At 32.6% G+C, this 142,596-nt stretch overlaps 12 protein-coding genes and 1 pseudogene across 21 annotated transcripts; 7 read left to right on the forward strand and 6 right to left on the reverse strand.

The window, feature by feature from the left end:
- Positions 1–3,349: 3,349 nt before the first annotated feature.
- On the forward strand, positions 3,350–17,222 carry LOC7460857 (myosin-2). The gene is made up of 25 exons (XM_024611762.2): positions 3,350–3,731; positions 4,590–5,067; positions 5,721–5,822; positions 5,922–6,065; positions 6,168–6,318; positions 6,416–6,443; positions 6,674–6,842; positions 6,940–7,003; positions 7,128–7,141; positions 7,231–7,315; positions 8,512–8,615; positions 8,722–8,860; positions 9,419–9,537; positions 9,653–9,805; positions 9,889–9,978; positions 10,631–10,708; positions 10,837–10,995; positions 11,967–12,134; positions 12,416–12,621; positions 12,699–12,834; positions 13,881–14,010; positions 14,324–14,437; positions 14,517–14,632; positions 15,343–15,555; positions 16,363–17,222. The coding sequence occupies exons 2-25, from the start codon at positions 4,624–4,626 to the stop codon at positions 16,825–16,827; spliced, it is 3,591 nt and encodes a 1,196-aa protein (XP_024467530.2). The 5' UTR covers positions 3,350–3,731; positions 4,590–4,623; the 3' UTR covers positions 16,828–17,222.
- Positions 17,223–17,470: 248 nt separating this feature from the next.
- Positions 17,471–18,740, reverse strand: LOC7460858 (chlorophyll a-b binding protein 13, chloroplastic-like; annotated as a pseudogene).
- A 3,133-nt stretch (positions 18,741–21,873) lies between these two features.
- LOC18103383 (uncharacterized) lies at positions 21,874–25,216 on the forward strand. 6 transcript variants are annotated; one of them, XR_008056757.1, is made up of 7 exons: positions 21,874–22,067; positions 22,713–22,777; positions 22,899–22,928; positions 23,042–23,924; positions 24,145–24,384; positions 24,506–24,567; positions 24,771–25,216. XR_008056757.1 is itself a non-coding variant. In XM_024580937.2 (6 exons), exons 1-5 carry the CDS (start codon positions 22,026–22,028, stop codon positions 24,376–24,378), a joined length of 1,254 nt encoding a protein of 417 aa, XP_024436705.1. In that variant the 5' UTR covers positions 21,874–22,025; the 3' UTR covers positions 24,379–24,384; positions 24,771–25,216. The 6 variants fall into 6 exon arrangements, 3 of the variants coding, with proteins under 3 accessions (XP_024436705.1, XP_024436704.1, XP_024436701.1); XR_002976744.2 differs by having other exon boundaries at positions 24,774–25,216; XR_008056756.1 differs by having other exon boundaries at positions 24,145–24,567.
- Positions 25,217–27,319: 2,103 nt separating this feature from the next.
- On the reverse strand, positions 27,320–28,057 carry LOC7460859 (uncharacterized). The gene is made up of 2 exons (XM_002317494.4): positions 27,788–28,057; positions 27,320–27,609 (listed from the first exon to the last, which is right to left on the reverse strand). Exons 1-2 carry the CDS (start codon positions 27,923–27,925, stop codon positions 27,397–27,399), a joined length of 351 nt encoding a protein of 116 aa, XP_002317530.1. The 5' UTR covers positions 27,926–28,057; the 3' UTR covers positions 27,320–27,396.
- A 3,577-nt stretch (positions 28,058–31,634) lies between these two features.
- Positions 31,635–33,990, forward strand: LOC7462365 (uncharacterized). Its single transcript, XM_002316899.4, has 2 exons — positions 31,635–32,445; positions 33,378–33,990. Exons 1-2 carry the CDS (start codon positions 31,990–31,992, stop codon positions 33,735–33,737), a joined length of 816 nt encoding a protein of 271 aa, XP_002316935.3. The 5' UTR covers positions 31,635–31,989; the 3' UTR covers positions 33,738–33,990.
- Positions 33,991–42,639: 8,649 nt separating this feature from the next.
- LOC7460860 (vesicle-associated protein 4-1) lies at positions 42,640–45,980 on the reverse strand. Its single transcript, XM_002317495.4, has 7 exons — positions 45,251–45,980; positions 45,066–45,136; positions 44,641–44,722; positions 44,403–44,521; positions 43,330–43,407; positions 43,122–43,241; positions 42,640–43,027 (listed from the first exon to the last, which is right to left on the reverse strand). Exons 1-7 carry the CDS (start codon positions 45,519–45,521, stop codon positions 42,974–42,976), a joined length of 795 nt encoding a protein of 264 aa, XP_002317531.1. The 5' UTR covers positions 45,522–45,980; the 3' UTR covers positions 42,640–42,973.
- Positions 45,981–51,815: 5,835 nt separating this feature from the next.
- Positions 51,816–52,383, reverse strand: LOC127904035 (uncharacterized). The gene has a single exon (XM_052445483.1). The coding sequence runs from the start codon at positions 52,265–52,267 to the stop codon at positions 51,962–51,964; it is 306 nt and encodes a 101-aa protein (XP_052301443.1). The 5' UTR covers positions 52,268–52,383; the 3' UTR covers positions 51,816–51,961.
- An 11,485-nt stretch (positions 52,384–63,868) lies between these two features.
- On the forward strand, positions 63,869–65,646 carry LOC7462366 (transcription factor MYB41). The gene is made up of 3 exons (XM_002316900.4): positions 63,869–64,138; positions 64,280–64,409; positions 64,796–65,646. Exons 1-3 carry the CDS (start codon positions 64,006–64,008, stop codon positions 65,586–65,588), a joined length of 1,056 nt encoding a protein of 351 aa, XP_002316936.1. The 5' UTR covers positions 63,869–64,005; the 3' UTR covers positions 65,589–65,646.
- Positions 65,647–71,808: 6,162 nt separating this feature from the next.
- Positions 71,809–82,067, reverse strand: LOC7460861 (ubiquitin carboxyl-terminal hydrolase 14). 3 transcript variants are annotated; one of them, XM_002317496.4, is made up of 20 exons: positions 81,727–82,067; positions 81,079–81,250; positions 80,542–80,654; positions 80,100–80,436; positions 78,115–78,209; positions 77,229–77,362; positions 77,089–77,145; positions 76,840–76,917; positions 76,689–76,743; positions 76,560–76,583; positions 76,095–76,175; positions 75,143–75,341; positions 75,002–75,059; positions 74,812–74,934; positions 74,620–74,708; positions 74,439–74,528; positions 73,334–73,504; positions 73,090–73,208; positions 72,844–72,976; positions 71,809–72,223 (listed from the first exon to the last, which is right to left on the reverse strand). In XM_002317496.4, exons 1-20 carry the CDS (start codon positions 81,820–81,822, stop codon positions 72,045–72,047), a joined length of 2,403 nt encoding a protein of 800 aa, XP_002317532.3. In that variant the 5' UTR covers positions 81,823–82,067; the 3' UTR covers positions 71,809–72,044. The 3 variants fall into 3 exon arrangements, with proteins under 3 accessions (XP_002317532.3, XP_024437121.1, XP_024437120.1); XM_024581353.2 differs by having other exon boundaries at positions 76,560–76,595; XM_024581352.2 differs by having other exon boundaries at positions 76,560–76,598; positions 81,727–82,066.
- Positions 82,068–86,621: 4,554 nt separating this feature from the next.
- Positions 86,622–93,520, forward strand: LOC18103387 (tRNA (guanine(37)-N1)-methyltransferase 1). Its single transcript, XM_006377724.3, has 9 exons — positions 86,622–87,578; positions 89,671–89,769; positions 90,598–90,717; positions 90,822–90,988; positions 91,637–91,707; positions 91,936–92,078; positions 92,447–92,558; positions 92,983–93,095; positions 93,247–93,520. The coding sequence occupies exons 1-9, from the start codon at positions 86,706–86,708 to the stop codon at positions 93,412–93,414; spliced, it is 1,866 nt and encodes a 621-aa protein (XP_006377786.2). The 5' UTR covers positions 86,622–86,705; the 3' UTR covers positions 93,415–93,520.
- An 8,578-nt stretch (positions 93,521–102,098) lies between these two features.
- LOC112329130 (uncharacterized) lies at positions 102,099–103,921 on the forward strand. Its single transcript, XM_024611674.2, has 3 exons — positions 102,099–103,066; positions 103,270–103,338; positions 103,541–103,921. The coding sequence occupies exons 1-3, from the start codon at positions 102,422–102,424 to the stop codon at positions 103,796–103,798; spliced, it is 972 nt and encodes a 323-aa protein (XP_024467442.1). The 5' UTR covers positions 102,099–102,421; the 3' UTR covers positions 103,799–103,921.
- A 6,889-nt stretch (positions 103,922–110,810) lies between these two features.
- LOC112323402 (universal stress protein PHOS32) lies at positions 110,811–114,801 on the forward strand. Of its 3 annotated transcripts, none has more exons than XR_002976829.2 (4): positions 110,811–111,752; positions 113,208–113,298; positions 114,201–114,248; positions 114,533–114,801. XR_002976829.2 is itself a non-coding variant. In XM_024581503.2 (3 exons), the coding sequence occupies exons 1-2, from the start codon at positions 110,990–110,992 to the stop codon at positions 114,206–114,208; spliced, it is 771 nt and encodes a 256-aa protein (XP_024437271.1). In that variant the 5' UTR covers positions 110,816–110,989; the 3' UTR covers positions 114,209–114,248; positions 114,533–114,801. The 3 variants fall into 3 exon arrangements, 1 of the variants encoding a protein (XP_024437271.1); XR_008056794.1 differs by having other exon boundaries at positions 113,208–113,293; XM_024581503.2 differs by lacking the exon at positions 113,208–113,298 and having other exon boundaries at positions 110,816–111,752.
- A 7,993-nt stretch (positions 114,802–122,794) lies between these two features.
- LOC7460864 (B-box zinc finger protein 24) lies at positions 122,795–124,529 on the reverse strand. Its single transcript, XM_006377725.3, has 2 exons — positions 123,496–124,529; positions 122,795–123,304 (listed from the first exon to the last, which is right to left on the reverse strand). Exons 1-2 carry the CDS (start codon positions 124,306–124,308, stop codon positions 123,173–123,175), a joined length of 945 nt encoding a protein of 314 aa, XP_006377787.3. The 5' UTR covers positions 124,309–124,529; the 3' UTR covers positions 122,795–123,172.
- Positions 124,530–142,596: the final 18,067 nt, after the last annotated feature.

The following is a 142,596-nucleotide window of genomic DNA, read 5'->3' on the forward strand; positions in this document are numbered from 1 at the left end:
TCTAGAACTTCAATAAGTAATTTTATTTATAAATAATTTTTTTTTTGTGGTATTTGATTCTTTAATTCATCTGTATGTATATCACTATATGCATGAAAATAATTCCCGAGTCATCCCACCACATTTAGCACTTTAGAAACTGTAGTAGAATATTAAATGGACTTTGGTTTGGTAGGTCAAATGAATGATTTGTTGATTTGAATTATAGTTTGGGTCAAGTTTTCATGATGAATTTGGTAAAAATTTACTAGATTGATTTACAAACCATTGAAAAAACAAGTGAAATTTTATTTGATTTTTTAAAAAATTCAAAATATATCAGCACCTCAAAATAACAAAATTAAAAACATATAAAAATTAAAATATTTAAAAACACGCAGCAAGACACATATCCAAACAAACAAGCTCTAAACAGTAGTATTAACTTATAATCACATAAAATCATGATAAAGTAGTAGGAGTGATCATTTTCGGTTCGGTTCGGTTCGGTTTTTATCAAAAAAAGTAACCACACTGAATTTTTTTATAAAAAAATCGAAACCGAACCGAAACTGGTTCAAATCGACCGGTTTCAATTCGGTTCGGTTTTTTAGGACAAAAACCGGTTCAAACTGGTTTGGCTTGGTTTTTCGGTTTGGCTCGGTTTTTTCCGGCTTGACTCGGTTTTTTGCCAGTTTGGCTTAGTTTTTTTCGGTTTGGGTTCGGTTCGGTTTTTTCGGTTTTAGGCTTATAAAACCAAATCCGAACCGAACCGGCCGGTTTTTTTCACAGTTCGGTTTTTTCAATTATTTTTTTTCGATTTTCTCGGTTTTTTGGTTTTTTTCTCACCCCTCTAAAGTAGTTAATTGTAACAAAATATGAATCTTCCAATGTGATTCAAAAGCTACGTGGAGTTGCACTATGAAAATTATCCATGGTGGGATTGCCTTTGCCAAGATGCCTTCTCTTTTTTCTTTTTTTCTTTAGGAAAGATGCCACTTTATCCTTTAAAAAACACCTTAAATATTATAGTGGTGGAACAGTATGGGGAAAAGATATTATGATTTACATGGAAATAAATAGTCGAGAGGTCCAAGCAAACCTTGACCTCTACATTGTGTTCTTGAAGCTTGTAACCATCTCGTCCACCACCTTCTCTCAATCTTGCCGTGCTCTTGTTGCCAGAGCCGTCAAGAATATTTTGGCAGCCACAAATATTTTTTCTGGACAGGAGGTGGCCAGCCAAGTGTATAATTGAGGGGCAGCACTGTCAATTTCCAAATGATTCAAACTTCCCTCTTGTCCATGGAAGATCACGATCCAATCGACATTGACTCACAATATCATATAATTATTTAAATTTTCCAAGGACTATATGGCTATCAATTCCAAGGACAAAAAGACATTCCCTGTCATTTCCGGCACGTTGTACTGTACACAGCCATTAAAACTCATCCATTATTATTATTATTATTATTATCAGCAAGAAAACATGAACATGCCCTCGTTTATCAAGCTTTTTCACTGCCATGCCATTTTTGGTAATGGAAAATGAAACTCACTGGGTTAATGGCTTCGAAGGAGTTGGTTCATGGCGAGTGGGAGATTCATTTACTGGTTTTGAAGGAGTTTTATCATAAACATTTATTAAACTTTGATTCGAATATAGATATGGTAAGGTGTCTTTAAATATGAACGAATATGAAAGATACAATATTCCTTGTCATATATATGATGAACTTATTCGTGCGCTCATTTTAAGAAAGAAAATACTCTCCTATGATTATTAATTAATTGTAGTTTTGTCTTTAAATCAGTAAATATAAAAGAAAAATAGTGTATAGAAAAGCATGAAAATAACAAAAGTAGCGTGAGAAAAGTGAGATTAATGGATTGTAATTCAACTAATATTAATGTTATTTTATATATCAAAGATAAGGAAAGGTGGCAAAGATACCATGCCAAAAGATAATCTAAAAAACAGTAATTAAAAGATTAAGGATTAAATTAGATATAATAAATAAGTAAAATGACACTCTTGTACTTTTATAAGGAGAACAGAGAGAAAAGTGAGAGGAGATGAATAAAGTCCACTGGAGCCACATCTATACTAAACATCGCGATGGAAAGCGATATTTGGTCGTCAGAGGAGCCTGAACTTGCCATCAAAAGGGGGGGAGGTTCCCTCCACTTGCTAGCAATTGTTTTTTTGTATTCACTAAAAGATCAAACTTATATTTACTCAACTTAAAAATAATAAAAAAGTATTTTAAATTGAAAAAAACCAGGTTATAGGATTTTTGCTATGAAAAATAATCTAGCTATTTCATTGTGTCTTTGAAATTAAAAATTCAAAAACACCACTGCACAATAGTTATTTAAAATTTAATTTTAAGAGTATTTAAATCATTACACGGTTAAACACAAAAGGTTAAAATACCGATTTGCTCATTTAATCTTGCAATGATAAATGTGTTTTATTAAAAATATCATATGACCCTAAACCAAGATATTTGATTTTGTTTATGAAGGGTAAAACTAACAATTTATTATGTAAATCCATAGTAAATTGTGATGAAATCCACGGTAAAACATTAATCATGTTTAATCTTTTTAAGTTTTAATTTGTAGATGGTTTAATTTACCATGTTTCTATTTTTAATATTTTGTTTGAAATGAATAAAAGGAGAGAGTATATATGTTATCATGGAATGAAGAAAGAGTAGAGTTCTATGCAAGGTGAGAATTTCAACATCAAGTTCAAACCTTGATTTATTTTTACCAATTATGATTGATTATTTATTTTTCCTTTTTTTTTGTTCTAAAGATAGCATTCCATACACTTCCATCAAACATAGGATCTCAGTGGAGCTAGTTCGGTATGGTAATTGGTTATGCCATCCAACCAAACACCAGCAAATTCATTAACGGTAATTAACTCAATCTTTTACTATTTATTTACATTTTCAAAACCAAATAAAAGCTGTATTTTGTCCACTAAAATAAATAAAATAATTCAAAAGCTAATCCAATCCAAAACAAAACAATAAAGAAACCCTCGAAACTTTCCCAACTCGCATCCCCTCATTATCTCCATCTCTCAGCTTTTTCAGGTTCTTTATGCGAAATATTTTTAATTTTAATGTGGTGAAATAAGAAATAAAAGAATTTATTTTTTTTAAAAAATGTTTTTTTATTCTTTGGATATAATAAACCGTTTCGTCAAAGAAACGAATACAAAGACACTCTCACCACCTAACGTGCACAAAATTTGAATTCCTGCCACCGCAAACAACCTAACAAAAAAACTAAAATAAATAAAAAAAAACCCTTAAAAAGAAGCAGCAGCAGCAGCAGCAGCAGCAACTAACAAGTTCTGCTGGTTTTATTTATTTATTTTTCTATTTATTTTTGCTTCAACAAGAAAACAGCTTTCACTTTATCTTTCTTTGTTGTTCTTCTTTGAGGTTTGATTCTCTCTCTCTCCCTCTGTCTCTCCTTCCTTTTCTTTTAACAAACTTAGCCACATTTTGTTACTCTTTTAAACTTCCTCGTAACTTCCTCTCTTTTTTCCTAAAACCAACTTTGTTTTGTTCTCCCCTCTCTTTTCCACCTCTTAATCTCTCCTTCTGTAAAACCCTTTTGCCTTCAGTTTATGTCCAGATTAGTTTTTTTTTTGTTGCGTCTTTAGCGTCAGATTGGACAAGGTGGCGTTGCAGGAGACAAAGATTTTGAGTTTCTAGTAACCAATTGTAAGTACACTTGTTTAATTTACATGTTTTTTTTTTTCCTGTAATGTTGTCTTGTTTAAACATGACTTTTGATTTTTTGAGACAAGAAGTTGTTTCAATTTGAGTTTGAGGTTCGGTCTTCTTTATTGTTTCTGGAAATTTGTGTTTTAATTTCATGTTTTGATCCAAATTAAGGTCCTTATGCTGTCAAGGAGTCCTTTAAAAATCACAAATCTTGAGCTTTTGGCATGGATTTTGGACTTCTTTATTGAACAAGAGTTTTCTTTCTTTTTTTATTTCTCTTTAATATTTGTTTTAATCGCAAAACCCCAAATTAGAAACTTTTGGTATATATAATAATTTATTGCAAAGATGGCATCGTCTTAATTTTTTTTTGGCAATTTTGACCTCATAATCATCGGTCATTAGTTGTTAAGAAGGGAAATCAGGGAGTCTAATTTAAGTTTGTGGGTCCCATGTTGATCTTAATCTGATGATCTGAAGCTGTTATGTTTTTTGTTTTTAATTTAAAATTGTTGTATACTGAATAACAAGTCTCCTAGCTTTTGTCTCAAATTATAGAGTTTGTTGTTGAATCAGGGCTTTCTAGTTTTTTGTTCAGTTTTTGAGTCAGAAAAGAAAAACCCAATTTATGTGATTTCATTTCTTTGCAGAGTTCGTGTAATCGTAATCAGTGGTTTCTTCTTTTACCTTTTGGGCCTTGTAGGCGTCGATTCCTAGTTGTTAAGGGAAAACCCTGACTGCAATTTAAGTCTGCGGTCCCACTTTGATCTTAACTGGATGATACTATGGGATTTCTTCTTTAAAGTGTTGTTAACCGAGTTCCACATTATGAGTTACTGCCGTGTAATTTTTCAGGATTTATATTTTGGAAGAAAAATTGGACATAAAAATGATGTTATCAGCGTCACCCGCGGCGGTGACAAGGAGTTCTCTGGAGGAGATGCTGGACTCACTGCGGCGACGAGATGAGGGTTTGGAGAAGTCCAAGGACCTGCCACCCGCTTTGCCAGCACGTCCTACTTCTAGGGCAAGGCTTCCCTCGGCTCGCCACTCACTGCCTACAGACTTTAAAGTCGGTTCTAATGGACAAGTGGAGAGCAAAGTGGAGACAAGAGTTAGTAAAGTGAAGGGGGATACAAAAAGAAAGGGGAAGGAGTTGGGGTACAAATCAGGGAATTTCGGAAGCAAGAAAATGAGGAAAGATCAAAATTGTGTGGATTCTAATCCATATGTAGAAGAGAATAATGAGAAAGTGAATGGGCTTGTTGCGGGTTCAGTACCAAGGGGAAAAGAACCAGAGTGGGATGATAATATCGGTTATTTTATCAAGAAGGTAAGGGATGGAAAAAATCAATTAATTTGTGTTCTTCTTATTATTATTTCACTAGATTAACTTTTTTTTTTAATATCATTACTAGTTTGGCATGTTTTTGCATGAATATGAATGTTTGTGTTTCTTGTTATGCATGTTTTGTTGGTTTAGGTTGTGGTTATAATTATATAGTTAGAACTAGTAATGTCAAGAGTTAAAGAAAGTTTCTTATCATGGGGGATTCATTGGGGCTGTGTGTTGCAGCCGGGGATACTTCGGCTCGAGTAGAAGAATATTTCCTATTCCATCTTGTTGTATTTCTTGGAAATCTAACTTTGAAGAAAGAGCAGTGTTCTTATTAGCAACGGATGATGTGTGGGTGGATCATAGTGCAAAAGGAGACACAAGTTAACGTTGTTGTGTTGTCGAGATGAACGAGTAGGTATCACAGTGTTCTAGGAGGACACCTCTTATCATAACGTCTAGAGTAATTTAAATTAGGTGAAGTGTTTAGAGAGGCTAGATCTGCTAGGCTTTTTTTTTTGTCCATTATTACTGTGCTTTCCAGAAGGAACTGGATTTGTTTTGAGAGGATCATACTTTTTTGTTGATTTCTTTTATTTGTGAGGATCAAAACTTATTAATTTACTCTTAATATGGGCTTTTTTCCCCAGAGACTCCGTGTTTGGTGTCGTCTCCCAAATGGGCAGTGGGGGTTAGGAAAGATACAGGAAACTTTCGGGGACGAAGCAACCATTTCACTTTTATCAGGAACTGTAAGTTAATAAGCTCCTTTTATCCCTGATGCTATTTAAACTTGTACTGGTTAATTCCTTGGTGGATTATACATGCAATAATGTTTGTCATTGTGCTAGGTTGTCAAAGTGTCTACAGCAGAGCTCTTACCTGCAAACCCTGATATCCTTGAGGGCGTGGATGATCTTATACAGCTTAGTTATTTAAATGAACCTTCTGTGCTTCATAATATTAAGCACAGATATGCTCAGGATCTGATTTATGTGAGTAGGATACAATCCTGATGGCCATGCAATTGCCTTGCGAACCAATTTTATGTCTCCTTTCTGTTTGTCTTTGACTGGCTCTCATGTTTCCTTCCACAGAGTAAAGCAGGTCCAGTTTTGATTGCTGTCAATCCCTTTAAAGAAATTCCGATTTATGGAAATGAAATTCTCACTTCTTACAAGCAGAAGGCTAAGGATAGCCCTCATGTTTATGCTATAGCAGATGCTGCTTATAATGAGATGATGAGAGGTGGATGAATCATTTGTTACCTTTTTACAATTTGCGTTTGAAGTTAGTATTGCTTCTGAGAGTTCCTTTCTTCTTTCATTTGGCTTCTGTTTTGCAGATGAAAAGAACCAGTCCATAATCATAAGGTTCGTTGCCTTTTCTTTCATTAATGTAGTCTATTTTGGACCTTTTCTTTTCTTTCACTGATTGAGTCTATTTTAGAGCTTTTCTATGCTATTTTCCCTTGGTGTATTTTTTAATTACTTGTGGTATGTTCTCTTGAACTTCTGGGTTTTTAAGTGCCCCTTTCGTGTTTCTTGAGTACTTGAGACACTCCTATTGCTCTGAAGAGTCACTTTTAGCATGTATCTTGCAGTGGTGAAAGTGGAGCTGGGAAAACTGAGACAGCCAAGTATGCTATGCAGTACTTGGCTGCTCTTGGTTGTGGCAATGACGGTATGGAGTATAGAATCCTTCAAACTAATTGTATACTTCAAGCATTTGGGAATGCAAAAACATCCAGGAATAACAACTCCAGTAGATTTGTAAGTTGTCACCAATTTTTCTTCTTCTTCTTGATTAGGCACTCCCATATCTGTTGTTTTTGCAATTTGGTTTATAGATAATTCTCAATCGGTGCAGGGAAAGTTGATTGAAATTCATTTTACCACATCAGGAAAGATTCGTGGTGCTAAAATCCAAACTTGTAAGTATAGTTAAGTTGGATAGATTGTTGTTATTACCCTGCCATTTGACTGTATTTGGGTGCTGACTGACTTGATTCACTCATGTATATTCAAACACTATCCGGCGATGATAATCTTGAATAGTTCTACTAGAAAAGGCAAGTAGATCTTCTGAGTTTCTTAGCTTTTCAGAATGTCAATTAGCAACACCATCCAAATCTGAAATTACAATGTCTCCTTTGACCAGTCAAGAGTAGTTCAGCTTGCCAATGATGAAAGATCATACCATATCTTCTATCAACTTTGTGCTGGTGCTCCTTCGACTCTTAGAGGTACTGTTTTTACATTATGCAACTTTGCTTGGGATGGAATGCATACATTTTTCATTCTTCTACTGAACATAAAGTTCTAAACAAGTAGTATTGACATAATGCTACTTGGGCTAATAGTTTCTCATGTGTCTATAACCATGTCTTCATAGTCTAAATTAGCAGGAAGTGAAGGACCCGTGTGGAAAAATCAAAGCCTTGTTTTTTTCCTGAAAAATTCTTGTGGGGAATAAAGATAGTAGTAGTAGTACTTGTTCAAACATGGTTCTTTTTTTTTTGAGTAAGAACCCGTGTGGAAAAATCAAAGCCTTGTTTTTTTCCTGAAAAATTCTTGTGGGGAATAAAGATAGTAGTAGTAGTACTTGTTCAAACATGGTTCTTTTTTTTTTGAGTAAGAAAATTGCAATCCACCCTCTCTTCCCAACAAAAAAGAAGAAGAAGAAGAAGAAGAAGAAGAAGAAGAAGAAGAAGAAGAAGAATAATCTTGTGACATTTGTAAAGATGTTTCCTAGTGTTCTTCATATTCAATTTTGCTTTGTTTTTCATTTAGACAACAGTCTCTCCCACCAAGCTCAAGTTTTTATTTCACGACCCGTTTTACATCCAAAAAATATCTCCTCTTTCACTTTGCTGTGCAGGGTTTTTGGGACTCTGTATTACTGAAGTACTTTACCTCTCTTAGATTGTTATTACCTCTGTTTGACTTGGTGGTTGAAGCCTATAAATCCATGTTGTGCATTCAGATTATGCATATCTTTTGTTTTTTTTCTTTTATGTAATATTCCTGCTTGATTATTGTTTTTACTTATGATGATGTCTTTTTCAGAATACAATGCATTTGCATTTTTTCATAAATTGGAAACAGTTCCTCATTTTCTGTCAAATGAACACATTTTCCTGCTAGATCTTCCAATTGTTTGAACCATCTTTATATGTGACTTTTGTAGGTGAAAAATAATTGTAAAGACACAATACACACTGAAATTTATTAATGGTCAATCATGAATAATAGCCTCGATTATTTTGGGATTAAGGCTTTTTTGTTGCCGTCAGTCATAAATTCTCATGTCACTCAATGGCTGATAGTTTTTTGACAGCTATCTTTCTTAAAAAGATAAACGTATTCCATGTGTTCTCTACTTCTATGCTCTAGCTTGCAATTGATTCATACGGTGGAGCATTTCTTGTCTTCTCTGCAGATAGACTGAACCTTAGAATGGCTAGCGAGTACAAGTATCTTAACCAGAGTGAGTGCTTGGTAGTTGATGGTGTTGATGATGGCATGGAGTTTCATAAGCTCGTGGTAATTCAAATAATTATGTGTTACTGTTGCTGTTTTTGAAGTCTGCCATCACTTCATTTGTATTATGGTCACAAGCATCCATCATTCTTTTTTCTCATCTCCCCAGGATGCCTTGGACATAGTTCAAATTTGCAAAGATGATCAAGAGCAGGCATTTGCAATGCTTGCTGCAGTATTATGGCTTGGAAACATATCGTTTCAAGTAATTGACAATGGAAATCATGTAGAGGTTCTCGCTAATGAAGGTAAGATTGATATAATTTTGAGTAAATTGAATTGCCAGCTCTCAGTACTTGCCAATAGCAGATAACACCTTAATTTCTCTCATTTCACCATAAATGGAAGTGGGATTTTTTTTACACGATTAGCATGTCTTGATTCATCATATAAAAAGGCATAAGTATGACTCTCCTCAGAAGACTAGTTGAATCTTTTATTATTTTAAGAGTTTGTGTCCACCTACCACTTACATGAAGAATATTTTCATGGAAAGGGATGGAGTAATAAATCTGGTCCTGGATTTCCAATGGTACTTTGGATGAGCATAATCGAATGTGCAATTGCATCTTAAGAGTTATCATGCTGAAATAGTATTTGCATGATCAACAACATATGGAATGTGTTTGTATGTGTGCTGATATGAGAATTCAGATGAATGAGTGAAACAGCTCATTGTGATTAAAAATTGATCTTCAAACATGTGCACTGCACGAGGCAATGCTACATTCATGACATGATATCACTTTTATATCATGGTGCTTTTTCTGAAATAAGACTGATTCCATTTCTTTTCCTTTTGGCAGCTGTAGAAAATGCTGCCAGGCTAATAAATTGCAGTGCCCAGGACCTGGTGTTAGCTCTATCAACCCATAAAATCCAAGCTGGAAAGGATTTTATTGCTAAAAAATTGACAATGCAAAAGGTGTGTTTAGATCTTGATTTGAAAATAAAGTTACCCCTGCATTACTCCAACATTGCTGTATATTTACCTAACGATACACATTGATTTAAAAGGCTCTGTATCATCTTCCTCACAGGCTATTGATAGAAGAGATGCATTGGCAAAGTTTATCTATGCCAGGTTGTTTGAGTGGCTTGTGGTACAAATAAACAAGTCAGTTGAAATGGGTGAGCTGAGTACTGGGAGATCCATAAGTATCCTTGATGTCTATGGTTTTGAGTCATTTAAGGTATATAGATTGTATCTATCTGTTTGGTGATCTTTCAGTGCTCTAAACTTGTGTCCCTGATGATAACGTCTTCACATTTTCAGAATAATAGCTTCGAGCAATTCTGCATAAATTATGCGAATGAGAGGCTGCAACAACATTTCAACCGGCATCTATTTAAACTTGAGCAGGAAGTAAGCATCTCATATCAAAGCAAATTCAACTTTAGGGTGTGCTGGTTATAATGGAAGGGGCCTTCATGATGGTGCAACATGCTATGAATATGCTATTGTTTCATAAATGAACTTATTCTCTTTGTTTTTTCAGAGTCAGAATATTTTCGCATAATCTCAAATCAATGAAAATGAAATGAATATGCTTTGCTGTCTAGACACATTTTTGTAAGAGGGAGTTTTAAAAGCAAATTAAGGAGTATATGCCACCAAAATTGTTGGCCTCTCTCTTTCTGCTAAGTATTCTGCATGGCTGTAGGCATGAAACAAATATGACTTCTCTGCAGATTATTGGAACTCCTTTGTTGAAGCATTTAAGTATGTAGTTAAATTTCTGTGCTAACTTGTAAGTTGCATATTAAAAATCTTGCGCATTAAGAAACTGTGGAAAGATTTACATTTCAGGTCAATGATGCTTTTATCACAACTAATTATCGCAAGCCATTCCCCCAATTTTCAAACATGCATTTTTTTTTTGTTCCTCTGATAAAGTCTCATTGACATTTTGGCTGTATTTTTTTTCTTTCTCCTCCCAGGTTAAGAATTCTTGAAATGTTTATTCAAATTTGATTGTTTTAAAAAGTCTCATTGACATTTCGTTCATTAATTGAAGGAGTATGAAGAGGATGGGATTAATTGGACTAAAGTTGATTTTGAAGATAACCAAGAGTGCTTGAATCTCTTTGAGAAGGTATTTCAACTGCTGCTTGTTTCTATGTCCTTCATGTGCACCTATAGATTTCTCCTTGGTGTAAGTGAAACCAGAATGTTTGCCTTACACTTAAAGTGGTCACTCTTTAATTATTTTGGTTGTTTCAGAAACCTTTAGGGTTGCTATCTGTATTGGATGAGGAATCAAATATCCCTAATGCCACTGATTTGACCTTCGCCAATAAGCTTAAGCAATACTTCAATGATAATCCTTGCTTTAAAGGTGAAAGAGGGAGGGCTTTTGGTGTTTGTCATTATGCTGGAGAGGTGAGTTATATTTTACTTTTGATAAGTTATTATTTTTTGCACTGTTGAAATTTTCAAGACAGGTTGGCAACTGTAGTTCTATGAGGGTTTGTGCTTGTTCTTATTACTAGAGTTGAAATTAATACATGTATAACAATTCATAATTTACTCGTGAAAAATCATACATGGTGACAACAATAACAAGAATTGACTACAGCAAAAGTTAATTGAAGTTACAAAAAGGAGGTCAGTAAATACACATCTAATATCATTGAAACTTTTCAATCCTTGAACTGTTCTTGATTGTGCAGATATTTTTTTATATCCACCTTTTCACCCTTTACTCATTTATGATTCATGTTTTAAATTTAAATATCAACAATTCTGGAAAAAAATGGAAATAAAATGAAGTTCTATATGATGTGGGACAACTGAAAATGCAACATGTGCTGTATATCTTCTTGGTATAGTTCTTTCTTCCAGGAATTTCTTTTGATTAAGTAGTTGATTAGATAATTGGAAACAAGTATATTGAAGCATATAAAATCATGTTCAAGCAATTTTTGCAAATTTGGATCCGCTTGTAGAATAAAGCTACAATGATGAAACACTGTTGAGCTTTTATACCATCATTTTATTTGTGGTAGAATGGATGCCAAAAACTTAAAAAGCAAAATCTTGATGGTGGAACTCATTTGTTCTATATCCAAAATTTTAATGTTTGTTTACTTACATCTCAGCACTGAGATAGGTAATTTCTATAATTAAAATTGCTGTAAGATATTTATTTTTATAGAGGGTACTTTGTACTATATTTAGCAGATCTTTCTCTCTTTTGTTTGAGTAATGTCTCCTGTTGTTAGCTAAATTTACATTTGACTCTGATCTGTTGAAAATTTTATTCTTTCTCTGGGCTACTCGATTCATGCAGGGTTCTGAACATTTAAGCTGATAATATTTAAATAATTCACTAATATTTGGAATTTGATCAGGTTGTATATGATACCAATGGCTTTCTGGAAAAGAACCGTGATCCAATGCACTCTGATTTCATCCATCTGCTATCATCAAGTGGTTGCCAATTACCAAAATCAGCTAGTCTATCCTGTCAATCTGGTGGATTGGAATCCTCAATGCAAAGTGTTGGTACGAAGTTCAAGGTAGATGAGGTTCTGTTCTGCACAACAACAATATCACGCGATTCTTGATGAATATAGAGTTTCTTCAAGTATGTAGAGGACAAAAATCTTCTGGTATTTTGAACAGTTTACCGGTTGACTTTTGGTGCTCTTGAATTGATCACTGAAAATTAAAAACTGTATCCTTTGCTTGGGAAAAATAATTATTCTTCTGGCAATGGCATTCAACCATATTTTTTTTATCTGCATTCTTGCAATAATTTGTACTTTGCAAAATCTTGAGTGGTATTTTCTTCCTGTAGAGTCAACTCTTCAAACTAATGCACCAGTTGGAGAAAACAACTCCTCACTTCATCCGCTGCATAAAACCAAATGCTAAGCAGTTTCCAGACCAGTATGAAGATGATCTTGTCTCCCAGCAACTACGATGTTGTGGTGTTTTGGAAGTTGTGAGGATTTCAAGATATGGATATCCTACTCGAATGACACATCAAGAATTTGCGGGAAGGTACAATAAGACACAAATTTCTCAGTTCTCCTCTTTTAAAGTTTATATTTCCTATCATAACCCCACATGTAATTTAGGTATGGTTTCCTGCTTATGGAGACAAATGTATCTTGGGATCCACTAAGCATGTCAGTTGCTATTCTCAAAAAATTTAATTTCCTCCCTGAAATGTATGAAGTTGGTTACACCAAAGTGTACCTGCGAATGGGCCAGGTATGTGCTGGTGTTATTTTCACTGTTATTGATGTTTTGTTATTTCCTCAAATTTCTTAATGTTATGTTATATGTTATTTCTTTGAATATGTTGTTTATGGATTTTGTGTGCTTTGTTTAAATGTCCAGAAGTTGCAATTTATTCTTTTAGCACAGGCATTAGGGGTGCATTTTGCAAAATCTCGAGAGTTGTATTTAATCAATGGATTGTGTTAATATTACATAGCAACGGCTTGGTCTAGGAAAAAAAAGTTTTTAACAGAAAGTGTTTTATATATAATATATGAAAAAAAAATTAATAACAAATAGTGGTGTGCAATGACCAAGTAAAAGTTTTGAGTGCATGGCTCTTTCCAGTGTTATTAATGCACTTGATGAGGAGCCTAAAATCTGATCAGAGCTTGTCAAGCTCTTCAACAGATCCCAAGCTTGAGCTACTTTTAGAATATTGATTTCTCAAGCTCTCAGATCCAAGCTTGAGCTACTTTTGATGAGGTTCCCAGAGGGAATAAACCTCATCTTGGCTTGCTTTGTTTGTGCCTGGTGCAATATATATGCTATATATGGATGCCGTCATTGTACTGGTTAGCTTTGATTTCTGCAAAGAATTGCTGTGCTTCTGGCCTTGGTTGGTTGTTTCTTTAATTACTGATTGCTTATATGTATTCCAGTGACGAGATTAGAATTTTTATCAGAAAAGGGAAAAAATGACATAAAAAATTGTAAGTGGCTGGACAAGTAGGGTTTGTGGTGCTCATCTCTGCTCTTGCATGTAACTTTTCTGTGTACTATTACCTGGTGGTGTACAATCTATACTCCTGTGTACAGTAGTAACACTGTTACCCAATTAAGACTAAAACATTGCTGAAGTCACACATAACATGACTGATGAATCTAATGCCTGATGAAGAGGTGTTTTATCCAGGAACCTGAACACATTAGTTTGATGCTACTTCTAGGAATTGATTTGAATGCAATTGTTTTTGCTTGTAGCAAGATTTTCATGTTTGATTGGTTCCCTGGCATATCATATTGTTGACTCACAGATTGGGAGATTGGAAGAGCAGAGAAAACAATTTCTGCTAGGTATTGTTGAGGTTCAAAAGTATTTCCGTGGTGGCCAGGCCCGTCGACATTTCCATGAACTCAAACAAGGAGTGGTGATATTACAATCATGTAATGCACATTTCCTTCTAGTTGTTTTCAGTGTCTCATCTGGTATTTTTATTATTTGCTTTGTAGTCTTGTTATTCTCTAATTTTCTGGACAGCTTTTGCTTTGCACCATAGTAATACAAATTGAATTTTCTGTTTTTTGGAGTGTTTTGTCCTTGGTGATCACATGTGTTTTTGCTATATGACAACAAAATCAGTTGTTTTGGCCACTCTTAGCATAGTCTGTTCCTTTGGGATGGATGCTGAGGGACCTATTAATGATTAGGTCAGTATTTTCTGCTTAGCTTTTGATTCAGATTACTATTGAAATGCAGTCATCCGTGGTGAAAACATGAGAAGGAAATACAATCACATGATAAAGAGGCGCACAGCTAATGCTCCTCTAGCAGTTGATGATCAGCTAGTGGCAGCTTTATATTTACAATCTGGTAAATGTTCTGTTGTTTATTGACCAATTTTCACTTTTTTTCCTAGTAGATATAATATTCTCACCTTTTGTTTCTGCAGTAATCCGTGGGTGGTTGGCTCGAAAGCAGTTCAACAGTATGCATAAAATGAAGCAGTTAACTCATGAGAATTCAAATTCCAAAAGAAAACCGGGCAAGAAGATTTCAGAAGTGAAGGTACACATTGGTGTAATTATTACTTTTCAACTTGATTTATTCTTCATTTTTCCCATCTGTTGAAATGTTTTGGTGGTCACTAGCTTTCCCAATATAACATACAGAAGTCATACATTTGGTTTTTTGTGTACACACGTGCAGTTTTAAGTGCTTGGTATGGATGGCTGGCTCATTTGTTGAATTTCCAAATACATCCTTCTTTCTGGCAGTATAGTGTTTTTATTTATTTATTATTTTATATAGATCTCTAGGTATTTTACCTTGTTACGTCTTTCTGTCAACTTTAGGTATTTTACCTTTTCCTTATCATGTCTTTCAGTCTACTTGTGATGTTTCTTCTGGAATTTTGATATTCAATTAAACAATCTTCACAATAAAATAAACACATTTACTGTCTATGATCGATAAACACATTTACTGTCTATGATCGGTGAACTATAATGCAATTATAATCAACCAATGGGATGGCATTTTTTGAAGAACTGCAACATTTTAAGCAAGTGTTAATCCTAGGCCATGCCTCTTTGAACCCCTGTACTTTGGGTATAACATTGGTGAAATTATGTTTTTCAATTCCTGTTATGATGAGATTTCATGTAGCTCTGTTTACATGTGTGGCATTTAGAAGGGCCTTTTTTTCCTGTGTTTTTTTTCTATGCATATCAAGCATCTCTGAAGTGTTAAGAAGCTGATTTCGGCTGCTTGTGCAGGTCATACCACAAGAGCAGGTTGACATTCAGACTTCAATTTTAGCTGAGCTCCAAAAAAGGGTTGTTAAAGCAGAAGTAACAGTTGCACAAAAGGAGGAGGAAAATGCTGCACTGAAAGATCAATTGCAACAGAACGAGAAAAGATGGTTGGATTATGAGGCAAAGATGAAAGCAATGGAAGAGATGTGGCAAGTGCAAATGGCATCATTGCAAGTGAGTTTCCTTGTTAATAGTATACGCGTAACTAAGTGCATGCATCATATGCTTTATTGTGGTATGTATAACAGGAGCTTAAAAAACATTTTAAGAACTTTGGAGAAATTAATTATAAGTTATGGCTTCTATATTGAACTGTCGTTGTGTTTCACTAGATATGTAGACTAGGTAGTGTTAGATTGTCAATCGAAACTGGTTTGAACATGTCCTTGTCCATATTAGGCATGTTGGCTGTCCATGATGATCTGCTAAATAAGCAAGGGACTGCCAATGATCATTAACTTTAGCTGGTTTAGTCCCACTATAGAACCATGAAAGGTTGAGGAAATGTAAAGTATGATCACGTTCTTGAAGTGAGCTGTGTCTTCAATCTTGAAATGTTGATTGACTAACTTCTCATTGGAAACCAAGAGAAGTTGAGAAGGCTACTTCAATTAATATCTTCTGATGAATGATTCAATGGCTGAAGTGTTAAAAGTTTGTTGATGATTGGGCTCAAGGCTCAGATCCATGTCTTCATAGGAGATCAAAACCTTTCTTCTACTTTGTTACTGATCCTCCCCACTGTGATCCATCTCAAAGCCAAGAGTTGAGATTTTTTTTTTTTTTTGTATGTGAGAAGCAATTTCTTATGGTTGCTGCTGTCAAAAGCTTCAAATGCAATATGTAGAAGTAAAAATGCTGATCTCTTATTAATATGTGTGCACAAAAACACACAAGCCTGGCAGGCACCCATAAAAGGGTGAGACCTGCACATACCTCATTAGTCATTGCCTGACGAGATATTCTTTGAATCTGTTGCAGACGAGTCTTGCTGCAGCCAGAAAGAGTCTTGCAGCTGACAACACTGCAGGCCAACCTGGAAAACTGGATTCTTCTACATCACCTCACTATTATGATTCTGAAGATTATGTTTCTACGGAATCTCGAACTCCTGGTGGGAACACTCCCAACATATTTGCGAATACCTTCCCTGATTTAAGAGCAGTGAGAGAGAATAATGGTCCTGTGCATGCAGTCAGCAATCTTACAAAGGAATTTGAGCAGCAGAAACAAAATTTTGACGACAATGTCAAAGCATTAGTTGAGGTAAGGGCTGGACAATCAGCTTCTAACATGAATCCGGATGAAGAGCTTCGAAGATTGAAACTAGGGTTTGAGACATGGAAGAAAGACTATAAGGTTAGATTACGGGAGACAAAGGCAAGGCTTCACAAACTTGGGCATGGAGAAGTTGATAGAAATCGTCGGAAGTGGTGGAGGAGATAGGCACAAGAGTATCAAAATGATCCAGTTTATAATGTGATCATATTTGATGGAGAAAGTTGAAGAGAGTACTCAAAGCAGCAATTGAGGAGCAAACAGTGCTTCCAAGAAGCTTCTTCGTTTCCAATTCTGGATGTGTTGCTTTAATTCTAGCTATGAAAACAGCAATTGGTGTTTATATTTCGTGAGGATAGTGTAGTTGGGGAAATTGTATGTCTACCAATTTTTGTTGCTTGGTGGAAGGATTGATGGTCATGTGAATAGCTAGCTGGGTTTGTTCCAGCCCCAGTTTCTTTTTTTATAGTTTAGGTTAGTTGTATATCTTATTATAATAGATGTAAGGACGAACTTTGTAGTACCAAGTGTGAAATATGGAATGAAAAGGTAATTTTTTTTTCCCTTGGAAGCATCATCACAGTTCTGTTCTACTTGCTGTCGTTGTTTTGTTCGTACAAATACAAAGTTCGTGTTTGGTAGATCCATTACTTGAATCGCTCAATGAGAAACACTGTTTCCCGTGTTTATTCTTAGTCTCTTGAATACCTATAATGGCTCTATCTTTGTTTTTTCGTCAGCGTTCCGAATATTTGATACAATAGCATAGCAGGAAGGTTTGTATAGCGCATGCCATGCCTCTAGGTTCATCTTGTAAAGAAAACATTAACCCTTCACACAACAATTTACACCGGATCACACAACGAAACAGATTGTACAATTTACTCTGGATCCCAACGACAAAATCTTCAAATCTAGAAATACAGTAACCACGACAATCCTGGCAAGATCTTTCCATTGGAATCCGAGAAAGTAAATGTCAATTTATGACCCAGGCACAAACTTGGTGGCGTAGACCCAGGCGTTGTTGGCAACTGGGTTGTCAAGGTGGTCCAAGAGGTTCTCCAGGGGACCTTTTCCAGTAACAATAGCCTGAACAAAGAATCCAAACATGGAGAACATAGCTAGCCGGCCATTCTTGATTTCCTTCACCTTGAGCTCGGCAAATGTAGTTGGATCATCGGCCAGGCCAAGAGGGTCGAAGTATTGGCCACCAGGGTACAGGTCATTACCCTCTCCTACTCCAGGGAGACCATTGATGCGGAATCCCTCAACAAGGCCCATGAGGACAACTTGGAATCCAAGGACAGCAAGGATGCTTTGGGCATGGACAAGGTTGGGGTTGCCCAAGTAGTCCAAGCCACCTTCTGAGAAGATTTGAGCTCCAGCTTTGAACCAAACTGGTTCCTTGAAGTCTACCTTAACCCATTTCTCAAGGACTTCTGGGGTGATGCAACCTAGTGCTCCTAGCATAGCCCATCTGCCATGGATGACCTAAAAAATTGCGCTACAGTTTAGGGGAGCCACCAGCCCATCAATCCTTTATCCATTCGTAAAATATGTCTATGAATGCTTCGCAATATCACATATTGTACTGGGTGAGTAATATTTAAGTCACATTTTATATCAAATTCCATTCCATAAATGATTTTTCTAAGGTTATTATTCATCATAGAGAAACTAGTCATGATTTTTGTGACAAAAAGGTTACCTCAAGAGCTCTGTTCTTAGCAAAGGCCTCAGGATCAGCTGATAAACCAGCAGTGTCCCATCCATAGTCACCTGGGAATTCTCCAGTCAGGTATGAAGGAGTCTGAGCTGAAAAAGGTCCCAAGTACTTCACTCTGTCAGGTCCATACCACAACTCATTACCCTATCCAAAATGAACTTAAATATATTAGCCCCCATCCAAAAAAAAAAAACTAGAGAAGAGAGAGATAAACCTACCATGATGTATTTGCCATTTCCCATGGAGACAACATCTCTAAGAGGGTTAGCATTTGAACCCTTTTTGCCAAGAAATGCGGTGGTCTTGCAATGGTGCTTGAGCTAGCAAGAGATGCCATTGTCTTCCAGACAATCCTTACTGTTTTTCCCTGGGTTAGAACTTAGTGATCTCTCTCGAAGAGCAGAAAATTGTAGTCTGGAAGCGTGTAGAAAGGAAGTGCTAAGCTTATATGTGAAGGAAAGCAAGAGAATCAGAAGAACGAGTGGTTAAGAATACAAGAGAGACAAGTGGTGGTGGGGATCTTTGAGGTTTAAATCAACCAATGAGGAGGCTGCAAAGGATTTTAAAGTATCTCGAACTAATCTCCTTCTATCCTCGTATTATCTTGTATGTACTTCAGATAGTTTTGTTATTTTTTGGCCATGAAAAATCTTTTGCAACATTGCAACTACAATTCCTAGTTCGCATAGTCGCCATGCCCTGTTTGGAATTTTGATCCAATTAAAAGCTTGGGTTAATGGGTTTGATAAGTTATTATATTAATTCAGATTAATTATTTTTATTTTAAATAATATCATTTTAGATTTTTTTTTTAATTTGGTGAAAGATGATATAAACGAGTCTTAGATTTATAGGGTTTGAACCTTTTTTTTTATATAGAAATTATTCAAGTTTCATGACGTAAACTATAAGTTTGATGGATTAACTCGAGTTTTTTTTTTATTTTTTTATTAATTTTTTTAAAATTTATCCTTCAACATTAAATTGATTGAAAATTAGACTTTCTAATTATTTTGGTTGATTTTTATGAGGTTATCCCTGTATCATGACTCGGGTCATGAGTTTGGCTAGTTAACTTGGGTTGACTCGAATTGTTTTTTATGTCATTTCTTAATTACTTTTTAAAATTTTATCTTTCAACACTGAGTTGATTAAGAATTGGGCTATATAATTTATTTCAATTAGCTTTTTATTGGGTTATCCAAGTCTCATTACCTAAATCATGGGTTTGACTTGTGAATCCGGGTTGACCACGATTATTTTTTGTTATTTTTTTAATTGATTTTTTTTAATTTTATCATTTAACATTAGGTTTATTTGAAATTGAGCTTCATAATTTGTCTTGATTTATTTTCTACAGGGTTATTATGGTCTCATGACTTAACATGCAAATTAACTCAGGTTGATTCAAATTAATCCAATATGTTTTTGTCTCTATATTTAACAAGAAAATCTCATCTTGAATATTTATTTTGGATCGAACTATGTTTTTAATAGTCATCTAAGTTGCTTTTAGACCCACCAAGTTGAACGAGTCACATCAGATCATTTCATACATGATTTTAATTTCTTTCTAGTAGTAAAAAACATTAACAACTCTTTGATTTTTTTTCTCATTTTAAGAAGAAAAATATGATCTAACCTGCAACGTAACACATATCATAGATCTAGATAACATATACTAAAAGAGCTTGGATTTTCACTTTAGCAATGTATACTGAAAAACCAATCACTTTTTCACTTTGATCCTTAAAAAATTTTAAGACTTTTTTTTTTTTTAATTTCAAACTTTTTTTTTAACTTCATCCCCCAACATTGGTTTTAATATGTATAAAACTTTATAATTGTTTCAATTTTCTTTTTATAGAATTATCCTAGTCTTATGACTCAGGTTATGAGTTTTGCAGGTTAGCCGTGTTGACCCGAGTCAATTTTTTTAATATATATATTTTTTTAATTTTATCTTTTAACATTGAGTTGATTAAGAATCAAACTTTATAATTTTTTTCAATTAGCTTTCTATGAAGTTACCTCGGTTTCATGATCTGGATCACAAGTTTTACGAGTTAGTTGTGTTGACTTGGGTCATTTTTTGGTCAATTTTTTTAATTATTATTTTTTCAATTTCATCTTTCAACATTGGGCTGATTGGTAATCATACTTTACAATCTTTTTCGATTTTTCTTTGTATGAAGTTATCTCAGTCTCATGACTTGAGTTGCGAGTTTTGCAAGTTAGCTGTCTTGACTCGAGTTATTTTTCTGTCCACTTTTTATTTTATTTTTTTCAATATCATTCTTTAACATTACTTTATAATGTTTTTTGATTCATTTTCTATGAAGTTATTCTGATATTCTAACCTAAGTTTTGCAGGTTAGGTTAACTCGGGTTGATTCAGGTTATTTTTTTTTGTTTTTCATTTAGATCTTTAAAATTGGGTTGATTGAGAATTAAAATTTATAATTTTAATTATTTTATTTTTATGAAATTATCACGGTCTTATGACCCGAGTCATTAGTTAAGTCGGTTAACTCAAGGTTTTTTTTAGTTGGATTTTTTTAAAAAAATCTCATTCTTAAATACTAGGTTGATTCATGAGAATTAGGCTTTATAATTTATTTTGGTTTGTATTCTATGAGGTTATTCCGGTCTTATGATCCAGGTCACGAGTTTGGTCGGTTGATTCAAGTGTTTTTTTGTGTTCTTTTTTTAATTTCACCCTTCAACATTGGGTTGATTGAGAGTTGAGTTTTATAATTTGTTTCAATTTTTTTTATAAAAGGTTATCATAATTTTATAATCTATACTTGACAGGTTAACTCATGTTGATCGATTTATTTTTTAGTAGAATTTTGTTTTCAATATTATATTGATTGAGAATTGAATGTAATAAAAAAATTATTTATTTTTTATAGGGTTATCAGGATCTCATAATCTGAATGATAAATTTAATAAGTTAACGTGAATTGATTCAAGTCGATCTAAAATATTGTAGTTTTAATATTTAAAAAAATACTATCAAGTTTAAAAAATAAAAATACTATCAAATTTATCACTTTCTTTCTGTTAATTTTTGTTCATTCTTAAAAACCGACTTTCTATCCTCCCTGATCCTTATCAAACATGGTGATAAAGGATAGAACAGGGAGGGAAAAAAACATTTAAGAGAATATTCTTTCTAATTCGTATGCTATCAATGTCTCCTGATTAGTCCTTCATGTGACAAAAGAAACCAGCGCGAGAGGCTAGCTTTTATTCCTCCACTTCAATATTTCAAAATTTCCCAACGGTCGAATTACTTGCCCCGTAAAAACCAGACTATTACCTTCCCACCTTCCTCACATAGCAGATCTCGACCGTAAAATTTCGGTATACCCCAACTAGTCCACCAATCCAACGGTGTATGACTCACTCAAACAGAGATCAAAGGCACCTGTCTTGTCACGTAAAATAAAAACACAGTCGTTTTAAGGCTGTCCACAATGGGAATTTTGTTAAAAAACAAAAAAGTGGAGAGAGAGAAGCCGATTAGACTGGAAATGGAGAGTTTGGGTTCTTTTCAAGAATTCAATAAAGAAACACGAACACTGTGATTTTTTCTTTGAAGAGCTCTTCATCACTTAAAAAGAATCCGTAAATGGCTCTTGTAAATAACGCCAAGGATCACTGGGCATTTCTGGTAAATCTCTCCTCCTATTTTCTAAGGGATTTTTATGGGGTTTACGAGTCTTTTTCTTCTCTTTGACAGGTTTTGATTGAAATTTTGAGGATTTTTGCCCCTTGAATTTGGTATCTTGGTAGTATCTCTGATAATGATATAGCAGATCTTTTATTTCTTGTATATTTTTAATCTTGGAACTTTATTTTCATTTTTTAGTGGATTTTTTTTTTCAATTTGATTTCTAGTAAATTTTTTTCTTGGTTTTTAGATTTCATGTGGAAAATTTGTTACAATATATATATATATATATATATATATATATATATATATATGTATGTATGTATGTATATATATAATGTTGATTTTGGACTTAGCTGTCTCAACTGAATTGATTTGAGTATAATTTAGTGCAAACAATTACAGTTATTTAGTGTTTTTCCATCATTGGAATATCTTGCATTATATGGTTCGGAATTAAAATTATTGGATTTCTTTTCAGAATTTTTAGGCTCAGTTGATTCAAGTTTCGTTTCATTTTCACATTGTTTAATAGCCGCGGCTGTTTGTTTGCTAATGGTGGAGTTCATAATTTATCTGGATTTTAATGCATTCTTTAGGTACACTTTTTTTTTAATTTTGTTATGCTTGTTGATCAACGTTTAGGAAGAAATTGAAGCACCAATGTGGGTGGATTTCACAATAGAAGAAAAGTCTAACTACCAAGATGTGTGAGTTCCTCACTTCCTCTCTATGTTATGAACTACCATTAGAATTCCATGTTTTTTCAGAATTCGGTAAGAGAAATTCTGTATTTGTGATACCAATACGTTTCTTTTTTCCACATTGCAGAGATGATAAGTGGTTTCATACTAGCCATCCGTAAGCATCTTTATTTATATTTCTTTTTTCCATATTTAGCAGTGGGTTTTTGTTTGTGAAAATCTAAATTACAATAGTGATGTTCATTAACAACTAAAACAATATGATTACAGGTTCCACCAGTGTACTTCTCTCCGGTTAAAAGCTGCGTTTGCTCATTCTAGTGAGAGGAGTATGTCTTCAGATTTTGAGTTTAAGGGACCATCTTCCCCGAATATTCCATCCTCTGTCTCAAGATCAAGGGGAAAACATTATGCAGGCATGAAATGGGGAGGAGGTGAATGTGATCTTTCAATGAATAAGAAGCATCCAGTTAAGGTGTTAAATGATAAGTCTTCAAGGGTGAATTCAGAACCCAGTGATGAAATAAAACCAAAACTAAGCTTAGCAAATTCTAAAGGAACTTCTAGGTCAAAATTAAGTATGGTTTCTGGGAAGAGCTTCACTAGAAATGCTAAGGAAACTGATTTAAAAGCTAAATCCGGTCAAGGTGGTAGTGAAAGTAGTTTGAATTCTGGGATGGCTATGGTAAGTGATAGCAATACAAGTACTGTTACATTTGGGAGTGATCATCAAGCACGGCAAGGGAACATGGAAGTATTAAGTCGAGGATTTGATCACACAAGTGGGCTTCTGTCTGCTGTGAGGAATGGTCTTAGGAAAAGCTTTGTTACAAGAAAAGCATCAAGGGTGGAGATTAATGATGAGAATAAACAATTAAGAGATCGCAAGTCTTCATCCAGCAAATCTAGTGTTGGATCGTCTTTGAAACCTGGTCATGATGTCAAGAGCTCAACAATTACATTGATGAGGAACAAAGAACAAACTCCAGATAGCAGAAATGTGGCAAGGATGACTGAAGCAGCAAGGAAGAAAAAAAAAGATTCTAACATGTCCAAGACTTCGGATGTTCGAGTTAAGGAGGTCTTTAATTCTAGGAAGGGAGCTATAAGTAATGTCTCAAAATCAGCTCCCCAAGAAGCTCTGAAATCAAAGGTTAGAATTAGAATTTGTACAAATTCAAGATATGTTGGTTACAAAACATTTTTCCAAGTACAGAAACTTTTGGATTTTTGACAAAGTATGTCTAAAATAATTTATTACATTCTATCTTAACACAGCAATAGATTGCCAAGATGAGTGATACTTTTTGTAGAACTTTTCATACATGACATCATAATGATGGGACAAGTTGAAATTGTTCTAAAATTCACAGGTTCAGAAACAGACCATCCGTGTAACAGCATTGGCCGAACATAGAGGTAACAAGCAACACTCGTTACCTGGTACTGCAAAATCTAAGGAGAAGGTAAGAGTTAGTAGGCTCAACAAAATGGTTGCCCCTGGAAAAGAGAATGTGATGGGAAAAATGTCCTTGAGCCAAAACTGCAGCAGAAGAGGGACTAAACTGAATGTGCCACAAAAGGGTGACAAAACGGTGTTAGTTTGACAAATGGTACAATTTGTTGATCATCAATTTTCTGTCCTCAACTTTGATTTTTTTTTCCCTGAAAATTGCATAGTCGTCTACGGACATATGAGGTTCTTCAGCAATTCATGAGGAATTTCTTTCTCAGGGAGTATTTCTTATTGGAATTGCATGCAGAGCTTTTAGTCCTTAAGTTCTATTTCGCAAGCGGTAAGCGTGTCTTTCTGTCTGAAAGGAATGGAATGTCTTTAAACAAGAACCGATGCAACATCCCTTTGAAGATGTCTCTGTTTTTCTGTCTGAAGATGTCTCTGTTGGATGGGTGTCATTTTTGTGGCTCTCTTTTGATTATTATTTTTTTGGTACTATATGCAATAGTTTTATACAATCTGATTTTTCAACATACTATCTAGCAGGGAAAAATCAGCAGCCCAGGCAAGGGGAAGCATCCAACAAATGCGATTCGGAGGGTCTACCTTCGATAAACAAGCATTGCAGGACAGTTTTTGTTTGTACATATATTGCCAACGTAGTCTCATTAACATAGAAACGTGGAATTTCATTCAAGCTTTACCAGATTCAGAGGCAAATTTTGTTATCATGCCTTTCTACTGACCATGCCTGTGGCTTTCTTTCGTACAAGTGCTCTTTTATCTCAGGCTTTGTTATTTGAGCATATACGAATTGGTGGTCTCTCTTCCTTGCTTCAATTTCAACTAACAAGTACGGAAATTATTGGTCATGTTGACAATGTGATATCCAGTTTTTTGACACCTGCGTCAATCAAATTGATTTTTATTAAACGAATTGATGTTGTTATCTTGCAGTTTAATATATGGTGATTAGCCGCATTTTTTTAGCAGATAACTCTTTTAACAGGGTTTGAACTTCTGAGATCCACCAAGCTGTGTCATTTCAGTGATCTTGCAATTAAATCAAGTAACCCCTCTATTTCTAACATAAATTTGGAACGCACCAAGCTGTGTCCAAAGTTCTACGTTTTGGGGTATTATCAGTAGAACATTCGGTGCATAAAGTTCACCTCTCTTCCTCCTGCAAAGAAAATTAAGCCAGCAACCCCAAAAAATAAAATTTCAATAAGATTGGAAAGAAAATACATGATTAGGAGAATTCCGTAATGGTTTTTCTATACATCAGTGTTTACTGTTGTTATTTCCCAGAGCCCTTCATCATATCACATGTTTCATCCTCGTACAATATTTTCTGTTTCTTGGGTATGTTGTTTTAGACTACAGTGTTTTCCTGAATGGTTCTTGATAGTGTATTATTGCTACATCCTTTCCAGATTATCACCGGACACTCATGTTTGCATTTTGCCTTTTTACATTTTTGGCTTTAGGCAAAATGTTCAGAGACCATGAAACTGTTGGTATAAAGAAAGTTCTTCAAGATAAGAGGCATAAGAACCGTGAGTTGCAAACCACTCCAATGTTGTCTCTTCAAGGCATTGCTTCTTTCCAGCAACGAAGAAGGATGTGCTTTATCTTAATCTGGTTTTTGAGTACGTTCCTGTCTAATCTGTTCATCGTGTGATTAATTTATGTCGAACTTTATACATGTTAGATAAAGAGCTATCCAATTGAATTGGGATTTTACAATGGGCTTCTAGCCCATGAAGATTGAAAGGAAAAGATTGCTGAGCTTCCATTTAATGGACTGTGATCCAAGTCCAATTCCACATTCATATTCAGTCCAATTATATTTGGGCTTCGCATATATTCTGGTCTCAAATTACAACTTGTTTCGAGAATCTGTTTCAGGTGCCACTGTTCCAACATATGGATGATATAGTCCTAGAGAACTTTTGTGGCTCTGTAAAGTCTCTCATTTTCACAAAGGGAGAACTTGTAAGTTCCTGTTATTATCCAAAGCCATGACTCCATTTTGAGTGTCTAAATTTATTATACCATAAACGTTTTAGCATTCACTTGGCATCATTAGATGTAAAAATCCTGTACACTAACCATCATTATGAAATTTGGGCTGACCGTTGACTGGGCCCTTAAAATCTTGATAAGGTTTCAAATTATAAAAATCCGAGTTTATAATTGGTTAGGTCAATCCAAAACCTAGGTGACTTGATATAATTTAAGTGAGACTCGAGTTTTTTTAATAAATTTAAAAAATATAAAATTATTTTATAAGTACTTAGCCTCACTTTTTTTATAGTCTATTTCCACATGAATTAATTCTTTAACTTTTTAATGTGAGATAACTATATATAGTTTACATTCATATAGATTATTTTATAAATTTTTAATCTGATAATTATATATAGTATATATCCAAATGGATTATTTTTTTAATATTTTAATGTGAGATACTTTGAGTTCCTTGTAGGTTACGAGAGGGCGACCCGGTGATGGTGTCAAAAGTTGCTGTATGTTAGGCCCTGGAAACTTCAGTGGCGATGAGCTCTTATCACGGTGCCTAAGAAGACCTTTTAGAAAGACCTTTTTCTACAGCTATTGATTTCTTTTAAAGAACCAACACATCCACACGAAAATATGGCTGTTATTTTTTATTTAAAATTTATTGTAATTATTAGGATTAAAAGAAAAAAAACCCTCATCAAAGCATCTTTTGTCTTGTATCAAAATGTGGTCATAAGAACCCATTCCCTGATCCATCCACACAGTTCCCTCGTCCCATTGCCAAAACTGGTTTGTCTCTGCATGATTCTTACTATTTTACTTGATTTATCCAATCGGGTAGAAATCTTCCATGTGATGCTCTTATATTTCTTCTTTACCTTTCGTAATTGTGATCCCTGATTTTCAAGAGATGCTAAAATGAAATAATTTCTTTCAGCTTGCATTTTACATTATGATTATGATTATGATTCTGATAATCGCTACAACTCTGTGTGTAAACTTGATCAAGTTCAAAAGAGAACCTGTGCAGGCCAACGTAATTAAGAAGAACCAAAGACAAGAGAGGCTAATAGCGAAGAACCTGTGCTTTCTTCTTTTTCATTTACAAGGCGGGTTACCAGAAAAGCAGAACAGTAAAGGATTATCAAGCTTTCATTGTATCTAAGGTCCCTAATGGTTCTAAGGGTTCAAACTGATTTTTCTCAGGTTCTGGATAACTAGCAGAGCCCCTGAAGAGCAAGATTGAAAGGCTTCCAACCTGAAAATATATGAAACATCCAAAGCAGTGAGTTACAAATGAACCAAAATCTCTTCCCACAACGCAATGCCACCCTGGTCCATACATCCTATCGAATTCCTGCATCAAACACAAGCACAAAACCCACTTAAATAAGCCTGAAAATTCAAGTTTCACATTCTATTTGCAAAACTTGTATGTTTAAATATTCTTGGTACATGTGTGCTACCAAATTCCTGCATGCGCGCGCGCGCCCACAAAGACAACATGCATGCTCCATATGCATCTTATAGCTCACCTGTTTAATAAAACGAGCTATGTCAGTGGCATCAGTGGCGTCAAAGAAGTCGAGGGCTTTGGCTGCAAGATCAAGGGCATCTTGTTGCATGGTTTGAAGCATGTCAGTCTCACCAATGACTGCCTTGCCTTCTAGCATGGCTAATCTGATTTTTAGTTGAATATAAGGCTTTCCTGAAGGAAGAAATTGAGAGATAGAGATGTCGGTAGCTAAGAAATGAAGAAAAATGGACCAATTGGATATTGGACAAGGTCTAGATACGAAGTTCTAGAGGTGGTGATGATGGGGATTTATATTGAGCTGTGAATAAAGGGGTGGCGCTAGTGGGTCAGCCACGTATAGGATCCCTTCTTTGTGGTCAGTAACTAAGGATGTGGGATTATGCCATTGGAATATTTGATCTTGATGAGCTTGGTGGACCCTTCTACGCAAATGACCCAATCTTGATTCTGCTACAAATTGTATAGCAAATTAGATCATTGAATATGCCGAGTAATATTTAGATATTGCTAATGAGATTTTTAGTGAAAAATAAATAAATTATGAGGTTTGAGTCGATGTTATCTAGTTAACTTTCCGGATCCAAAAACAACATTAACAACCTATAAAATATAGTTCGATTCAAAACAAATTTCAAGATGATAATTGTTTTTAATATTAAGATAATAATATATTGGATTGACTTGGGTCAATTCAGGTTAACATGTCAAATTCATGATCTGATTTATGAGACTGTGATAACACCGTAGAAAATAAATCAAAATAAATTATAAAACTTCATTTCCAATCAACCTATTGTTGAAGGATGACATTAAAAAAAGAATAAATTAGAAAAGGACCTAAAAAAACGACTCGAGTTGGCTTGTCAAATTTACAATTTGGGTCATAAGATCAAGATAACCCTATGGAAAGAAAATCAAATCAAATCAAATTACGAAGTTCGATTCCCAATCAGTTCAATATTAAAGAATAAGACTAAAAAAGTATAAAAAATAACCCAAATTAATATGTCAAACCCATGACCTGAGTTATGAGATCGAAAAAATCTCATAGAAAAAAAATCTGATTTAACTCGGATTAACTTACCAAATTCACGATTCTAGTCATGAGACTGAGATAACCTTATAAGCTTAATTCTCAATTGATTTTGTCGGACCTAATATTGAATGATGAAATTTGTAAAAATTTTAATAAAAAAATAACAGAAAAATGAGCCAAGTCAATATGGGTTAACCCGCTAAGCATTATTCCAGGGTTACGAGGTCAGGATAACTTCATAAAAATCAAACTGAAATAAATCATGAAATTCAATTCCCGATCAAATACAATATTAGATGATGAAACTGGAAAAAAAATCAATTAAAAAAAATTGAGTCAACTAGATTAATTTGCTAAACCCGCAACTCTAGTTATGAGACGGAAACAATCCAATAAAAAGCAAATCCAATATTGAAGGATATAAGACCGAGATATATAACCTCTTAGAACAAAAATAATAAAAAAAAACATGATTTAACCGGGGTTAAAATACCAAAACTCGTAATCCTGATCATGAGATCAAGATATCCTTATAGAAAACAAATTAAAACAGATTATGAAACTCAATTTCTAATCAACCCAATATTGAATGATAAAATTAAAAAAATATTTAACATAAAAAGTAACTTGATTCAATCCGGGTTAACTCATTAAACATTATTCTTGGATTATGATACTAGAATAATTTAATAAAAAATAAATAAATAAATAAAGTTTAATTTTTAATTAACTAGAAAAAAAAATTTAGAGCTGGGGAAATTACTATTCATTACTAAAGTAACTTGTTAATTGATGATGATGATGATGATGATGATGATGAAAAAGAAGAAGAAGAAGAAGAAGAAGTGGGAAAGTTACAGGGAGGTTTTATACAGGGCAGGATTCATGCAAGATTACAAAGATTTTAGGCCGACATTTAGCTCAGACAGGTGGCTGGTGATTTGTGGCCTGTCCATGGGATTTTGCCAAGTGTCTTCTGACAGGATGTCAGCTCACGGTGGTTTTTGTCTAGTTCTCTCGCGGTCTATTATATATCTGAGATTGATTGTGAAGTTTTTGTTGCTTATAAAAATCATGCTAGTGTCGTGTTAAGCATGATTTAACTAACCAAGAACATGAAGCCTCGAGAAGATAAATTTAACTGGCATTTTATGTGTACTGGGAAGTAGAATACGCTGCTCTAGAGAAATACAAGCACGTCTTCTGATTAAATCCCTTCCCCTGAAATAGACAACGCAGTGAGTGCTTTTCCGGTGAGAAAATTGCTGGGAAAGGAATTGCAAGAAGGAAGGCACTGTGTAGAATCTGCTGGAGCCGTGTAGCTGGCTGGCTAGCCAGCACAGACCAAATGTCATGTGAAGAATGTTGGTTATGGTTGATGAGCAAAAGTATTCATGTTTAATGATCCCGGTGCACCGGCCGTGTCTTGTCATGAGGGGAGCAACACTTAAGACAACTAACCTGCGCATGACTGACTATCTAGAAAAAGTCTATGGAGTGAGATAGATTCTTCCTGATACGTTCTGGTTGAGAGAGATTGGGCGGTGCTGTAGCTATAAACCCAGGCCACATGCTAACAATCAAACATGCAGCTAGCAAGTTCTGTCACTTCCGAGTTGGCAGCATTTGGCTAACAATATAAAAGTCAAAATATAAAAGTCACAACTTTTTAGTAGTTGTTCAAATTAACTTTAAATTCATACGTTTGATTTTTATTTTTTATGTTATTTTTTATTTTTTGATTTTTGATTTTACTTTTCAAGTTAATTGAATTAAATTAAAGTAACTTTCATAAAATTTAATTGAAAAACTAAATTTAATAAAAACAAGTTGGAATTTCAAATTTGATTCATTGGATCAGATTTAATTATAATATCAAATTCTTAGCAACTAAAATATTTTTTTTATATTTAATTTTTTTCAATATAACCCACAGAACATAGCAGCATGAAAAGTAAACTAGTTAGTGCTTAGAGATCACATTTTGTAGTATATCCACATTATTTATTGATGAAAATAAGTACAGAAAAATTTACTCATTCAAATTAGTCCGAATATATATCCATTATGTTCAATTAAATTATACTCACATTTCATCTTATATACAGAATCAATTACACCAAAACGTGGACTAAGTTATATTTGACAACATTTGACTGCTTCATCGAAGCAATGTCTAGTTATTTAACAACTTAAAAAGGTTATTATTGATGGCAGTTGTCGGTGGCCAGTTCCAAGCGATCCCAGCTAAACTGGCCAGTTCAGGCGGTGGCTACATTTTGTTGAAGAAGAAATCAATCCAAACAGGTACAGAAGTCCACTTGGCATTTCGTTCATTTGAGAATACGGTTAAAATTATGTTTTTTTTAAATTTAAATTTTTTTATTAAAAATTATATAATTTTAAATTATTTTGATGTCTAATCTTAAAAATAATTTTTTAAAAATAAAAAATATATTATTTTTATATATTTCTAAATTAAAAATTCTTTTTACTATAACAATTCTAAAGACACAATCGACAAAAGTTTGCAAGCGATGGCAAAGAGCCTCAGTGCATCCACTGGCCTAATTGGGATCCACTGAGCCCATCCGAGACCTGTCAATGTTAACGTAGCCATAAAATTTTCCAACATGTTAACGTAGGCAAAAAAAGGCTGAGTTGTTGTGCCGTCCCCTGTCTTCACCATTTCTTTACATCGAAGAATCCAATCCTTGTCAAAACAACCTTCCCCATCTTCTCCACTATGGCTAAGCTAATTAAAATATGGAAATGTTGTTGCCATGCCAACTCCCTCAGTGCTGACACCCAACCCACTTCTGACAAATTACAGCATGTCACCGACTTGCACGAACCGTGTCGCCGACGCTGAAATCACCAACCAAACCATGACATATGTACTTTTCTTTTGAAAAAAATAATGTAGAAATAAAAATGAAAGCATCCTCGAACGTGAAGACCAACAAAAATATTCCAAGAGTAGAGCCAGCTTTTCTTTCGCCTACCTTCTCTCTTAACCACAAAATTTTCTCACCCTCCCTGTGATTTCTTTCATTACACCTAATATCTTCCCTTTCTTTACTCTGCCTCTCTTGCATTTCTTTCTTTCTCTTTTGTCAAGGCAAACCGGAGGACAAGGGACTGCCGTGCCGCATCATAACAATATGGCACCACGTCTCTTATCCTGCTTCGGCAAAAGAAATAGCGATTCCTCTTCAAAAAACCAAAACCATGCAAATGTAACAGTTGATGTATCAGCGGAGGAGCAGCGCCGTGGAGGGGCTGTGTTGGTGGAGCTGTTTTCTTCACAGGGATGTGCAACATCCCCGGCAGCTGAATTGTTGGTGTCAAGGCTAGGGAGAGGGGACTTTCAACTTGAAATGCCTGTTATTATTTTGGCTTTTCATGTCGATTACTGGGATTATATGGGGTGGAAAGACCCTTATGGGGGTAGTCAGTGGACTGTTAGACAGAAGGCTTACGTTGAGTCTTTGAAGCTTGATACAATGTTTACGCCACAAATTGTTGTTCAAGGGAGAACTCAGTGTGTGGGAAATGATGAGGAGGCTTTGCTGTCTTCCATTGTCAATGCACCAAGGTTTCCTTCTCCCACATTTCAGGTTAGTACTTTTTTTTATATATATTAATTACCTCTTTTCCTCCGTCTTTTGCCTCGGACTTTTTTGCTACTTTTGTTATTTTCTATGCCTGTAGTCATGGATCTTTGTAATTTTTTGTGCAATGGGGCTAGGTGATAGAGATACATAAAAAAATAGCCCTGCCCAAAATATATAATTGTGACATGCTTTTTAATTAATCAGTAGTTTAGGAAATGTGATAATTAATCATGAAATAAGTAAAAAAAATGATGCGCATTATAATTAACATGGTTTTTTTTTGGCTATCATGTGATATAGATCATAGATTGCAAATTGTTGTTCATCATTGTTACAAGTCTGCTTGAGTAAAGATTGTCAACAAAACAAAGGAAAATTGGAAGTTGATCTCACCATTCAAACGTCGTGACAATGAGCGTGCTAGCAATATTGTGAGAATTAGAGAAATGACAGGAAATTTCTTTTACAGAACATGTTCAAATAATTAAAACTAAACCCTGCTAAGCTTTTCCAGTGATCTGAAACATCAAAATCTTCTTTGCTAACTCCTTGAAAAAATCGGTTTCAGGGATCTAGATGTTCTAATTCGATTATATCATTTAGGAATCTAGTTTAAAATTGCCTGACGAATTTTGCATTTGTTTTGTTAGTAAAGTGACCTTGTTTAGCATCATCTGTGTACCTATGAACAACTACTTTAATGGCAACAGAGGAGCTAATTTGTAAAATGACAGCTTTACCTGATGGTGTTTGGGTGGATGTGGCATCATGGCAATGCCATCTCTTCTTTAAAACATGAACCTGATAATCACTGAATATTGGGATGTTAAAGTAGTACGATTCAGAATGTAAAATCAATCCTCAAATTGAAAAACACTAAAAATGTTTGTAACCTTAAACTCTGATCATGTATAACTGCAATCCTGTGGTAACAGGCAACATTTCTAAGGCCTACAACAGATTCCTTGCAAGTCTCTATGTCAGGAGCTTTAAGGGCTAAAGTTGACCATAATGGTGTCAATGTCATGGTGGCTCTGTATGAGAGTGGATTGGTGACAGACTGTCCCAGGGGAGAGAACAAAGGGCGTGTCCTGTCAAATGACTATGTTGTTAGAAAGCTTGAAAAGCTCTGCACTGTCAAAGACATCTCTGCCAAGAAGACAGTTTCAGGAACTGTTAATTTTGCTTTATGGGAAGGCTTCAATAGCAGCAAATGTGGTATTGCTGTCTTTGTTGAAGACAGCTCCCATCAAATTTTTGGGTCACAGAGCATTCAGTTCCCGGATACATTATGAGACATTCAGACTGAATCAACGACGATATGCTGGCTATGATCAACCTCGGACTTTTGTGTACAGTATGTGTTAGATAATAATTTCTTTTTTCCTTTCGTTTTTTGATCTTTCTATAATTTTTTTACTTGCTTTACATGTGGTAGGAGATGGATAGAGACATTTTCGCGGTTTGCTGGTATAAATTGCTTCATTGATATCTTTGTTTCTGTGGGAAAACGGAATTGAAAAATTGGAACAAGTTGATTGCATTGTATGATTTTGTTGGCATCTAATTACTTTCAAGTAGTTGCAGATATGCTATATCCATAATAGCATTATAGACTTTGCTTTACCTGGACCATACTCTTCTGAGTCGCAGGGCTAGAAATATTCCTTTTGTCTTCACTATGAAGATTGTGAGGTCAGGTAATAGCTTCCAATGCAATCTTGTAAAGCAGAAATCAGAGGATTTCAAGTGTTAAATTCGCAATGAACTCAAAAAGCAATCTTTATTTTTAGTTCTTGAACATCAACAAGACCACTAGGTTTCTTCACGGAGAGATTTTTTCTGTTCTGGAAAGTTCAGAAGAGAGAAATTCTTTATCAGTGCTTGTGTGAATTTAGATGTTGCCTTCAAGGGCTAAAATTTACGTAGAAGTACATCTCCTGGGGTTTATAGACTTTTATATTTGGATATTTATATAGAACACTCAATTCCAGCCCCAACAACTCAAATAAAACACCATTCTCAATGATTTCTCTGCTGCCTGATACTTCTCATAAGATGTTTTGCCGCTTTCCCTTCATGAATCAAAAGAACTGGAGAGGGGTTTAATTTGCAGCACTCCGTTTCTCTAGAAGAACTGGTGATTTGGGTATGATCATATAACCTTTGAGCCCAAATGCAGCTCCTAGAGTGAAAACAACGCAAGCTTTGTTCGTAAGCCTCATTCTAAAAGTTGGTCGATAACATGTTTATTTTTGTATTTCAAAAAAAATTTTAAAAAGTTTAAATTTTTTTTCAACTTTAAATTAATATTTTTTTTAGTGATTTTAGATAAAATTTTATTATATTTCTGAATGAAAAATACTTTAAAAAATAACTGATACCACATTTTTAAACACTCAAATTAAGATATCTTACGCTTTAGTGTAGAGTTCTACTGTAACTGAGAAGGGGATTATATAGGCTATAATGGCCAAGTTGTGTCTAAAGTAGCAGGTGAGATGTGAAAACCCTGGAAATTTATAATTTAAATATATAAATGTGTAAACCCTCATCATGTAAACGTAAGACTGAAAGTGATAATATTTCAATGAGTGATGGAAACCAAGATTAGAAATAATAGATAAATAATGATATATAATGGAAGAAATGATCTTCATAAAATGAATTTTGATTTAGAATTCGTAAGGACAGAGAAACTGGTAACGTGTTTTGATGGATAAAATAATGAGAAAAATGACAAAATATTTTTAGAAAATAAGTTATGAACCGATCAATTTTACATTAGGAAGCAGAGCTCTCAATCCAATTATCGGATCGGGATGAAATTTTGCATGAAGTCTATTAATATGTTTTCCTACCTTGGTTAAATATCTCATCCCAATCGGAGTTTGGTAAAGACTAGCGATTTAAGCAGAAATAAACCAGGTAGTTTACATGAAATACAAAATAAAATACATAAAGGCATAAATGAGAGATAAAATTGTAATTATGGAAAAAAGATGCCTATAAAACTGCAAAGAGACCACCAGTTAAAAAAAAAACAAGAAGAAGAAAAAAAGAAGAGAAAAGCGGATAAAGAGAGAGCTCCAGATTTTGGAGAAAACCAATAATTCTCCGGTGGCTATATCTCTGGAATCCACCGTTGGATCATGCTGTGTTTTGGATATGTTGTTCTTATTACACTCCTCTACTAAATTACCGGAGGGATTGGAAGGCACCCTATCCGTTTGACAGAAATCATCATCGGAAATTTCATGGAAAACAAAAAGGAAATGCACCTGAAGGGCAGTTCGGTCGCCGGCCGATTTCTATCTCTTACACCGTTGGATCATGCGTATTCTTGGATATGTGGTGCGCCTAGATGTTTCCTACATTCTGGACGGTGGAGATTGGAAATACATTCTCCGGTAAGGTTTCGTGCATGTTGAACAGTAGCTCGTCCATTTTCAGGTAAGCTCGGTTTTATTCAGATCTAGGCAGATTTAACCGTTGGATCATTATGATTTTGAGATATAGTATGCACAACTCTAGGATATGTAGCCTGACCGTTGGGTTTAAAATAATAATTGGAGGTTGATGACTTATTTGTTTTTGAATCTATAGCTAGTTTTGGCAAAATGTAGTAAGCTTGATTAAATACATGTTTTGATGAAATTAGAATTGTGTGGGTGTAGGTTTTATAGAAGATGTAATGGTAAAATATGTTCTTGTTATTAGTATTATTATAGATTAATTGTGTATTCTTTATATGAGGGGAAGAATGATTATTGTGTAAGAATAGCAAGGAACATTGTTATATGCACATGTTGATTGAATAGAAAGCTAACTTACTATAGCAATGTTCCTTACTATTCTAACAACAATAATCATTCTTCCTCTCATATAAAGAATACACAATTAATCTATAATAATATTAATAACAAGAATATATTTTATCATTACATCTTCTATAAAACCTACACCCACACAATTCTAATTTCATCAAAACATGTATTTAATCAAGCTTACTATATTTTGCCAAAACTAGCTATAGATTCAAAAGGCAATAAGTCATTAACCTCCAATTATTATTTTAAACCCAACGGTCAGGCTACATATCATAGAGTTGTGCATAATATACCTTAAAATTATAATGATCCAACGGTTAGATCTTTCTAGATCTGAATTAAACCGAGCTTACCTGAAAATGGACGAGTTACTGTTCAACATGCACGAAACCTTGCCGGAGAATGTGTTTCCAATCTCCACCGTCCAGAATGTAGAAAACATCTAGGCGCACAACATATCCAAGAATGAGAATGCTCCAACGGTGGAAGAGAGAGAAATAGGTCGGCGACCAAACTGCCCTTCAAGTGCATTTCCTTTTTGTTTTCCAGGAAATTTACGATGATGATTTCTGTCAAACGGATAGTTTTCCTTCCAATCCCTCCGGTAAGTCAGTATAGGAGTGTAATAAGAACAACATATCCAAAATCCAGCATGATCTAACGGTGGATTCCAGAGATATAGCCACCGGAGCATTATTGATTTTCTCCAAAATCTGCAGCTCTCTCTCTATCCGCTTTTCTTTATTTTTTTTCTTCTTCTTCTTCTTCTTTTTTTAATTTTAACTGGTGGCCTCTTTGCATTTTTATAGGCACCTTTTTCCATAATTACAATTTTATCCCTCATTCATGCCTTTATGTATTTTATTTTATATTTCATGTAAACTATCTGGTTTATTTCTGCTTAAATCGTTAGTCTTTACCAAACTCCGATTGGGATGAGATATTTAACCAAGGTAGGAAAACATATCAATAGACTTCATGCAAAATTTCATCCCGATGCAACAATTGGATTGAGAGCTCTGCTTCCTAATGTAAAATTGGTCGGTTCATGACTTTTCATAAACAATCTAGATTTTTCTTGTTCAATCTTCACAAAAAATCATATCAATTATCCTTCTAAACCTTTAAGGTCATTTTATTATTTTGTAATGTATTCATTTTAGGATTTCCACCTTTATTTATTTATCGGGCTTATTACCGTTTCAAAATAACATCACTGATTTTTAATCGGTGCTTGCACCTTCAGTCCTACCATTTTCATTGCACTATCCTTTATTATAATATATTCTTTATTACCTCACTTATTTCCTAAAAATATTTTGTCTTTTTTCTCATTATTTTATCCATCAAAACACATTACCAGTTTCTCTGTCCTTACGAATTCTAAACCAAAATTCATTTTATGAAGGTGATCTCTTCCATTATATATCATTATTTATCTATTATTTCTAATCTTGGTTTCCATCACTCATTGATTACCGGATTGACTTTGGCAACCAAGATGGGTTAGCCAGATTTCTTGGGTAATTAAGAAAATTACCGGGTTTATTGGTTAACAAGGAAATTAACTGGATATGGGGTAATTCGTATGGAATTACAGGATTTATTGACTAACAAAAGAAGTTAGCTAGAGGCTGGGTAATTCGTATGGAATTACCAGATGTACTGGTAACCGAGGAAGGTTAACCAAATGTGTGGGTAATTATATGAAATTACCAGAATTATTGGCAATCGAGATGAGTTACCCGAATAGTTAAGTTTTGAAAACATTATGTGAATTAATTGATTGAAGTTAGAAGTAGTAAATTCTAAATGTTATGAGTAAAATAATTAATATATGATTAAGTTATTGAGTAAATTAATTAATGTGGTTATTGGGTAGACACAATGACTTGGAGATTGGAGGGGAATTGATAGATAATTGGTTACCATAGTGTTGGTGGCTAAGGATACATTACAATGATACTTAACACCATAATGATGGTGGCTAAGGGCATAAATTGATACTTGACACTGTGATGAGGGTGACCAAGGTTATGTGAAGGATGCTTAGTGACCGTAGTGTCGATAACTAAGATTGTGTGCAAATGATATTTGGCAACCGTGGTTACAATGCATATGAAGTTAATAAGAAAAATGAAAGGGGTTTCATCGGTGCTGATATTTCTTAAATTGATTAGTCTAGCCAATATTAGAAGACTAATGATACTAATGAGATTTATTAGTTTCGGCGATTACCTTCTAGCAACAGATTCAGAAAAGGGAAAATATTGATTAGTTATTCCAAAAGAATGAGATAAGCTAATGATACCAAGAGAGGAATATCTTGGTATCAAGTGAGAATTGATTTATAAGGAGATAGTGTTCGCAAACCGTTGAGTTGTGTTGAGATTTCCAAGATGGAATTATTCTTGGCAAATGAGATAGGATATTAGATGGATATTGGTAATAGATGGAAAATATATGTTGTAAAAGAGGTTTATGCCTAATTTTATATATCAAAAGAAATTTCGTAGAGATTATTGTCTGTCATTGTTATTGCTTGTTACTATCTTTTATATTTACGTGTATATGTTAATTTCTATTTTCAGGTCCATCAGGGTCGCGTCAATGGTAATACTAGTTTAGTTATCTTTTGCTTATGAATTATTTGTAAATTAAAAGACTTATCTCCTAAAACTTGAGATGTAATTTTAATCCGTAAATTTGAATGTATGTCTTTACTCTAATGGTTAAAACTCTTAGTACCTATTTGACCATGCATATTTATAGTATGTAATTTTAATCCGTAAATTTGAATGTATGTCTTTACTCTAATGGTTAAAACTCTTAGTACCTATTTGACCATGCATATTTATAGTTGAAATTGAATCTTTTATTTGAACTACATTATATGATGTTATTGAATAAGATGTGTTGTGTTGATGATAATGAGTTGGGTTAAGACCCAGGATAATTGGGTCGTGATTTTAAGTTATGAGATGTGAGATATTAGAAGTGTAAACAGGGTATATGTCGATAACTTGGGACCTACCAATATAGGGAAGACTCTGCCGAAATTTTGGTAGAAATTTTGGTGGAACCTGTATATCAAAAAAAAAATTACCTGAAAATTTCCAATATATCATGAAAAAGAAAGTAGAAAAATCGGGGTTGTTGCATGGCAAGGTTCCTTTTCATTTGAAAATGAATTATTATAATTATTATAAGAAAATATAAATGATGTAAGAAATCGCTCTAGTAATCCAAAGTAAAAAAAAGATGAGCAAAATGAACCTAACAATTAGAAGCAATATAGTCTTTTCATATGGCTATTGGTCATCAATATATTTATAAGGGATAGATAAATCTTTTTACATTTTTTATGCACAACAAAATGGCTATATTGTTTTTAAAATTAATTTTTTTATAAAAGATTGATGTCTAGGGGAGTTCTTTCAAATTTTTAAAATGAGTGAAATGATTTATGTCCTATTTATTTGTTGGAAAATAGTTTCTTTTTAGATAGTGGTTTTCATAGAAAGTAGATTCCTAAAAAGTAAATTATTTTCTTATATTTGATAATATCATGAAAAATAAGTTAGAAAATACTTCTTAGTATGTGGCTATTCCATGCAAAATGAGAAAAAAAAATAACTTATTAATACTTTATTTTTTAAAATTTATTAAAAGAATAGAGACCAAATATAGCAGATAAAAATGTTGAAGGATGATGAAATTGAAAAAAACAATAGCAATTTCATAAATTGTTTCAAATAAAACAAATTGCAATAAAATAAAATGAGGATCAAACCTGATAGATAAAAAAATAAAAAAAAATAAAAAAAATAAGAACCAAATTTAATATAAAAATCAAATTAAATCAAATTGGGAGCCCAATGGTAAGGAGCTAATCAGAAGGATGGACGCAGAAAATTTAAAAAATATTAATAAAAAAAAATATTCAAAATAAAATATATAACAATCAAAATATTAAGGATCAAATTTGATATAATTAACAAATAACAATAACTTCGGAAAAGTGTATTTCGTCCAAAAATAAAAAAGAAAATAGCTTGCTATAAACCAAGTCAAATGTTTTTTTGACTATAAAGTATTTTTCATTGACCAACTTTCTTAATAAAAAAAAATATAGAAAAATTTGGAAAGTGGTTTCTAGAAAACCATTTTCCATGAAAAACAATGCCCCTTAAATGCCCTTAAAAGTGGATTTTTCTTTAGCTTACATCCAGGGGTATTTTTGTATTTTTACTTGATTTTCTTTGTTGTTATTAGGTTTGTTTATGGACAATTTTTTAATTTAAAAATATGAACAGTATTTAAAAAAGAAGGTGGTTGACCTTTAAAGTGCACACGTTAGCGCGTGGGTGGTGTATGCAGGATTGTTCAGTGACCAAACGCTGCCTTCCACAGTGACATTTGAATCGTCTCAACATCCCTCCGTAATGAGGCAACATGTGTGACCAACGACCATCTGATTTGGCAAAGATAACATTTTTTCTCTTCTTTTCTCTCTCCTCTTTAATCTTCATGTTTGTCACTTCAAGATTATTATTCTTTTGATTACTATTTGTTTTACTTTGGATAACTTATAAATTTAGAATTCTTTTCAATTTCATCTCCCTTAAATTTTTTTCATCTTTCAAGTTTGGTTCCCATTCTTTTTATTGCTATTTGTTATATTTGAGATAATTTTTTAGATTGATTTTTTTTTTCTAATTTTATCCTTTAACATTAAATTGGTTGAGAATTGAGCTTTTTTTATTTAATCTAGGTCTAAGATTTCACAGGTTGTGAGTTTTAGAGATTGACATAGTTTTAGAAAGTTTATATGGGTTTGCTTTGTTTTTTCTTTTTTTTTAAACTTATGTTTTTTCAGTTTCATCCTTCAATATTTATTTAATTGGAGATTGAACTTCATTGGTTTTTTTTATTTTCTTTCTATATGATTTTTTACTAGTTTTAAAAATAATTCGGGTTATCTTGGGTCTTTTATTTGTCATTGTTTTTAAAATTATCTTTTTTAAAATATATTTTTTAATTAGTTTAAACTAATTGATTAAATATAAGTATGAGATGTTGACTTCATGATATTTTGAAAAGGAAAGACTTTTTGTATTTGGTAGACATCATTTTATTGGCATGAATAATCATTTGATTAAATAAAAAGATTTTTCAAAGAAATAAAATTATTAAACACAATTGCACATGATTCGTGTTGCAAGATTAAATATTTTAATTTACATCAATTTCTTGATTTTTTTTCAATTTAGTCTTTACTTATCATTAACTATTTAATTTTAATTAGATGCATACATAATTTTTTTTTTATTTTTTATTGGAATCTTTTATGAGAAAATACACGTTGAAAAGGCGTTTATATTATTACATTTTCTGAAAAATAAAATTATCCAATAAGAACATATCAAATAGCTAGCATATGCTATTATGTGTTGTCATCGGTATCCTCCTTCTCATGTTCTCTTATTCTTTTTTTCTTCAATAAGTACTCGTGGGTATTTCTCATTGTGCGTTTCTATCAAATAAAAGTCCCCATTCCCTATAATTTAGCAATTAAATTCCTCTAGATGTGGGTTTTTTTTAAAAAAAAAAAACCTAAATCAGTATACAAGGGTAAGAGCAGATTTCTATTTTTTCCAGAATGTAATTGCAGATTGTTTCTTACAAATCTGTAATTACAGATTGCAGATTTCTAATTTTGCCATAAATTTTACATAGATACAAAGTTATGGCCTATTAAGTGACTTAATTGCTTCTTAGTTCCGATACACTTCAGCTACAAAAATGGAAAAAGCTAAAACACTCTCTCCTTTCTTGAGGACAGCGACTTAAAAAAACAAAATACAAAGCCAAAAAGGTAGGAAAATGCTCCGTTGCCGGGATTTGAGAGCCGAGTATCCTAACCAACTAGACTAGGCATCATCTTATTCTTGTCCAAGTGGAAGCTTTCAGGCAAACTTTGGATCTCAGTGGGTGCCTAGCGCCTAGTCTTACAGGATGGGAAGTAAAGAGCTAGCAAGCATACATAGTTGAGGAATCAGGCTAGTTTAGGAAATCATGAGAATAATGAGAACGTATCCACCCTTTTCACAGAGCATAAACGCGCAGGCATAAGGTGGAAAAGAGATGGTGTTAAAATAGCAAGGAAAGCATCCCTTCGCCGGAAAGTTCAGGTCACTTATCGCCGCACTAGATAATCTAACGGCATGCCATACAGCAGAAAAAGATATGACGTTGCTGTTGATAAAATGCAAGAACCAACTTAGGACAAAATTAGCTTAAGACAGTGAAAAAAAATAATCATACGAGCCCAATATGATCTTCATGATGGCCTAACAAATGCATGTGATATCTAATAAACAAATGATTATTGACCAAATATAACTTCCAATACACAAAGCCTGCACAAATCTGAGCAACCCATCCCTAAATTATACCAAATACGATTGATTTATTTCCATTGCAAAACAAATCCGCTATGTACACATGTAGAAGGGCAAGCCCATCCCTAGCACCCTGACCTGACCTCCATACCATCCATCAAACAAATATCGGCATAACTACATGATTTTCTCCTCTTGATGGCACCTGACTGCCGACTCAACCCCACCTCCCCTAGCCCATTAGTCAAGGGGCTGAATTAATACAACTTACAGCAAAGATCAGACCGCATACCACACCTATTCTGCTGCTTCAACGTGTTGTCGAGCCAGGTACTTTTCTCGCCGCTCTTTCTGAAGAATAAATAGTAATGAAGGTGAAGAAATTGTATTATGACATGAAAATCATAAAAACTGAACACTGTTAAATCAGAGAGAATATCCATACCCATTCATCTATCACGAGACCTTCCCCCACAACACGGGGCCCTGTGTCTGGTGGAGGTTTCTTGCGTGCTTCAAGAGCAGCCTCTGCTTCAGCCAACTGAAGCTTCAGTTTCTCCATTGCCTTCAGAGAAACAATCTCATTCTCATTTTTTAGCTTTTTATCGTGCACATAACCAACAACTGAACACAGAAATACAAAATTTACATACAGGACTAGGATGCTCTGCATCTAAAAACACAACCCGCAATATGCGCTCAACTGTTACTTGATCCTTTTGTTCATCAAACTGCAAAAGGCAAGGTCAATTTGGGTTCAAGAAATGGAAGAGGCATAAAAGAAGTAGAAGCATAAGGAATATTTATGAGCAGTCTCTGGCAGCTCCAGAATTATCACGTTTAGACGCACGCACATAATTTAAATGCAGATAATTCCAATCACAGTTTTCCCTGTCGAACATGACAAGAAACAAACGCCAGCTTTTCAGAAAACTTTGGAAAAGATATTGGAAACTTGACAACTCATCCCTTTTTTAAACATTTATGTTTGGAGTTCTTTAAAAATCCTCCAATACATGACAATACTGCACAGCCGTGTAGTTGCAACCCAACTACCATAACAAACCTTATAAATGAGGCTCTTGTAGGACCTAGATTGAACATCAAGGTTATTTAAAAATCTTATATTCAATCAAACTAAGCTGCAATATAAATAGGCAACAAACAATTATTAAGATGGTTAAAAAATTCAACTCCTCAGTTCTCACTTGTTAACTAGTGATGCTCATAGGTAAGACTTTTTTTTTCAGAATTATGTTTCTTGACCTTGCTTGCACTCATTTGGCATCTTCAACTATGAAAATGAAAAACAGACCGCGGCCGTTTCTATCTCCAAGCCACTAATTTTATTTCCATGGATATAATTTTTTTTTAATTCATTAAATTATACTCGCCATGGAATAAGAGTTCACTGAAAATCTTTGAATCGCACAACCTCATGAACATTTATGAAAACCCATTATATGCCACAAATGCCAATAACCAAAGTTTGTCAGCAGTAAAGCTTCCAAAATTGCATGTCCGAACCCTGAAAAAGTTTATCCCAAGGCATTACGGCAACAACCAAACATTAACATTTCTCCAACAAAAAAAGCACTGGATTTTTCATTTTATTTCAAACTTCAAAAGTGAAACAAAAACTATTGATATGAACAGCTATTCCTCAACACCAAGTATAATACAGAGACAGATTGTGATAGAAAAGGCACAACTCAACATGACGTACCAGTTCAGGCACATACTCTATTCCTCCCTTCACTTTCAAACTCACAATCTTGAATTTAACATTGCTCTTCTGGTCCATTTGTTTTGCATTGTTCTCCGGTTGCTCCACAAACTTGAAAACTATCCATCAAAATATAAAATTCGAATCAACAGAATAAACAACACAAAATACTACCAAGAGCTAATAAGCACATCACCCCTTGAGACACAAACAAATGGAATGATCATGAGTAAATTACCCGTCGCAATAAGGCTCTCTCCTGGAGCAAGGATACCACCGGGTGGACGCATGTAACAGCTCTTCGGTGCAGTTGTTTGAAACTATAACATCACATATAGATATCAGTTAGATAGTTCAACAAGATCGTTATCAATGATCACAAGTCAGAACACTAACAAGCATAAACTCAGGTTTTTTTAAAAAACAATTCAATAAAAAATTCACATTAAATCAAGAATAAAAAAAAATACACACAAAAACAAATTACTACAGGTAGGGCACCAGCGGAAAAGATCCCATTCAGTGTACTGACAAAATATTTAAAATAGACAAAAATTAAAATAACACCTAAAATGCAAACCACAAGGTTAAATTTAATTCGTATTATTAAATAATGTAATTAACCTCTGTGTTATAATTATTAATTTTAACAAACAATGATACCTTAAAAGCAACATGAGACTTGCTTCTGTTTTTTAACCTTATCGCACTTCTTACTTGCTTCCCGGGTTCATCTATAATAATAATAACATTAATTAATATTAAAATAAATTAAACAATAAAAATAGCAAAAAAAAATAGTTGACAAAAGTGAAAGTCAACAGGGAGAAGATTAAAACGCAGCGTACAAGGGAAGTAGAGATTATTAGCAGGATCAAGCCGGAGCCTTCGCGGAGCAGGTAAAAGCGATCGCGCAACAGAGGACACCGTTGTGGACTTCAAACCGCTGCTATTAACCGCCACGTGTCGGACACTGTTGCCGCTGCCCTTGTGACTGTGGTTAAGGTTTTGTGTAGAAGAGGAAGTGGAAGAGTTAGTCGCTGTTTGCCAGAACGGACAGAGCCTAAACAGCTTCATGTTGTGGTCGCCGTTAGTTTTATTCCGGCCAGACACCCCCATCTATTACCGGAAACTCCACGTGGCCGGTAACCAAAAAGACTATCAGTTAGTTATGTAGCTGTTCAGCAAGAGGAAGGCGAGCCTGGAACGAGTTTTAAACATGGGTGTCGGATTTGAAATGGTTTTTGTCTAAATTGAGATTTTATATTTTGGTTCTGGAGTCCGTGCTTTGGTGTGGTTGTACGCAAGGGTAGATGCGGGATTGAGAAAAGGTAGAGGGGGTATATTAGGTATGAAAAGTAGCGGAGGGTGATGGTGGAGGGGAGGGGCGTTAATCGAGCTGGTGATGAGAATCAATGAAGGGAAAACTAAATTAGGTAAGGTTAATGTTATGGCATTTACGGTTGTCGGCTACGTTTGTTGGCGTGGTGAAAGGTTGGTTGGGGATTAGTTGGGCAATTAATTAGGTGAATAGTGACATTCTTCCGGTGGGCGTGCTTCTGAATATTTAATGGCTTCCGCAGCTAAGAAGCTGTCGAATGGCTTTGCCTCTGTGCTATAAATAACACTATCCTAATATGATGATATTTGTCTAAGTTATCATTAGAGTGAGATTAAAGATTTGCTTACGAGTGTTGTGGGTGATTTGTTGCCTAATACGCTAATACCATCTTCCTTTGCCAGAAAGGAAATGAGTTTCCCTCATACTTCCCTCTGTTAAATTATTAAATACTTTTGGTGTGTTGCTTTTTATTAAATAGTACAATTCATTATGATAATTAATTATATAAATACCTTTAAAATTATCTCGTTAGCAATGAATTACACCACCTATGTGGAATTGGTGTTTATTAACATGTTAAATTAGATTCAACTAGGTAAGTTGTCTCCGTGTTGCCAAGAGCTACATCTAGAAATGCACGTTACTTTTAATTATAAGACTATTAAAAAAATGTTTTTTAAACATGAAATCAAGAACAACAGTACTAAAAAATATATGATTTTTGCCCCGAGGCTTCTGGCCCAGCGGTCTTGACAGGGTTTCTCTGCCTCTGTCTCCTGGGTTCAAGCCTCAGTGTGCACGTCTGTCACCCCCGCAGTGTTTTACCTGTCTGCTGGGCTTGTAGGTGTTCAGTGGGTCCGGGAATTAATCGTGGTACGCGTAAGCTGACCTAGACACCCCGGTTATCAAAAAAAATAAATTATATGATTTGGCTTTTAATCAACAAATAAATAACATGCAAAAAAATTTACACAAACTGTCTCATTATATTCCCTTATACTTCCCTCTGTTAAATTATTAAATACTTTTGGTGTGTTGTTTTTTTATTAAAAAGTAAAATTGATTGTAATAATTAATTATATAAATACCTTTTAAATTATCTCGTTAGCAATGAATTACACCTATGTGTAATTTGTGTTTGTTAATATGTTAAATTAGATTTAACTACTTATGGTGCATATGTTATTGCAAGTTATTTCTAGAAACACGTGCTATTTTTAATAATAAGATAATTAAAAGGGAAAAAAAAATTTTAAACATGCAATCAAAAACTGGTAACATTAAAAAGTATATGATTTAACTTTCAAGCAACAGATAAGTAACATGCAAAAAACTTGCTTAAACTATTTTAAATTTTATATAAGAATCAATTTGTAAAATGTAAAAGGATATCAATCTAATATAAGTATTATTTGAGCAACTTAAAATAAAATATAGTATGATGAACAAAAAAGAGTATGAAAAATCTTTTAATATTGTGCCATAGACAATAATTTAATATTGTTATTACATCTAGTCTATTGTCTTAATTTTAAAATCTTTTAATGTGATCATTTATCTCTAACTTGAATTTAAAGCTAAATTTTATAATAATTGCTACAAATTAATAGAAAAAACATAAATTTTGATTTTTTAAATTGTCCGAAAAAAACCATTAGCGATATGTCTTCTTTCATTATAAATGACCTGTCACCCACCTTAAAAAAACATAAAGACAAACAATACATCATCCTCTTCTAAATTAAAAAAAAAAAAAAAAAAACCCTAAACATTGGCATGCCTGGGCTTTTTCATTAAGAAAAGGTGAGTGGACATAGCCCATTAATGCCCAATTTCTATATTCTTGTTTTTATCTATTGTTTCTATTTTTAAATATTGATTTATGCACTTTCTTTTATTTCTTAAACAAATTGAATTGTTTTGTTTTTAATTAGTGTTTGATATTTTTATATGCTTTTAGTTATATGAGACCCTGGAAAGATTAGCTTAATAGTATATTAGCATTTCTCGATTAAAAAATAATATTTTTAAAATGTATCTATAATATTAAATATTCCTTTATTATATTCAAAATTAAATGACCGCGGGTTATAAAATTAGTTTTGATGATTCCGTGTGGCATTGGCGTTGAAAACCAAGGAAGATGGTAAAGAAAATAAAAAACAAACCACATCGAAGCTTCTAGTCGATCAACCTTGTCGAGATTATTTTATGCTTCTTTCTTAAAACATCTTTTTTCTTAGGCTGTCGTGTGCACCAGAACCATGGTTTTTTATTTTTTTCTCTGGATCGAGGAACCATGGTCGAGTGGTGGGAAATATAACACTGAAATGTGTTTGAGAATGTGGTTGTTTTTCAAAATATTTTTTATTATATAAAAATATTAAAAATATATTAATTTAAAACAAAATAAAAAATAAAAAAAAATTAATTTTTTTTAAAATTTAATAGTAAACAGCAGGGAAATCAACAGACCAAGGAGAAGTTATGGTAATAGCAAATTTTGTTGACGATAATTCTTCATTTTGCCTTCTTTATAACAGGGCTTTCTTTTTAGTTAACGCTTCGTTTTTGGGCTGGATTCCCAGTTTCCAGCAACGGGCTTGATCTTGTACACCTATATGTTGAGGTCGGTGTGGGTTTTTGCCTCTCAATTGCATCGAATTTCATAGCAGTAATGGATGGACTCGACATGAAAATACCATCAGTGGCGTGGACCTCTCTTGAACATCTTAGTTGCGAACAATATTACATGGAATACATCAAGGTATTTGAAAACTCAAGATTGAAAATACATCAAGCTATTCTTTCGCAGTAGGAACATTAAGAACTTGATACTTTATACGAGGAAAAAAAGGGATCAATTAGGCCCCCAACAAATCAGGTGTAAGAGCGCCTCAGCCTTCTCTTCCCTTCTCTTCCTCCTATAGTCATCAGCACCACTGTTCATTCCAGTGGCCTCATGATTATTACCACCAGATGCGGTGCTAATTCTGCACATATTTTTGCTGGCACTGTTAATATTGCTTGGTGCAGATTCTGCCCCACCGATATTACTCTTCTGCGCCATGGACTTGAATGCCACCTCAAACTTGCTAAGTCTTCTATTACCTCCCATTGCTCCTCTTTATCTCTCTCACTAACTTCTCTGCTAAAAATTAGTCAAAAGAATGGCATGTAGAGGTGATTCTTAAGGCAGTTGGAGTCTTGATCACTTGGCAGAAAGGTTGCTGGATGCGTTGAAACTTGTTAGGCGCGGTCTATTTATACATGCAATGATAAAAGATTGGAAAGCTAAAAAACATGGGCTTGCTTCCTCGGGATATGGGAAACTGGGTTCTTCTTTTCCTTTCCTTGCCAATAAAATAAAAAAATCTTGAAGCTAATGAATGCCTCGCATGTCATCACCTTAAGATGTGAATTTAAATAGAAAATAAAAATAAAAATTTATTTTTATGAATTTACAAAGTGCTCATGAATTAATAGCACTTGGATAGTCGTATTAACGAATCTATTCCATTGAAATAAATTAACGAATTCACAATTACTGGAATATGTTTGTTAATTTTAAACCATCTTTTGTTATTTTTGTTGTTTGGACGGAAGCTAAAACCACCCTTGCTAAGAAAAAAACAAAAAAAGGTGATGGTTTCTCCCGCGTTGGAAACTGGAAAGTGTTGTGGTTTTGAGAAAACTGAGGTTGAATAAGGATTTTAGCTCCCAGGTTTGTGGGCAGTGGTTTTAATATTCCAAGGGGTGAGGGTCTAGGCTGTGTTTGGTGATTTTAAAATTTTTGAATTTTTTTTTATTTTAAATTAATTTTTTAATATTTTTACATTATTTTAATAATGTGATAATATTAAAAATAAATTTTAATAAATAAAAAATTTATTTTAATATATTTTCAAATAAAAACCATTTCAAAAAATAATCCAACCAAACACTCCTAATCGCCGGCTTTTTAGCTGGATCTCCTGTTTAGGTTATGGCCTGTCTTTTCTTTTCACTTAATTTAATTTAATTGAAAGTAAGCACGTGCTAAAGTGACTTTTTGACAAAAGACACCCCCAGCTTGAGCACACGGTTATAATTATATGGTCTGGGGCTCTGGGCAGTCGGTTTCTAAAATGTCAGAAATGCCCTTGACCAGTTGTTATTAACTTTTACCTCTTTTATAGAAAAGTTAAAGAACTTTTTATTAAATATTAATGTGTTTGGTATTGTGGTAATTTTTATGGTTGTGATTTTAAAAAAATTGTTTTACAAAAATTAGTTTTAGTTGAGGTTGGTTTAGTATTTATATATGTTTGGTTAAAACTGTGGTTGAAATTGAGGTTGAACAAAAAATAATTTAATGTATTTGGACAAAATAGGTTAAACAAATTAAGGTTATAAAATAATTAAAATATATATATATATATATATATATATATATATATATATATATATATTAATATTGATAGTTTTTAATTTAAATATTATAGATTTAACTGCTGTTATTATATCATGAAATAAATAATATTGATATCAAATATTTTTTATTGTTCCATTAAACGATCTACAATTTCATCATGTACGCAATTCATCCGAAAAAAACTACAGTTTTATTGGTTTTTTAAGCGCGCAACAATATCAGGTAAAATATCATCAGGAACAAAATTAGGATTGCGATAAAATTCTGCAAATGTTACGTCATCAAGCGATCTCCTTCTAATTTTTCGAATAAAACACAATTAAAAATACAAATACAAATTGATTTTTTTAAACTGGATCGGACCCGACAAGAACAAAATTGGGATTGCGATAAAATTCTGCAAATGCTACGTCATCAAGCGATCTCCTTCTAATTTTTTGAATAAAACACAATTAAAAATAAAAATAAAAAATGATTTTTTAACTGGTTCGGACCCGGTTCAATGTATTTAGCTTTGGACCAGACCTGATCCGGGCGGAACAGTGAAGAATGACTCCATTGTCACTTGAACAGTGGAGTTGAACTCCACTGTGGACGTTTGGTGGAGAGTTTCACTCTCCACTGAACGTGCCCGCAAGTTTGTAGAAAGCAGCTGAGAGCTGTTTTCTGCAAACCTGTGTTTTTTTTAAATTCATGTGGGTTTTCTATATACAGTAAATTATGTTTTGGAATTACCAAACAGATTGCGCCTGTATTTTGGTTCAGTCGCACATTAAAACTAAAAAAAACTTAATTAAACACTCCTTTTACTTTCTTATAAATCATTGATTATTTGTCGGAATTTGTAAATTTACTTTATGATTTTCATTTTTGAAGTTTTATGATTATTTTGTATCCAACTTTTAAAAGGAAAAAAACTATAATGTCAAAATTTTTCAACTAACAATGGAAATAGCTCGAGATCAAACGTCACCATGACCGAACCTTAAGTAAAGAGGCGCTCAGTGTGTTCGACACTGTAGTACTTTTTTAGTCATGATTTAAAAAATATATATTTAATTGTGATTTTTTTAAGTAATATATGTTTTATATAAACTGTTATGAGATGGAGATTCTATGAATAAAAAAAATTATTTTAATATTAATAAAATTATATATAAGATCTAGTATAAAAAATATAAGCTATAGTGTAAAAAAATATAAGCTATTTAACTAGACAAATATAGACTCTTTAATGGAAAAGATCCAACTTGATAGCTTTTTTTTTTTTTTCCCTTATTTCATGAATGCAACTAACAGAACCCAATAGTGAAATAAATCGCATTTCGCATAAAAAGTAGAATAAAATAAAGACAGATTTTCTTATGATATAATGAGATATAGATGAATATAAATATGATAAAAGAACTAAATAAGACCTATTCATTTAATTGAATTGAATTGAATTTTCTTGCTAAGCCAGGGATAGCAGCAGAATATGATCTTCCGTTCGTCTAAGCATGTCCAGTGTTTTTGGAGTTACACCTTCATAGCAGAATCTCTGATTTTTCACCAGGATGCTCAAGCTGTAACAGCTAGCCCCATTGGAATAACAAGACAATGGCAAGAGAGGGAGAGGGAGCTAGAGAGATGCAATTTAGGGTCTAATAAACAGTGATATAGTAACAATTCATGTCATCATAGATTAATTTCTACTTTACTTGGATCAATCGGTCCCCAATTACATTAATGGTGATTGGCAACCTAGAACTTCATCAAATACTCGTAGCAAAAATATTGGAATGACCATTACACTTTGTAGACCTAAAATCTAGCAGTACTAGGACCCCAGCAGCTTAAATTCATGGTTTTCTCCAAAGACGTCTCCCTTCTCTTCATCTTGGCTTTCTGAATCTCATTAGACACTGCTGCTGCTGCTGTTGATGAAGAACTAGAAGAGGAGGAGGAGGCCAAGATCTTGGATCGAGTAAATGATCTGATATTGTTCTTGGCATGTTGATGCAGTGACCTTAGGGTGTAATTCCACCTGCAAATACCTTGGTCTTTTAGTGCCTCCACCGCGCCAATACTAGCTGCCACAATCCAGGCTTTGCTTGCTGCAGCACTCATTTTCCTTTTACAGGTTTTGATTTCTTGGGTTGCTGGTGCGTGTAAAGAGAGTGTTTCTTGATTAGTTATTAGGCTTTGAGGTGGGGTTATAACGACGGAGTGCCGGCTGTGATATATAGTGTGCGAGCGGGGGCATGGTTTTTGACGAAAAACCAGAGGCGGAGTAAACCAACAGTTAGGAAGACTATCCGACCCATGGTATTCTCAGTCCACAGTCAAAACCGGAAGTACATTCCCCATTTCTTTAAATATGTTCTAAAATATTCTAAAGCTTTTTTATATTTTTTTTCCTTACAGATTTTTTGTAAATGTATTATAATTTAGATTGTGCAAAAAAACAGGATGGAATTGTTTTAAACAATTGAAGATATGTATGATTCATGGGACTTTTCTTTGGTCACCCTGGTTCAATTCTTTTATGTTTAAATATTAAAAGGGAGTAGATGAGAATTCGGCCATTAAAGAAGAAGGATGCTCACGTTCTGTATTCTTTGATATTTGAAATTGGGGTAATAATTATTTTTTAAAGTATTTTTTATTTAAAAATATATTATAATAATATATTTTTAATATTAATATATCAAAATAATTCTATAATATAAAAAAATAATTAAAAATTAAAATTTTTATAAAATGATGTTTGAAACACAATTTTAAACAATATATTTGTAAGTTAAATGAATGATCATGTTTTAGATCTCTATCAATTTGAATTCAAATGAAAAAAAATAATAAGTGATTAATTTATTATTATTTTAAAAGTATGTTAATATCACAACCATTCATTTTAAACTTAATAATTTAAATTCAATTATCATTAAAAAAATATTTTAAATTTAACCAAAACATCAAACACGAGAAAAAATAATATGAGAATCTATTGTGTAGTCCAAATCTTATTAGGCTCTCTTGTTGGGGGAAAACAAAAAATAGGGATGTTTCTACGTAAAAACAGTGTTATATTTACAAAAAAATCTTTGATTATTCAAATAAAATGTTTGTTTTGTATTTTAAAAATATTTTTTAAAAAAATTAATATTTTTTATTTTAAATTAATATTTTTTTGTATTTTTAAATTATTTTTATACGTTAATATCAAAAATAAATTTTAAAAAATAAAAAAAATTATTTTAATATATTTTTAAATAAAAATTACTTTAAAAAATAATTCAATTACACTTTCAAACAAACTATAATGTCAAATGAGAATATAATGTCAAATGAGAATATTTGTATGCAATTTTTAAAAGAGGAAGTGGGGCAAGTTCAGATAAAAAGCTAAAATGATTCCCTTTTAACTTTCCTTAGACGTGCTGCGTTAGAGATGCTCTAAGCCTCTAATAATGGAGAAATCATTCTTCTTCGAGTAGATAAAAACCTCATCGCCATCTCTACTAGCTTCTTCCTCCACTCCAACATGTATGCCCATGGTTAAATTTGTTAAGAAATCCCCACTACTCACTTGCTCCCTTGCTGTCTTCTACCATCTTCCATGCCTTCTACATTCTGCTTCCCCAACCCTCTTGAAACGTAGTTTTGTAATGGGTTTTAGGGTTCAACTCAGGGTGGCTAGTGTAGAAAATTTCAGCTCCGTTCTGATGGGTTATTAAAGTAGTAGTTTGAGTCAATTCAGGTATCTTAACTGATAAAATTAGGAAAATTTGTTGGTGGCGGCTAAGCAATGAAATGTGATGATGTACAGGCTCAGTGACAATTTCTTGGGTCTCCTTGTTCTTCAGCAAAAATGAGTCTGGGTTTTTCCAGGCTAGAGTTTGGATTATCAATGAAGAAGCTTTGTATTCCTTCCCATTATTCCCCATCATATCTGTCTATCTGCGGAGCCTGAAATCACGCCCTCATTAACTGTGGGTGTATTAATTAACTTCAGACTTCGAAACTTTTCCCCGACTCTCCAGCAATTCATAATATTTTGTCGAATTTATGATGAAAATATTCTTTTGATATATATTAAAAAAATTATATATAAAAAAATTAAATTAAAATTAAAAAAATATGATAATGTGTTATTTATATCAATAAAATTACCCGTAAAATTAATTCCGTCAGTAAAATCATTGATAAACTGTTATCACTGTTCATCATGTCAATTATAAAAAGAATCACACCGACAAAATAATTAAAAATAGTAATATTTCATTATTCATCGGTAAAACGCCCTAATAAAAAGTCTAGAATCCCTTATTTCACAATAGACAGACCTACGGACCTCCTTTTTTCTTCTTTCCCTTATGTAAAAAACATCAACATTCTTTTTTTTCTCTTCTTTTCTCTTCTCAACTCCTTCTCTTCTCCTCCATATCCAAGTATGTTTTCTTTTCTCTTCTAGGTTTTTTTTTAATTAATATGCTTTATGAATTTGTTTTTTTTCCTCTTCTGAACTTCACTCGCAACTACATTAAGATAAGGTTTTTTCTTTTTTTTTGTGTTTTTTTTCATTATATTTTATTTTTAAATTTTTCTATTCTTAATAATTGTATGAATGTTGTTGTAGAATTTTCTTTTCATATGAGATCAATTTTTAGTTGATTTATTTATAGGATTTTTAAATTTTTAGCAACCGCAAACTTCATTTTTTTCATATGAATTTTTTTTAGTTGATTTATTTTTTTGTGTTATTTATTTGTTGCAAATTTATTTGAGTTGATTTTATTCTTCTTTTATCCCAGCAACTCAGTAATGAGTATTATAGAGTGTTGATTTATATTAATTTAATTATTTTATAGTTTTGTAAAATATATTTTTGTAAAATATTTTTAAATAATCACCGACAGAATTATATATGGTTTTTTCCAAGTGAAATATTGACGAAATGAAACGGGTAATTTATTTTTGCATGGCTTTTTCGTTAGTAAATCCATCGGTAATAATATTTTTTTTATTATTAACGGATTTACTGACAGATAAAAAATTACTGACAAAAGATTTACCAACAAAACATTTTCATCAATAATTCTATTAGTAAATTAATTGCTAACAGAATGAACGACAAAAAATTCCGTTGGCGAATATAAAAATTCTGGCAGTCTGCCTTGTTTATGGAAAGAATCCTCTTTTGAGTTGGAAGCCATCTCGCCGTCATTAACATTACCATTCACTTTGCATGAATTTTTCCACATGGAGGATAGAACATGGGCAGCCGCTCATGCTTAAAAGTAACCTGGCACAGTCTATTTGGACCCAATCTAAGTTTCAAGATTTGTGTTAATGGCTTATTCAGATCAAATTGCAGTCGGATTCTTATAAACTTAGTCAATAGCAGATCTTCTCGTTCATCTATCTCCAAATAAGACTAATTTGGAACATGAATTAAAGACTAATCTGAATCTTCTCAGAAAACATTACATGGTTCAACCTAAAATCATGAGATTGCTATGATATCAATGTGCAAACGTTATGATGCTTGTATGGATCTGCAACAGAAAGCTAATATACAGCTCTTAGTGCAACGCATATTGATCTAAATTTTCCTCCATTTTGGTGTTTAATATAAGATAATGAATCAAAATTATTTTCAATTACATGAAGCTTTTAATGAAATATCATTCAAGTTCAGCCTTTTCCATACAGGAAAAACCCAGTAGACAAATAAACCATTAATTAACCACTGCAAGAAAGCAAACCCGAGCTCTAGCACAAGACCTGTTTCTAGCTGGAGTAAATGTCAAATATGGGGTTCTAACAATGACTTCTAGCCTCCAAAATATGGTCATAAAACTCGTAAGGATTTGTGGAACGAAAGATATCCTTTCAATTAACCAAAAAAAATGCATCTGTAGAGCCAATCTTTAGATGTCCTAAGAAACAGCTATTGCTCGTTGAATGGATTAATCACTTGTTCCCGCCGGGAAAGCAAACTGGAAACCTAGCTGTGATTCATGTAATTTTCAATTAATACATGTGATTAAATTAGTTAAAAAATAATAATATGTTGAGCAGGTATCCACCAAGTTTACGAGATCAATGAGAACATATCAAGACGAGAGGGGATAAAGGAGGATCAAAGTCACAAGTAAAAGAAGATGAAGAAACAATAGATTGGATACCGTAAGCAAAAAGAGATGGCGATATGTTGAGGCAGCTTTAGCTTAGAGTTTTTCAATCTGAGGAGATGAGAAACATTGATGAGACTTGAGAAATATATTACGTTTTGTAAGGCTTTCTGTTATAAAGTCTAGTAGAATATAAATGGGTTGGGTTGGCATACAATTTCATGTTCAGCCCATAAGTTTTTATTTTATAAAATTATTTTTCATAGGTACTCGACTAACCTGGAATTTATGTCTGTTTAATCCTTGATCATTAGCTCAATTCAAGTTTATTATTTTATTCAAAATTTATTGTTTAAATATTTTTTTAATCTCTTGATTTTAACACCGCTGGATTTAAACCGAGTTTGACTATGTTTATTAAGTCATCAATTAACCCGTCAATTCTACCGTAGGATCGGCCCGCTTACACCACCCCCTCTAGAAGACTCTCAAATTAGGCCTGAAGATATTCTAGAGCCACTTTTATTTTTTTTACTGGAGTTTTTTTTTTGTTAGTTTTGTTTTTTATTCATTTAGGAATTATGATTTTATTGAGTTATCAATTAACTTGGTTGTAACTCGTTGATTTTTGTTTTTTTACTAAAACGATGTAATTTTAAATTTTTTTAAAAAAATAATTGCTATTGTAATGTTGGCTGGCATATTTTCTAAAGTAGCAAAGAGATAGGTTTTCTTTTTCGTTTTATATTTCCATTTTTAACGACTTTTTGAGGAAAAGGACGGGCCATATTAGCTTTAAATGCTATTGAATACGTAAAAGCTGACCTTAATTTTAGCAATTTGCGTGACTTTCATTCTCACCGTGCTGAGATCGTCTATGTTAGAGTCCCAATAATATCTTGATGGATGGATGGATGGATGGATGGATGAAAGTATAATCTGGATAATAGTTTCTGCATCAGCTTTCCTTAATTTATCCGTTTCTGAATATTATAGTATGTAGCCTATAATCGTTTGTTTTGGATCGTCAATGATAGATTAAATAAAGTATAATTTAGATTATAGTTTCTGTATTAGATTATAGCTTCCTGCCACCACTTTAGTAGTTGAAATTTAGACAAATAAACAACGCATTATCTACCATAAAAAACCGATATAACATTTATTATTATTTTTTAAATAAAATCAATCTACATAATAAAAAAATCTAGTAGCGTTGGTCTAACTTTATAGGCCTACACACATCTTGTCATTTATTTGTTGGATTAAGCGCTAGGCTTTGAACCCTTTATATTTTTTTATATTTAGATTTAAATACACTATATAAAAAATTATATTTTAATTATTATTTAATTTTGCATGGTTGTAAAATAATATTATAAATTTTTGCGAGAATGTTAACATTTGCTTTTAAATTATTATATACCTAATATAAACTTGCTAGCACAAATCTTTTCATGGTTTGCGAAAATATATTTTTTGGATTAATTATTATTGTTATTTTTTATTTTGACGGCTTTATAGTTTGGATTAATTTTCTTGTATCAAGATTAAATTCACCTTCTCAATTCCATCAGATCAAATACATTTAATTATTTAATTACCTTGTGTTCTCCTAACTTTGTTGACTCAGGAGACCATGACTGCTTGATTTTGAGAATTGCACCACGACACTCTTTTTTTTACTGGGCACCATGACAAAATTTAGATGCCACCTGTGGAAAAAATCCATCTTAGTTTGACGATTTTAGAAAGTTTATCGCACTAATATTTATTAGCACAATATTGATTCAGTTTATTTCGAGGTCTCGAGGGTAATTAAAAATAATAAAATTAAACAAGCAGTCTTCGTCCTCCGTTGAATTCTTCAATTTGAGGGGTGAATGAAAGGCATAGGATTCCGAATCCCTTGACAAAACTTCAATTTGTTGCACTAATTAAATTAGCTACAGATAATTTGGAAGATAAATAATTTCTTTAATTTTGTGCTAGAATTAACGCCGTTTATTCCCCAAAAAGAACCAGTCATAAAACTTGATAATGGAGTAGCTGGAATCCATAAATGGTCGCTAGATCTCGTGTCGTTTTCATCCTTTTAGACGGAAATGATGTAGGAAATATGATTCTCAGCTTGAAGTCTTGTCATGGGTGTCCCTTCATGAACAAAATGAGATGTGGCATCAGCCTTCATCACATAAGCTTGAGTGATCTCTCTGCCTCTACGTCGACGTAGAGCCTCATTTTCCACCACGTAAACTTATCCCTAATTTATTTTCTTCGTAAAGAACGGTAGCTAAAAGTAAAATCTCCAAATAATACTGATAGGATAGGAGATGATGGCACCCTAATTAGAAGTTCATGTATGTACAGCATCGAACTCTGATAGAGATAGTTTAATTGTTCATATCATTATCAATTCAAGTTTTATAAATTTTCGGGTTACTAAAGACTTACATAGTCATTAGCTTCAGGGCTCATGAGATTAGTCAAGATACGCGTAAACTAACTCAAACATCCATGTTGTTAATAATAATAATAATAAAAATATGTTCAGCTGCATTGATCAAGAGAAAAAAATGGATAACTCAGCGGGCCTCATATGAAACCAACAGTAAGAGTGGGAAAGGAAGAAAAAACTTGTGCTGCATTTGAGTTTCTAGTTTTTGGTAGCTAAATTTGTACAAGTTCGATGGCATTTTAAAATCATATCAGATGAATTCACAGTCTTCTTCAAGTTTTTTTTAATCCCAAAATAGCATACCTTCTAAAATGTTTACTGCAGCTTAAAATTTCTTAATTTGTATATAGAAATAGAGGAAATAGAAACTGGAAATGTAAGTTTGGAGGGGCAAGAAGATAATAATAAATGAATACGCAGGATGCATTCTAAATGTTTGAAAACTTCAGGGGTGCATTCTAAATGTTTGAAAACTTCAGGGGTGCTGTGTCACCTCCAAAGCCATGCCTGCTGGCAAGGTCACAGCCTCGCTCTAGGACAAGAGGAAGTGTCATGTTCATGCATACGCGGTCGATCCCATTCAGTCTTCGGTACCAAACTTCCAATGTGCATCGTTTGACGACCTGTCGGTCCACGTAAAAAGAAATGAATCTGGTAACTTGCGGTACATTGCCATGAATTCATTAAATTCTCAAGGACAGGTGTGCTTTGGGCTATTTAAAAAAAAAAAAAGAATAAAAGGGAAACTAATTAAGCTCTGGTTCGGACTATTCCTTTCTTAATGTTGCAACTTATAGGATAGACTATACTTGCATGCCGGTTGCTTGGGACGATAAGGATTTGAACTGTAGAGATGGATGATACATGAATCCTTCTAATTTCCCGCTAGGTTTAGGAGTTGACTAGTCAATTGTCTCGCGTTGTGCGACGGGACGGGCTGATTTTATTTTTTTAAAATATAAAAATAAAAAACTAAAAGTGTAGAGATTTTTTTTGTTGTTCTATTAAACCAAAATAATAAGTAAATCTTGAAATTTCTTAACTTGGCTCTTTGCATGACGTGAGTTTTTAACCAAACCATATAAGAGCTAACCTGATGTGAATTGGTTGATGCAATAGGTTTAAAGGAAATTCGGATGACTGAAAAAATCATAGATCAACTTATAAAAAAAACAAGAAGATTATTTAAAACAAGTATTGAGACGATGATATATTTAGTGAATCCAGTCACATGCGACTCGATTTGTTAGTTGAACTGGATTTAATAATTTTTTTAAAATAACTTTTACTTAATTATATGATAGAAATTAGATGCTTGTAAAATCAAGCATCAATCATAAAATAAATGTTTGTTTGAGACCGTAAAAACCCTAAACAAAACATAAAAAAAAAAACCATTCACGAAGTCTATTTCTCAACCAAAAAACCATGCACAAGTCCAGGTCCACGCATGCGAGCCTTTAATTTTTCTTTAGATGAATGGGGCGGACAACTAGTCGTCCTCCCTAATGACCTAAACAAAAAAAAATTGACGTGTTGTCTACTTTAATAAACGACACGTCGTTTATATGTCATCAAATTCTAGCCACTGCTGTGGCCGTAAAAATAAGGTTTTATTTTTTAAAAACTCGTTTATATGTCATCAAATTTAATGTGTTATTGTATGTGTGTATATGTACATATTACTTTGTATTTCAAACGGATAGATTATCATCAATAGTATTCAAACTTCAGCCCAAGATTCTCTTTAATCAATTTGTACTTCACCTTCAAAAGTCAAGGCAGTTTTAAGCCAACTCAATTGGGCTATGTGAGTTGTGACATGTGAAGGAATTGCATCTCCCCAACCCTATTAGACGTCTTGTCGCTCGATAAATTCTAAATATGGGAAGTTTTTGAATTGGAGAAAGAACTCACAATATCTTCTTTCGGGAAAATCATCAACAGCGGTGACTAGCAAGTACATGCACTCTTCACCATTAAGTTCAAAGTTTGAAGGTCTGATAGAGATTTGCTGTCGTTTTTGTTTTGTTGTATTTTAAAAGTATTTTTAAAAAAAATTAATTTTTTTTAAACTAATATATTTGAATATTTTCCAATCATTTTAATTTATTGATGTTACAAATAATTTTTAAATAATAAAAAAATATTTTTTTAAATATTTTTCAAGTGAAAAATATTTTCAAAAATAATAACAACTACACTCCCGTATAAACATATGCAAGGGCTGCAGCAAGATAAAAAACTTCGGGTTCCAATTATTTAGAAAAATATTAAAAAAACTCGAATTGAAAATGAAAGCCTCCAACCTTTTTCTGAAAACTGTGGGCTTTGAATTGGTTGTTGATGCATATATATATATATATATATATATATATATATATATATATAATCAGATATTAATTCTGACATGAAATGAAATTTACGCCACCCCAACATTGGAACCTACTACATATATATTGTTTAATAGATTTAATTTATCAAGTGTTTGCGGTCATTTATTTATATTAGAGAATGTCACGCATGGTAGGTAGGTATCCTTTAATTGGTTTATTACCATATCCTGTTTCTAATTCTTAATGTTCTAATTTGTAATGTCTCTTTCTTTCTCTGTGTTTTTCGTTTTCAATTAAATCTTAATTTATTCAATATAGATATTTCTCTCCATTATATTATTATAATAATTCAAACCTTATTTCATTTAAAAATACACATAGCTAAAAACCATTATATTGCTAAGTAATTTAAGCTGTTATATATATATATATATATGGGATTTAAAAAATATTACTCTTTTCAAGTGAAGATTTTTTATACTTGAAATTTGCATATGTTAAGTATTATTTAAAATTAATTTTATTGGATAGAATAAAAATATAAAATTTAAACTCGTTGATTGTGGGTATTAAAACTATAATATCATATTAACAAATAATATAAATCCAAGAATTTAAACTGTGTTTTATATCACTCAAAATCATTTGCATTAAAACGTCACTTGATTACGTGCAGGAATAGCTAAAATAGAGAGTTAGCTTAGTGCGGATTAATTAATGATATATATATATATATATATATATATATATATATATATATATATATATATATATATATATATATATATATATTTTTGCTGTGAAATAGTTTTATTTTAGAGAATGATTTATGTGTAAGTGTATTTTTAGAAAGTGAATGATTTTTTAATGTCTAGTAATTTAATGAAAAATAAGTTGAAAAATAACTTATTAATATTTTAATTTGTTTTTAAGTTTATTAAAAGAATATGAACCAAATCTGACAGATAAAAAAGTTAAAGGAGGAAGAAATCGAAAAAAATTAAATTTCATAAATTATTACAAATAAAACAAAAACAATAAAAAAATAAAAACCAAATCTGACGAATAAAAAAGTCAAAACATGATGAAATTAAAAAAAATAATTTCATAAATTATTTCAAATAAATAGTGATTAAAAAAATAAAAACTAAATTCGATAACTAAATAATTTCAACTAACAAAAGGATAAGAGAAAAAAATAACAATTCAAAGAATAAGGATCAAAGTCGATATAAAATTAAATTAAATCAAATTTTAAAGGATAAAATTAAAAGATAAAAAGATTCAAAATAAAATATTGAGTAATAAAAATATTAAAAAATCAAATTTAATATAATCATCAAATAACAATATGTTTTTTAATTTCTCGTAATTTCTGAAAAAGTATTTTTCACCCAAAATAAAAAAAAAACTTTTCAAAAAATAAAGCTATATTTTCATTAGATCAAAAGATGTTTTTCATTAACTAATTTTTTTAATAATAAATAAACACATAAAAAATAATTTCCAAATAATCACTCTTCACGTAATAAACGACGGTGCCTAAGTTTTTTTTTTTTCTTTTAACAACAACAATTAAATTAAGTTTTCTATTAGAGATGATGAAAGAGAATAAATGATGACGGATGATGAGAGGCGTCCACGTGTATAAAAGGAAATTGCGACTCGAAAGAGCTGAGGGCCTGAGGCTTGGAGCCATGCACATGCTGACGGCCTGAGGCTCTGTAGCAGAGTCAAATGCTCCAAGCAATACACCAGAACGGATACGTGGCAGTGACAGCCAGAAAGGCTCAAAGATAACGATCTTGTTTTTGTTCTTCTTCGGTTTCACACGACTGTTTTGGAATACGAGACAGCGAGAGAGACTGCTGGAGGGGGACCACTTTGAAAGAGCCAGCCAAGCACGTATTTGAAGCAATTTACGCTATGTCAAATCAACCACTGCCACGTCATGACTGAGTTCACCGGCTCTTATTGGACCCCTTTCTCTTTTTTACCTTTATATACTCTTTTTTTCTTCTCATTTTTCAAAAAAAATTATTTTTATATTTACTTTTGTGTTTTAAAAATATTTTTGAAAAAAATTAAATTTTATTTATGTTTTAGTATTTTTAGATCTTTTGAAGTGTTGTTGTTAAAAATAAATTTTAAAAAATAAAAAAATATATTATTTTAATGAATTTACAAACGAAAAATAAAAAAAACAGCTACCACAATATCAACTATATTTTATATATTTGTAATAAATGGTTGTCTTACTTCCTATATCTTGGTTAATTAACACAAAAATTAATAAAATATTATTTAATTTCCCTAATCAATAATTACCTCTATATATATAATTCTTATATGTTCTTAAATGTTGTAATGTCTGATAAAAGGATTGTTTTGTTCACTTGAGGTGATTTGGTAGCTGGAGTGATGGTTAAAAATACCAAAATGTGGAGGAAATTCTTAGAAAAATCCCAATTCAATCTTTATTTGTAAAAGAAATGCAATTTATTTTTAATTTTTAATTAATTGAGAAACATACTGTGAATTTTGATGTAAATCTTGTAAGTTTGAAATGTAGGACGTAAGCAACCAATAGGCACAAACACAAAATGTAAAAAGGTGATTTTTTTTTTTTTTTTTTTTTGCCATTGGAAGGATTATTAGCTTTAAAACTAGAAGTGAATTAACGTTTGTTTTGTTTTGTTTTTTTGAGATATTTCTTCATAACAAGACACGTACATTAATTTATGCTGAAGAAAGACGGTACCAAATCCCATTGACTTCTCCAGCTCCTTTTGCTTCTCTTGCTTGAATTCTCTACTCTATATATTTACGCCCATGATTCTCAAATGGAGGAGGGCACTTGCATTACCTCTCCTTCTCCCCCCTCTTCTTCCTCCCTCGCACGCGAAATAGGCATTCAGGGATTTGTGAGTTTACATGGGAAAATCTCCTTCTTGTGACAAAAATGGACTCAAGAAAGGTCCATGGACTGCAGAGGAAGATCAAAAATTGATCACTTACATTCAGAAACATGGGCATGGAAGATGGCGAATCCTACCCAAAAACGCAGGTATACAAGCTAATTCTCTGTTTTATTTAAGTAATGTTAGAACTACTTAGAAACTATCTTCTTCTTCTTTTTTCTTCATCACTCTTCTATTATATATAACCTGACTGATATTGTTTTTGCGATATTGTTTTCCATATATAGGACTCAAAAGATGTGGAAAGAGTTGCCGTCTCCGGTGGACTAATTACCTGAGACCTGACATCAAGAGAGGAAAATTCTCGGATGAAGAAGAAGAGACAATAATTCAACTGCATGGTATTTTGGGAAATAAGTGAGTACGTTTGTTTTTTTCTGGTTTGTGCCCACTTTTTTTGTTTTATCATTACTTTACTCCCTGGCCATCTATTTGATAGCCAGAGTTTTAATTTGGATGTTTGTAATTGTATAGCAGTTAAAAGTATTTTTTATTTAAAAATATATTAAAATAATATTTTTTTATTTTTTAAAAATTATTTTTAACATTAATACATGAAATATATAAAAAATAATTTTAAACAAAAATAATTTTTAAATTATTAAAAAACACAGTTTCTTCCAAACATTACCATTATACACAACAAAATATCATGTACAATTTCTAAGTTGTCTTGTTTCTCTGGGACTCGTGTCCAAGTCAATTAACATCACAATTTCTGTGCTATTTGTTTGGTGACTCAGGTGGTCTACAATTGCTACTCGCTTGCCCGGAAGAACTGATAATGAAATAAAAAACTACTGGAACACCCACATCAAGAAAAGGCTATTGATGATGGGGATTGATCCTGCGACTCACAAGCCACGCCTCGATCTTCTTCAACACTGCTCGGCTCTCAGTTCGTGTCTCCACAACTCATCTCAGCTTAGTATTCCAAGTTTGCTTGGCATGGGACCCATTTTGAACCCAAATCTCTTAAATCTAGCCACTTCCTTCTTGTCATGCCAAGGCAATATTAGCCAAGATGTTAGTCCAAGACATTTTCACGAAAGCCAGCGTAGAAATAACCAAGTCAATGATCAATTTCAATGCTTACAGCCAAACGAGCTCCAAAACCAAGCCCAAGCTTGCACGAACACATCGGGTGCTCAATCTCTAAATGAAACCCAAATTAGTGAAGCCAATTTGGAGCAACTTATTTCTAGTGATCCCACCAACTTTAGCTGCCAAAATTCTTTACAAAGTTCGTGGCATACCATTGAAGAGACTCCCAACGTTAGTGAAAGTTTGATGTCAAACTATGTGTATCATGACTGTAATAATAAACCCATCATCATCAACGATAATTCCTTTGAGACGCTACCAAGTCTGAGTTTTGGTTCGCTTCTATCTACACCTTCATACAACACAACTCCCTTGCATTCTTCATCGACAACTTATGTCAATGTTAGCGATGAAGACGAAAAGAATATTTATTGCAGTGATATGTTGTCTTTTGATATCCCCAGTTGCTTGGATGGCAACAGGCTTGTATGAGCAAAAATATTAGGGCATTGTTGATACCCAAAATAAATAAAAGGATGTTTGTATATTATTATCATGGTAAAATGTGGTATTGGGATTTTTGACAACGTAGATCTAAGGCTGATGTTTTAGACAATGTAGTAGCTAGGGCTAGAACAACCAAAATCCTGAGGATGCTTGCTGGGCTTAGAAGACATCATGGGCGGGAGTGTCCATGTAGATACCCGTTGGGAGTTTTTCCTGTCTCGTCTCAGCGAAGAAATTATAGTCTTCCAAGCATTGGGCACTTGTTTCCTTGTATAAGATGGACTACGAGTTAATGCTCAAATGAATTATTTTCTTGTTTAAGACTGACTCTTGATTGTTATTTTGTCTACTTAGTGGAAAAAAATTAGATCTAAGTAATAGTTTAAAAGGATGTATTCATTATAATTCTTTGACTTGCCCTTTACACAATTCCAATGTAAGTTTCTCCCAAGCTTTTAAATAATATATCTTTCTCGCAATTTAGCTTTCTTGTAATGTACTTTGTGGGTTATTTATAACTTTATGTTTTATCTTTTATGTCATTATTGTTTTCTTTATAATTTATGTGTTTATTTATATTTATTATTTATTTACATGCTTTTATTTATTTATATTGCTCTTACTTTCAAAGCTATCTAATATTTATTCTTAGTCTTAGATATCATCACCTTAATGTAAACTTGTATAGTTTCGCATGATACTTGCTACGTGAACCAACCAATAAATAGTTTCTTGCCAACATGTTAATTGAACCTATAACTCATGTGAACTCTTCTAGTTTCACCATGATCAAGTTGCATGATACTCAGTAAACCTTTTGGTTTCTTTTATTAATTACTATAGCTTAGTACTAGAGTAAACAATATTTAGTTTTGGATTTGAATAATACTTAAGAACTTGTTCGTTAATTTGATCATAATTGTTTAAGATTTAATAAAAACTTGTGATACATGATCGAGATTCATGATCAATTATTTGGTTAAACCCTATTATTCATTATTTAAACTAATTATATGATTTGATAATCATGGTCGAATTTGTATAACAAATGTTTAGGAATTTTAATAAACTTTTAATTCATACTCATGCAAACCTATTTTGTACTAGCTTTTGTAGAATCCACATCTTGTTTGATCACGAGGTATTTGTTGTCTCTTCATATGTTAAGTCATAAGTATTTCTTTCTAACCTTAAAAGGAAAGAAGATAAATCATTGAAAATATATAAATTGGCATGCTTGGTACAACATAGACATGGAGCCAAATCTGAAACCTGGAGATGATACTCAACCCTACAAGCCAAAAACTAAGAATAACACTTGTTTTGGTGTGGCGCGGCGTCGAACGACGATGGATCTGCCTCCTAAAAGTGTGTGTTAAAAAAAGGTTTAGGTATATAATCATAAAGTCATGATTATAAAGTTTAGGAATCACCACCTGATATTATGGTTACTATGAAACCTATATATGGTCTGCAAGAGTTCGGGTAAGGGACTGGTTATGCAAGGGGAAGACACATCATCTCTAATGCACCCTACCTAAGGTAAGTTGCATTGTTGTTTGATTGTTACTCTAAGTCACGTTTCTGTCCGTTGGTCTTGTCTAAAGTTCAAGGTAGATCTCTTTTCGTGAGGAAGTATCTACCTTAATAGGTTAAATCTTAACCGTTCTAAGGTCTAAATTTTAGCGTTGCATTTATTTTGCACTTTGTATCTTTAATACCTGAGAGTATACTTTACAATGTAATCTTATATCCCAAAATATTAAAGTCTACATCTAAATCCTACTACTCTAAACATTAATTAAACAAAATAATTGTTGAAGGATTTTTGATATTTTGGACCCTAATTGATAATTATAAACTAGTTATAATATCCATTTTGTATTTTTAAAATATTATAAAAATAATTTTATCTCTCTTTAGAAAATATGCATGAAAACTTTTAGGATTTGGTTGTATGCACAAAAACAAAATATTTTTTTTGTTTTTTTTTAAAGTTTGGGAGGAAACCGAATATTTTTAATATTGGGTTCGTATCTTATAGTGTAAGTCTACAGCTCGATATTATGCAAAATTGTTGAAAAAAACATGTGAGGGGCCCATAAATATTTTTAAAATGCCATTTGAAAATTTTGAAGTTTTTAAATATTATACTATTATTTATTTAATATATTGGGCTGGAACCGGGCCATCCATCTAGGCTGGGCTAAAACGGGTATAGCTCGACTCACTTAGGTTGCGCTGACTGGCAGCCCAACATACCTCTCTCTCTCTTTTTAAGGGGGTTTGTGCTGGGCTAAAATGGATCCAGCCCACAACCCACATGGTTGCTAGCCCGACCTAGTAACCATATTAATTATTCTATATTTTGCATGCAGAACGGGTTCTCGTTCTTCATGCAAATGGCTGCAATTTTTTCAACCAAAAGAAAAGAAAAAAGATTACCTAGCATGAGGGTGGCTATCTGGTAGTTTTAGGAAGGTCGAAGTGTTGTTGGTGGTGATGCTGGCAGCGGAGGCATGATAAGGGAAGAGGGGAAAAACTGGTCGGGAAAGGAGGAAACAAATTGAGGGGAAGGGGCTATTTCTTTTCCAACTTTGACCTCAGATTTCTTGATACTTAATGCATGAAATCCACCCCTATTTATAGGGGGTGAAAGATTGACACTTTATCTTTATTGGTGCCAAATCTAAGTCATTGATTTGACCCTGACAGATCTCAACCATTGCCTTAAAGTGGTCATCATAAACTATCAAAATAGCTGCAAAAAGGTTGGTCAGGTTGGTCATTTTAGGGCGATACAATAGTAGCTGTAGGGATAGTTGGTCAGTGAGACCTACTCTGGGGTATAATACAATGTCAAGCTATCATGTTGATATATGGTTTGTCTGGTTTAGTGGGGAGAAGAAGCATTAAAGAGCATTTGGCCAAGTTTTTGACTTAATATGTTAATGTTTTCCATAAACCATATTTAATATTACGATTGGTCATGTTATCTTTAACCAAGATCGTTTTCCACTAGTATTCGATATTGCCATCAAACACAATCTATATTTGTGAAGAAATAGAAAAAAAGCTCATTAGGTATTTCTATAAAACAGAGCCAAAGGTAATCATTGTTGACATGGTTAACAGTGTCCAACAACCTAGCAAAATGGTAGATGCATATGTATAAAGATTTAAAAGAGAATTCACCTTTAACACCTTTATAATTAAAGACCTAGTAACCATTCCTGCTTGATGTCCATGTGTGAATATGTTTTCTTTTTTAGTGTATCGCATATGAACTCATGTTGGAAGTTAGACTATAATCCATAAAGTCTGAAACTTAGATTAAACTTTTGTATCATTAGCTTTTGCAAAATAATTGAGTTGAATTGTCTTTGGTTTAATCTTTAATGTGTGTAACATTGTTGATTTGTAAATTGAATTAGAAAAGGAAAAATAATGTTTAATTTTCCTACCTATTCAGTTAGACATAAAATCCTAATGCATCATCTACTAGAACTACCCCAACATCAACCAATGCCCCAACTTCAAACACTAACCCAACATCAACCATTATAGGACCCACCACAAATAGTAAAGGTAAATAGCCAACTTTTTACATCAAGGAAAAAAATGCTCATGATAGAACAAAATCATAAATTTGAGACCATTTTATAGAATTTGATGGAAATCTTGAAGATTATAAAGTCAAATGTAAAACTAAAGATATTCTTTTAAGTGGAATGACGATGAACATGATCGATGTTAAAGTTTGAGAAATAAAGAGGTTACGATAAAAATCAGAATTTTTTGTTGTATATAATTATTGTCTTAGATTCATGTTTCAAGTTGAAATGTATAAAATTTTGTTTTAGTGATTTGTATGATGATGACAAAGCATAATTGCTAATAAAGAAGGTGAAAGATATATTAGTGAGCTTGTACGAATTTTATTTGAAAGTTGATGAGCTGAAGGATGATAGTAGACATCAATACGATGCTAATGCTATTTATACCATGGAGTTAGATGATAAGTTAAACATTTTGGCTCGATTCAAAAGGCATTTACAGGAAGCAGCTAGTGTAGAGAGTAGAAATGAGGTTGAGAGGTATTTGGTTGATGGTTGTGAGGATCCTAATAATGATAAGTTAGATATTTTAGGTTGGTGGAAGCGTAATGCTTTAAAATATAAGACACTCTCAAAGATCTCACAACATGTGCTAGTTATTCATTTATCAACAATGGCTTTTAAATCATCATTTAGCACTAGCGGTCATACATTCGACCAATTTTAAAGTTTTTTTATCTCCAACATCAGTTCAAGCACTTGTTTGTTGTCAAAATTAGTTGTATCATGGATCAATTTCAACCAATATTAGAACTTTGATGGATGATATTGAAACCTACGAAAACCTTGAGTCAATAATTTTTCAAATAAACTGACACATTTTATTTTATGATTTATTAATTAACATATTTTCAATCTAACATATCTAATTTTTTATTTTGTAGTATATGGTGAAAAATTACATCTGGCAACAGATGATAATTAGTTAAAAAATCAAGGAACTTTTTTGAGAATGCACGGTAAAAATGCTATTTTTATTTTTATATCTTCTAATTTAATTTATCATATTATAATTCTAGATTTTGAAGAAAAGAAAAGAAAAAAGAAAAATATAGGAGTGAAATGCTATTCTAGAACATACGACAATTTGAAAACTCAAAGTTAAATTACATTGTCCAATGAATCAAACAAAACAAATTGACTTGCCATTATTGAAAGATTTAGGAGATTATTCGAATGTTCAATGAATCAAACAATACCTAAAAACTCCCTAAGCCATGATATTGCATTGAAATTTTTTCTGACGTAGTTGAATTGTATTATAATTTTTCTTTTCCTGTGAGTGATGCCAAATGGGACTTTTAATTAGTAGGATGCAATTTATTTTTTAGTAAAAGCTGTTGATAAAATGAAGTACACTGCCATGATAATTCAATTTGGTTCTTTTGAATATGAATCTTTGAAAAAAAGATTGAAATGAGATTTTATTGCAGGGAAGGTTTTGATGTTTATTAAGGAATTTTTCAGCAACATTCTTAATTTGCTCTTGACTGGTATGTTTTGGATTTGTTTTGACGTGCTGATCTCAAAAATAATTTTTTTAAAAATAAAAAAATATTATTTTAATACATTTCAGTATGAAAAGTTATTTAAAAAATAACAACAACCATACTCTCAAACACTTCTCCATGATATGTTTTACATCAATTGGACAAGTGTTGCGCATTTAAAAACCCTTAAAAACTAACCTAATCAAAAATGAATTTTTACATCAATTACAATTTACAAGGCTTTCAAAAACCCTTAAAAAATCACAAGAACCTCGAAAGAAGATGTGTTCTCCTGGTTTTTTATATAAACTAACCTAACAAACTGGTTTTGATTCAGTTTTTATTTAAATTTTTAAAAAATCAGATTTTTTTAAGCAAAAATCAAACCAAACCAAACTGAGAATACCCTCAAACAGTGTCGAAAAACATTGCAACCTAAGTTAAAAAAAATATATATAACAAAAAACAAATATTGTCTAGATTATAGCCAAGCCAATTTAGCTAAAAATATTATTGCCACCACTCTTGAGGATTCCCTTCGTCTTTCAATGCAAAAACGTGAATTGGACAGTGGTTCTTCCCATTGCTTTCATGTAATCCAAAAGCATGGTCATCTTGAAGCTATCCAGCCTCAATCATATACCATATATAAACCCAATTATAAAAAGTAGGATGGGCTTGATGGTTAAAAGGCAAGCGAGTATACATCCTCAATGAGACGACACCTAGCTGCAGGAAAAAAATGGAAAGCAAATCCCCCGGTGGATTTGCAACAGACAGTGTTCATCCTAAAATCGAACCCAACAAAACAAAAATAAAGGAATGGGCTTCCTTCAAAATTCGTTTAAAAGATTTACAGAATATTAAGAGCTTAAAAAGGTCATTTAGAAAATGTATTCTCTTTGTGAATTGCAGAAAACAGGGAGGCAGTACCAGTAAAGAATAACAAAATAAAGTTTTTTTTTTTTTTTTTCCAACTACTCTGAATATGGAGATAACAAAAATCATGGTTATTGACAGATAAAGGAGTAAGATGAAGGAGATGGCAGGTCATCACATGTTTTCCAAATTCAAATTCTAATACTACTCACCCTCATATGTTCAATGATTTGATTTTTTTCATATTATTTTGAAAAGAGGATCAAGTATGTCTAGAATTAAAGTCACGTACATAGGAAAATTGTTCTGGCCAGGAGGCAAGACTTGCTCCATCAAGCCACAATATGCAAGGCCAAGAACCCATGGATAGTCAACTGTCAGAGATCCAAAAGACATAAATCTTGTTTCTTCTGCCGCTGAATCTCTCCCCCATCCAATGTCAAACGCCACACAATTCAGCTGTCAAGCCTCTCAAAGAAGTACAAATACCCCATGTCCTTGGGGGGGTTTATGGAGGCCGCAACCTTGTTGTCGTTGAAGATTACCCATCTGCCATCTTTCAGGACGTGAGCAACATAATGTCCACAGTGGGTGGAGGTTCCCATGTGGCTCACTATCCCAAAAAGCCTGTATCCTGCATTAAGCCACATAACCAACTACTTAATGCGAATGTCCAACCGCTCAAAAGTGCTACCAAGATCAATTGCTAAACAGCTGGTCTTGATCTGAATGATCGACGTTATATGACTCAGATAAAGGAAACGATGCTATGTAGAGAAATGTATAATTTAACAGTTTTAAGAAAATAACAGCAGATGCTGGCAATCCATTGCAGATACATAATATTCCATCAAATCTAAGCTTCTGAAAACTCTAGGAATAGAAATAAAAGACTTATGTAGCACAATTTGAAGAGAACACTATTGAACCAAAGAAAGTTAGGTTTTGCCTTGTCCTTCCAATAGTCAAAAGTCTTTTAACATATCAGTATGGTAACCTATCTTTAAGTTGAAAATTAAATACAACACCAAATATTTAAGGGATCTCCATTAAGGCCACTATAATGATTTCTAGTGGAAAAGAACGACTTCAGAAGGGAAATGCAAATAGAAAATGCACCAGGCCACATAAGATAGATAGCATGTGCAAAGGAACAATAAACATTCCATCGAAGCAGCCATGTAAGATTCAAAACATGTGAGCATTATAAAATGCTTATGATCAATAAAGTGAAGACAAGGGTTCAAAACTCACTCCCTCTTCCATCAGGTAATTCAGTGTCATCAGGAGTAGGTTTTGAGCTTGATGTGGAGGTGTCCATGTCAGATGAAACAGAAGCATCAGGATTGTTGAATATCCAATCTGTAGCTTTCTCAATGTCACCACCCTGGAGAGTTCCCAAAAAAAAGTCATGAAATAGTTTAAGTTTCACAGTTCTTTGTACAGCAATGTTGCCAAATGTAATCCTTAAGCCTAAAAGAACAAGAAGCATATCTTTACCGATGCCTTAAGTGCCTTTCGAGCAATTTCTTCTTGAAAACCAAATGATAGTAGGGTATCAACTTTCGATTGATCAACTTCATTACCATGTGCCCCTTGGGAAACAGGAACATCTATATCTGAAAGAAGGCATGTTATCATATCAATTACAGAAACTGTATTACTGCCTCCTACATCACATCCGCAGAAGCTGGATCTCAATAGAAGCTTAGTTCCCTGACAATGAAGCATACATTTTATATACCTGGGTCATCCATGTGAGCAAGCAACCAATTCATAGCCTCTTCTACTCCAGTATTTGAGGTATTTATAGCAGCTTTCTGGCAGTGTAGATGATTGAACCCCATTGAGACAAGCTGGGCAACAATATCCTCATTGGCCACAGGGTTATTTGATTCCACCTCTGCCTCAGGGACTGTGCAGTATGAAAGCATGGAAGAAGAATTTAAATAAAACTGCTCTAAATCTCTGCCCAAAACAAAAAACTGAGATAGATGACCATATACCACCATTAAATAGTGGCGACAACAACCCAAGAGCATCACAGATCAGAAACACAAGCATCAATCTATGCAACAATGCAACAATTTATTCTCAAAAAGAAAGATCAACAATTTAGTCTCTATGACCGACAACTTCAATTTTGTTTCTTTTATTTATTTGTTTGTTTATTTTTTGAGGGGGTTATTCAGCAGCAGAGGAACAAAAAATTGAAAAAAAAAGTACTTGAGAAAACTTGTAGTGGTTTTCTAATAATGGAAGAAATGATACAGGTCACCTTAATTCAGTTTACACCTAGTGAGCAACTAACATGCAATCTCCTTGTGAACAGTTGATCAAATGATTAGTCGCAATGTCACCAGTGGAAATGCACCTCATAATTTGGTAGGAATTCTAGATCACTCATAAAGTTCAGCCACTCCCCTCTTCCCCAAGCCTTCTCCCTAATTTGAGAATGGAAAAAAACAATTCGAGGCATAGGGTGACAAGTATGTAACGAGCAGAGCTGTTACAGCGTTGAGATATTGTAACTTAGTGAGTGTTTGGGAATGCGGTAGCTTATGTTTTTGGATGTGTTTCAAAAGAGCGTTTCACTTGAAAAAGCATCACATTGATGCTTTTCAATGATTTTGATTTGATGATGTTAAAAATAAATAAAAAAAATTGAAAAAAAAAATATTTTGATGCATTTTCAAGTAAAAAACACCCTGCACCACAATACCAAATACTTAGCATGTAGGATAACTTGAATGAATTAACCTGTTACATATACAAAATTTATCCTAAATTTTCCATAGAAAAAATCAAATAAAATATAGAAGTTGGAAATTCCAAAGAGTATTGTGTACCCCCATCTGGTAACAACTCCTCCCCTGGTTGAAGGCCTTTGCTTCGCATGTAGCTGATATCTATGATATCAGGAACATCTATGTAGACATCTGAACAGATAAAAACAATCAACAATAATTATAAATCTGTATTTTAGAGACCAACAAAGTAAGAAAAGTGTTGAAGCCATCTAAAATTTACCAAGCTTTTTTGGCACCCAGCCTTCCTCCAATACAAATTTTCGCATGTGCAACACCAAATAATCAGGGAATGAAGTTAGACCAGCAGTCCTGCAGCATATATCCACAAAGGAAAAAAAAAATAGCTTTGCATCAGGGTGTCTAAACACACTAATGACATCATCATAAACCAGAGAAATATCAAAAAGCATACTTCAGTGCTGTTGTCTTAGCCTTCAAGGCAGTGCTATAGTAATCTTGTATCTCCTCTGGAGCTGAATAATTAGCAAGGCATGCTGCTAGGGGAACCCTTGGACGCACAATTTCATCATGGGACCTGAAACAACTCACTAAACTAAGACAAAATTTAAAGTAAAACAGGATTGCTAAACATTTGTACTTACACATCCTTTCCTTCAGAAATCTTTTCTGCTTTCAATTTGTGGAAGGCTTCTAGTTCTTCTGAATTCCCACATATGTACACTGTTAACATATAACTCCAGGTATATGTTTCAGAGGAAGGAGATAGAACAAAGAAAAAACACCTTTATTGGTAGCTTCATGTAGGGGAATATTCAAAGAGAGAATATAGTCAAGCCTTTTATTGAACCCAACTTTTCCAGATGGACACAGGATACGTTCTTCAATTCCAAACTTGAAACTCCTTGAAGGATCCAATGCAGAACTCCCGCCATTAACACGTTCGACTTGATCAAGAAAGTGTAGGAAGAATTCCAATGCATCCTACAAATATGTGGGCATTATATTTCTCGAAATCAGTTCTTGAACAGTAATGGTTGTCTATTAGGCTCCCCACCCAACCGATATTTATTTATTTTTATTTTGCAGCTAAGACACAAAAATATTTAGTAAATTGTACCCTCTGGATGATTCTAAATATTTAATCACCAAATTGACTTCCTCTCTCCTAGATTTTTTAACAAGCCTCTTTATGCTAACTATGGCATATTTGGTGAAGGTTGAATGCATTTTTCAAGGAAATGTTTCTACAAGTATTTTCTTCTTTCCCAAGCATGGAAACCCATTTTTTCAAAACCTATTCTTTCGTTTTAGGATCAGACAACAATTGCAATGACCTATTTTGGATAGAGGTAGATTACAAGAATCCCACACTCCACTCCCCCCCTCAAAAACAAAAAAGCAGCACACGAGAAAATTTATCTTCATGCACCCAAAGAAAATGGTACAGATTTCTGTCAATTTATAAAATTACTGATGTCAAATTTGATATGTACAAAACCCAGTTATACTATAACTAGAGCCTTCTTATTTCTTATTTTTGTCAACCAAAAAGGGGGGAAATTAATTCATAACCTCATAATTCAAGTTGAATGATTTTCAAATAGCTCGAAGGGAAGACTTTAGAAATTTCACGATTCATATAGCTTCTTTATTATACAATTTAGAATGTTCATCTTCTAAAAGTAATTCATGCATGTGGAAAGCAACAAATTTGCAGTTTCCATTGATTCATACCTGTTGCCTCATGGAAGAAAACTCAGGATGGCTGGCAGCAATAACTGCTTTGAACATACGAGGGGGTATACCTTCCTGTTTCTATTATTTGAAGAAGGATAGAAGAAGATAAATGAGAGAGAAAATATAAGGGAAACAAAGTCAGATAAGAAAAACAACTAAGGCATATTTCTGAGCAAAAAGACAATAGGGTGTGACATATACAAGAAAATCATACGCATTGAGCTATAATCTGTGTTTTAAAAAAGGTACCAACTTAACAAGTAGCTTATATAATTAGCTGAAAATTGCATTTGAAATGAAATAATTCAGAATTTGGTAACTATATCCATGACATTCAAAAACTTAAAATTCTATAAGAATTATAACAGATTATTCATCTCATAATGCAATTTAAGATTTTTAAATCTCCAGCAACAAAATCCAGAGCTAATAAAAGAGGAAAAAGTTAAATAGAAAGCTTACGTTGGTTGTTGAGATAGCAGCATTCTCTTCATCATCCTTCTGGACAACAACAAATAAGAAAAATGTTTATCGGGAAAAAAAAAAGTGATCTATTGTATCAAGCACATCATATTGTCCCATTTTCCATACCTCGGGTGCTGGAACCGAGTATTTGCCAGACAGCATACCATGTGCCAGCTTTGTACTGCCACATAATGAACATCAAAGATGAGTAGCAGGAATTTCGTTTTATAATTATCAAGTGAAAAATTGCATAATATTTAATCTGCTTTATACTTACAGCTGCATATTTAAGTCTACAGTTGGATCAGCAGGAGCCATCTCAAATGCCATTTTTAAGCTTTGGTTAGTGTAGTATCTGATGACATTATTGCACCAAATAATGAATAAATAAGCACAATGTCTGACCAAAAAGTGATTGGTGGACGTTTGTGCACCACATGCATGTGAATGCAGAAACATTTATATACATATAAATATATCTATCTATGAATATCTGCATTTTTACTCATATTTAATGTGGACTAACCGTGAATTGAAGGAACGTGTTGAGAACACAACTTGCATCGTTGCTGCCATGTAGCAGCTGCCAGGAAAAAGAAAATTAGTAAACATGAAAGCCAAACAAATGCATGGTTCAAGACATCACTTGATGAAGTCCAGGGTTACCTGTTTCCAAGATTCGCAAGTCCTGTATAACCGGGTCCATGAATGAGTTCCGAATCCTGTCCACTTTCCTGAATTCGGTTCCAATCAAAGTTGGTATTCTGGTCAAGTTCCCTCTCAGCAGTAGTCATTTCAGTCTGAAAACAAGAAATTGATACTGGTAGTTGGTCAAACCTGAAGGGTGAATCATTATTGATGAGACATCATGGTATTAAATTATGGCAAAAACTGGCAAACTCAGCCAAATGACAAAAAGACGATGTTAAATGAAAAATAATGCCTGCTCCTTAAAAGCAAGTGATGGATTGTGACAAAAATGCAGCAAACACAATGAAACATAAACCAATAGAAACACATTCCAAACCGCATATAAGACAAACCAGAGCTCTTCAGAGTTTAGTTTTACAAAGCTGCTCAAAACTTGACTAACAATCAAAATCCTCCAACTTTGTTGATGGTTTCCGAACTACAGCTGCGAATGTGAAATATTGATGACCACTAAGACATGATATTGTCAAAACATATCATTGTGGCATAAAATATATAGACCAAAAACCGATCATGTCCCCATAATGCAAATGCATATAGATGGCCATCTTTACACCATTAGTTTTCTTATTCACTGTTATCAAAAACTCTACCACCTATGAATAACAAGAACTTCCCTGTAATACTCATATCAGCATAGAATAAATATAGGTATAAATTTCCTTAAGCTTCCAAATCAAGGTTAATGTCAAAAATAGTTCCATTTCATCCATCATCATAAAAGGACAGTGTGAATGGCATGAAAATTGCTTGATAATAATTAATAACATTAAAAAAAGGGTCAACCTAAATGTCAGATGTACCGCTTAATAGTTCACAGTAAACAGCACAGATGACTAACCTTTTGTAAGGCAGAAAAATCAATGCCGAAAAATGCCAAATGTTGTGCTAAAAGCGGGTCCACAACACTATCATCCTCTGGATATGAGAAAACATCTGAGCTACCACAATATGTACCCATGGTTAGTTCTGAGGTTGTGCAAAACAAATCCTCAAAGAATAATTAAGAAGAAACTGGAATGCATGGAATGTTAAACCAAAGACACTTTTTCTCTCTCTTCGTCAAATCAACAAGACAACACATCCATACAAGCAGAATTAAATATGGAAAGTCAGCAAAGCCCCAAGATTCCCAGGCTGTCTCTACCAATCACTTGCACATTTGTGTATTGTCCATCTTAGTCTATGAGTTTTATGTGTTCCCTTCAATGTTAAAGTTAGAACTCTTTCCTTTAACTAACCATTGGGCACCATTATAACATCGATTCAGTTTGCAGAATTAATTGTCAATCAATAATAATAAGCCTTAATTTCATCCTTCAAGATTTTCCTAAGCTACTTAATTAAAAATAAAAAATTTGGCGTGGGGAAATTTCTTCCATATTCTTGGCATAATAATGTTTATTGCATTATTTCATTAATGGTTAAGATTTCTAGGTTTTGAAGAGTTTAAGAAGAGTCCAATGTGCAGTTTGGTAAATCAAGCATAACTTTTAATCCATCCGTTGGATCGAGCTGAAATTTTAACAAAAGATTCTGAAGGCCCTGTTTTCTATTAGGTTAAAATTTCATGATAATCAGAGATCAGAAAGGCATTTAAAAAAGGCTCAGAACTTACTGTCCGAGATTGTCCTTACTTACCTTGTTGTATTTGGATTCTTTTTCATATTTAACTTAGGACTTTTAATTTAATTTAATATTTTACTATTTAGAAATCCTAATTTTACTTATATGGATTCTATTAATTAGGTAAGTTTTAATTAGGAATCTTTTTCTATAAAGGATTTTAGTTTTAATTAAGAATCATGTCCCATAAAGGATTTTAAGACTAATATAAATAGAGATGTCAAGTTTTCTTTAAATTTCTCTACAACGTCAAAATTAATGCTCGGTGGCTTGGCTGCTACATTCTACAACATCCCATTTTGTTCACTTCTTTCAAATTTCATTAGAAACGCAACTGAGGAATACCTAGCAGCTTTTCATGAAGGCAAATAAATCCTCCAAACATGCTGCAAGTGCATGATTAGCATGTATCATCACAAAAAGTAAACTCCCAGTTGCTGTTCTTTTAATACTCCAACTTCCTAGTCTATGATTTCTAACTTTCCGCAGATTGCAATTGTATTTTGTTAATAAGCAATAATGCACCAACTACTTAAGTTAAAAGCTGCTCATAACATCGAATTGTGGCAAAAGTTTTACAGATAGATCCTATCATCTTCCCAAGATTACTGGACTAGGACATTTAACTTCTACAGATAAACCTTTTAGAAATCAGAAGCATAGATACACTGTAGAGATTGTGAGTTTTTTTGTCTTGGGTGAGGTTTTATTCTAGCAGCACCCTTTGGTGCCTGTTAGAGATGTCTGACAAAGATTTACTTATCACATACAATAGTGCACAATCATTAATCCACTTCATATTGTTCAATACATGCTATAATTTGTCCTCAGCAACCTTCAAATCACTCATGACACTCAATTAAAGAACAGATAATCAAGCAAATGGAAGGATGCACAAATTTTCATGCAGGCAACTATCCTTTCGACCCAGCATCTAACTTCTTCCTCTTTTAGGAATCTACTCCTAGTTGAGTACACTCATCACATTGCTTAACGGTGTAGCATATACAATAACATAAAAAAAAAATGGAACCATATAACTGCTTGTAATGGTGCAAGGAGTGAATAGATACAGTTTTGACTTTGTACCCTTCATTCAAAAGATGCATGATTTTGGCATTTATATGCAAGCACATAGCTAAGCAAAGAAAATTATTATATGGGAAATTTCAAATCCTTCACAATGCAAGTTGGCGTTACCTGCTGCTTCAAGATCAGCGGTAATTGTCCCAAGCTTCACAGCAAGAGGGTAGCTTGTCTCCTTGTAATGTTCAATGGCATGGTTGTTGCCTCCAGTTCCATCAAAATTCTTTCGCCCACAAAGAATCATTCCATCAGTAAGATTTAGCCACAAATTTTCTTTTTTGTCACACTTGACACATTTCCATCCAGACGGCGGGACAATAACACCATTGTCAATCTGTGGTAAATTCATTGCATATGCACTAACTTGCTTCTTATCAGCTGTCCAGGCAGCAAGTTGCTCTTTCCTCTCTGCACCTTCAGCCATTATGATAGCATCAACAGCCAACCTTACCTGCAGTATTAGGCAAACACTAGCCACAATAAGGTCTTCTTCTGGGTGGTAAAATTTTATTTATATTAAAAAACTAAAAGAAATGACTAATGAACAATAATGCACCTTCTCTGGCAACTCCACTGAAGGGAATGGAAAAGTAACATAATCAGGTAATATAACTATATTGTGAGTTTCTTCATATTGAGGTTCATTGTTGTCAAATCCCCCTTCAACACCTACAAAAAGATAATTTATATATTTGAGAGAAACGAGGGGAAGCTATCTGATGGCAAGCAAAGAGGTGCTTTCAATGCTTGAAATTCGTTTTTTAAGCCAGTTCTTCTTATAAGCAATAGGGGGATCAAAACAAAAGGATCTATACCAAAGCAGCACCACATCAAACCCGAAAGCTTAAATATTAGATTGTAAGCTTTCAATTCAATATAAATACACCTCTTACAAAATCACTCTCTAAACAATATAACAAATCCAATCAGATGCATGCTCTCTCTCTCAACAAGCTGTAGTCATTGGTGATTGCAACTCATAACCAAGTCTCAATATCGATTCCCACAATCTTCTCTAAGAACACCCCAGTGTCAATCATAAACACTAAATGATCATGAAAGCAGCAATAAAATTACATAAATATTTGATTACCAATAGCCAAAAGAGTTGGTTTCTTGGAAGGCCGGTCTTCAGGGACCACCTTCCTGGTTTGCTTTATGTGTAAATAAACAGGGTTTCCAGTCTTCTCATAATTCCAATCCACATAATCTTTCCCAAAAGCAAGAAATGTGGTCATGTCGACAAACAACCCGCCTTCAGACCTCTGAAATTCATCAAAACAAAATATATATATATATAGAATTCTAAAATTGCAACGAAATAACATAAAATTAAAAAATAATACAGAATAAAATGAAAATTTATTTCTCTCACTTTCTCGGGAACCAAATAATGAATGTTCGTTTGGCATTGTGATGCAGAGTGTTTTTTTCTTGAAAATACATTAAAATAATTGTTTTCAGAATTTTTTATCATTTTTCACATTAACACATCAAAATCATCAAAATCATCAAAAAGCTTAAAAAATATGATTTTCCAAGGAAAACACACTTTTAAAAATCATCCAAAAACAAAAGCTATTGACGGGGTGTAAGTACATTTGAGTGAACCACAACAACGTCACAGTAAGCAAGTACTGGGACTCAGTGAGTTATCATCTACATTAAGCAAATTTGTGGTCTTTTCGCTGAAAAATTGCAGTTTCTCGGAAAACAAGCGAAGAGCAGATGAAAAGAATACCGGAGTTTCGAAGGAGACGCAGCACTCATGCTTGTAGATGCGATTAGTTGGTTCAGGGATCCGAACCCGAGAGAGATTCGATCGGAGCAGCTCCATAGGGTTTATCGTATCGAAACGTTAATTTTTGAAGAGAATTTTAGAGAGAGCTGTCTGTGTTTTCTATTATTTATGCCTCCACGAGGAGGAGGAGGAGGAGGAGGAGAGAAAAGAGGGGAATTTGTGCTTTGCCCTAAGAAAATGCAAGGTCTAGAGTTGATTTGATTCTGATTTTGTGAGAGAGAAATGAGAAGTGAGCAGCAAGGAGAAGGGTTTTGTAGACTAGAGACTAGAGACTAGAGAGCACACAGCACGTCTTTGAGGGTGTGAGAGTACTTGGTGACGTGGCTGGAATTGAATTTGGATGGGTGGGTTCTCTGATTGGATTTTAACAATTGGGTCCATGATATTTGGTCCACTGTAACTATTATTATACTATTTCATTAAAACTTTCGGTGGAAACAACACTTTTCTTTTTCTTTTTCTTTTTCTTTGGTTGGGTACTTCAAATTTTTTTTTTTAGCATCTCAATTTTATTTAATTTTTTTTGGTCTTTCAAACTTTTTTTCATTTGCTTTTTTTTAACATGTCATTTGCTTCTTATTTAATAATTATTGTTTGGTTTTACAAAATTAACCCTTAATAAATTATGAAACAATATTTGAAATTATAAATGCACGAGTTAGTATAAAAACAATATTAAAAACAAAAAAAAAATTGCAATGAAGGAGAAAGACATGATCCATTTTGAATTGCAATAATTATTCATAATGTTTTTTAAAAAAAAATTACTACTTAACTTTTTTTATTTTCAAATTAATCATTTTACATCAAATTAACTTATAATTGGATTTGATGTTTTATTTTGATTGATTTTACATAGGGCTCTCGTAATGTTATAAATAGATTTTGATGTTGAGTTAATGTTCCATTTGATAAGATAAAATTCAATTTTATTGATTCAAATTAATTAAAAATTTAAAGACCTAATTTTAAATTGAAATAAATGTTAGCATTTTTTTCCTAAAATATAATATTTTTATCTCCGTTTCATGGCTCAGATTGAATTTAAAGGATTTATTGTTATTTATTAAAATATATAATTCTCAATTTATTTTATTGAATATATATTTATATAAACATTTTAGTTTATATTTAAAAAACATTATGATAAAAAAAACATGTAAACAATATCAGCACTGTTTTTTCGACGTTTTAGCTTTTTAATTTTATTATTTTAGCGTTTGTACTTTCACTTTTTATATCTCAAGCCCTATTTGTTTTTGCATTTTAAAAATATTTTTGAATAAAATTAAAAAAATTATTTTTTTACTTCAAATTAATATTTTTTGATATTTTCATATTATTTTAATGTATTGATATCAAAAATAATTTTTAAAAAAATAAAAATAAAAATATTATTTTAATATATTTTCAAGTAGAAAACATTTTAAAATATAATCATAACCTCAGTACCAAACACCCGATACTTTCAATCCTGATTTAAGTAAAAGTAACTTGATGAAGCACAAATTTGTTTAAATTTGAGAGACATTTTCTTTTCTTTTTTCCTTAACGGGGATAGAAACAAAAAGGTGGTCTCATATAAGAAATTTCCCTCCCATTGTACATTGTCTCACTTTTTTTTTTTCAATCTCGGATTTATTTGACCTTGTGGCTCACCATATTTTTTTTAAAATAGTTTTAAATTAATTTTTATATATTTTTGAATCATTTTGACATATTAATATTTAAAAATTTTAAAAATATATTGTTTTAATATATTTATAAACAAAAAAACACTTTAAGAAAAATATATTACTTTTTCTAATAAACCTTTCTAACTATTAAAAAAAAAATCCAATCACCTCAAATTTTTAATTCCTCCACTTTATCTTCTCTCATCACAATATAAAAGTTTACCAGTAAAGTGTTTTAAAATGCTTCTTTTTTTTTCTTTTTTTTCGAGAAAAACGAGAGAAAAGAAAAGGGATAAAGGAAAAAAGGACAATCTTGAAGGTATTTTTTTTACTCATTTATGAAGAAATGGGATGAAAGTGAAGGGATAAAAATTTTAAAAATATTATTCTCATAAGCCAACATAATCCGATTATAGAAAATTATTTATTTAAATCATTGTTCATCACAAATCAAGTAAATTTTTTTAATATACTAATATAAAAAGATATTTTAATATTTTTTTTAAATAAAAAATACTTTTCAAAAGCACTTTATATATAATATCTGACACACTTTTAGTATACAATGAACTCTACTTATTTTAAACTAGTCTAATCACCATGCAGCACATTAATATCAACAATTTTATAGCATAAAGTATATACTTTAGATGGAATCCAATGATAATTTGAATGGGGTCTTGATAGAAAATTGATGATGCACAAACCATAGGTTTTAGGTTTGGAACCCTAAAAAAATTTAATTACTTTCTCTAACTTTATTTTTGTCCATTTCCACTAGAGTAATAAATATTTTTAAAGCATTCATTATATTTTTCCTTTTCCATTTATAGTCTATATGTTTTTTTTAAACAAATAAAATAAAAAACATGTTTGGTTGAATAATTATGTTTATTTTCTCCATGAATGATTTTAAAAAGCTAAAATAGATTTTTGCAAATAGTATAAAATGGATTTCAATTTCAATTCTTTTTTATGTATAGATATCATGATATCAATATTATCACTACAAAACACTTATGATAACATGACCACCATCATCAATGACACAAGATGGATTGAATTATTGAGGAGGGAAAATTAATAATATCTCAAGATAGAAACATTGCAAAATATTTTGAAAATATTTAATAGGTCTAGTAATCATGGTTATCAGATCCGACTTAGGACCCGACTAAGGAGCCGAGTCCCAGGTTACACAGGTTGATTCGGGTCAACCCGAATCAACCCGAAAAAAATAATAAAAAATTAAAGTTTTAATATTTTATATGAAAAAGATTAAAATATAATTCATGTGAATATAGGCTATACATGTTATAAATAATGAAATTTAAAATATTGTTTTAAAAGATTTTTTATCTCACATTGAAAAAATATTATGTTAGTATGTTATCTTTTTAAGTTTAAGTATTTAAATCAAAAAGATTTTTTTATCCAACATTAAAAAAACATATTTTTTTTCCTGTGAACATAGAATATATATATTAAAAGGCTTCAAATCTCACATTAAAAAAATAAAATATTCTTCTAGTATTTATATAGTGAACTTTGAAAATGGTTAATAACCAACTAAAAAATATAAGAAAAGGAAGGGTTTCTAGCTAGGAGAAAAAACACATTTGAAAAAAAAAAACAGGTCTCAACCGGGTTTTATCGGGTCGCTTGGGTCATGGGTCAATCGGGTTTTTGCTCATCTTGATCTTTTGTCTTACCTGAACCGGTCCAACTACCGAGTCAATCTGGTCCTAGATGAATTCATCAGGTCGAACCAAGTTTAATAACTATGCTAATAATAATTTCCAAGGATCTAACACAAAAGCACGCCTAAAATTCAAGGAATAAAATAACGAAGATGAAATTTTTTTGTTATATATTGCTGCAATACCTACTAAATAACAAACACTATATATCATGTTAATAGGAATGGAGGTTGGTGAGACCTACAAACAAGATATTGTAATTTGATGGAGAATGGTTGTTTTAAGAACATCCACTCTAGAAGGTTGTTTCTAGCTATTTTTCTTGGTTGTGAAAGAATACTTATTGAAAGTAAAGATTATGATTGGAATATTTCTTATTTAAATATATATTTGTTGTTTTTTTTTTTTATATGCACAAGTAATGAGAGCATTGGGTTGGAGAATAGGGTTAGTAATAATGAAATTCAAAGCTAACAATTTTCCAATGAATTACACACTTTTTTGCCTTGAAAAAAAGAAAAAAAATTCCTAGAAATAGAAGAAATGGAAAAGAGTGGAAACTAATGACAATGTTGTTTCAAAAAGTACAAGCAATAATGCATAGGGTTTTTGTAAATTAATTATTAAAATGTTATGATTATCATTTATATCCATTATATTTATTTTTAGAATAACATTTTGAATATTTAATACTGCAAGCTTGAGCAAAGTTTTGGAGGAAGTTATTCTTTCTGCATCAAGTAAAATTATGATGCATTGTGACATGGAAAAAATTGTGGTATGTTATATTGGACTTTCTAAGATTAGATGGGAAATTACTTTCCCTTTTCATTTTTTATATAGAATTTATTATTGACTGCTTATTATACAATAAAATTAACAAAATTTGGTTATGAATTTAACCAGCATTACATAAGGGAATGATGAAGTTTGAATCAAATGAAAGGAAATATAGGATATAGAGTGGATATAGTCCATGCTTGTTCAATAAATTAACAACAATAAATCAATAAATTAACAACAATTACACTGTAGATTAATTAAATTTGCAGAAACTTCAAAACTTGTTCATTAGTAGGCATCAACTAGTATGCAAGTGATATGTAGAAGATAATTAGTAGGTTGGTAATAAGTGGGCTTGCAATTTCTATTATCAAGAAAATTAGAAACCATTAAAAATATTAGTTCATATTTTTTGTCAAGGTACATGATTGTAACAATTACTTTTTAAAATAATTTTTATTTGAAAATAAATTAAAAAAATATATTTTATTTTTTAAAATTTATTTTTACTTGATATTAAAATAATTTAAAAATATAAAAAAACTAATTTAAAAAAAAAGCATAGCAACGCCGAAGACAAACAGGACCAAGTGTTGTCTTCGTTTTGACTTACGAGAACCGGTAAATCCTTTCTTGGGCTAAAAAAATGGTTAAAGACCCACTAAAACCTTTCTCTATCCCCTCAACCCCTCAATTTTACCACTTGGAACACCACTCATCCTGCTCTCAAAACACATGCACCACATCCATTGTAAAAACAATGCTCACCAGACTCTTTCTCAGACCCAACTCAGTCATCCTCTCTCCAACTCACTTCTTTCTCTTCCCCAAACTCTCTCTTACAAAACCCACCATAGCCTCTAATACCCTCCCATATGGACCCTCCCTTCGAAAGGGTAAAACCTCACTTCACTGCCCTCAACCAAAACTGCGGCGGCGGCAACAACAACAAGAATATCAATCTCTTTCTGTCCCAAAACCCCTTTATCAATGCAAAGAATACCAGGAAGGTGAAAAAGAAGAGGGCCCTGGTGATGTTAATATGATAAACGAGGATGACTTCACTCGGGTTTTTGATATAGCTGCTCTTAGAGTTCCTGCAAAGGACTGTTTTTCTCTGGAGAGCAGAATTCGTGGCCATTTATTGAATTGGCCGCGGATTCGAAACATTGCCAGAGTACCTGGAGATGAAATGGAAGAAAGTATGGTTTCTTTGTTGGGAGAGAAAGGAAGTGAAGATGAAGAGAATTTTGATGCTTTTAATAGAAGGATTTATGGGAAAGCAGAAGGAGATGGTGAAGAACTAAGTCCTGTTTTATACAGGGAAAAATTGGCGAACGAGTTCAATTCAAGGGGGTTTATAAAGTTTAGGAATTTGGCAAAGATTTCGAGGCCGAAGAAGAAGAAGAAGAAGATGGGGGGGAAAGGAGAGGAGGGGGAGGAAAATGAGAGGGAAAGGAGGGATGAATTTTCTGTGGTGGAAGTTGTGGAAGAGGAGGAAGGAGGGGATTGGAAGGGCTTGTTGGGGGATGAATTCAAGGGGAGGGGGAAATGGATGGGGTCGACGAGGTTGTTGCTTTTGGACGAGAGGTATGCGGAGAAGGGAGTGGATGAGTTGCCCCAAGCAATCAAGGTGGCTAGTCCAAATACTTAGTTGCTCTGTGAGTCAGTTTGAAGGTCTTTCATTTTTCCACACTGCAATTATATTGCTCTTGTTTTGTGTTTAATGTGTCTCGCCATGAATCAGGATTGTGATTTGCTTTTCTTGCGTAACTGACTCTTCAGGAGTATAATTAGCTGCCATCATACTTTGGTTGATGTTGGTTAGCATTTGGTTTTTTCCACTTCATGCTTGTCTTGTTCTGTGTTCTTTCCGTAAGCTCTTTTGATTTTGGCGATTTTGGCAGTCCTCTGATGCCTTCCTTACATTATTAATTGCGTGGCCTGTTCCTTTTCAGTTTCCTTGGCAAGCATAAAAAACAACTAATTGTTTCTCATTAAGATATAATTTGAATATCTTGTACTTAATGTGCTATTCTATGATTAGCTAGGGCAAATACATTAGGAGAACAGTTGAACTTTATTAAGTATGATTATTTACCATTGTCACCTGGTCTATGCCCTAATTTTAGGACAGCTGATTCACTGGAGAAAAGTTTTTGCCTGGTACATTTGGGAAGCCAGTGAAGCATTCTTTTTTGCCTTTTGTGAGTGTAGGATCTCAAAATTTTGTAGGATGCCACGTGGAAAAGAAGTAAAACTATTAACTCTTTCTTGGTTCTGGCAAGCGAAGAATTTAGCACAGAACATTCAGAAAATAGGGAAATAAGCATCTTATTTGCATGTATAGAAAAATATGTAACATTTTATGTGGATTGATTTTTGACGAGGCAGAAGAACCATGGTGTGGAGAGACTAATGCACTATGATCAAAGACAAGTAATTATAGCTTTAGGCATGTTATCTGATGCCCCTGTCACGCTGATTTCCAATTCTGTGTGAAATGATTTTTGCAATGAAAACTTCTGTGATCGAACTATTGCAAAGAAAGCAATCTGCCATCTTCTCTCCCCATGTCTTTTTTAGGAGTGGAAAATACTGCAGATTTATAAAGAAGCTATCTTGGAAAGGAGGAATATAAAACTTGCACCAAAGCAATGATGTGCGGTTGAATTGGTGCAAGAGTTGATATGTGTCCTCTTACATTAGAAGACAATTTTGTTGTTTCAAATTGAACTGGTTATCCCACTCCCTTGGTTTGTGGACCGCTAGCACAGCTGTTATTTCTTTTGGTTTTCACATTCAATCAGTAGGAAAGCATTATATTTAGCAACAAAAGTGGCAATCTGTAATGAGATGGTCAGTATTTGTTTTTGGTGAAACCCACACAGCAGATAATCAATCAAAAGTTGTGTTTCAAATCATAGGTTATTGGTTTGACTGACTAGGATCAGTGATGTGTTTCAAGATTGCCTGTATATTTCAACTGCTACAAGAGTTTTGCTTTCTTATTGGTGTCGTAACCTACAGAAGTCAAAAGCATACATCAAGATTCTGAGAATACATCAGAGTAGTCTAATTCTCGTGGAATATTGATAACAATCCCAGTGATCAATCCTGGAAGTTGATCACATTGATTCCAGGTGTGAAATATATGCAGCAGATATGCTGTGCCTTGATTGTTATATCTCCCTAAAATATCCATAGCATTATTGCTATGGTGGGAGTTGTCTGACTGCTTCTTATGAGATAATTTCCTTTCCTCAGCCATTAGAATTTATGTCCTATGAATCTTCAATTTTCAGCTAACCTTAATGATGTATGCTTTTCATGTCACCTTTTAGACAGAGCCCCCTACCTTGCAAATAGCCTGTATGTAAATTGACAGTTTTTCTTTATAATTTTATTAGCTTTTCTAATCAAATATCTTTCCTTTCAAGCTTAGAAAATGTCTCATGCTTTCTTTTTCTCCCCTTCTTGTTTTATATGTGTACAACCTTGATATGGAAGTTTCAGACTGGAGTGTCTGGTGGCACTCCTTGTTCTGTTGCCTCAAAGGAATTTTCCCTATACAGCTAATTCTGCCAAACTGCAATGTGTCTATTCTTTTATTCATATAACATGCTCTATAGCATGACATAAGATTTATTCTTCAACGGCAGGTTTCAATTTTTTTTTCCTCTTTGTTTGTGATTTACACCTAACATTCTCCTCCCTTACACCAGGCTGTGGCACAAGAAGCTATGAGAGGGAACTCAACTTCTACCTTTAATCTTGTTAGATGCAAGCTGACTTTGTTTTATGATTACTGGCAGATGAATGAGGTACAGAAAGGGTACCCACTTTTTTTGATGTGTTTGCTTGCTCTGTTTTGATGGTCAATCTCTTACACTTATATGATGTGAAGTAACTTAAGTGAATTTCCATCTCGGAGGATTTCTAGGTTGATTTTATGTTGTTCTTTGAAAAAATACATCAGTGGGTGTTTGTAAGTTATTCAGCAACCAAAAAAAGAGGGAATAGCAGGTTTCTAGAAATGCATGTCCCATTGTTATTCAGGAAAAAAAACCAAAAGAAAAAAAGGAAGGAGTCCCTTTTGCAGGGCAGTAAATGGAACTGAGAAGTTTATTAACAGCCCTCGCTTGGCTCAGCTTGTTCATTTAAAAGGGGACCAATTTCAAGCCTTATTTTAGGATCATTTAGCCCACATATTTTATGCCTTATTGATTGGCTTGTGAACAGGTTTGATCAGGACACTGAAGATAGAGTTTTATATGCCATTCTATCTGTTTAATCTCTACACTCACCTTTTTCCTTTCCCTTTAGCTACTTTAATTCATAGTAATTTTGTTTATGTAAAACTATTTGCTTTGGTAATTAATGTTATTTTTAATTAAATGACCAAACTTGAACTTGCATACTTAAAGAAGTCGAATCAAGCTGAGGTCATGTAGGATCCTAAGCTTGAGCTGAGTTGAAGTTTGACCATTGCTATTCTAATTCCAGCTGGGGTTGCATGCACTTAAACTTGGTTGACTGTGTACTGCCTTTTATAAGCTGTTGCCCATGACCGCATCTGCTATTCTCACACTGCACTGGGTTATTGGAGTGTTGCAAAATCATGCTGGTTTATAATAACTACAGTTTTACAGATCTTGGAGGCCTTACTGCCACGGGATATGATTATTCCATCAGCTTTTGAAACAGTTGGACATATTGCACATCTGAACCTGAGAGATGAGCATCTGCCATACAAGAAGCTTATAGCAAAGGTTCATTCCAGGAACTTCTAGTCTTACAATCTTGAAGATTAACTGAGGAATTGAAATGTATTTCCTGAACTACTTTTTTTTAATGATTACATCTTCTCCTACAGGTAGTGCTGGATAAAAATAAGCCAAAGATACAAACAGTTGTAAATAAGATTGATGCCATACATAATGACTACAGAACAATGCAGCTTGAAGTTTTAGCAGGAAATCACTCCCTTGTTACCATGGTAGTCGAGAATGGATTACGGTTCCATGTTGATTTAGCAGCAGTGTATGTTCACTTTACTTGCAACATAATTGAGCATTCAACTGAAATATTTAGATGTTTGTTCTTCTCGAGTTTAGCAGAAAACCAACTTAAAAGGCACTTCTTTCTATTCCCTTCTCAGTCAGGAATCTGCATCATTCAGTTTTCTGTATTTATCATCTTATGTTTTTGAGGTCCATGTTTTGAACACCCAATTGTCAGTGTTGAACATTATTTTATAGTTGATACTCCCAAAAAACAGGCCTTAGCTGTATATATTGATAATCAATTAGGTCTGCTACATAATATGGAAGTGGTAAAGCTTTGACCATACAACAATTGTCCAGAAGCTGGTTTACAGGGTCTCAGGGGCTAACCCCCCCCCCCCCCCACAAAGCACCCAAATTTCCAAGGTTAAATTTCTCTTGCAGTCATCTAAAGTTTCTTTAACCTATACTGGATCTTATACCTCCCTCTCTCTCTACCTTCCACTGTCTCTCTCTCTCTCTCTCTCTCTGCAGTTGCTGAATGATCTTTATGTTGTCCTGAGTGGCAGAGTCAGAAGTGGATGTAATTGAAAAACTATTTCCCAGAATAAATTTCAAATTTAATGTAACCTGTAAAAGACATAAAAGCAGAAAGGACTTATGTTTTTTTCCCCCCTTGATGCAGCTATTGGAATTCCAGGCTTGCTAGTGAAAGGCAAAGACTTCTGAATGGCTTTACGCACAATGATGTCCTTTGTATGTTATAATATTTACCTTTTTATTTTTTTAACTTACCTGCAGATTTTTCATGTATGCTAAGAGTTGAAACTTGAGAGTTTTTAGGTCGTAGTTTTCTATCATTAGTCTGTATTTGATTGTAGCTGCTTGCTTACTTGTATCTTCAAGTTTTTTCCTGCATCTCCGTTGAATATTTTTATCAATGTACTAACCTGTTTCCGGCCATATTTATTACATGATTGATAGGTGATGTTTTTGCCGGAGTTGGGCCAATAGCTCTATCTGCTGCAAAGATAGTGAAACATGTATACGCCAATGATTTGAACCCTTGTGCAGTTCAATATATGGAGAACAATAGTGTTCTCAACAAGCTTGAGAGGCATATTGAGGTATGATAGCGACTTCCATTTGTGGTTTCTGTAGTTTCGCCTATATTATTTACAAGATCATTCAGCTCAATATAGCATTACTTCATAGTTATCTCCTTCCATTTCCTCTTGTTGGAAGTTTGAGCGTGACATAAAGATGCATTAAGTTCAGTCAATTATGTTCCCCCCTAGTGAGTGAAGATACCATATAAAAAGCGGCTCTCATGCTGTCATGCAGTGTTTTATAGCCAGCTTGTTGCATAAGTTATCTGACATACATATCTTTAATTCTATGGCATTAAGCTTGAGGTTAATTGTTTTAGGTATCTAGCTGCAATTGTTTCTTGTCAACATGCTTCATAATAAGGATATTACATGCCATTTTGTAGATCTTTAACATGGATGGAAGAAGGTTCATCGATGCTATGTATGCCAGTCAGAAAGCTCAGTCCATCACACAGGTGGTCATGAACTTGCCAAACGATGCAGTGGAGTATCTAGGTGTGCAAAGTTTTCCTGGACCAAATGTTTAGATTCTAAAAATTGCATGCACAATCTGGTTATTTCTATGCAATCACAATACATGCCATTAGTTTTCCAGTCACACTTTCTTTGATACAGACTTCTCTAAGAATGCAATAATTTTGTTTGTGGACATACAATAATGGGAAGCTACCCTTCAAAATACACTGCTGATCGAGTATTTCATTTTGTTTGAAGTGTACTTACTGCTAAGAAACATGTACTTAATTTTCTTGGATAGCCTGTATGTGGCAATTGATGCTGTTACTTGACAAGCAATTTCGTGCACCGAATTTGAATAACCGGGATAGTGTTAAGCTAGAACCAGATTGTTTTTGAAATTGATGAATTCTGAGAATTACGTGATTCTTTTTATCTATGTTTTTTCCTCCTCTATTCACAGATGCATTCAGGGGGATATTCAAGGATAAACCCAAAGATAAAGAATATGCCATGCCAATGATCCATGTTTATGGATTCTCCAAAGCTCGTGATCCAGAATTTGATTTCCACGAGGTCTGTTGCTAAAATCTTTTGAGGAATTGCACCTTTTTTTCACCTTTGATAATTATATACTGGACTTGGAGTGTGCAAGCCTGGTTTTTTATTTTCATTTTTCTTCAATTCCTGATTTTTTTTCCACTTTTCCTGAACACTGTAAATGCAGCGGATAAGGATTGCACTGCAAGAGGTGGCAGTTAATGTAGAAATGCGTAGGGTGCGGCAAGTTGCGCCTGGAAAGTGGATGCTGTGTGCATCATTTAGGCTTCCTATAAGTGTAGCGTATGCGCATACTATGTCAAGGATGCAAGCGCATCAAGTTAAATCCTTTTAGTTTTAATTTTCAAATTATTAACATTAAACTAAACGGATGCTGTTTTTCCAATTCATCACATCATAAAATATTTATTCATTTCAATAGATTTTTTTTTCCTTCTAAATCTATGTTTCTTTTTTAAATTTATTTATTGGAGATTGAACTTTATAATTTATTATGATTTGTTTTATACATGATTAGTTTGGTCACATAACCCGTATCATGGGTTTAACATGTTGACTCGAGTTTTTTTTATTTTTTTAATTGATATTTTTTATTTTATCATTCAACATTTGATTAATTAGGAATTAGGCTTTATGATTTATTTTGGTTTGTTTTCTATAATGTTATCTTGATCTCATAACTCATGTTGCAGGTTTAGTAGGTTAATTCAGTTGACTCGAGTTTTTTTGTTTTTTGAGCATCACCTCACAAAATACTAATTATTTTAATAGTTTTTTTTTAAATCTATTTTTTTTTAAATTTCATATTTTAACATTTGATTCGTTGAAGATTGAACTTTATAGTTTATTGTGTTTTATTTTATACATGATTAACTTAGTTTTATAATTCGTGTCATAAGTTTGACAGGTTGACTCAAGTTTTTTATTTTTTTGTACTAGCTGATCGAGTTGCTTTTAAACCTATTAAGTTGATCAGGTTAACCTGTGTATGAGAAAAACATTAGAAATACCTAAATATTTCTTTTTGTATATTCAAATTTATTTTGATCCGACCGACAGCTTAGTGCTGACAGACATTTATATTAATATAGTAGATATCATATCTAGAATGCAATATCGGTCACGTTTCGAAGAACTCGATTCTATATTTAACTTGCCCTTCGAGGCAATGAAACAGTCTGGTGAAAGGGCTGGCTAGTTTAGATATCTGCTAGAAGACCGCATCTCCCTAATCTGTACCTCCTGCTTAACTTGTTTATCCTTTGAATTCTGGAGTTGTTTGGATTCCATGCCTGGAAAATGCATGCACGCTGTGTTATGCCCTTTCGGAAACTCAATCCACAGACTCTTAACGGCCCTGATTATAGGCTATAGTTCTTGATGATTTCTTCGTCCCTTATCAAAGAGGGTAGAGGGAAAAGGCAAGTCCTCCATGCCCGGAATATTAATCGTGTCAAATAGCTTAAAATATCAGAGAGAGTGAAAAAGGTGGAGTTAAAAACTGAGGCAATTTGGGAATATCGTCATAATGAACCCTTGAAAACGCAGGGTTTGGAGTGCGAGGTTTCTAGTTGTTTTTTAAAATATTTTTTGTATTAAAATATATTAAAATAATATTTTTTTATTTTTAAAAAGTTATTTTTGAGATCAGGATATCAAAATGATTTAAAACATATAAAAAATTAATTTTTAATAAAAAAAATTAAAATTTTTATGGAACCCAAAGGTGCGCCAGTAATGTCCAATTAAGGAACGTTTGGGAACGCGGCTGCGGCTGCGTTCCCAAAAAATTTAATTTTTTTTTACTAAAATTTAATATGGTTTGTATGTTTTGGATCGTTTTGATGTGATGATGTCAAAAATGATTTTTAAAAAATAAAAAAACATCATTGGCATGCATTTTGACACAAAAAGTTATTTGAAAAGCATCCGCAACCACACTGCCAAACACGCTCTAAGTAGTCGTTAACTGTTTTCGGCAAAGCCTATGAAGTGTACCCTCCTAGCCATATCATCTAGCTTTTCATCCACTATCAAATTTTATTTTTTGAAAATAAATTTTTGAAAATTATTTTTAAACTTTCTTATATTTATTTATTATTAATAAAATTAGTCAATGAAAAATATTTTCAAGTATTTTAGGTGAAAAATACTTTTTAAAAGTTGTGAAAAAATAAAAAAAATATCTTGTTATTTGTTAATTATATCAAATTTAATTCTCAATTTTTTTATTGTTATATATATATATATATATATATATATATTTTATTTTGATTTTTTTTCAATTTCATCTTTTAAAATTTAATTTTAAACCAACTTTAATCCTTATTCTTTTGATTCTTTTTATTGTTATTTGTTTTTCCCTTATCATTTTCTTAATTGAATTTTTTATTTATCAGATTTGATCTTCATTTTTTTTATTACTATTTATTTTATTTGAAGTTATTTATGAAATTAAAATTATTTTTTAATTTCATCATCTTTTAATTTTTTAATTTGTCATATTTGATTTTTATTTTTTTGATTGTTATTTTTTTTATTTGAAATAATTTATGAAACTGGATTTGTTTTTCAATTTCATCCTCCTTTAGTTTTTTTTATCTATCAAATTTGATTTCAATTCTTTAATAAAATTAAAAAATTAAAAAGTTATTTTTCATAACATAGCTAAATATTAAAAATTATTTTTCAATTTATTTTTTATACAACTACAAAACATTAAACCAAGAAACTCACATGTGCATTTCATGTTTCATGAGGAAAGCCCCTGGCCTCCTTCATTAATTGAGCATGAAGTTCCTTTGTAAGCTAAGACGTTGCAGTTCAGTAGGTTTTTAAAATTGTTTTTAAAATTATTTTTAAAGTATTTTTTTGTTTTAAAAATAATTAAATTAATAATTTTTAAGTGATTTTTCGATGAGATATCAAAATCATAAAAAAATAATAATTACAAAAATATTAAATTCAAACAAAAAAAAACAAGCTTAAAATTTTTGCTTATCAATTTTAAGTTTTTTTTATTGAGTCTAGATAAACCATTAAATTTTTTATATAAATAAATATATAAAACAAGCTCATTTACTACTAAAACCAAAGATTCAACTCTAAGTTAATTCTGCATCATTTTTCAAGCTTAAAATTTCAAACGAAAGCATTTGCTGTGGATGGAAGTGCCTTGCTGTTCCCTTTTCTGTTTATTATTATTATTATTATTATTATGTTTGGATAGATTGGAAAATAAAACTGTAGAGTCCTTTTGCTCACCACGATCAGAGTCCAGACATTTCTCTGACATAACTTGCTTTTATGTCTGAGTTTTTGTTTTGTACTGTTCTTCTTTTGGCAGTACCAGCACAACTAACAAACAGGTGATGGCGACGCTTTTTACCTCCCTAAAATCTCCATGCCCACTGATTTCTGTCCGGCCTCCCCTAAAATCTCAAATATTGTAAGACATGTAATGTACCCTATAACTATATGCTGTAAGGACTGCCCTGCCCTGACGTGCTTCTGCTCTGTTCTGCCTGTGTTATTTTCATATCGATCCTGTTTATCTTCTGGGACAGAAGGGTCTTTGTGGGGTTGATGGGTGATGATGGGAGAGGAAACACAGGGAGGAAAATGAAGGCAAATCTCAGTTCAGTATTGAGATGTAAATAATTACATGCATCCTCGTGCTTCTGCTCTGTTCTGCCTGTGTTATTTTCACATCGATCCTGTTTATCTTCTGGGACAGAAGGGTCTTTGTGGGGTTGATCATGGGTGATGATGGGAGAGGAAACACAGGGAGGAAAATGAAGGCAAATCTCAGTTCAGTATTGAGATATAAATAATTACATGCATCCTCGTGGTCCCTGTTCAGGACTTTCTTTTGGGTATAGAAAATTGTGAAGAGGGGAAGGGTTTTATCCTGAAATAGTTAGATCGTTCACAAGCTGCAGAAAGCCAAAACCAAGAGTTGCTCTAGCTTCAGGTTTCCTTAATTATAGCAACCAGCAGGAAAAAACAACGCACCACCTACACACTCTCATTCATCTGCCCCCAAGCCCCAAGCAGTTATGGTATTGAAGAAAAGAACCCATAAAAGTTCTTAATTAACTACTGTTGTCCCGATGAAACTAGAATTTACCACTTCCTAGTTTGAATACTTTCAAGCTAATAAGTAATCAAAACTAGGGTGCTTGCGAAGACGAGCACAGCTACATGTGCGAAAGGGTTAAATTACTGTGCATGTCACATAATCTCCAAGTACAATTCAATTTAGAAAAGAGCTCTCGTTTTGGTTTCTTCTCTGAACCTGCCAAGCTTAATTTCTTGCCAAAATCTTATCTACAAGAAAGTTGGCATTATTTTGCTCTTCCTTAGAGTGTTTCTACGTCATGATCAAGGTAATTAACAAGGCAGTTGAATTTGTATGAATCTTAAATTAGTATGGTTTCTATACAAGAAAAAAGATCTTCATATACTTCATCAAGAATATATGATAGTATACCAAACTGATCGACATTGAAATGACAGCAACCTTTTGTCATGCATGAGACTGGTTGTGCGATTGCAATTTTTTCCCTTAATTGTTTTTAGAGGTTTAGTTCAAACAAGGTGACGCTGATATACATATATATAGCAAGTAAATTGTAAAAAGGAGAGACAAAGAGACAGTGAAGACTGTTACAAGTTAGTAATCTGAGTTGATTTTTTCAAACGGAATCTCTTTGACAGCTGATGATCATGTGAAAATATTCTAACCAAGCAAAATCACCACTTTTATGTCTTATAGTAATATGTCAAAACTAGTGTTTGTTTTCGTATTTTAAAATATATTTTTTAAATTTTTTGAGTTTTGTTTTAAATTAATTTTTTATTATGATATTGAATTGTTTTTGATATGATATTAAAAATAAATTTTAAAATATAAAAAAATATTATTTTAATATATTTTTAAATAAAAAATATTTTAAAAAATAACACTTTCCAATATCAAACAATACCAAACCCTTCAATCTTTCACACCAATTCCAAGAAAAACAATAAGAGGGACTTGTAAAAATATTAACGATAAATTTTAGGGATTTAACTTAACTGGTCAGATTCTAAGTTTATTTTGTAAAGATTATTAGTTTGAGTCTCACAAACTTAAGGCCATTAAAGATTTATATGATTGGTAACTTCAGGGCCCATGAGATTAATCGACGTACACGCAAGCTGATCCGAATATCCACATTAATTAAAAAACAAAATAACATGTAATATATAACAAGTGTAACGTGGCACTTATAATACATTATTTTGATATATTAATTTAAGATTTTTTTTTTCGATAAAAAATAATTTTTAAAAGAAAAAAGAATTGAACGGAAGCATGAGTCCTTGTCCTGGCCGTATAACTATCTATCAATCGCACCGGTATAATTTATCTCTTCCCAGCTAGCTACGTACAAAGTACAACCTATACTACATAGTATAAAAGACCCAGCCGGTTCCAAAAGTGGGGCCATTTGCCACGTGGAATGGGACCATAACCAAGCAATCTTCCAAGATTCTTCTTCTTTAAAAATTTTATGGTCTGATGACGTTCATGTCCATGTGATATCGTGGGCTTGATGGCCTGAAATTGTAGAGAGAGCACAAGGTTCCTCTCCGTAAATGGAAAAGGAGAGAGCCCCTCCTGCTTACATGGCCGAATAAGGATGATTCTTCTCACTTATTACGACGGCGCCCCGCCCACCCTATAACTGAGTTTTTCAATCTTCACCAGAATCCTATCAACCTTGGGTTGTTGGTTTGGTCATGCGGTTTGGATTCCTTGAAAACCCCCAAAAACATACCTTTATTCATGTTATATGAATGTTTATATCACACCTTAAGAATTGAATTCGTCCTTCTAAGGAGGATTAATTCTATTTAAGATTATGGTAATGATTATAGTTTAAAGTATTTTTTATGTTTATATAATACCTTAAGAATTGAATTCATCCTTCCAAGAAGGCTTAATTCTATTTAAGATTATAGTAATGATTATAGTTTAAAAATATATCAAAATAATATTTTTTTTTATTTTAAAAAAATTATTTTTGAGATAAGTATATCAAAACGATCTGAAAACATAAAAAAAATAATTTATAGCAAAAAAAATTTTAAAATTTGAGGGAACGCGATTTGCACCACGTTCCTAAATGGACTCTAAAAGCCCGTTTCGGCACCGTGGTGCCGTCAAATTTTCATGAAATTTTAATTTTTTATTGTTTTAAATTAATTTTTTAGTCTTTTTAAATCGTTTTGATGTGCTGATATCAAAAATAAAATTTTAAAAATAAAAAATATATATTATTATGATGCATTTCTAAGCACAAAACACTTTAAAAATCTACCACCACTACTGTCCCAAACACTATCGTAAATTGTTCTATATCCAAGTTATAGGGTCTTTTTGAAAATATGGTGCAAACCGCGTTCCTTCAAATTTTAATTTTTTTGCTAAATTTTTTTTTTATGTTTTCAGATCGTTTTAATGTGTTGATATTAAAAATATTTTTTAAAAATAAAAAAATATTATTTTAATATATTTTTTTTAAAAAATTCTTTAAACCGCAATTAGAAATAAAATTCCAAAAACACTCATAATCCATATGATCGTGGGGCGGCGTTACTCTTGTGAACTTGGCTTCATGTGATACGTATTTGACATCTTTATACCGCAACAATTTTGTGTGTCTAGCAAGCAAGATTCTTTAAAGTCTAGATTTATACAAATGTTTCATGATCATAAAATTTCTTCATATCCTTTAATCATAGGGCATGATATAGGCCTGCTCTTACTTAGATACTTTCAATTAGGAGATGTAAATTATTCATTTACGAAAGATAAATATTATTCAATACGATTTTAGCATTCACTTGTTGAGATTGAAGTTTCAATTTTTTTTTCACTTTATTTTATTTACAATAATTTACATTCATGGAAAAAAACACCGATATGGTCTGTGTTTTGAAGCAATTTCTGCCGATACCAATATTCGTTGCCCCCTTACAGTTATACGTACTGATATGGAAGAATAGAGTTTCTTCATATATATATATATAAACAATATAGTTTTTGATCTATTTTTCTTAAAAAATTTATTTTAAATTAATTTAAATTGACTTTCTTGATACGATGATAGAGGCATATATAATTTTTTTTATTAATATAGATGTTTGAGCCAATCTATACGTAATTTTATTAATTTTACAGACTGATAAATGTATATTCTCAACTAGCTAGCTAGGTGTTTTAGTATTAGTTGAGGCATTTGATTTAGATTAAGATATTTTTTTAATTGCTCTCAAACAGTTTCTCCATGAATTTCAAAAGATATCTAGGAAAATGTGGTTGATGACCTTTATTTATTTTGGTGAATCATCTTGAAAAAATCCATTATTAAAGATGAATATTACATAATAAAAAACAATAAAAACACACATATTTAATTAATGTGATTCAGTAATATATTTATATTTACAGGAATAAAAAGCTTTATATATTTCACTGTATATCAAATTAAAGTTATATAATATATATTTATAGAAGATTCTAACCATCCTAAGAATATTAATAATTTTCAATAACATCTCAAATTAGTTGTTTTGCTCATACATTTCTGTCTATAAACCACAAATTACAACATCTTCAGTAATCAAACATGAATTAAAGATACTTAAAGAAGCATTATTAATTGCTATAAAAAGTGATTATTCATTAGTTAAACTTAAACATCATCAGAAGGCAGTAAATACTGATATTTGTTCGAAAGAATATATATAGTTTTACGATAATAGAAGCTAGCACATGGAGTCAGCTTTATGATATTTCCAAATATGAAGGAGGGAGGCATCATTGCAAGGCTATATCATAGGCGAACTCATGTATTCATGACCAAATCAAATCTTACTCTGTATGATTGCCAAAAGACTGCTCTTTTGGTGTTCTTGATCGGTGGACCAATTCTGATTTTTTAAGGACACAGCACCGTCACCTGGCGAGTCCAAACCCTAGCCAGCTACCCCATGATCAGAAGATCATGCCCAGTGAAGTGAAGGATAGCAGTGCAAAAACTAAAGGTGACAGAAAAACAACGAACCATTTTTTTGTTTTTTCTTACAAAGGCAGTGATGGTGTTTTGCTATTTTTGACAAAACTGACATTTGGGCAGCAGCATCCACCTGTTTTGCTTGTCTTAGCATCTGCTCCACAGGATAATACCCTTCCCCTCCGACCATGCCTGATGCCAATCTGGCCAAGTTTTCTCTTATCTTAACACGTTTCAGTGGGACATATATATATATATATATATTCTTACTTGTATTTTGTATTTTGAAATTGCATGATATATCTATCCTTATATCTTAAAATTAATTAACATATACTACAAGGAATTGAATTTTTACTGTAGCAATGCAATGAACGGTGAAAGCCAAGTTTTTTTTTTTTCTACTTTGGTATTTAAAATTTAAAATATTTTTAGGGTTTTTTTTTTATAATTTTATCCTTTAACGTTAAATTTATTAGATATTGAGCTTCATATTATATAAATATATTTATAAAATATTTAAATCTTTTCTATATATATATATATATATCTAAATATTGATATAAAACCCATATATATGAATAATATTTATTATTTTATTATTTAATATACATATATATATATATATATATATTTTTAAATATGTATATATATTAACTATTTTATTTTTTATTGATTAATAAATAATAGCAGATAATAAAAACTCAAAACTCAATAAATATTTTATAAATATTTAAATTTTGTATGATAAAATATAAACATCAAGAAATACAATTAGCTTGGCTAATTTCTAATTTTCCAAGGAGTATGCATCGACTTGGGTGGCTTGTTGGATCAATTTGAGCAATGCGCTCTCTCTCTCTCTCTCTCTCTCTCTAAAATCACTACACAAATAAGACAGATGACAAACCCAGCAAACACCCATATATTACATAGACATGGCCATGTCCTTTTGGCGTTTCACTCTGCTTCACACTGCTACTTCTCTTCTCTCTCTCTCTCTCTGTAACAACACAACAAAACACATATCCAACATTCTCTTAAACCCCAAACCCTCTCCATCATCTCCACGAGAAGCTATCTAGCTACCTAGCTCTTACTCTACTCTTTAAAAAACCAGCTTCTTTTCCTTCTCTACAGTACACTTCTCTTTGGTCTAAGCTCTCAATGTAACACGGTGCCTTTTCTCCTTAATTCTTCTCTTTTAAAACCCACCATCCTTTCCTAAATCTTTTTTCAACTCTGTTTTTTTTTTTGCTTTGATCTTTCCTCTCCATGGCTACTCCACTTTCGCTATTTCTCATGCCTAACAATGATAACAAACAAGAACCTACCCAGACCATGGCCATAAGCACCAAACCAGCTGAACCGGCAAGAAGAAGTACTGCTACTAATCAGAGCAAAAGGCCTACCACCAGCAAATGTCAAACTCGCAAGAAACAATGCCAAAGAGGCATGGGAGTAGCTCAACTTGAAAGTTTAAGGATTCAAGAAAGATGGAAGGCTATTACTGAAGCGAACCAGAATATTGGTGCTCTCAATCTCCAACCCACCCAGCAGTTACATGATCACTACCCGTCTAATTATAATACTGATAATAATAATCAAATGCTGCAGTATGGTACTACAGTTAACCGTGGTGTGCCAATGAGTAGTAATGGTGGTGTTTTTAATGGTTTCTTGGGTTGGGATCACCAGGGTGGTGTGGTGGTTAAGAGGGTTGATGGGTTTAATGTGAATAATAATGATGGGTTTGGGTCGGGTCAGGTTTTTGTTAACCCGTATTTGGTTGGATCAGTTCCGGTTCATCAGGTTGGGGCTCCTGCTCCTGTCTTTGAGGCTTCGAAAGAGCTCTCTTCAATCCCAAAAGTAATGCAGCATCAGCAATACGAGCCTTCTCGTTGTGATCTTTGCTTTAAGGTTTGTGTTTTAAGGGGTTCTTGATTTTCTTGATGCTATATGCATGTTAATCCTTTTTCTTTCCTGTTTGTTTCTTGAGAAATTATATGAGAAGGAAAAATATTTATAAGCAACAAGATTTTCAAGCAGTCTTGGATTAATCTTCAATTCCTTTTTAACTCTGTGTTAAAAATCATTTTTGCTATTTTAACGTCTATGGACAGATGGGTGGATTCAGTGCCAGAGCTGCAAGGAGTGCTCCCTACGCCAATCACAACCACAACAACAATGAGGTTATAAATCTCCTTCATCGATCTTTCTTTCAAGTGATATATTATTTTGTAACTATGCTTCTTAACTATATTTGGTCAATAGAAGAACACAAAAAAAAGGTAATATTATTGATTTAATTTCAATGGAAATACTAATATTCATTTGTGTTTTGATTTATTAGAGTATTGATTGGTTGGTAATTTAATTATGAGGGTTTTGTAGGGTACTTCAGAGGTGATGGCAGTTCACAGAAAGGGCAATAACCCATTGGGCAGAAATGTTATCATGGAATATGAGTTTTTCCCTGGAAAAAATGGTGAAAACACTTGTTTCAAGGAGATGGAATTTCCCCCTCCAGAAGCTTCAGTTGCAGTGGGAACTGGTGAAGCTTTTTGTGTTACAACTTACTCTGATTACAGTGGTTACAGTGCATCTAATGCTTCTAATTCTATTGACTTGTCTCTGAAGCTTTCATATTAGATTCAAAGAAACATGTCTGGTTATGGTTAATTTTTTATGTTTTTTCAATATCTGTGTGATTACCCAAACCTAAACACAGCTTATAATTTCCCTTTTGTTCTTAAACTAATTAACAGCAACGCCAAAAACAGTGCTCTACATATTCTTGTTTTGCTTAATCTCTCTCTCTCACTCTCTCTGATCAGTGTCAGTTCTTTAACATTTCCATGCTTTATGATCTTGACTTGTTTCACTTGTGATCTATGATGTTCCTTGTGAAGAACTGAGTAACATATATCCCAAAAAGAATTGGGTTTTTTTTAAGGCATTTGTTCAGTACTATAACAACATACAATTTTGCAGTGGTCATACTTTGTTGGCTTGTTCTACCTCTGCAATAAAGTGGGACAGACCACGATCTATAAATTATGATCAGGATCTTGCATATTGTTTGATATGCTTCACTTCTAACAAGTTCTATAATGTTTATAAAACTGCCATATAGAAATTTACAGCTCTTGTTTTATTTTTGGTTTGATTGCACATTTCCCCTTCAATACATTAAGAAAAATATTAAGACTTTTGTATAACCTGGTAAAAGGACCTCACAGGGAGGCTCAAAACCCTAGCAAGCATCAACTCTCTCTCTCTCTCTCTCTCTTCTCTTTATTGTTTATGCTAGAAGACAGGTGAGGGATTTCTCTTCTAGACATACCTTACATCTTTTATGTGCTGAAACACAAGGAGGGCATCTCTGCTTTACTGTTTATGGGAGTCAAGCAAGCTTTTAGAGTGTTCTTGAAAAAAAAGTGAAAAAGATAGATTAAAAGCAAGCTATAGAAAAACTAGCCTTCTTTCCTCCCTAACAGACACACTGTGGTCACTGCTGTGTATATATGAGGTCAGTGAGTGTCTGCTAGTGTGTACAGATACAGATACAGATACAGATACAACACAATATATTTTACAACAGTACAAAATCTGCAATAAGTATATAAATGTAGAGAAGGAGACTGTTAGTCTCAGTATAAGTGCTAAGTTCCTTTAGATTGGTCGATCATCAGTGATCTCCTTCGTCCTAGCTACTGCTAACCAGCTTTTCCTTTTTCTTTCTCTCTTTCTTGTTTTTTTCATTTAGGGCAAAAACTCTCCTTTTCCAGTAATTTTCACTAGTAATATTTTACTTTTCATTTTTTTTTTTGTTAATTTGGTAGATGGTTTTAGCTATATGGATCCATGCACCATCAATCCTGTGGGAAAAAGGAGGTTAAACAATAAATATTGTACTATATGACACGCAATAAATTGAAAATTGAAGAACTAAAAAATAAGAAACAATTTTTACATTTAGTTAATAAACGAGTTTATATATATATATATATAAGCAAAGACAATTTAAGATTGCATTTTTTTCTTTTTTTTTTATTAACGTAGGTGTCCGAGCCAACTTGCGCATATCTCGACTAATCCTACGGGCCCTGAAGTTAACGATCATATAAACTTCCAGCGGCCATCATATTAGCAACCACATGACTCGAACCTGAGATCATTGAAGAACAAATCTCTTGATTCCAAACTATTATCACTGGTCAACATGCTAGATGTACCAAACCTACATAACACAATTAATGAAATCTAAAAAATTCACTACGCCTCAATGAAACATGATTACAGTGGTTAAACTGATGACTTTGATGACTACTTTCTCTCAATTTTTTTTTTAATCTCTCAAAAGCGTTCTTCAACTAATTCTTTTTTTGTTGTTGTTTATACAAATCTGAATGGTATAATCTTGTCTTTCCCAGTTAACTACTTTCTTTATCTCATGCTAATCTTCATGTCACTAACTATCGCCTCTAATTTCCTGTTTAGTGAGGCTTGTTTCTATGTCCATTGCATGATTAATTTTGCAAAAAAAAAAAAAAAAACTTTCTGATGCTCGCTCTGCTCTGATTTTTCAGCTGCACAACGCAGCTAGCATATAATGCATGAGAGAGATTTTATGTTTTTGCTGTTAGAGAATCAATGAAAGTTCAACTATGTGGATTGAGTTCAAAATATGTAAGAATTTGATTTAATCTGAGGGGAAAACAATATTTTTCTTGATTAATATGGAAATAAAGAATTAAGGTAGAATTCTTTTTATTTATTTATTTATGATAACCCAGGAATATACTGAGATAGTCATTTTGTTTCTTCTCAGGGAGCAAATTCAATGTATGTCGAGTATTAACCAAGTGCATATATATATATATTGAAAAATACTTTCATTAAACCGTCACTGATGGGATGTCGCCACACAGTTATATGGCAGTCTATTAACATGTTTGGTATTATAATACATGTGTTTTTTTTAAAAATATATATTTAAATATTTTTTAAAATTTTAATTTTAGCATATAAAAATTATTATAAAAAATATTAATTTAATAATTTTTCAAAATAAATATATTTTTAATTAAAACATATCCAAACACAACTTAAACGCAACCAACCAATCACTAAAAGTATATTTGAGATTGTGGTAATGATAATGGTTTACGGTGCTTCTCGTTTATAAATTCATGAAAATAATTTTTTTTATTTTTTAAAAATTATTTTTAACATCAACATATCAAAACGATCTGAAAATATAATTTTTATTTTATTTTTAATAAATTTTTTAAATTATTTTTTTAAAAAATATAATTTACACCATATTTTTAAATACACCGATGTATAATAAGCTACGTGAATCCCTCATGAATCTGAAAGCTCCATACTAAGCTTTAATTTTTTATTTCAGCCCACATGATTTCTAGTCATGCCCGATACCCACTCCGGCACGTCCACCACCTTGTTGCTGATAAAACACCTATTACAAATGTATATTTTTAGCCACCAATAATAAAAAGGGAATTTCCAAGGCATTATTGTAATATTTAACATCTTATCACTTATTAATTTAATTATATCTTCCATTGATTTTTCATTTATAAAAAACAAGAAAAACACTTTCAATTACTGATTCTTCATTAAAGATGGCGATGAAAATCCCAACTATTATGAGTATTACTTAATAAATAATTCTTTTTACTTGCATGACTTCGAGGCCTCGTATTTTTTTTAATTATAAAAACAATTCACCTTTTATCTCTTTTTTTTCTTCTAATTAACAGATTAATTTAAATCACAATTTCACCACAAACTAGCTTAATGTGTTGTACGCAAGCTGCATTCATGTTCTCACGACATCATAAGTTTACATGAAACACAACTTAGCTTTAAAAAGGTTCGAGGCCCCCTCAAGAAATAACATATCATCGTCATTGTCTGAAGGAAATATTATTTTTTAGGTGCAACTGGAATTTTTTCCCCCTTATTAAAGCCTTAGAAATCAGAGTTATAATGTAAAGGGGAAATCGCAAAGCTAGAAATTTTTTATAATAAAAACAAATTTTCTTGATAGATAAAATTTGAAAACAGAAACATATTCCATATTTTAGATAATTGTTTTGCAAAATATTTTTATTTCAAAGACTTTGTTTTTACACTAGACTCGATAATATAATATAATTAAATATTAAAAGTAATAAATATTGATGAAGTTGAAAAAACTTAATTTAGATAGAACTTAGGGCACGTTTGGGAACGCGGCTGCGGCTGCGTTCTCAAAAAATTTGAATTTTTTTTTTTTTACTAAAATTTAATATGGTTTGTATGTTTTGGATCGTTTTGATATGCTGATGTCAAAAATGATTTTTAAAAAATGAAAAAAATCATTGGCATGCATTTTGGCACGAAAAGTTATTTGAAAAGCACCCACAACCACACTGCTAAACACGCTCTTAAGCTTTTCGTAATTGCGTTCAGAGTTCGTGATTTGATGGACTTGAATTTAGACTTTGTTTTTGGTCCGAGTTGTTTCAATGGCTTTTGCTTCGCATTAGGTGATTGGGTGTATTTATACATCATTAAATTTACGTCATGGAGAAGGAAAAACTAGCATATCATTGGTGATGAAGTTGGTGCTTATCATTAGTTGTGGATCAATTGAAGGAAAAAAGGGTGCTTGTAAATGCTATTTAGTGCTTTTCATGTAGGAAAATACCATTGACTAGCCATGGTGGCATGTTATACGCAAGCCTTGGAACCAAATAATATTGAAGTGTGTGACATGCTTGTCATTGGTGGAGAAGTGACAATATTTTTCTAGAAAATTAAGTCATAGTTGATTGTTGTGCCTATGTGTTATTAAAAAAATTGAAAAACCGATTAAACCAAAAAAATAAAAAAAAATAATCGAGAAAGACAAATAAAAAAAACTAAATTAACCGATTAGAAAACAAAAAAAAATCCGGTTCGGTTTCGATTTCAAAAGTCTGAAACCGATTGAACTGAATCAAATCGGTTTAGTTCCAAGTTTCAACCTCACTTCAAACCTAGGTATAAAAGGCTTATTTTTTTTTTTATTGAAACCCTATTCTTAATTCTAATTTTATTTTCTCTCGCAGCCAACCCTCCCCTCCGTCCTTAGTCTACTCACATGCATTCCCCCCACATGCCCCCTTCCCTTTCCTCCCTTTCTTCCCTTTTCTTTCTGATTTCTTAGTTTTGTGTGGTTAAAGATGGAAAAACCCAAGTATTTTTTTCATTGCTTACTTGCTTGTATTAATTGAGAAAATAGATTTGGGTTTTAATTTTTTTTTTATGTGTGTCTTGAATTGTTTGTGAATAGATAGAAAAATACTTTCAAAAATCTGCTTTGGTTTCCACAACTTGGCTTAATGTTGAATTTCTCATCGATTTTGTGTGTCTGAAGGTGTTTGTTCATTGGACTCACAAAGGAAGAATAACTTGGTTTTCAAGTAGGGAAAACATTTTCTCGTTACCTTTTGTCCTCTTCTATTGGTTTTCTAGCTGAAGTTTCACTTGGAAATCATTCCTCTGTTTTGTTATAGTTTGACAGTAAACTTTGTTTGAAATTCTCATTTGATTGTTGATAATTACCTAATCAGCAACCGGTTAGTCAGTTCGGTTTAAAATTAAAAAAAATATAAATTTTGGTTTGGTTAGTTATTTTAGTTTAAAACCAAATCGAATCGAAAATGATCATTTCTAAATGTGCCATATACATTATTGGTGGAGATGCTGATGATGGAGAAGTGTCATTGACAAAGAAAATAATATATGCTCTACGTAGAAAAAGTTGTGTGTGCACTTAAAAAATTGTATGCTTGAGAAGTCCGTGGGCATGACTACTAGGACCTAAAAAAATGCATAGAGGGGAGGTGCTCATACAATATTTGGATAGCTTTGGACCTAAAATACCTGAATTATAGATGTTCAGGGCCAAACAACCATGATTTCTAGTTATTTGGGTTACACTTGAATGTTAGGAATGTTGGAGTGTGCTATTCTATGTTTTTTTTATATAAAAAAATTTATGTACTATCAAATACTTTTATTAATAATAAATATATTTTACAAGAATAAAATTAATATTATATATGACCAAATAATTAGCTACAACACATATCCAACAAAAATTCCACCATAAACTTAAAAGGCACTTAAGAATATACTCTCCCATAACTCCCTCCCCCTCCCCAAACCTCATCATTCCTTCTCAATTGAAGCCATCCTTGATCCCTCTATCATTTCTTTCCATCACAACATTATATATGTAAAATCCCATATTAACGGGTGAGAGAGTAGTAGCTGGCCTTATTAAAAGTGCTGGTTGCCAACTTGTCGTACGCGTTTTGGAGCGTCAGGCTCAGAAGTTGACTCATGTCATCAGGAATAAAATCGCGAGGACGGTAAGGCTCAAAGTGGACAATATATGGCAGGTTAGGCTGGACTGTTACAATATATATTTCTAATATAACAGAGAAAAGTTGTAAGATCCCACATCGGAAGCGAGCGTCCAGAGCCAGGGCCTTATAAGTGCATGCTCACCTTGACTAGTAAGACGCGTTTTGGGGTCATGCGTGGCTACCAAGAACAAAACCGTGAGGGGGGCCTGGGTGGAAGCCCTGGATTTGGGTGGACTGGGAGGTCCAAAGTGGATAATATCTTGCTAGTGAGGTGGGGTGTTACATTTGGTATCAGAGCCGAGGACGGCTCGTCTTAAGGTGGGGGGGATTGTAAGATCCTACATCGGAAGCGAGCGTCCAGAGCTAGGGCCTTATAAGTGCATGCTCACTTTGACTAGTAAGACGCGTTTTGGGGTTATGCGTGGCTACCAAGAACAAAACCGTGAGGGGGACCTGGGTGGAAGCCCTGGATTTGGGTGGACTGGGAGGCACAAACCGGACAATATCTTACTAGTGAGGTGGGGTGTTATAAAAGTACTTGTCAATAACAAACTGTAAAACACAAATTCAACTTTTTTTTTTCATCATCACTTGTTACCGATACCAATTCTTACATGAAACGCTTAGACTACATTTTTTTTTTCACATGAAACATTTTTTCATAAACTATTTTTTTTCACTTTTTATATTTGGTATACTTTCAAAATTGATCAATATAATATATTTTGCTGTCTAAAGGAAGAATTAGATTAAAAAAGTAAAAAATAAACTTACATCTCAAAGAAAGAAATATTTTAGGCGACTAAATTTATTAATTAATATGGGTTTCTATTATCAATTAACTCTTATTGTTCCCCTTCCAGCACATATTTTTCACACTTATTAATTATCAAACAATTAAGCTCAATAACTTTTCATTAATATAACCAAACAATGAGAAATAAAACATATTATAAAAAGATACTTTTCTTTTTTATATAAAACATTTTTAAAACAAATTATTTTACATGAAGTCTAGTTTTCGCTACAATGGAAAAAGAAATCAAGGCCTAGTGGATAGATAATCTAATGGTATAACAATATCCAGCTGGGATGGGCTTTCCTTTATTTCCAACCCAGCCCAGACCAGCCCAACCCAACCGACATACCTTTATTCCAAAAATCTTTTTCATTGCCAAACACTTTGTGTCCCCACCATTACTTTTCTGTCCCCACCGCCCTCTACCCCCTTCCTTCCTAGACCCCCGAACTTGTCACCCTCTCCCTTTTCTCTCCAAAACCAAAACACAAGACAAAGACAAAACCAAAAACAAAGTCCCATCTCTCTCTCTAAGGAATCAGAAACTTGTTATAAAGCAAACGAAGAAAACATCTAAACCTTAAAATAAAAACACATCAAACCTTATCAGAAGCGATGAATCCTCAACAGCAACAACAAAATCCAGTAGATCCAGACCACCCACAACTCCCAACAATCAAGATCCACCACCCTTCTTCCCCACGCCACTCTCACCACCACTCCCACCTACACGCCGCCACTCCCACCGCTGGTGCCCGCCGCAAGATCGGCGTCGCGGTTGACCTCTCCGATGAATCTGCCTACGCTGTCAGCTGGGCTGTCGACCACTACATCCGTCCCGGGGATGCTGTCATTCTCCTCCACGTCAGCCCTACATCCGTTCTCTTCGGTGCTGACTGGGGCCCGCTCCCACTCTCCACTCCAACGCAATCGCAACTCGATCTTTTGAACAATACTAGCAAATTTAATAATGAAATTGACAGTAAAAATGAGAGTAGTGAGAAGCCGCAGCAACAGAACGAGGACGATGAGGATGCTTTCACTGCGTCGAAAGCGGCCGATCTTGCAAGGCCTTTAAAGGAAGCGCAGATCCCGTATAAGATTCATATTGTGAAAGATCATGATATGAAGGAGAGGCTGTGTCTTGAAGTTGAGAGGTTAGGGTTGAGTGCGGTTATTATGGGGAGTAGAGGGTTTGGTGCGGAGAAAAGAGGGAGTGATGAGAGATTGGGTAGTGTAAGTGATTATTGTGTTCATCACTGTGTATGTCCAGTCGTGGTTGTTAGATATCCTGAGGATAAGGATGGCGGTGTGGCTGACCTGGAGGCGGTTGTTAATGTGCCAGAGGATGTGGAGGCTGCAGAGGGAAAACCTAAAGGTCAGGATTTGTTATGTGGTTGTGGATTTTGTTATTGCTGATTTTGATTTTTTTTTTGGTTTATGATGTTACAAGTTTGTTAGTGTATGCAAATGCTGGTGATATATAGGAAGATTAGGTTGTGGAGCAATTTTCTTAATGTGAGATTGTTAGCTGTCCTCCAAGGACAACGTGGAGATAATTATGCACATGATTAGGATGCGTTATCTAATTGAAATGTTCTGGATTGTATCATCATTTTATAGCTAAGATGGATGTACTAGAAATGTTGCATTATATTTTAGGTTAGAGTTCATTTTTTGAGAGATCAAAGTTGCATATAAATAGTACAGAATGGAGTAATTTTGATTTAGGATGTTGATGTTCTCGTGGGTAACTTGTGATCCTGGAATCGTTGAGTTTTGTAGTGTTCTTGAAATATTGCAATGATGAGGAGTTAAATAGTTGGCTTGTTTTATGAAATCTGGAGCACAAAATTTGAATGGTGCTTGTAGGATAACAAGCTGTTATGATGAAAGTAGGGTTGCTTTGAGTTGGAGCTGGCATCTAAAAAGTGCAGGATCTTTTGATGTTATAAAATGTAATGGGTACTGGCCTTTTTCACTACTATAGAAAGCGGATTCTGCTTATTTGGCTTCATTGTGGTATTCTCATGCTAATCTACATTGAGTAGTAGGAAAATTCGTACTTCAAATAGCTGATTTGATTGTTGTTTGTGTTTTGTTATTTTGTTATATGGTTGCCGTTGCTGGTATTGATTATGCATGATTGGAATTTTTTTTCTTAATATTATTATGAGATCATTGGCACAGATTATGGTTCATGTGAATAGGACACATCATCCTAAATTTTGCATCATCAGCTGAGTGAATTAGTCAAACATAGTTAAATTTACATGTAAGAGCTTATGCGGCAATAGAAATTTCAGAACTACAATTATTTTCTTGTTTTCTTTAGTGGTTGATGTTGTGTATTACTTGTGAATTTGTGAGATTCGTCTTCTCATGGGTGACATGATATTTTACATGGCTGGATATTAGAGGATTGTTGCAATATTGCCTTGAAGATGTATTAGATGGTTGAAATGCTTTCTGAATTATAAGCATGACTTTGGACCTTTAGGTACCTGTAAAATTTGGTAAAAGATGTGGTTGATTTGAGCTAGAGATATATGTCTTATCAGATGAAATGTGTAGCAGGCGAGAGTGTGTTGCAACTGGGAGTCATTTCATATTGTATTTCCACTGAGCTAGATGGTGCTTTGATATTATTGCTCTGTAGAGAAATTAAATATCAGCAAGCTATTGATGGCAACTGATAAGGCTTATTGATGACAATTAAGCACCAAAGCCCATATATAATGCTTGGTGAAGCACCACTGTATCTCATTAATGCAATGTGATGAAGGTTTTTTGGGCTTTGGATTGATGGCGATTTGATATTGTTGCTCTGTAGAGAAAATAAATAGCAGCAAGGTATTGATGGCAATTGATAAGGCTTATCAATGACAATCAAGCACCGAAGTCCATGTATAATGCTTGGTGAGGTACGCACTATATCTCATTAATGCAATGTGATGAAGGTTTCTTGGGCTTTGGATTGATGGATAAGTTTTTTTTTTCCTTTCAATTTTGCTGGTCTTGCAACAGCAGATGCAGTAGCAATATACACAATCATTCTAGTATTAGACGTTTTAATCAGATTTATTGTATTAGTCTTTATCATCCGTTTTAAGTTTTTCTAGAATGCCTCACAGGAGAGTGTTGTTGTGAACTCCATCGAAGAGAAATGGCCTGCAAACACTATGCTTAGGCTTTTGTTGGCCATGTATAATGCTTGCTGTTGCATGAACACAACAATATGTAAATTGACTGTCTTGGAGACTGTCTTCTTCTCCTTGGTGCTTCTATTTAATGATTCTCCCTTGGTTGAGGGAGGTCATAGTCTAGCTGCTCAATGGTGTTTGGAATAAGATCCATTGCTGTGATTTGCAGCTCTTTATTTACCTGTGCAGAATAGGTATTTTAACACCTATCTGTCGGCACAATTGAGAAATTCTTTGTTTCATAGTGTCATATTTAAAATAGCTGAAAGAAGAGAGGTAAATTGTATTTGGATCGTCGTCTTTACATTCATTTTAGATTGGATGCAACATAAAGACATTTAATCTGTTTGTTGAAGATTCTGTGCTGCTGTTATATCATATTGTTCTTTTAATGAAACTTCAGTAACTTTATCCTAATTGTTGGTTGCAAATCCTTTATCTGAGTGATTGTGTTAGCTGTGCTGTTTCTGTTCAAGAAGTGATTTCTTTGGACTGGATGCTGATGGTTGAATTGCTGTTATTGCTTGGTTGTGTTTGTTTCATAAATGTTTTGGATTTTTAATATTGCTTTTCAATACAGAAACATTTTAAATGATTAACTGTTGGTTGCTTGTGCCTGACAGATGCCTAGTTTGAACTACCTTATTGCGACTAGTTCATCTACATAGCAGGTATGCAGTTTAGGCTGGAATCATGTTTTTTTTTTTTCTGTATTTTTTTATGCATGTATCGATGCAATCGTCTTGCCCCTCCTTCCACCCCCCCTGCTCAGTGCATGCAACGTTTGTCTTGTTTATTTGGCCACATGTATACTATACACATGGCATTATGAGGATGGACCCCATAATTGCCCTTTCCCCTTTTGTTTTGGGCGTGCATTTTCCCTTGATGTCTCTCTCTACACTTAGATTGTCATGTAGATATAATTTTGATATTTGGTTGTCTGTCTTTGTAGATATAATGGAGGTGAAGAAGCCGAGGAGTTAATAAGATGATCTTGTTTGGGTCTTTACTGTTTTCCAATAGACAGATTGTAGAAGAATGCTCTAATCTCCCGTGTGACTCTTGTCCAATGTTTCTCACATTTGAAACTTGGGAGGATTTGTAATATTTGTACGGCTGATCATTGATGTGAGGTTTCTGGATATTCATGTAGGCTTTTGGAAATGTGTTTCAATGGATTGTAATGTACATCATTTTGGTGTTGAAGATTGCTTCTCCTTACTTCTTTTGTTCCCACTTAGGAGGAAGTTGTTTGCTTTTTGTGAACGAGTTGCTTAATCATGGCTGAACCTGTAATTTGAATAAGCAACCCTACAAGAACGCGTTTCAAAATATATTTTAAAAAAATATAATTTTTTTTTATTTTTCAATTATTATTATTATTTTTTTATTTTTTAATGTAAAAATAAATTTTAAAAATTATTTTAATATATTTTCAGTTAACATTTTAAAAAATATTCACTATAAACACTGAACTAAAACCACATGCATTTGTGTTTAAGGAATTGGGCCCAGGTTTTGAACCTTTTCCCAAATATAGCAGGGATCTGTGCCATTTTGTAGGCTGCATTCTCTTACCGGGCCCAAGATCTTGATGAATGACTGGTAATGAGAGTACAACTTGGTGAAGCCTCGAACTCGGTATTTCTTATAAAGCATCCAGGTAAGTTCATATTTGGAAATATAGCTGAAACATGTTTTTAAAAATTAATTTTTTTTGTAGAATTTTTTTTAAAAGTTTTTAAATCTTTTTGACAGGCTTATATCAAAGATAATTAAAAAAAATAAAAAAAAATATTATTTTAATATATTTTCAAATTAAATATACTTAAAAACAACAATTACTACACTCATATATACCCCCTAAATATATTAATGAAGTGTTGGTCTAGCAAGTACTGCTATATTCTTGCAAGAATGAGAATATAAGTTTGATTCTCAGAAAGTATATTTATTGGGAAGGATAACTACAAATCCAAATAAAACTAGTCTAACCTTTTAAAAAATACAAAAATATTTGGATAAAAAAATAAATACACCCTGTAAATATGCTCTTAGGGCAACAACTTTTGGGTTGTCCTTGTTATGTTTTTATCATCTAGCGCAGCTCAAGATCGACAAGTTCCGGCGGGATTGGGAATAGGGACAATGTTGGACAGTTGCTGGGTGACATAACTGGTTGACTTAGTTTTTGCAAGTGTTTGCAATGATGGAATGTATCTTGCTAATGTGTTGAAATCATGACAGGGATTCTACTTGTCGTGTTCGTACTAGAAACTGAGTTTAATGAGTGCCTTCATGCTTAGCTTTAGTTTTCCGAGATTGCGGTGGCGTGCACGGCCAACAAGCAACTTGTAAATGTCTACGTAGATGTAGTTATCATCCCTACCTCCCCGTAGTGAAGGACAGGGAGGATGGTCAGTCAAACTATTCATACAAACAACGAAATCGTAGACAAGTTCCTAAGGATTAAGGAAAATATAGTTCACTTTCAATGGTGGCTAAACTTTAAGACTTTATTTCCTCACGGGATTTGAGAGATTCCTTTTCCAACAGAGGCGACGGAAATCGTTGAAATCGTGCTGTTCGATCTTAATCTTTCTTGTTTATCTAGTATCGTATGGTCAAACTTGATGGTCCTTTGGGACCGTTAAAAATATTAAATCCGCTCGGTCTTTACCAAGATTCAATTCTATTTAGAATAATTTTTATATTTCATTCCAATTTAAAAAATAAAATAAATTAAAATAAATTTTTTCTTATCAGAATCTTGATCTATTCTGGATATTTAGTTGAAATTCCAGTCGTTCTGTTAAGCTAAATAGTGTTATTTTTTGCCTTTTTTTTTTTTATAAATATTGTCTAATTTTACATTATCAATTATATATCTCAATCCGACCATTGGATCATGCTAGATTTTGACGAGGAATCTCCTTACTTATTGTCATGTCTCATGATAAAATTTTAGGATAATCAAAGTTTAGAAAGGCCTTGCAAAGTTGCCAGTGAATTTTATAATTTTATTTAAATTTGTAATTTTGTTTATAAATGTCATTTTATTGTGTCATTTTTTAAGATTAAATTTTTTTTTAATTTTATTATTTAACAATGAGTTTATTGGTAATTGAACATCATAATTTGTTTTGATTTGGGGTTATCATGGTTTCATGACCCGGGTTACGAATTTGAAAGGTTAACCCAAGTTGACTTGGGTTGACTCAATATGTCGTCATCTCAACGTTTGTTTTTTAAAAAAGTTGTCTTGAATTTTTTTAGTCAAACAATATTTTTATCATTTATCTGAGTTATCTTTGGATCCTTCGAGTTGATCCGGTCATATCGGTTCAACTTTCACTTTTTTACTTATGTTTAAAATTTAAATTGTATAATTTCAAGTTAATTTAACTTTGAATTTGAATTTATCTCTACATAGTTTTTTGTTACAAAAATAAAAAACACTCATCTAAAAAGTTCAAGATTTATCAACCTTCAAGCAAAAAAGTTTCTTCTTCTATTACTCTTCTTTGGGTTTTTATTCCACTTGTTTCTTCCTTCATTTAGTTTTATATTGTTTAATATTTTATTTTTCCTTTATTAAAAGTTTGGTTTTTTATTTGTTATACACATGATTTTTAATTAATTTTTAATATATCTATCAACAAAATATAAGAAAAAGGATATAAATCCAAACACGCAACAATTCAACTATCACAATAAAAAAAAAATCTTCAGGTGATGTCACAAAGAGCAATTGATTAGGGAGTTTATTTTAATTCTTTTCTTTGTTGTGCACATGATTCTCAAGTGCTTTCAGCAGATTCATTAACATAATCTAAAAATCTAAACGTAAAAAAAAAAAAAATTATTTAGAAAATGTAAGGAGATTCTTTTCTTCAATAATTGAGTTTTTTTTTTTTTTATTATTTACATAATGGCCTAGAATTGGTCTATAAAATTCATAGGTAGAATGCATTATGCATCATATTGTAGGATCCAATATACCTTGCTTCCTCAACTCAACTTGATGGGATGGGCCACATGCTCTAATTTGTCCTTCTTGTTAAGACAAAATCTTCATTAAATATAATTAGTCCTTTAATCTTATATGAGCGGGACAAAGTAAAACCTAAATGTTAGCTCGCATCCATTGCGATGGAGATACGAAATCAAAGCTCTTTATTAAATAAAGCAAATTTATCACCAGAACCATATAGACCCACAACAAGTGGATTTCTTTTTACTTATTTTATGCTATAGATTTAGTAGGTTTTGCTTTCTATAAATCATACCACACACTCTCTTCCCTTTTGTAGCCAATATTCATTGCTCTCTGCCACCAAAACCACAAGTTGTCAGCTGCAAATACACACTGTCCACTCAGAACCACGTTTTGAGTTTCTCCTTTCTAGGCATCTTCCTTTGTTCATGTTCATTTCATCTAGCTATAATGTCATGCCATTGATATTCAAGGTGGAACTATGTCAGCATGGACTCTACCAGTTGATATGTGATGGAATGTATCTTGCTAATATGTTGAAATCTTGAAAGGGATTTTAGCGTGATGGAAACTTGTCCTGTTCGTGCTAGAAACTGAGTTTAATGAGTGTCTTTTTTAAAGTTATTGCTTTGCTTTTGTTTTCAGAGATTTTGGTGTCTTGCAAGGCATTCAAGAAACTCGTAAATCATCAATTATAAAAAAAACTAAGCACGGTTTATTATTGGAACAGTTTTGTTTTTGTTTTTTTTGCTATAAGCTTTTACACTTTGATCTCTCAATTTCTTTGTCTTTTTTTTTTTATCATTTAGAATTGATTTGATTTGCTATTGGTTTTGGTGATTTGTTTTTCATGTATACATATAAGGATATCGAGATGCCAAGAAAATGTTATGTCACTCAGTTAATTCTTGGTTTGGCGAAGCGCAACTCAATTTAATTGATTTAAAATAATTAGAGCTTCATGGACCAAATTTTAGGCTTAACGAAATATTTAGTCCCCTATTTTTTGCCAACATTAGGGACTGATTTGCATAGCCAAGAGAAAGTTCATGTTCCTTTCTTAATTTTGGCCCCTCAAATTACATTAGGGGATATCATTGAATTGGTTCAACGAACTAGAGGAGTTGGACATAGTCAGACTGCAGGTAGGTATTTGGTACCCTACTGTAAACTTTACTTTATAAACCACTTGTTATTTGTAATGGTGAATTAAAAAAAAATTGTATATTGTAAAGATTGATTGGTATTCAAGTGACAATACCAAATTGTTGGCTTTTAAATGGGAATGCCGGATTGACTGGCAACCAGGATTGGTTCGTTGGATTGATGGGTGTTCAAGAAAGAATATCGAATTGTTCGATTTCAATTGGGAATGCTGAATTTATTCATAACCAGGATGGGTTCGCTGAATTGATAGGTACTCAAGAAGGAATATTAGATTGTTGCCTTCTAATTGAGAATGCCAGATTAATTGGCAACTAGGATGAGTTCGCTGGATTGATGGGTATTTAAGAAGGAATACTAGATTGTTAGCTTCTAATTGAGAATGCCAGATTGATTGACAACTAGGGTGGGTTCGCCGGATTGATAGGTATTCAAGAAGGAATACCAGATTGTTGGCTTTTAATTAAGAATGCCGGATTAATTGGAAACTATAATGTTTTTGCCAAATTGATTGATGTTCATAAAAGAATACCAAATGGTTGGCTTCCATATAGGAATGCCGAGATTAATTGATTCATGAGTATTGTGAAATTAGTGTTGGATTAAATAGGATGTCTAGATAAAAACTTTGGATATTACTTAAAGCCTAAATAAACTATTAATTTGTAAGTTTAATAAATGAAATTGATCTTATTTACATGTACCTCGCAGGTCCGCTAGAAGTAGTTACTAGTTGTTACTTTTTGCATTAGACTTAGGTGGTTATGGATTAAGAAGTTGTATAATCAATCTTTTGGGGTTGTGATTTATAGACATTTTATTTTGATATGTAACAATATTTAATTATATAATATTAATGACTAGTTATGTTGATGTAATGATATATGATGTTTTGAAACTTTGTGAATCTAAAGTCTTAAATTTATATCATGTATGTTGTAGTATCTTGGATATGAATAATATAATTAATTAACTTATATAGTAAATCATAGTTTATTATAAATTTCCATTTCATATGTTTGGATGTCATATTATTATGGTTATTGTGAAACTAATAAATGCTAATAGTGCTATGGATATTAAGAATGAATAAGGAAAGGTTGATATGATCCATGATGATTAGATCAGAGGTGGAAGAATGATTCTTGTGTGGTTTTATGGATAAGAAGTGTACTTGATTGTGTTTTGATTTGATATCAACACTTGAAATGTTCAAAATACAAAGAAGATTTTGCTAAAATTTTGATAGAATATTAATGAGTTAGAAAACATTGATACTTTTCATTGAGTAAAACAAATATAGTGATTTCCTAAAAAACTTAAATGATGTCATGAATGATGTGTGCTGGGTTATGAGGATGTTATAACAACTCTTTAATGGTCCAAACCTAAGGTGCTTTGATATTTGCCTAATATTCCAATTGCATAAGCAACGTCAGGTCTTGTACAAACCTGAGCATATACTAAACTTCTAACTGCGGAAGTATATGGAACGTTCTTCATTTGTTTACTCTCCAAATCATTTCTTGAGCTTCGTTCTAAATTGAACTTATCACCTTTGACAATAGGTGAACACTAGATGAACAATCATTCATATAAAATCTCTATAAAACTTTATTGATATAGGTTTCTTGAGATAATCATAATATCTCTCTAAATCTTTGCCTATATATTTTATATTAAATTACATTGAGAGAAATCTCTTAATCTCATGAAATAAACCTAAATCACTTGAAGCAAGTAGAAAATTATCTACATATAAGACTAAGAAAATTATTTTGTTCCCATTAAAATTTTGAATACCATTGACGAGAGGCTTGTTTTAGTTTATATATAGATTTTTTAAGCCTACTAACCAAGTGATCATTTCCCTCTAAAATGAAATCTTATGGTTGTTTTATATAAACCTCTTCCTCTAAGTCTCCATCAAGGAATGTCATTTTTGCATTCATTTGTTACAGCTTTATATCAAAATATGATACCAATGCCATGAGTATCCAAAATGAATCATTCTTTCAAATATGAGAGAAGGAATCATGATAATCAATTCCTTCTTATTGAGTAAATTCTTTGGCTACAATTTTGTCTTATAACTTTTAATATTACATAAAAAGTCTGTTTTAGTTTTAAAAACCCACTTACAACCAACAATATTTCCCAGGCAATTCCTTTCTTAACATATTTTTTCAGAAGAAAAAATCAAGAAAATTCATTTCAAAAACTTATACATCACTCTTGAACCCACTAATTAATTCCTTTAATTAACATATTTAAATTTGATAAACATTCAATTAAATAAAAAAAACCCATCACTTCTTTGTATTTTATACTTAACCAAATTATTCACTAAGGTGGGGAATAATCATTCTCTTCAGTTTCTTTCAATTCATACCTTGTCTCGTTTAGAGGCGTTTTTCCATTATTAACTTGATTTAGAGGTGTTTTTCCATTTCTTTATATAGATGGTTTCTTTCCATCAGTCGCTAAATATACACTTCAATCCTTTTTTTAATTTAACATCGCTTTCTTTTTCACATATATGGTCATAAGTTTATTGATTAACTATTTTTTTATTATGTGTGTTGTAAGAGATCTTGAAGGATTCATATTTAAATGGGAGCGAGTAAAAGATAAAGTAAACCAGAAATAACTTATACAACTTAATCTCCGATGATTTAAATCTAGCAACTATCCCCCAATCTTCATTAAATATAATTAGTTCTTTAATATTATCGCAGCTTATTTTAACAAGACAAAGCAAAACCTATATATTAATTAATCTCTTCAAAGTAACTACTCAACACCAAAATATCTGCCACAGTAACGAAGATAAGCAATCAAAGTTTGTGCAATCAACATCACAGTTGAAATCAAAGCCCTTTATTAAATAAAGCAAATTTATCACCAAAATCATATAGACCAAAAGCAAGTGGATTTAACCAATAGTAAAAGTTTGGAATCAAGAGGTTTGCTCCCTATGTGGTTTCAGGTTCAAGCCCTGTGGTTGCTTATATGATGACCACTGGAGATTTACATGGTCGTTAACTTCAGGGCCCGTGAAATTAATCGAGGTACGTACAAGCTGGCCCGGACACCCACGTTAAACTAAAAAAAAAGCAAGTGGATTTCTTTTTACTTATGATAAATTTAGTGGGTTTTGTTTTCTATCAACCATACCACACTCTTTTCCCATCTGTAGCCAATCTTCATTGCTTGCTGCCACCAAGACCACAAGTTGTTAGCTTCAAATACATCTGGGTCCACTCAGTACCACTTACGAACTTTCTTTTTTCTGGGCATCTTCCCTTGTTCTTGTTCATGTTCATGTTCATGTTCATGTTCATTTCATCTATCTATAATGTCATATCATTTATATTCAAAGAGGGCAGCTATGTCAGTATGGACTCTACCGGTTGATATGTGACAGCTAACCTTAATTATTTGCTAGCCATGTAACAATATGTGGTAGAAAGGAGCGGTAGCCCACAATATAGGCGAGACTATACGTTATTTTTGTGATGGATGGTCATGAATTGTGCAGCGTAAAGGCCAACTACCTCTCCCACGCTTCGTTCTGTTCCAGATCATTAACTCCATGGGCTTGAGTTGGTACATGGCATCCGTTGAGAACTAGCTAACTAGGAATCCCATTTTATGTTATTTTTGTAACTTGTAAGTTCATATGAATCTGAAACATATTTTTCTTAAAGAATACAAAAGATTAACTAAGCTTTTACAGGCAGACCAAAGTGTTATAAGTATTTACATCTACCCTACCACCCACCTTAGTCAATAATCAGCATTACCCCTGTGTGTGCGGTTAGAACTCGAGGCTTGAATTCAAGAATCAGGGATGAACCTTTTTTTCTTCTCTCTACAGTGAAGAATAATGTATTATTGAAACAAAAGTAGGTGTAACAATGGGGAATGGCAAATCAACTGTCATTTCCACACCAAATAAAATTCGTGACCCACTCTTAAATAATTGGCCATTAGCAACTTGAGGATGTTATTACCGGCACACATACACTTTTTCCATGGTAAGAAAAACAATAAGGAAAATAGCATAAAGTAATAATCAAATACTAAATTCTGTACACACCATGGAGAAACCTCTTATGTACAAAGTACAAACTATGCAAATAGTAAAAGAAAAAGAAAGAAAGAAAGAAAGAAAGAAAGCAAGCTTATTTTAGCAACAGAAAATGACATAATAATTAATTATGATTCAAAAACTATGACAAAACGTATGGTTATTAATTAATCGTAAGAGGAAAGTTAGTAGGGACTGAAATCAAAGGCTCTGATCTCTACTCAAATCTGCAGATCCCAAGAATAGCAGCAGACGCGTTTTCTCCATTCGTGACCATGTCTCTTTGCAGTCTCTTAATGGTGTCTAATGTCTATAACAACCTTTGATCTTGACCCTGCTTAACCATCTTCTTCAACATTAACACTTGTTCTTGCTTGCTTCCATGGCCTCATTGAACTCAAAGAATTCCCTCCATCATTGCTCAATATTCGACCTCCTATATTATGAGAAGAGGAACATCCAATTTCATCCTGCATTCATCGATATTAAATTTATTAAACAAACCAAACTTTGTAACCTAAAAGGGTAAAAAAAGAAAAGGAAGAAAAAAAACTCAATATTTCCTAAGATGCACCAATTCTTTAAATAATGTGCCTATAAAATTTAATACCAAAGCTGAAAACAAGAAACAGATCAAAGAAGAAAGAAGAAAGAGACTAACATCAGAATCAAGATCAACATTACTCTCTCGCATCCGTTTCAAGAATCCATTTCTACCGGCACAAGAAGTCTCCTCCTCACTACTAGAACTAGCCACAGGTGGCACAGGTGATGGCGACGACGACGCAGTAGGACCTGACCATGGCACCACCTGGTTGTCTCCATCGTCATCTTCTTCCTCCTCATCCTCATCTTCATCACTGTCATCATCAGTATGATCGTCGTCATCAGATTCTTGATCATTTTCAGACTCATCTAAATCATTTCCTCCTCCTTGACTTTCTTGATCACTAGTCATGACGTTTTCAGATTGGAAATGTCGTTTATTTTTAGGAATAGTAAAACAAGATTCACATACGGAAACAGTAGGAGCAAATTTAGACCCCGAGGCTTTCCAAGGAGTTGGAGATTGACAGACTTGACAAAGAAGGGTTCTACAATGTTTAGCAACAAGAAAGTTGGCAGTGTGCACTTTCTCATCACAATCCCAACATAAACTAGCTTGGTCTGATTCACAATACATCCTTGCTGAACTCCCACAAAGCTCGCACCCTTTCATTCTCTCTTCTGTTTCTTTTGTTTTGTTAGGGATAGTAAAACAAGATTCACATATGGAAACAGTAGGAGCAAATTTAGACACCGAGGCTTTCCAAGGAGTTGGAGATTGACAGACTTGACAAAGAAGGGTTCTACAGTGTTTAGCTACAAGAAAGTTGGCAGAGTGTACTTTCTCATCACAATCCCAACATAAACTAGCTTCGTCTGATTCACAGAACATTCTTGCTGAACTCCCACAAAGCTCACACCCTTTCATTCTCTCTTCTGTTTATTTTGTTTTGTTGGGTTTGGTGAGGAAGGGGTTTTGAGAGAGGAGAGGAGAGGAAGGATAGGTGGACAAGTTATCGTGAATAATGGAAAAACTACCCCTAATTTCTCGCATTTAATTATGTGATTTTTTTTTGCGAGGGATGTTTTGGGAAGTTTAGGATTGGTGTGAGAAAAGATTTCACCGTTTCAGACTTCCTATCTACGATTCCATTAAGGGAGAGGGAGAGGGAGAGGGAGGGTTTGGTTTTGCTTACTGGTTAGTGAAATTTCCTGGAACCATCCATTCATTCAAATTAAAAGTATTTTAGAATTATGGTTAGGTTATTTTTTAAAATATTTTTTTATTTAAAAATATATATAAAAAATATTTTTTTATTTTTTAAAATTTATTTTTAATATAGCATATCAAAACAATTAAATTTATTTTTGACCTGTCACTTTATTTGAGCTATGTTTTATATTAAATTTGGTGGTAATTATTCAATCAAACTAGTAAATTAAAAGGTCAAAATTAAGGGGTCACCTCATGACCCAATTATCCATATCAAAATCCAGGTAAAATCCTTTTTTTAAGAAGAATATTTTAAATATTTTTTAAAACAACACCATTTTAAATTAATCTCCTCAATTTATAACCCCACTGGAAACCAAATCATGTACGGAATTGGGTTTTATAAATGTAGCTGAGGGTGCATAGACAACGGAGGAGACATGGAAGAAGTAAAATATTCTTATAAAGAGGTTTTTATTTTGAAGGGTTTTTTTTTATACCTATCTTTAATTTATTTTTATATTTTAAAATTATTTTTAAAAAAATTAATTTTTTTTATTTAAAATTAATTTTTTTTTTTGATATTTTTAAATTATTTTGATACATTAATATTAAAAGGTTACAAAATATATTACTTTAAAGATAAAAAAGAAAAATCGCTAACAGAGAACTTAACTTTCTTCTTGAATTGACTCGAATAAAATTTTGCAAGATTCAAATTCAAATCCCCACTAAGTTTTAACATAAAGTTTGATTTGATTGCCAACTTGCCTTAAAAAAAATAAATGTAGAAACTAGTTAACAGTAGCATTAGTCTCTCTTTTCAGGCTCTACCGGCCCCTAAAGGAAGATTGCCAAATTCGTCCAATTATTTCTTATAACGTACCACATACAGAATTAATTCTCAGAGCTCTATCCTAAACTAGATATGGCAAGCCTACTTATCTGCCACGTTTCCCATGAATTATGATGGAGCTGATAATATAGCTCTCTCTTTCCGGAGATGCTTTCCTGGTTTCTATGGATGGACGCAGGCGTCTGGACTCGAGCATTGCAGGAGCCGGCAGAGGCTAACCTACCCTACATGCACAAATCTGGTCCATGATGGTTAATAACCCGCGTGATGCCCACCTGCCATCTTCATTAGCCATGGCTTAAAGTGTCCTGTGTGCTCATCCATAGCATGCTTATCCAACCCTCCTTCCCTTTCTCATTACTCGAGTAAATATACATTTCTTTGCTCCTTGAAACCTAGTCCTGCTTTAAAAAACACCAGCTCCTGGAATATATCTTAAAAGCAAGGAAAAATATGTATTGCGTCGTGGTTATAGTTATTTTTTAAAATGTTTTTTATTTAGAAATGTATTAAAATATTATTTTTTTTAATTTTTTAAAATTAATTTTGATATCAACGTATTAAAATAATCTAAAAACATTAAAAAATATTAATTTAAAATAAAAAAAACATAAATAAAAATTTAAATTTTTTTAAAAGTACTTTTAAAACGTAAAAACAAATAATTTTTAAGTTAGAATTATTGCAATACTTCTAACGACATCAATAAATATAAAAAATACATAAAATTAGGGATGATAATTTCTTTCCATTAAATATTGACATTATTCAATTTGATTGAGTGAAGTTTTTATATGGTTTGACTCAAATCAAAATAAATTTACGTATAATTATAATTTACTCTGTTCGATATTTTTACTATATTAATTTTTTTTTTTTGCTAATACATAATCATTTTAAATCTTATAGAGCAAACCTAATTATCCAATCTTTAATTTTTAACTAAATATTTTACTTAATAAATACAAAAGTTCATTTATTTAATCTTTTCATTATGTATAATAAATACTATTACTATATTATATTAATTCAAAGACAAGATAACTTTTTAGCATTGAGTGTTGTTGTTTGCTTTCCATTTATTAAACACATTTTGTAACGAATATCAAACACATTTAAAAACTTTCTCTGAACCCTATTTGCTTTCATAAGTTTTCGATATAACTTGTCGATTGAATCCTGTTTTCGTATAGTCATGATGAACACACTTGTTTTTTGGATATAATAAAATAAAATAAAATGTAGAGGCCCAAGAAATGTCTGGGCAGGAAGTGATTTTACGCGACATCATTGGTGGTCGTGGGACTACCATGACCATGTCCGATAAAGTATCCATACACTTTTTTATTTCTTAAATTCTTTCGTTAATTTATAATTTTTTAAATGAAAAAATTTGCAAGGCTATGCTGACATGGCAAAGCCCACGTGAAGTATCCAGCGTGGCACATGGTGGAGCGACGGGAATCTGTGCGGCTTTTTGCTTACTTGCGACCACTAGTGTGGGAATATGTGGAAGAGAGAGAAATGATTGTGTGGAGGAGAAAGCAAAGATTAGGGTTCTCTGCATCAAGACTAATTGTTTGCTTTGGGGAGACTATCCAGCCATTCGAACCTCAATAAAAGAGGCGAGGAGAAGGTGACGGTTCCAGTGATGTTCTGTGAGCCCCACGTAGCAGCCCTTATCAAAATGTGTCCGTAAGAACTAGAAGTAGTAGGACTCTGTGGGGGAGGAGGTATCCGAAGCAATCAAATTAATGGACGGTGTTCTGTCCGTATCATGCTATTAAAAGATTTTCAATTTTTTTTTATAGGTTTGATATAAAAATAAATGATTATTTATAGATTTATAAAAACTCATTTCAAGGGTTGCAAAGAATGAATTATTATAATAAAATTCATGATTTTATTAGTTATATATTATCTAATAAAGCTTTTTATTCAGATGTTGTAATGATATATTTTTTATAAAAAATATTCATGGAGATATATTTGTGTTGGTATCCACACGAAGAACCATATGTTCCTCATAATACTATGGTAGAAAGGATGATTGAGTTATATTCTAGTTCTAGCAATGTGCATGGAGTTGTATATGACAATAGCAACCCTTATAGGAATATGGTTATGGATGCGATGAAAATGAATCCAGGTCATGCCAGTAAATTTCCAATCGTAGATGAAGAATGTAATGTAGACACGACTAAGTTTTTTTTATTTTCTAAAAGATTTTGATGAGCCATTATAAGATGCTTGCAAAAATCACAGTAAATTATTGATATTTACACAGTTGTTCAACATCAAGTCAGATCATGGATTGAGTGAGCCTAGTTATGACATAATTGTTGGATAAACGATAAACATTTTATCTGACGGGAACTGTAAAACCTCGGGTAATATTATTGATATTAATAGAAGTCAAGATTATGAAAAATGAGGAAAGTGATAAATTCAATTATAAAAATGATGGTATATTCGAGAATTTACATCGTGCAAGTGTATGCGCGCACGAGAAGAAAAAATTGAGGGACATGGAAGGTATTTTTAAAAAAGATATATATATATATATATATATATATATATATATATATATATATATATATATGAGTGCAAGTGAGTGTATGCTGTAAGGAAACAAAAAAAAAAGAACAAACTTGCTTTTTCAAAGAGAAGGAAGCATTCGACCAGGAGAGGAAAAAAACAATTCAAGCAAGGAAAATTTCTCAATTTAAAAGTGTTAAAGCTTTGGTTATTGCTTGGTAAGGTGCCCTCACACTTTTAAATAAGATACAAATGTTGGGGTTGTTATAGGAACAGGCTGAAAAAAAAACTTTTATGCTGCTAAGTCCATAATGAAACCTTTAGGTCTAGGATATCAAAAAATTAACATGTGTCCAAACTTCTGCATGTTGTACTACCTTGAAAATGCAAAGTTGACTGAGGGTAGAACATGTGGGAATTCTCATTATAAACCTATGATTGGCAGGGAAAGGTCTTTTATCGCACACAGAAAACTTAAATACTTCTCAATCACACCTAGACTACAGAGGTTATTCATATCACCAAAGACTGCAGAGCACATGACATGACATCAATCACATGATGTGATGTATTGAGTGATTATGCACCCTTTCGATGGTGAAGCCTGGAAACACTTTAATAGTGTACATCCTCAATTTTTACTGGAGACAAGGAACATGCATCTTGGGTTATGTACAAATAAATTCAATCTATTCAGGTCATTTGCTGCTCCATATTCTTATTGGTCGGTGATATTCATAGCTTATAACTTGCCACTGAGAATGTGTATGAGGCTGAAGTTCATGTTTTTATCTATGGTCATACACAATCCTAATAGTCTAGATCAAAATATAGATGTTTTTCTTCAATCGTTGATTGATGAGTTGAAGCAGTTGTGGTCATCCAGGACTTTGGATTATGATGTATTTAGAAAACAAAATTTTCTAATAAAGGAAACTTTGATGTGGACTATTAATGATTTTCTAGCTTATAAAATGGTTTCTAGTTGGAGAATACATGGAAAACTAGCATGTCCATACTGTATGGAAAATAACAAGGCATTCACGCTAACAAACAACGGTAAAACATCTTTTTTTTACTGCCACCAACGATTCTTGCCAACTGATCAAAGGTTCAAAAAGAATAGAAATGACTTTTTTGTTGGCAGGGTTGAAAGGGATGTTGCACCGCTATCTTTTTCAAGTGAGAAATTATATAATATGGTGTCGGAGTATGATGACATTGTGTTTGGTTTTCAATTTGGTAAGTAGAAGTTTCTTGGTTTTGGTTTGATCCATAATTGGGTAAAACAAAGTATTTTCTAAGAGCTTTCTTATTGGAAGACCAATCTCCTCCATTATAACCTTGATGTCATGTACATAGAAAAGAACATGTTGAGAACATTTTCAACATGGTTATGGATGTGAAGGGGAAGATGAAGGACAACATCAATGCTATAATGGATAAAGCTTATTTTTGTCACCGTAAAAATATGAAGTTGGTTTATGTTGGGTCATTGGTCATAAAGCCCAAAACCAGTTTCGTCTTAGATAAGAATGCACAATTACTTGTCTACCAATGACTTAAAAGTCTGTGTTTCCTGATGGATATGCCTCAAGCATATCAAGATTGGTGAATTTGAAGAATTGCAGATTGTATGAAATGAAAAGCCATGGTTGCCACATGCTTATGCAAACACTCATTCAATTAGCTTACCATGATTTATTGTCAAAAAGGATATGAGTTGCACTCATGAAGATCAGTGACTTATTTAGAAATATATGCTTCAACAAGTTGTAGACATAACATATAGAGATACTTGAAACAAATATTGTCTAAATAATATGAAAACTTAAGATGATATTCCTTATATCATTTTTCGACTCGATGAAGCATCTACCTATACATTTACCGTGCACAAGTTGAAGGCCCGACCCAATAAAAATAGATGTATCCATTCGAGAGGTTAGGGTTTACATATACATTGTAATTAAAATTTTTATTGTCTTTGTATTTTTTAGAAGATTCATTTAATTCCATGTAGATACTTATTTAACCTTAAGAGAAAAGTAAAAAACAACGCATATATTGAGGGTTTGATATGCGAGCCCTATATTGTTGAAGAGATTTCAACATTTATCTTATACTATTTTGAGTCTTAGTTGAGAACAAGAATCAACCGCGTTTCAAGACATGACGATGGTGGGGATGTGTTTTTGAGTGAGAACTTGTCAATATTCTCTCATCTTAGCCAACCCGTACCAAAAAATACTGTGCGGAGAAGATATTTGTAAGAATAGAATTAAGACAAACACATAATTATGTGCTATTTAAATGTGATGAACTGGGTCCTTTTATTTATTAAGTATATTATTTAACATGTTATTATTGAACAATTTATCTATTATAATATCATAAACTGATATATTATTGAATCTCTCACAGACAACATCGTTAATATTAACTGTCGCAAAACTCACTGCCAACTGAATCCCAAATCTTATGATTACAAAATGAATAATTTTCCATGTGCTTCAAAATATATGTAAGTACTATTCAATTGTTCTTATCTCTTGGGATATTTAATTTCATTATACATTTCTCGTTAACTGTTCATGGTTGTACTTCATGTACCAGGTTTATCAATCAAGAGGGAATGATAGTGTTACTTTGTCTTTACTAAGTCCGAGTCCTAAAATAAAGGTAAAGTGCTGCAACGAGTATATTTTCAATGGATATGCGTTTCATACTAAAGAATATAGGCATGACAGAAAGACTTATAACAATTAGATTTATGTTAAGGAATCGACTTTTAATGAGTTCGAAGTTGACTACTATGAGAAGTTAGAAGATGTCATTGAACATCCATGTATTGATCCTTAATGAAGGTAAATAATGAAGGATCAATGCATTGATGTTCTCTTTCTTTCTCTTCTTTTCTCTTTCTCCTTCAAACCCGAGATCAAGCATTCTCTTCTTCTCTAAACCTAAGGTATGTTGTTTTTTTTTTTCATTTTTCTTCTTATTTTTCTTATTTTTTGGGTTTATTAACAATGTTTTTTTTTAATTAAGAACACAAATCAAGCACGCCATTAAGGTAAGTATTTTTCATTCCTTTTTCTTCCCTTTTTATGTTTTTGTTTTGCATTATTTTTGTTTATTTTTGTCATTTTTTTTCAATTTTGTGTTCTTAATAATTTTATGAATTAATAAATATGTTCGATTTTAGTTGTTATTGAAATAATTTTTATATTATTTTGTTAGATTTTAATTATTATTTTTCAAATTTGTTTTTCAATTTCAATTAAATGTGTGAGTTTAATTTTAATTATGATTTTGTATTTATTCCATTTAGAATAAATTTTTTTAAATTTAGGATTTAAAATATTACCACTTAGAAACAATTGTGTTGAATTTTAGTTGTTATTGTAATAATATTTGCATTATTTTGTTGAATTTTATTTTATTTCTTTCACATTTGTTGTTCAATTTCAATGAAATGTGCAGGATTAATTCTAATTATTATTTTTAATTTTTGTAAATTTATAATAATTTGTTGAAAATTTATAATTAAAAATATTATCACATAAAAAATAAAAAATTTCTACGGAATTGAATTATGCTAAATTGTTAAAAGAAATGGAATAAAACCAATTGATTTGTGACATATATGTTGTGTATTTGTAGGTTTAAAATTTTTGGGTAGTCTCTTATATAGGGGAGGTATTGCCAATTGTTTTTAAAAAATAGGTGTCGTTTAATTTTTTATCCGTTAATTTGTGTAGATGCCTAGGGAAAAATCTATTATTGATGGGTTACCGATAAAACTAGACCGTCGGTATATTCCAGAGAGTTGAAAAATAATTACTGCAAATGCTACTATTATTGATGGGGTTACCGTTGAAACAGTTCTATCAGTATATTCTAAAGAGTTAGAAAAAAATTACTGCAAATGTTACTGCTACTGTTAATACACCGATAAAATTACATATGGTATTATGTCAGTGATATGTTATATTTACCAATGGATATACCAACATAATAAAGCTGATATTTTTTTAACATGCTTTGTCCGTTTGTAAATCCATTGGTATATTTATTATTGAAGGATTCACCGGCAATCCATAAATTACCAATAAAAGTTTTTCCGATAGACTATTTCTATCAATGATTCTGTCGGTAACATACATACCGATAGACAGCTAATGTAAATACCGATAAAAATTTTCATCTATAAAATTATTAAATCCAGTAGTTATTGATAGAAATAAAAGTAACTTTTAAAATACAATATTAATGAAAATGCATATCCATAAATCCTTAGAAATACATGGCTTAAGCTATGAAATAAGTTTTGCATGATGCAGGTTTTTTTAAAATCTTCATTAGTTCAATTTTATTGGGATGTTCCATGTTTTCATGTCCTTTATTTTTTATTTTTTCCTCATTTTAGGTTTTACAAGTTTTGTTAAGTTTTTGAGAGTTAATTTTTCTTTTAATGATATTTTGTTAAGTTTCATGTCAAGTTTTGTTACGTTTTACATGTTTTCATGTTCCATGTACTCTTGTCTAAGAGAAAAGCATGAAAATACAAGGACAAGAGATTAAAAAAGATAAATAGTTAAAAGATACATGAGAGAATACCAATAATATAATGGCAAATAGATATGATATCCTTTTATCTTTATTTTTTAAATAATACAAAAACCTAAAAGAAACAAAATATTGTGGCCCATATGACATTAAAAAACGATGAACTAAAATAGTATTTTGTTGTTTTTGCCTTTTATTTAAAAATCTATAAGGCTAGTTTATAGGGGTAAAATAAATTTTTTCAAATGATACAGTGGTCATTACTAAAAATACTTGGACAAATTGGCCTTATTATAATTTTTTGTACAGTGGAATTACTCAATTGCCTTTAAAAGCAAAGAATGAACATGCCAAGAGTTTTTTTTATATCTTTTTATGTTTTTTTGCACAGTTAAATAACTAATTTGCTATTAAAAAAAACTAAGTTGCCATCAAAGGTGTTTTGTTCTTTTCATTATGTTTTTTTTAATAATATTGAAGTTAACTTAGGAGTTTTTTAGTAATTTAACAAATATAAAATTAATTAAAAAAATTATTAGACATGCACTCATATATATGTTGACGCCCCCTGCACCCTTTTAGCAGCGTGTGAGGGGTCATTCAGTGATATATGTTGCCTTCCATAATGACATTTTAATCATCTCGGTGGCCCCTCCATTATACGGCGTCGTGTATGGCCAACAAGTCTTGGATTTTGCATTGATGTCCCTTCTTTTTTAATCTTTCTTCTCCCTCTCCACCTCAAATTTCACACCCAACCCCTCAAAATTTCAAAGCAACCCTTCAATTATTTTTTCCTCTAGAATTACTCTCTATTTTTTTTATTCCTATTTGTTTTATATGAAATGATTTATCAATTTGTTTTCAATTTCATCCTCTTGTTTTTTTCATGTGTCAGATCTGATCTCTTTTCTTTTGATTACTACTTATTTTGTTTGAGATAGATTTTAAAATTGAATTTGTTTTGTGATTTTGTCCTCCTGTGGTTTACTTTCTTGTCAGATTTGATCCTCATTCTTTCGATTGTTATTTTTTCTTCTTCTTGATTTTATCTTTTAATATTAAATTAGTTGGAAATTGAACTTCTTAGTTGAGCTCAGGTTTAATATTTAATGGTTTGAGAGTTTAGGAGATTAACTTAGATTTTGAAGATTCACCCGAGTTTTTTTTCTTTAAGCTCCAACTTTTTTGATTTCATCCTTTAACATTTTTTTTTATTTAGATTGGGCTTAGTTCACTACCACAACCTTTAGATTTACCGACGGAATTTTCTGTTAGTATTTGCATTATTATTCCATCGGTAATTAATTTACCAACGAAATCACCGACGGAAAATCTATCATCGGTAATTTTTTATCCGTCAGTAAGTCCGTTGGTAATAAAAACATATCACTACCGATGGATTTACTGATGGAAAAAGCGAGCAAAAAACAATTACCGCTTCATTCTGTTGGTATTTCCCTCGGCAAAATACCGTATGTAATTCCTTCGGTAATTATTTAAAAATATTAATTTGTTTTTACAAAACTATAAAATAATTAAATTAATATAAATCAACACTCTATAATACTCAAAATGCTTGGAAAAAAGAAGAAGAAAATCAACTCAAACAAATTTGCAACAAATAAATTCAACTAAAAAAATTCATATGAAAAACAAAATAAAAATCCTATAAATAAATCAACTACAAATTGATCTCATATGAAAAAAAAATCCTACAACAACATTCATACAATTATTAAGAACAAAAACAATTAAAAATAAAATAAAAAACAAACATAGTGAAAAAAAAGAAAAAAGAAATCTTACTTTAATGTAGTTGTAAGTGAAGCTAAGAAGAAAAAAAAACAAATTCATAAAGTATACTAATTAAAAAAAAAACTGAGAAGAGAGGAGAAAAAGACATACCTGAGCATGGAGGAGAAGAGAAGTAGTTGAGGAGAGAAGAGAAGAAAAAGAAATTGATATTGATGTTTTTTTATATATGGGGAAGAAGAAGAAGAAGAAGAAAAGAGACGGGTTTGTCGTGAAATTAGGGATTCTAGGCTTTTTATTAAGGTGTTTTACCGACGGATAATTAAATATTAATATTTTTAATCATTCCATCGGTGATTCCGTTTGTAATATTTAATTTAATAAAAAATTTTCAGAAACCGCCAAATATCATCGATGACTTTTCAATCCGTCAGTGATTCCGTCTGTAATATTTAATTTAAAATTTTAATTTAATCTAAATTGTTCAGAAAACCGTCAAATAACACCGACAACTTTTCAATTCGTCGGTGATTTTGTCTGTAAAGAACAGTAATTAACAGTGCAATTAGGAAGTGAACAGTTCCAAATCTCTCTGGAAAATACCGACGGACTTCTTTGTCGTTGATTCCCTTTGTAATTGAGATGATTAACAGTGTTCACAGTTTATCAACGATTTTGCCGACGGATTTTACTGATAGAATTTATTCCATCGGAAATCCTTTTGGTAAAATCGTCACGTCATCATTTGTTTTTGCTTTGTTTTAATTATTTTGTTTCCCACTGTAATTCCCTTGGTTTTTCCGTTTGTATTTATCAATTTTCTAGTAGTAGTTATTTTTTTTATTTTTTTTCTATTGATTTTTTCACTAATTTTAAAATTGATCCTAATCATCCCGCCCTTCAACATTATGTTGTTTGGTTATTAAACTTCATAGTTTTAATTAATTTGCTTTTGTAGGGATTACCTAGGTTTAGCAAAAAAGTTTATTATTGTCTATGTTTTTGTAAATTTATTTATTTGCATTGTATTTTTTATTCGTATTATTAATTTGAATAAACTTATTAAACTTAGTCTAGTCAATAATTCAGTCTCAAATTTTATTTTTACATTTTAGAAATGCCTGTATCGCATTAGTATTTTTTTTTATGTTGGAAAAAAATTAGACTGGCTGTGGTATAACACAAGCCATCTATGTAGTCATATCCAAGTTATTTCACATATATAGAAGAGTGTATACAAAAAACATTATTTCCTCCCCACCCTTTCAATTCAAACTAAAATCAATAACAAGGAGGATGAATTTACCATTTAAACCTACAATTAAAAAATGTGTTTTGTTGAATAATTTAAATCATCATGTATTACACTTACCCCCAAAACCAGGAAAGCTTCAAATGAATCTGGACCTTTTTATGACTATTTAACGAGCTTTGAATATATATTATTTTTTTGGAGTTGAAGTTAGTTTGGATTGGTGGTTTTACTTACTCTATACAAGACAAGGACATTTGAATATAAGGTATGGAAGAAAACAAATCAATATATAGGAGAGTGTTCTTCCAGGTCGTTGTGTGTGTTGTTCAGTTATGTTTGGTGAACCTATTGGATATTTATATACCTTCAAATCACATATATTTATATGGTAAGAAGTAAGGTCGCAAACCTATTGTGCATTTGAATAGTATTTTTCAATCCCTAAATTTTTACAACTCTAAAATGTAAAGAAAGAAACTAGGGTTATCAACTCTTCATGTTACAACCACTTAACACAAAAGAATTGTAAAAAAACTCTGATATTTCTCAAAATGTTTATTTAACAAATTATTTTATGAAAAATAATCTACAAGGATAATAACTTAAAAAAAAACATCATAAGCAGTAAAATCCTAATTAAATCAAAAGTTTTAATTTAAATAGAAAAAAAATCCAAATAACAACACGAAAATTAAAGAACTTTAAAAACAATAACTTCCAGATCTAATTTAGGCTTGAAAGCTAAAACAACTAGCAAATCAGCTACCTTTATGTAATTAGATTGTTTGAACGATCTAGTAAGATTTTAGCCCGATTTAATAATTATATAAACAAATATATGCTTATTTTTATCTAATCATTGGACTTGTCCAAAAATCTTTAAAACCTATAAAATCTCAACAATTAAAAAATTAATTTCATAAAAATAATTATAAAAAGAATAACAAGAAAAGTGCCCCATGTTAGTTCCCTCTACTTACAAAAAAAACTTATCATCAAGTTAATTATTAAATATTGAACTCAACCATGTCAAAAAAATTGATATTTCAACTATAACATTATAGTAAGATTTTTTATGAAGTAGCATGCTCTTGATTTATAAACTCTAAAATTTAATTTATGGTGTGTGCAAGTTCCCTCACACATTTTTTTACTTCAAATTGAACCTCCCATCAGTTATGATTTTCAGTACATTAACCTTTGTATGTAAATGAAATCGAAGATAATTTTTCATAATATTTTCAAAAGACATGTCATAAATCACCATATCTCCCATGTACTTGTTTGCAAGATTTTCATTCATGACAAAAAAAAAAAAATCATTTTTTACCACTATTTTTTCCAACTTAATGTCAAAATGATGATTTATGTTGTTTTTCATTTTACCCCTCAATCATCTTACCTTTAACACAATGGTCTAATTTTTTCTAGGGATTGTCTAACATAAAGATTTTTTTTTTTATAGTTTAATGTGGGTGTTCGGGCCAGCTTGCGCGCACCTCGACTAATCCCACGGGCCCTGAAGTTAACGACCATGTAAGCCTCCAGTGGCCATCATATGAGCAACCACAGAGCTTGAACCTGAGATCACAGAGGGAGCAAACCTCTTGATCCCAAACTCTTACCACTGGGCCACCACAGTCCTACAAGACTTTTAGAATCGGAAAAAAATGACAAATGCACTGTTCATGAAAAAAAAAACAAAAACAAACTCCATAGTCGACATGAATAGTGCAATAAAGTAAAAGAAGAGCCAAAAAAAAAAAAAAGCAACCAAGAAAACCAAAAAAAAAAAAAAAGGAACCAAGAAAAATCACCAAGTTTGTCTATCTGCTATCTCGAGGGCTATCCTTCGTAAGAAAGGAAAAGGAAAAGAGAAAATTTCGCGGGTAGAAAATAAAACACTTATTATGTCATGTCAAATGGGGTTTGCTGTGCCCCAGGGAATGAACATTGAGAACGAAATGGGACCCATCATGTTTGTAACGGGGTCGCCCATTGGCGATGCTTCCTACAAGAACTATTGGACCTTGACTTTTCCCTCGGTCGAGCGGCCGAGCTATCTATAACTTCTCTGTGTTGTCCTTTTTTCCCAAATTAACAAAAACCTTGAAAAAGGTATTTTTATGGTAATTATGTTTTTATTTTTATTTTTTAGTTATGTAAGTTTTTTTCTACTCTGATCACCAAAGTATTTTTTTAAATTGTTTTTTATATATATATCATATTAATTAGAAATTAAACTTAATGATTTATTTTAAATTTATATATATATGGTTATCGTAATGTTAATACTCGATTTAAAAATAAATAAATTTAGTTTCAGTGCTTAAAAAAAATTTAAAATTCAGGGATCAAGATTGACAAGAAGTCGGATATTGAGGCTCTTTTATTTTCTGATATTGTTCATTTAATATCTTTTCAAAGATTTTTTACTTTGGATTTTTTTTTTATTTTTCTTCTTGATCCCTTTAGTTTTAAACTTTTACAATTTAATCCAAAAATTTATTTTGTTCATTTTTGTTTCTAAGTTTGTGAGAGAAGAGAGAAAATTGTCGAAAAACAGCGAAAGAAAAGAGAAAATTATCGGTTAGCAACAAAATGAGTTCTATTAAGATAATTTTGAGCCCTTTATTTTGTTAGAAAAAGAAGATTAGAGTTGAAAAAGTTTTTTTTTTTCAACTTTGTGTTTTTTATCTGATGTAGAGGTGTTTTGAGTTGATATATGAGTTAATTGAGGTCAAGAATGTTTATTATATTTTTTAGGTTAAAATATGTTAAAAATAATTTTTCGAGTCTAAAAAGCCCTAGCTCAATTTTCCGGCAACCTTTTTAATTGCCATAATCCGAGAAAGTAGACAACGTGTTATCTACTGTTATTTAAAAAAAAACAAAACAAAATGGTGGATAACATGTCATCCACCTCTTAATAAAAAAAGAGAGCCATGTGGGCCTGACTCATAGGCCTATGCACCTTTGACATTATTTATGTTGGGCCAGGTGCATGGCTTGGCCACTTTCTATATTATTTATTTATTTATTTTGGGTTTAGATTTAAATGCACTATAAAAAAATTAACTTGATATTTCAATTATTATTCAATTTTTGATTGATTTTTGACATATAATTTTATCACATTTATTAATTTGTTTTGTCTTCAATCACATAGAGCAACTCATTAAGAGATCTCAAATCGAATCGGAATATATTACTAATATTTTTTTATAAAAGTTTTCTTTGAAGATCATGTTGGATTTTTGTTTGGAAAACAATTCTTTCAATTAAAAAATATGTTTTTATTGAAACAATTGAGAGATGCATTAATAAGGAGAAATAGATTAGTTTGGAGAAATAAATTTTTTCTACTTATTTCAAACAACTGAAACTTAGAAACAAAAACCTTTATTTTTATGGTTGTTTTTTATTAAAAAAAAAATACTCCTAATAAAAAATCATGATTTTGTTTTTAAAAAGATCATGACTTTTTCATGATGCTATTATTGATTGTTTTATGGATAATTATGTGTCAGCTCTATAAGAAAAATTATTACTATAATTTTTTAACTAATATTGAGTGAGAATAGATTTTTTTTCTTGATTTTTCATTATAGATTTTGTTTTCAAATTTTTTATTCTCATTCTTTTACGTAGTTGTGGAGAGATAATCGATTTATGTTTTTTTTTTAAAAAAAAAAACTGAAGCTTGCTTTCACAATCATAATGAGATTTTGCTTAAACAAAATGCTCCTCGTAAAAAAAACGTTTTCATCTAAAGTAAAAAAATGCATGAATAAGAAAAAATAGTTTTTTTAAAAAAATATGTGTTTTCCTTTTTATCTAAAATTGATATAGTTTCTTTGAATTTTTTTTTATTGATGTTGTTTTTATTCAACAAACTATGCTACTATTAATAACAACTTTTGTTGTAAGAAAAAAATCACATGAATTAAAAAGGACAATTTAGATGAAAAAAAAATTTATTCTCAATAATTTTATTTGTTATTTTTCCTGTAAATCTTGTAAATATCTATGTTTATAATCATTTAATTGATTAAAAAATAAATTTCAGAAAACAAAGTTATTAAATCCGACTAGACTCGATAATTTACTGGTGTTAAAACTATCTTGTATCTATAATTTAATGGTAATTAAAAACAAATATTTATGGGTACATGCTACTATATATGAGCTATTCTATAACAAAATTATTGGATATTTTATCAACTAATTTAAATTCAAAATTTAAGTTCATGGCATGAATTGAAAAAAAATATCTTCTGTTGTGTAAACTTGAATGAGCCTCCCAATGAAACACCCCAATAAAACATGAGGACTGTGTGAAAGAAAATATTTTCTCACGTAGACAAATTGATCAAATTTACTAGAAAATATGCATGCAATGCACTTCGATTTTTTGAAAATTCCATTCCCTTATTTTGGCCTTTTTTGATGGAGTACTATCCTTTTCTAATAACAAGGATTTTAATTTGTTCATTCAACCTTGTACTTATGATCATCTCAAGAAAAAAAAAAAAGCATGCTGTTGTCAATTAAAGATGCCTCCGACACTTGGTGTGACAAGTGATGGCCCATCTTCATTACTTGAGCAAGTTATGCCTATCTTCTCAGGGACTTGTACTCTAGGACTGAGGGCAACCCTTTAGCTTCCTCTTTTGGTCATTTGCATGTTCTAGACTTGTATAAAAGATGACCAAGAACAACTTTATATAATTGCACGGAGTTTAAACAAGATTTATGATTAATTTAGGAAGCTTACGCATTGCAATAACTATTATATAGATATGAAAGAATATAATAGTTACTGTGTAGCGCATTGCACAATATAACTCTATACAAGAAAAACACAATCTTTTCTAAACCACAACACATTCTATAACACATCCCCTCAAGCTAAAGGTGGATTGTCCACTTGAAGCTTGAACCGTAAATAGGCAAAGGCAGTGTGAGGGAGTGGCTTAGTTAGAACATTAGTTAATTGGTCTTTGGAGGATATGAAGCGAATCTGTATCTCCTTTTTAGCAACAACTTTATCACGAACAAAGTGATAATCAACCTCAACATGTTTTGTACGTGTATGAAACACCGGATTAACAGACAAATAAGTAACACCCAAATTGTCGCACTAAATGATGGTAACAAAACTGAGAGAGAAGCATAAATCCGAAAGCAGATAACGGAGCAAAAAAACCTCAACAGTACCATCAACTAAGGCCTTATATAGCCCACCAGTAGATTTTTTATCATCAATACTCCCTGCCCAATCAGCATCAGTAAAACCATGAAGTGATAAAGAGGAGCCTCAAGTAAGGTGAAGGGCAAAAAAAGATGTACCTTTCAAGTACCGTAAAATATGTTTGACAGCAGCCTAATGGCTTTCAATAGGAGCATGCATAAACTGACAGAATTTGTTGACAGCATAACAAATGTTTGGTCTAGTAAATGCGAGATACTAAAAAGTGCCTATAATTTGTCTATAACAAGTGGGATCTGAGTATAAACAAATAGGTTGTAGACCGACCTTTGAGACAGAAGTCGGTGTATCAACAGGCTTGCATAAGCCCCATGCTGGTGGGAGTGACCTCAATTCCCAAAAAAATAATGAGCATGACCCAGATCCCGGAGTTTAAATTCTGAACTCAGCAGACTAATAAGGCGGTGAATCTGAGTAGAATTATTACCAGTGAGTAGAATGTCATCTACATAGACAAACAAATATCAGATTATATCATGATTCACAGTTAGAATAAATAAAGAGGTATCAACCTTGGAAGCGCAAAAGCCAATCGATAGAAGAAAGTTACTCAGTCGTGTGTACCAAGCCCGCAGAGCTTGTTTTAAACCATAAAGGGACTTGTGAAGACGACAAACATGAGTGGGCAGAGCAGGGTCAACAAAACCCGTGGGCTGTTGCATATAAACAGCCTTCTGGAGGAACCATTGAGGAATGAATTATATACATCAAGCTGACAAATCTGCCAATAGTTAGATACAACAATGGCAAGGACGAGCTGAACATTAGTCTGTTTAACAATAGGACTGAAGGTTTCAGAGTAGTCGATACCTTTCTGTTGAGTGAATCCGTGCGCAACCAAGCACGCCTTGTAGCGATCAATATCACCATCGGCCCGATGCTTGATTTTTTAAATCCAACGACATCCAATAACATTCATGGAAGGTTCAAACGAAACCAAGGACCAAGTGCTATTGATATGTAAGGCTGCAATTTTAGATCTTATAGCATATTGCCAACACAAAAACCGGTAAGCATATTTGAAATTTAAAGGTTCGTGATCAGAAATGAAACATGTTACCTGTGAGTGTGGCTGGAGTGGAGAAGCAAAAATGGAGCTCAGGTTGGCAGACCTGTGCTGTCGGGGATGCAACACCATATGGTGCTGGCAAGAAACCTCTTGTGCAACATAAGTGACTGGCATGGGCTGCTGTGGGAGGGAGCACCTGGAGAGATCAACACATAAATCTAAAGCTGGCGGAGATACAACAGGACACTGTGAGGAAGATGAGGGACCAGACGGTGAGCTAGATTGCTCACCAGAGGGTGCAACAAAAGGCGCAACAAAGGGCACAACAGACCCAGTGGTTGTGCGGTCCGAAGCTGTAGAACCTGAACTTGCAAAATGACCAATAGACATAGCGACAACTGGTGGTAAGGGGACCTGTTTAGACAAGGCTGATGGTGTTTCGGTTGAAAGGAAGTGTGTTAAGGCAGGAAGATGGGAGAGAAAGACCGGCTATAGGTTAGAGTCAGAGATGACATAAACATGTTCAGTTTCAAGAAAGGGAAAAGACTGTTCATGAAAACGGACATGATGAAAGATATAGACACGATTAGAAGACAAGTTGAGACAACGATAGCCTAGATGACATGAGCTATACCCTAGAAACACACATAAAGTATAATGAAAATCTAACTTATGAGCATTATATGGGCAAAGAAAATGAAAACAAAGACATCCAAAAGTGCACAGGAAACTATAATCAGTATGCA

The sequence above is a fragment of the Populus trichocarpa genome, chromosome 11 (genome assembly GCF_000002775.5).
Source record: "Populus trichocarpa isolate Nisqually-1 chromosome 11, P.trichocarpa_v4.1, whole genome shotgun sequence".
NCBI lineage: Eukaryota > Viridiplantae > Streptophyta > Magnoliopsida > Malpighiales > Salicaceae > Populus > Populus trichocarpa.

What these genes read in the sequence shown, in the direction of transcription:
- LOC112323402 (XM_024581503.2), top strand. Translation starts at nt 110,990, where the DNA reads ATGAATCCTCAACAGCAACAACAAAATCCAGTAGATCCAGACCACCCA.
- LOC18103387 (XM_006377724.3), top strand. Translation starts at nt 86,706, where the DNA reads ATGCTCACCAGACTCTTTCTCAGACCCAACTCAGTCATCCTCTCTCCA. An exon ending in ACAAGAAGCTTATAGCAAAG is followed by an intron (nt 90,718 to 90,821) that starts GTTCATTCCAGG and finishes CTTCTCCTACAG; the next exon opens with GTAGTGCTGGATAAAAATAA. An exon ending in CAGAATTTGATTTCCACGAG is followed by an intron (nt 93,096 to 93,246) that starts GTCTGTTGCTAA and finishes CTGTAAATGCAG; the next exon opens with CGGATAAGGATTGCACTGCA.
- LOC7460860 (XM_002317495.4), bottom strand. Translation starts at nt 45,521, where the DNA reads ATGGGGGTGTCTGGCCGGAATAAAACTAACGGCGACCACAACATGAAG. An exon ending in TAATAATCTCTACTTCCCTT is followed by an intron (nt 45,137 to 45,250) that starts GTACGCTGCGTT and finishes TTATTATTATAG; the next exon opens with ATGAACCCGGGAAGCAAGTA. An exon ending in ATGCAGAGCATCCTAGTCCT is followed by an intron (nt 43,242 to 43,329) that starts GTATGTAAATTT and finishes GTTTCTCTGAAG; the next exon opens with GCAATGGAGAAACTGAAGCT.
- LOC7460861 (XM_024581352.2), bottom strand. Translation starts at nt 81,822, where the DNA reads ATGGAGCTGCTCCGATCGAATCTCTCTCGGGTTCGGATCCCTGAACCA. An exon ending in GCTAAGACAACAGCACTGAA is followed by an intron (nt 74,709 to 74,811) that starts GTATGCTTTTTG and finishes TATATGCTGCAG; the next exon opens with GACTGCTGGTCTAACTTCAT. An exon ending in GGAGTTGTTACCAGATGGGG is followed by an intron (nt 73,505 to 74,438) that starts GTACACAATACT and finishes CATACTGCACAG; the next exon opens with TCCCTGAGGCAGAGGTGGAA.
- LOC7460859 (XM_002317494.4), bottom strand. Translation starts at nt 27,925, where the DNA reads ATGCTAGAAGGCAAGGCAGTCATTGGTGAGACTGACATGCTTCAAACC. An exon ending in TAGCTCGTTTTATTAAACAG is followed by an intron (nt 27,610 to 27,787) that starts GTGAGCTATAAG and finishes TGTTTGATGCAG; the next exon opens with GAATTCGATAGGATGTATGG.
- LOC7460857 (XM_024611762.2), top strand. Translation starts at nt 4,624, where the DNA reads ATGATGTTATCAGCGTCACCCGCGGCGGTGACAAGGAGTTCTCTGGAG. An exon ending in AACCAGTCCATAATCATAAG is followed by an intron (nt 6,444 to 6,673) that starts GTTCGTTGCCTT and finishes TGTATCTTGCAG; the next exon opens with TGGTGAAAGTGGAGCTGGGA. An exon ending in ATGGTTTTGAGTCATTTAAG is followed by an intron (nt 9,806 to 9,888) that starts GTATATAGATTG and finishes TCACATTTTCAG; the next exon opens with AATAATAGCTTCGAGCAATT.
- LOC18103383 (XM_024580933.2), top strand. Translation starts at nt 22,026, where the DNA reads ATGGCTCTTGTAAATAACGCCAAGGATCACTGGGCATTTCTG. An exon ending in AGGATCACTGGGCATTTCTG is followed by an intron (nt 22,068 to 22,712) that starts GTAAATCTCTCC and finishes ATCAACGTTTAG; the next exon opens with GAAGAAATTGAAGCACCAAT. An exon ending in AAGAAGCTCTGAAATCAAAG is followed by an intron (nt 23,925 to 24,144) that starts GTTAGAATTAGA and finishes TAAAATTCACAG; the next exon opens with GTTCAGAAACAGACCATCCG.
- LOC127904035 (XM_052445483.1), bottom strand. Translation starts at nt 52,267, where the DNA reads ATGAGTGCTGCAGCAAGCAAAGCCTGGATTGTGGCAGCTAGTATTGGC.
- LOC7460864 (XM_006377725.3), bottom strand. Translation starts at nt 124,308, where the DNA reads ATGAAAGGGTGTGAGCTTTGTGGGAGTTCAGCAAGAATGTTCTGTGAA. An exon ending in ATGTTGATCTTGATTCTGAT is followed by an intron (nt 123,305 to 123,495) that starts GTTAGTCTCTTT and finishes CGATGAATGCAG; the next exon opens with GATGAAATTGGATGTTCCTC.
- LOC112329130 (XM_024611674.2), top strand. Translation starts at nt 102,422, where the DNA reads ATGGCTACTCCACTTTCGCTATTTCTCATGCCTAACAATGATAACAAA. An exon ending in GTTGTGATCTTTGCTTTAAG is followed by an intron (nt 103,067 to 103,269) that starts GTTTGTGTTTTA and finishes GTCTATGGACAG; the next exon opens with ATGGGTGGATTCAGTGCCAG. An exon ending in ACAACCACAACAACAATGAG is followed by an intron (nt 103,339 to 103,540) that starts GTTATAAATCTC and finishes AGGGTTTTGTAG; the next exon opens with GGTACTTCAGAGGTGATGGC.
- LOC7462365 (XM_002316899.4), top strand. Translation starts at nt 31,990, where the DNA reads ATGGCACCACGTCTCTTATCCTGCTTCGGCAAAAGAAATAGCGATTCC. An exon ending in TTCCTTCTCCCACATTTCAG is followed by an intron (nt 32,446 to 33,377) that starts GTTAGTACTTTT and finishes CTGTGGTAACAG; the next exon opens with GCAACATTTCTAAGGCCTAC.
- LOC7462366 (XM_002316900.4), top strand. Translation starts at nt 64,006, where the DNA reads ATGGGAAAATCTCCTTCTTGTGACAAAAATGGACTCAAGAAAGGTCCA. An exon ending in AATCCTACCCAAAAACGCAG is followed by an intron (nt 64,139 to 64,279) that starts GTATACAAGCTA and finishes TTCCATATATAG; the next exon opens with GACTCAAAAGATGTGGAAAG. An exon ending in CATGGTATTTTGGGAAATAA is followed by an intron (nt 64,410 to 64,795) that starts GTGAGTACGTTT and finishes TTGGTGACTCAG; the next exon opens with GTGGTCTACAATTGCTACTC.